The 116833-nt window shown below is 52.6% G+C and overlaps 4 protein-coding genes and 2 pseudogenes across 5 annotated transcripts; 4 read left to right on the top strand and 2 right to left on the bottom strand.

Annotated features, from left to right (window-relative positions):
* The first annotated feature begins 16205 nt into the window (after positions 1 to 16205).
* Positions 16206 to 20398, top strand: TMEM121B (transmembrane protein 121B). The gene has a single exon (XM_012454229.3). It carries the CDS (start codon positions 16206 to 16208, stop codon positions 17940 to 17942), a length of 1737 nt encoding a protein of 578 aa, XP_012309652.3. The 3' UTR covers positions 17943 to 20398.
* A 4663-nt stretch (positions 20399 to 25061) lies between these two features.
* On the bottom strand, positions 25062 to 58648 carry IL17RA (interleukin 17 receptor A). 2 transcript variants are annotated; one of them, XM_064362811.1, is made up of 13 exons: positions 58469 to 58648; positions 41366 to 41390; positions 40195 to 40341; positions 39243 to 39355; positions 37384 to 37510; positions 35838 to 35885; positions 35581 to 35744; positions 34243 to 34326; positions 33003 to 33087; positions 32220 to 32231; positions 31764 to 31865; positions 30175 to 30216; positions 25062 to 29643 (listed from the first exon to the last, which is right to left on the bottom strand). In XM_064362811.1, exons 6-13 carry the CDS (start codon positions 35866 to 35868, stop codon positions 28139 to 28141), a joined length of 2025 nt encoding a protein of 674 aa, XP_064218881.1. In that variant the 5' UTR covers positions 35869 to 35885; positions 37384 to 37510; positions 39243 to 39355; positions 40195 to 40341; positions 41366 to 41390; positions 58469 to 58648; the 3' UTR covers positions 25062 to 28138. The 2 variants fall into 2 exon arrangements, with proteins under 2 accessions (XP_064218881.1, XP_064218880.1); XM_064362810.1 differs by lacking the exon at positions 58469 to 58648 and adding an exon at positions 57119 to 57256.
* LOC105718499 (peroxiredoxin-6-like) lies at positions 46754 to 47507 on the top strand (annotated as a pseudogene).
* Positions 58649 to 66159: 7511 nt separating the features above from the next.
* LOC105718425 (kazrin-like) lies at positions 66160 to 67378 on the top strand (annotated as a pseudogene).
* An 11974-nt stretch (positions 67379 to 79352) lies between these two features.
* Positions 79353 to 84869, top strand: DGCR6L (DiGeorge syndrome critical region gene 6 like). The gene is made up of 5 exons (XM_012454227.3): positions 79353 to 79527; positions 79607 to 79767; positions 83042 to 83142; positions 83746 to 83886; positions 84326 to 84869. Exons 1-5 carry the CDS (start codon positions 79418 to 79420, stop codon positions 84473 to 84475), a joined length of 663 nt encoding a protein of 220 aa, XP_012309650.2. The 5' UTR covers positions 79353 to 79417; the 3' UTR covers positions 84476 to 84869.
* A 703-nt stretch (positions 84870 to 85572) lies between these two features.
* Positions 85573 to 110107, bottom strand: PRODH (proline dehydrogenase 1). Its single transcript, XM_012454219.3, has 14 exons — positions 109829 to 110107; positions 104300 to 104508; positions 99706 to 99740; positions 99088 to 99237; positions 96994 to 97058; positions 96694 to 96810; positions 96202 to 96281; positions 95234 to 95315; positions 93566 to 93658; positions 93297 to 93443; positions 92117 to 92292; positions 90678 to 90776; positions 86217 to 86305; positions 85573 to 86140 (listed from the first exon to the last, which is right to left on the bottom strand). Exons 1-14 carry the CDS (start codon positions 110099 to 110101, stop codon positions 85953 to 85955), a joined length of 1803 nt encoding a protein of 600 aa, XP_012309642.2. The 5' UTR covers positions 110102 to 110107; the 3' UTR covers positions 85573 to 85952.
* Positions 110108 to 116833: the final 6726 nt, after the last annotated feature.

Consider the following 116833-nt stretch of genomic DNA (forward strand, 5'->3'; position numbering starts at 1 on the left):
CCCAACAGGAGGTTATTTTTCTAAGTGATGGGCAGGTCAGAGGTGGCACATCAGTGCTGGGAGCAGCGCCAGGCTATCCTGCAGGACTCAATGCCCACCCCACCATCCTTAGCACCTGTGCTTTGTCTAGTGGCAAGGTGGCTCCCTTACACATGCAAGTCCCTCAGCCCCACTGGGAGGAGGAGGGAGGGAAGGGCCCAGAGCAGAGCTCACGGAGCTTTTCCCCAGGAGTGCCCCCTTCTGTCCTCCAGTTCTGCAGGTGATAATGAGGGGGTCACACAGACACCCCCAGTGACAAGCAGGAACCTGCATATTATTGCTCAAACAAAATTTGGGTTGTGTGTGAAAGGCTCACGGAGTGCATGCCTGGCAGGTGCCTTGTGGTGCCAACAGCACCAAGGCACTGAGCTGGGTTATTCCATAAATCTGTGTGGTGAGGTGACCTGTTGACCTGTCTGACTTGAGAGCTCATCTGGGCTGCACCTGGAGCAGCTGCTCCGAGACATGATGCAAGGCTCTGAGAAGTGGGACAGACTCTGACCTCCGAAGCACCTTGGTGACGGCCATCTGAGCCGCTGACCGGGACAGTCTTGCTGGCTCATATTTGCATGGTGGTCAGCATTTTCCAAAGCATTTTGAAACTGGCATCATCCTTTCCTACTCTGTTAGAGTCTCACAGAGTCCCTCATGGAGAGAGAATTCTTTTTTTTTTTTTTTTTTCAAAGATGGGGTTTCACCATGATGGCCAAGCTGGTCTTGAACTCCTGACCTCAGGTGATCCACCCACCTTGGCCTCCCAAAGTGCTAGGATTACAGGCGTGAGCCACTGCGCCCAGCCAGAGAGAATTCTTACCTGTGCCATTTTCAGAAATGGGGGCACAAAGTCAGAAACCATTCATTTTTTTTTTTTTTTCAGTTTGACAGTGTCTCGCTCTGCCACCCAGGCTGGAGTACAGTGGCACCATCTTGTCTCACTGCAATCTCCGCCTTCTGGGTTCAAGCGATTCTCCTGCCTCAGCCTCCTGAGTAGCTGGGACTACAGGCGAGTGCCATCATGCCCAGCTAATTTTTTGTAACCATTCTTTCTTTTATTTATTTACAATATTTTGAGACGACATCCCGCTATGTTGACCCAGCTGGTCTTAAAACTCCTGGACTCAAGCAATCTTCCTGCCGCAGCTTCCCAAGTGCTGGGATTACAGGTGTGTGTCACCACACACCACACACTCAGGCTGGAGTGCAATGGTGCGATCTTGGCTCACTGCAACCTTTGCCTCCTGAGTTCAAGTTATTGTCCTGCCTCAGCCTCCTGAGTAGCTGGGATTACAGGTGCCCGACACCATGCCCAGCTAATTTTTTGTATTTTCAGTGGAGACGGGGTTTCACAATGTTGGGCAGGCTGGTCTCGAACTTCTGACCTTAGGTGATCCACCCACTTTGACCTCTCAAAGTGCTGAGATTACAGGTGTGAGCCACCGTGCCCGGCCTGTAATTTTTTTATTGAAACAGGAACTTGTTATGTTATCCAGCCTGGTCTGGAACTCCTGGGCTCAAGTGAAACCCCTGCCTCAGCCTCCCAAAGTGTTGGGGTAACGGGTGTGAGGCATGGTGCCCAGCCCCCTATTACTTGTTTGGGTTTCCTAAGATATCATAAGCTATTTCAGGCTTGGTGCAAAAGAGCAAGTGTCCTGCCACATGACTTATGCAAATCTAGAGATCAGGGCCAGCCACTCAGCTCTGATTCCAATCATGTCCCTTGGGGGCTTTGTCTAAACGCTGGAACCAAAACTCACATCCAGCTGCCGTCATTTGCTCAATCCCAAAATGAATGAAAATGTTCTCTTTTTGTGTTTTGATGGAACCAAGTGAATAAAAAAAAAAAAAAAGACTCAATGCATCGGCTAGGACGTAAGGCCATATTTTTAATGAAATTATTAACATGGGACAAAACTTCATCAGGTGTTCACATTGAATAGATAAAATCACCTTGGGTCTGAACCATTACCTTAGAATCAGAGCATGGGCACTTCCTTGATGTTCCCCTTAGTGGCAGCCGCCTGCTCTCGGCCTGTAGCAGGTGCAGGGAGCCTGCTGGTAATCGGGACACCCTGCAGAGCTGGGGTTGCTGTGGCAACCAGATGCTGTCTGGGGGGCGGAATTTTAAAATATCTCAGCTATAATAATTTTTTTTTTGTTACATTCTGTCACTTCCCCAGTGTTTCGTCGTGCTGCTGAGGTGGGCCATGTGGGGACACTGGGGGCCCTTGGCAGGCAGCTTCTGTGGGTGTTGGAAGTGGGAAGACGCTCTCCGTGTGAACTGCTGGGCAGCTGACAGCCTCAGCTTTTGCCTCCAGGTTCCTCCAGCTCTTGGTTCCAAAACCTCGTGTCATTTTCTCTCTTTTTGCAGGAAGGGAGGGGGTGGAGAGAGAGAATAGGAGTCTAGCTTGAAACTCCTTCCCTACCTCCTCCCACTCTGACTTGAGCTTTCTGGCTCTGCATCCCTAGGCAAGCAGCCTTGGCGTTCCTGGAGCCGTCTCTTGGAGAGGGGAGGGGTGTTCCTTTTTCCCTTCTTGTCTGCTTTTTCCGATGGTCTTTCTAACTTCCTCTTTCGGCTTCATTTATTCACATATAAATGACTGTTGCCCTCCCACCAGTGTTAAGAAATGAGGGCCAGGTGCAGTGGCTCATGCCTGTAATCCCAGCACTTTGGGAGGCCAAGGCAGGCAAATCACTTGAGGTCAGGAGTTTGAGACCAGCCTGGCCAGCATAGTGAAACCTCATCTCTACTAAAAAAAATACAAAAATTAGCCGGGCATGGTGGTGGGTGCCTGTAGTCCAGCTACTCAGGAGGCTGAGACAGGAGAATCACTTGAACCCAGGAGGCAGAGGTTGCGGTGAGCCAAGGTCACACCACTGCACTGCAGCCTGGACAACAGAGCAAGACTCTGTCTCAAAAAAAAAAAAAGAGAGAGAGAGAGAAACTGCCTTTGCTCTACAGGAGTTCATCCTGTCTTGACCCTGGACTTGCCTATCAGATATCAAGCATTTTTATAAAGTTACAGTAATCAAGACACTATTCTACTGGCAGAGGGAGAGATACAAATCAATGGGACAAAATAGAGTGCCCAGAAATAGACCTACACGTGTTTGAAAATGCGGCTTCACAAAGTATTTCTTTCCTGCTGATTTCTTCTTCTTTTTTTTTTTTTTTTTAAAATAGAGACGGGGTTTCACCATGTTGGTCAGATTGGCCTTGAACTCCTGACCTCTTGATCCTCCCGCCTCGACCTCCCAAAGTGCTGGGATTACAGGCGTGAGCCACCGTGCCCAGCCTCCTGCTGATTTCATAGTCTCATATGGGTCAGGTGGCTACTCTTGACCTTTCCCCTTCAAATGGTGACTCAGGGACCCAGGCACCCTCCAGTTGGTGATGCTGTCATCTTCTACACATGGCTTGCAAGGTCTGTGGGAGGGAGCGTGAATGGATGACTGTGATGGGATTTATGGCCCAACCAGGCTGTGGTAGGTACCACATGTGTACGTGTTCATTGGCTAGCCGTATGGTTCTAATGTGACTACAGAGAGGATGGGAAATGTGGTCTTTCTCTGCCTAGGAAGAGGAAATGGGATTGGCAGCATCTAGTCTGTCTCTGTTGCCATATTGCTGTTTACTAGAAATAAAGAAATTCTGGGCCAGGCGCAGTGGCTCATGCCTGTAATCCCAGCACTTTGGGAGGCCAAGGTGGGTGGATCACGAGGTCAAGAGATCGAGACCGTCCTGGTCAACATAGTGAAACCCTGTCTCTACTAAAAATACAAAAAATTAGCTGGGCATGGTGGTGCGTGCCTGTAATCCCAGCTACTCAGGAGGCTGAGGAAGGAGAATTGCCTGAACCCAGGAGGCGGAGGTTGCGGTGAGCCGAGATCGCGCCATTGCGCTCCAGCCTGGGTAACAAGAGCGAAACTCCATCTCAAAAAAAAAAAAGAAAGAAATTCTGGGTCGGGTATGGTGGCTCATGCTGGTAATCTTAGCACTTTGGGAGGCTGAGGCAGACAGGTCACAAGGTCAGGAGTTTGAGCCAGCCTGACTAACATGGTGAAACCCCATCTCTACTAAAAATACAAAAATTAGCTGGGTGTGGTGGTGCACACCTGTAATCCCAGCTACTCAGGAGGTTGAGGCAGGAGAATGGCTTTAACCTGGGAGGTGGAGGTTGCAGTGAGTGGAGATGGCGCCATTGCACTCCAGCCTGGGCAACAGAGCAGGACTCTATCTCAAAAAAAAAAGAATAAAAGAAATTCCGGCCAGGCTTGGTGGCTCATGCCTGTAATCCCAGCACTCTGGCAGGCTGAGGCAGGAGGATTGCTTGAGCCCAGGAGTTTGAGACCAGCCAGGGCAACATAGGGAGACCCTGTGTCTACAAACAAACAAACAAAAATAGCTGGGTGTGGTGGCACACACTGTAGTCACAGCTACTTGGAAAGCTGAGGCAGGAGGGTTGCTTGAGCCCAGGATTCATGGCTATGGTGAGCTATGGTTGTGCCACTGCCCTCTGGTCTAGACAACAGAGCAAGACCAGTAGAGCCAAAAATTCTGTTTTGCCCAGTTTTTGCTGAAGTTCATGAATAGATATTAAGTGTTAATTGTTTCTCTGTATTTGTTAGGTTGATCTTAAGTGTTTTTCTCCTTTAATCTGTTAATATGGTAAGCTATATTAATAGATTTTTTCTTTTTTTTTTTTTTAAAGATGGGGTTTCACCATGTTGGCCAGGATGGTCTTGATCTCTTGACCTCGTGATCCGCCCGCCTCGGTCTCCCAAAGTGCTGGGATTACAGGTGTGAGCCACCGCGCCTGGCCTTATATTAATAGATTTTTTTTTTTTTTTAAAGACGGGGTTTCACCATATTGGTCAGGCTGGTCTTGAACTGACCTCAGGTGATCCACCTGCCTCAGCCTCCCAAAGAGCTGGGATTACAGGCGTGAGCCACTGCACCCGGCTTATTAATAGATTTTGTTTTCATCTTTTGTTTTTTGGAGACAGGGTCTTGCTCTGTCACCCAGGCTGCAGTGCAGTTGTGCAATCCTGGCTCACTGGAGCCTCCACCTCCTGGGCTTAAGCAGTTCTCCCACCTCAGCCTCTCGAGTAGCTGGTACCACAGGTATGAGCCACCACACCCAGCTAATTCAATTTTTTATTTTTTGTAGGCGGGGGCTCACCATGTTGCCTTGGCCGGTCTCAAACTCCTGGGCTTCAAGTGCTCCTCTCATCTTGGCCTCCAGAATGTTGGGATTACAGGTGTGAGTCACTTTGCCCAGTCTGTTTTCATCTTTAACTCTTTCTTTCATTCCTGGGATAAAACCAAATTGGTTATGTTACATGTTGTTGGCAGCTACTATAGCAACAGTTCAGGGGCTCTTCGCCAATGTTCATAAGTGTGATTGAGCTATGTGCTAGTCCATTCGGGCTGTTAAAATACCATAGTCTGGGCTGGGCGCGGTGGCTCATGCCTATAATCCCAACACTTTGGGAGGCCGAGGCGGATGGATCACGAGGTTAAGAGATCGAGACCATCCTGGTCAACAAGGTGAAACCCCGTCTCTACTAAAATTACAAAAATTAGCTGGGCATGGTGGCGCATGCCTGTAGTCCCAGCTACTCGGGAGGCTGAGGCAGGAGAATTGCTTGAACCCAGGAGGCGGAGGTTGCGGTGAGCCGAGATCGCACCATTGCACTCCAGTCTGGGTAACAACAGCAAAAACTCCGTCTCAAAAAAAAATACCATAGTCTGGGTGTCCTCTGAAAACAAATTGATTTCTCATACATTTGGAGACTTGGGACAGTCCAAGAGCTTGGCAGCACCTTTAGTATTCTCTCCAAACTGGGTTCTTGTTCTTTTCTATATGGATGGGCTGATCATTTTTCAAAATTTTAAGTTCTTACTCCTTTTTGCTTAACAATTCTGTCTTCATGTCATTTGTGTCTCTCTTGAATTGTACTAGAAGCAGTCGGAAAGAGCTAGGTTACTCCTTCAATACTTGGTTTACAGATTTCCTAAGCCAAACATCCCATTGTAAGTTTCATTGCTTGCAATTTTTACCTCCACAAAATGATAGAACATGAACACAGTTTAGCCAATTCTCTGCTGCTTCCTAACAAGGATGGCCTTTTGTCCAGCTTCTAGTAAATGTTCTTCATTTCCATCTGTGACTCCATCAGAATGGCCTGACTGCCTGTAATCCCAGCACTTTGGGAGGTCAAGGTGGGTGGATCACTTGAGGCCAGGAGTTCTACACCAGCCTGGTCAACGTGGTGAAACCCCATCTTTACTAAAAATGCAAAAATTAGCCAGGTGTGGTGGCATGTACCTGTAGTCCCAACTACTCAGGAGGCTGAGGCAGGAGAATCACTTGAACCTGGGAAGTGGAGGTTGCAGTAGGCTCACACCCCTGCACTCCAGCCTGGGCAACACAGTGAGACTCTGTCTTAAAAAAGAAAAAAAAAAAGGCCGGGTGCAGTGGCTCACGCCTATAATCCCAGCACTTTGGGAGGCCAAGGCGGGTGGATCATGAGGTCAAGAGATCAAGACCATCCTGGTCAACAAGATGAAACCCTGTCTCTACTAAAAATACAAAAAATTAGCTGGGCATGGTGGTGCATGCCTGTAGTCCCAGCTACTCGGGAGGCTGAGGCAGGAGAATTGCTTGAACCCAGGAGGCGGAGGTTGCAGTGAGCCGAGATCGCGCCGTTGCACTCCAGTCTGGGTAACAACAGTCAAACTCCGTCTCAAAAAAAAAGAATCATGTTACTGTCCATATTCCTACCAACATTCTGTTCAGGATTACTTCGATATTCTCTAAGAAGATTGGGGTTTCTTTACAGCTCTCCTGTTTTCTTTCTGAGACCTCATCAGAATCACCCTTAATGTCCACATTGCTAGCATACACCTCGAAACTCTTCCAGCCTCTACCCATTACCCAGTTCCAAAGTGCTAGGATTACAAACTTGAGCCACCATGCCCAGCCATATTTCCTTCTTTGTGTTTTCATTGTACTCATTTTTCTTTCTCCCACTTTTATTTATTAATTTTGAGACACAATCTCACTCTGTTGCCCAGGCTGGAAGTGGTGTGATCATGGCTCACTGTAGCCTCGAACTCCTGGGCTCACGAGGTCCTCCCACCTCAGCCTCCCAAGTTAGCTGGGGCTACAGGCATGGCCATCATGCCTGGCGAATTTATTATTTTTTTATAGAGACAGGGTCTTGCTCTGTTGCCCACGCTCATCTCAAACTGCTAGCTTCAAGTGACCCTCCTGCCTTAGCCTCCCAAAGTGCTAGGATTACAAGCCACTGTGCCCAGCCAATTTATTAAGTTGCATGCTACCTTATTAAATGTTCAATTTTCTCCTTTTATAACACAAACATTTAAGGCTATACATTTTCCTTTTCTGCTTTGGTTATATCCCATCCATTTTGACGGGCAGTATTTTCATGTTCATTTAGTTGTAAATATTTTCTTTTCTTTTTTTCATAAGATGGGGTTTCACCATGTTGGCCAGGCTGGTCTCGAGCTCCTAACCTCAGATGATCCGCCTGCCTTGCCCTCCCAAAGTGCTGGGATTACAGGCGTGAACCCCTGAGCCTGGCTAGTTCTAAACATTTTCTAATTTTTGGATGATTTATTTGGTAGTATGTCTTTAAACTTCCAAATATATGGAGGTGGGGGTGATTGGCCATCGTTTTGTTATTGTATTCTAATCTAATTGTTGTGAGGTCAAAGAATTGGTCTGGCTGGGTGGGATGGCACCTGTCTGTAGTCCCAGCTATTCTGGAGACTGAGGTTGGAGGATCTCTTGAGCCCAGGAGGTCTGGGCTGTAGTGCACTATGCCGATTGGGTGTCCTCACTAAGTTCGGCATCAATATGGTGACCTCCCAGGAGCAGGGGACCACCAGGTTGCCTAAAGAGGGATGAACCGGCCCAGGTCGGAAATGGAGCAGATCAAAACTCCTGTGCTGATCAGTAGTGGGATTGCACCTGTGAATAGCCACTGCACTCCAGCCTGGACAACATAGTGAGACCCTCTCATTATTATTTTTTTTTTTAAAAGAAAAAGAAAAAAAAAAAAAGAATTGGTCTGTACATAGTCAGGCTTTGTAAATGTTGCATGTAAAATTATAAACAATGTATAGTATCTAAATTTGGAGGTACAGAGCTCGAAATTCAGCCATTAGATCAAGCTTGTTAATAATGTGGTTCAACTTGTATACATCTGTACCAATGTTTTATCTGTTTGATCTATCACTTACTGAGAGATATGTTTATATTCCCCACTATAATTAGGTTATTTGCCACTGTCTCATAAATCCTATCCATTTTTATTGATATATTTTAGGGCTATGTTATTGACTACATACACATTCAGAATTACAGTTTTCTGAAACTTTGTCCTTTTATGGCAGCAAATATTTATATAACACTTTGTGCTGAGCACTTTCTTTTTTTTTTTGAGACAGAGTCTCACTCTGTCTCCAGGCTCCAGACTGGAGTGCAGTGGCACAATCTCAGCTTACTGCAACCTCTGCCTCCCGGGTTCAAGCAAGTCTCCTGCCTCAGCCTCCCGAGTAGCTGGGACTACAGGCATGTGACCACCATGCCCAGCTAATTTTTGTAGTTTTAGTAGAGACGGGGTTTCACCATGTTGGCCAGGATGGTCTCGATCTCTTGACCTTGTGATCCACCCACCTCGGCCTCCCAAAGTGCTGGGATTACAGGCGTGAGCCACTGTGCCCAGCGCTGAGCACTTTCTATATATTAATTCATTTACTTTGTGTAATAACTCCGTGAAGTGGCTACTATTATTTTCCCCATTTGCTAGTGGGAAAATCAAGGAAAGAGAGATTAAGTAACTTGCCCAAGGTCACTCAGCTTCTAAATGGTGGAGTCGGCCTGGCATGGTGGCTCGCGCCTGTAATCCCAGCCCTTTGGGAGGCCGAGGCAGGTGGATCACCTGGGGTCAGGAGTTCAAGAGCAGCCTGGCTAACATGGTGAAACAGTGTCTTTACTAAAAATACAAAACAATTATCTGGGTGTGATGGTGGGCGCCTGTAGTCCCAGCTACTTGGGAGGCTGAGACCGGACAATTGCTTGAATCTGGGAGGCAGAGGTTGCAGTGAGCCGAGACTGCGCCCCTGCACTCCGCCTGGGTGACACAGTGAGATTCCGTCTCCAAATAAAATAGGATAAAATAAAATAAAATAGTTTGAATCCAGGTAGCCTGGCTCTAGAGTGTGTACCCTTCACTACTATGGTGTACTGTCTTTTATGATTACATAGTGAACTTCTTTATCTCTAAGAATATTATTTGTCATATAGTTTATTTTTTCCAGTATTAATATTGCTAAACCCACTTTTTAAAGTTGGTGTTTGCCTAGTTTAATTATATACATGCATTAAATCATATTTGTGTATTTTTTCTTCAGCCTTTTTAAACTTTGTCTTTATATTTTAGGGATATTTCTCTTTTTCTTTTATTTATTTATTTATTTATTTTTTGAGACAGGGTCTTGCTCTGTCAACCAGGCTGGGGTACACTGCAACCTCCAACTCCTGGGCTCAAGGGATCCTCCCACTTCAGCCTCCTGACTAGCGGGAACTACAGGCATGTGTCACCACACCTGGCTAATTAAAAATGATTTTTTTTAGGGGGGTAGAAATGGCCTCTCACTTTCTTGTCCAGTCTGGGCTTGAGGATGCCTCCTGCCTCAGCCTCCCAAAGAGCTGGGATTACAGGCATGAGCCACCATTCCAGGCCATGGGTTATTTCTTGTAAAAGCCTATAACTGGACGTTAAAAAATAAATCCAAGCTGATCATCTGTTATTTAATATGACATCTGTTGTGATTACTGATTATTTAGCTTTATTTCTACTGTCCATTGCATTCTGACTTCTGTTATTTCTGATGAGAAGTCTGCCATTAATCTAATTGTTGTTTGTTGTAAGTCATTTGTTTTTCACTGTTTGATTTTTCTTAAGATCCTTTTCTTGTCTAGAGTTCTACAATTTTACTTGAAAACATCTAGGAGCATGTTTATTTTTATTCATCCTGTTTAGGAGGATGAATTCCTAAATCTGTGGATTGGAGACGTTCTTTCACCAATTTTGGAAAATTCTCAGTTCAAGTTTCTTTACTGTCTTTCCCTTATTCCTTCTATTTTCTCCTTCTGGAGCTTCTGTCAGACATATTTTGGATCTTCCAATCTATCTCTCACATCTCCTGTCTCATATATTTTCAGTCTCCTCTCTGTACTACAGTCTAGAGACTGTCTTCATATATATTATTACATTCACTCACTTCAGTTGTGTCTAATTGGCTGTTGAGCTCATCCATTAATTTTTTTTCAGTGACCGTCCAGTAATGTCTGCTATTTACAGTTTTACTTTTCATGGTTTCAGTTCCATGGTAAAGCACTGTCTGAAAATATTAAGACGTTTTGAGAGAGAGAGACGCCATATTTACTTTCATTATAATATATTGTTATAATTGTTCTATTATTGGTTGTTGTTAATCTCCTACTGTACCTAATTTATGAATTAAACTTTATCATAGCTATGTATAGGGAAAAAACAGAGAGTGTGTGTGTGTGTGTGTGTGTGTGTGTGTGTGTGTTGTGTGTATATCTCCTCAGTTTCAGGCATCCACTGAGGTCTTGGAATGAATCCCTTGAGGACTACTATATACTTGAAATCTGAAGGTTTCTTTTCTTTTCTTTTTTGAGTCAGGGTCTTGCTCTGTCACCCAGGCTGAAGTACAGTGGCATGATCATAGCTCACTGTAACCTTGAACTCCTGGCCTCAAATGATCCTCCCATGTTAGCCTCCTGGGTGGCTAGGACTACAGGCTTATGCCACTGTGTCTGGCTATTTAAAAAATATATATTTTTTTTGGCTGGGCGTGTTGGCTCACACCTGTAATCCCAGCACTTTGGGAGGCCAAGGCGGGCGGATCACCTGAGGTCAGGAGTTCAAGACTAGCCTGGTCAACATGGCGAAACCCCGTCTCTACTAAAAATATAAAAATGAGCAGGCTGTGGTGTCAGGTGCTTGTAATCCCAGCTACGTTGGAGACTGAGGCATGAGAATCTCTTGAACGCGGGAGGCAGAGGTTGCAGTGAGCCAAGATTGCACCACTGCACTCCAGCCTGGAGTACGGCGAGATTCTGTCTCAAAAAAAAAAAGTTGTTTTTAGAGATGAGGTGTTGCTATGCTGCCCAGGCTGATCTCGAATGCATCCGACGAGGTTTTTTGTTTGTTTATTTTTGAGCACGTCTGGTAGGACTGAAGTGTGTGTTTGTTTATTTTCTCCCAAGGTAGAGTATTGCTCTGTCACCCAGGCTGCAGTGCAATGGCACAATCTCAGCTCACTGCAACCTCCACTTCCCAGGTTCAGGCAATTCTCCTGCCTCAGCCTCCCGAGTAGCTGGGATTACAGGAGTGAGCCACCATGCCCGGCTAATTTTTGTTTGTTTTTTTGAGACAGAGTCTCTCTCTGTCGCCCAGGCTGGAGTGCAGTGGTGCGATCTCAGCTCACTGCAACATCTGCTTCCTGGGTTCAAGCAGTTCTCCTCCCTCAGCCTCCCCAGTAGAGTAGCTGGGACTATACCCTGCTAATTTTTTTTTTTAATGCCTGGTTAATTTTAAAAATATTTTTTGTAGAGACAAGGTTTCGCCATGTTGTCTAGGCTGGTCTCAAACTCCTTAGCTCAAGCAGTTCACATGCCTTGGCCTCCCAAAGTGCTAGGATTACAGGCGTGAGCCGCCATGCCTGACCTATATATAAGATATTTAAAAATATCTAACTGAGGGCCGGGCGCGGTGGCTCAAGCCTATAATCCCAGCACTTTGGGAGGCCGAGGCGGGTGGATCACGAGGTCAAGAGATCAAGACCATCCTGGTCAACACGGTGAAACCCCATCTCTACTAAAAATACAAAAATTAGCAGGGCACGGTGGCGCATGCCTGTAATCCCAGCTACTCAGGAGGCTGAGGCAGGAGAATTGCCTGAACCCAGGAGGCGGAGGTTGCGGTGAGCCGAGATCGCGCCATTGCACTCCAGCCTGGGTAACAAGAGCGAAACTCCGTCTCAAAAAAAAAAAAAAAAAAAAAAAAAAACTGTATGTGTGTTTTACCATTTCTGGTGGTCTTCCTTTATTTTTGAATGAATTTGAGTTACCATCTGATATCATTTCCTTGCATTAATACAGCTTTACTCTCAACTACCTTCTTTGTGCTGTTATTGTCAAATGTATTACATGTCTGTATGTTAAAGGCCCAACAATACAGTTATAGTTTTATGCAATTGCTTTTTGAATAAATTAAGAGAAGACAGGAGAAGAAATGTGCAAAACACTTTGTTTTTGAAAAATTTCTTTTGGGGAGATGGAGTTTCGCCCAGGCGGAAGTACAGCGGCATCATCTTGGCTCACTGCACCTCTCCCTTCCAGGTTCAAAGGATGCTCCCATGTCAGTCTCCTAGTAGCTGGGACTACAGGCCTGTGCCACCAAGCCCCACTAATTTTTGTATTTTTAGTAGAGATGGGGTTTTGCCACATTGACCAGGCTGGTCTTGAACTCCTGACCTCAGGTGATCTGCCTACCTCAGTCTCCCAAAGTGCTGGAATTACAGGCGTGAGCCACCATGCCTGGTCTAAATTTAAATTTAGATAGCTACATATTAAATAGTGTGTCTAAGTGAGACTGACTACATACATATCTGAAGGTACTCACAGCCTCATGTATTTCACTTTCCAGTCTGGTTTCCTATTCATTTATAGTTCCAAGAGTTTCCCTTACTCTTTGAGATTAACTGCATTTAAAGAATGTTCTATTTCATTGAGTGTTGTTGTTTTTTTTTTTTGGTAAGCTGGGGAGTTTTTATATGATTTAATTCACTGTATTGCCAGAATTAGAACATAGTCTCTGTACCTCCATTTTCCATTCCCTCTAATCCATCATCTGCATGATCAAACAACTTTTCTTTTTTTTTTCTTTTTTCTTTTTCTTTTTATTTATTTATTTATTTATTCTTTTTCTTTAAAAAAAAGACAGGGTTTCACCATGCTGGTCAGGCTGGTCTTGAACTCCTGACCTCAGGTGATCCACCCGCCTTGGCCTCCAAAGTGCTTGGATTATAGGTGTGAGCCACCATGCCCGGCCGATCAAGCAGCTTTTCTAACATGCACATCTGTGCTTGGTGTACTCCTGCTTTCAAGAGTTCCTTCCTGCCTTAGAATGCAGCCCTGGTTTGGCCTGGGCTCGGTGGCCTGCGGGAACCCAGCCCTGCCTGTGTCCTCAGCTGTGCCTTTCATTGCATGCTCTCCTGTACTTCAAATTCAAGCAGAGCCAATATTTGTCACTCTGTACAGGGCCTGCTACTTTATGCCTTAGGCCCTCTGTCCATCTTGGTCCTGACTGCCCTTCTGATCCAGCTCTGCCTCCTATCTGCTCCCCAGCACCTACTCAGCCTTCAAAACAGTGCTCTCGTCTTGCCCTCTGTGAAGGCTTTGCTGCCCCACTCCTGTTTTGTTTCTCTTCTGGACCCTGAATTTGGTCATAATATTCATAATATTTCATTGTGCTTAATTGCTTATATGTCTATCTCCCTCCTAGGAAATAACTGGGTTTATTTTTTATTTTTTGTTTTTTTGAGACAGGGTAGGGTGTGGGCTGGGGAGTGGGAGGGCGCTCTTCCCTGGCTCTCAGGAGTCCCGCTCTTCCTTCATCAGCTGCTTCCTTTTTTTTTTTTTTAGACAGTTTCACTGTGTCACCCAGGCTGGAGTGCAGTGGCACGACCTTGGCTCACTGCCACCTCCACCTCCGAGGTTCAAGTGATTCTCTTGCCTCCGCCTTCCCAAGTAGCTGGGATTACAGGTGTGTGCCACCACGCCCAGCTAATTTTTGTGTTATTAGTAGAGATGGGGTTTCACCGTGTTGGCCAGGCTGGTCTAAAAGTCCTGACCTCAAGTGATCTTCCTGCCTCTGCTTCCCAAATTTTTGACCTGGACTGGCTTAGCCCTGATAGCTCTGGGCCTGCTAGACCATTCACTCCCCACCCAGCTCCATGTGGGTGGACCCTGGCCCCAGCTGGCATCCTGGATGTCTCACACTGTAAGCCTGTGAAGACCAGCTCCAAGAACCAGCACTCCTAATCATGGCAGCTTTGCTCCTGGCACTTACCAAGGTGCGATGCTGTGGGGGAGTAGAACTGAGTCCAGCCAGAAAACAGCCATTGATGGCCCCTGCTATGAGTGGACATTCTCTGGGAAGCTAAGGCTAAGTGGAATGATGATCACACAGAGACCTTTAACTGAGCATGGACTTTGAACCAGGGACCGGCTCTGTCATCGAAGAGAGATTACACACATGATCTCTCTTCATATAGCAACCTGTTAAGGTAGGGGTGGGGTCTTTTTTATAGATCAACTTTGTGAGGCGAAATATCCAGGATAAGACCACAAAAGTGTTAAGTGGCACAGCTGGGACGGCGGCCCCAGAGCTCCTCCTGCCCTCACCACCATGCCTGCTTTCCAAAGGTGGTGTGTTCGGGAGAGGTGGGAATAGTGCAGGTTCTAAATTGTACATCTACCAGGGATTGGCTGTGCAGACTCCGGGGAACTGGAAAAGGCAGGTTTGGCTGAAACTGACCCTCATTCAAGAGGTGGATTTAGAGGCGAGGTCTCACTAAGCCCTGCGGCTCCACTGCACGTGCTCCCTCACACTGCCTGGTGTTGCTGTGCTGCAAGCTGTTATCCAGGGAAGATGAGCCCGCAGCAATGCTTCAAAGGTCATGAAATCAGGGAGGGCACAGGCCACCCAAAGGATGTGGAGGCCAACAGGCCAGGCAAGCTTCCTGCTCTCCTTTTATGGGGCCGGGAATGGAATGTCTCCATTACTGGTGAACCTCAGATTGTTTTTGAGCCCCAGCTGCTCTAGTCATTTCTTTCTCCCTTAAATCCCCAAAGGCAGCACTCTACCTTCTGCCTTCCAGAGTTGCTGCATGGACATCCGGGCCCAGCCATGGATGAGTCCTGGGGTGAGCTGCTGTGCCCCTTCTCCTGAGCCTGTCTATGCAGGGCTACTGACTGCTTTTCTCCCTTGGTCTCTGTCTACCGTGACGGGCTGTAACCGTCACCATCATCCCTATTGGAGCCTTTGTTTTCATCCAGGTGCCCACACCTCTAAATGTCCCTTTACTTTCCTCTCTGATTGACATATCTTCCAATTATGCCCCATTCTGCTTTTAAAACCTTTGAGAAGCCTGCTGGGTGGATACCACTAGCCTCTCCTCCTAGGCAGGTGTTTTCAGGGAACTTCTCCATCCGCTGGGTCGTCCCTGAGATGGCTCGTGACCCCAGTGCTGGGCACACGGATATTTAGGACTGTAGGTCTGGGGCTGCTGCCCTGGCCCTTTTTGCCAACATGGCCTGTCTCCTCCACTGGTGTTTAGTGCCTTAGGGAGAGGCGGATGGGCCCGTGGGAAGGGCGCTGGATGGAGGGTGGTGGGAAGCCGCCCTTCACCTGCGTCAGAGCTGAAAAGGCCAGGTGCAAAGCCCGCCTTGTTGCCTGAGTCCATCGCTTGGGGGCACCTAAGCCATCTAGGCACTAGCGCCCTGGGGTGCAGCCGGTGGGACTCCCAGTGACTTCCTTAGGAGTCCGCGCTCCCTGAGAGTCCCCCGCGGGTCGCCTCGCTCTGGCGGCCGCCCGGGCCTCCTCCGCTTCCTTCAGGCCACAGGGCTCCCCACCCAACTCTGACGCTTGGCACCCCCGCCCCTTTTCCTGCTGATCCAGCGTGCCGTGCTTTCCCCTCCTCTGGTCTCGCCGCCTCCTCTCCCCCTCGAATCCAGTCCTGGTTTCCCCGCTGCCAGCCTCCCTCCCTCCCTCCCTCCCTCCCGGCGGGCTCGCTCCCCGCCCCGCCCCCGCCCCGCCCCGCCCGCCGCCACCGCGGTCGGCTCCGCTCCGCGCCTGCCCCCGCTCCCGCCCGGCCCGGCCCGGCTCGCCCAGTCCAGTGGCTCCAGTCCGGATCTCGCCGCCGCCCGGCCCAGGTGTGAGTCCCCGCCGCGGCGGGCCCGGCTCCCCTCGGCCGCCTCGCCCGCCCGGGGTTGGCGGGGAGGGAGCAGCTGGGCGGCCCCGGAGCCCCTCGGAGGACAATGCGCCCGGCGCTCGGCCACCCTCGCTCGGTCTCCTCCGCGCCCGGCGCCTTCCCGCCGCCCCCCGCCGCCTCCCGGCTGCAGCCGCTCTTCCTCCGCGGGGGCTCCTTCCGCGGCCGGAGAGGCTCGGGCGACAGCAGCACCAGCACCAGCACCAGCCGCGGGGGAGGCGGCAGCAGACGCGGCGGGGGCGGCGGCTCCCCGAGCAGCAGCACGGGCGCCGAGCGCGAGGACGACGACGAGAGCCTGAGCGTCAGCAAGCCGCTGGTGCCCAACGCCGCGCTCCCGGGGCCGCCGGTTCAGGGGGTTGCCCCTGCCGGCCCCGCGCCCGCTGCCTTCTCCTCCTCCGCCGACACCTCCTCCTCCAGCTCCACGCCCACTTCCTCCTGCAGCATGACCGCCGCGGACTTCGGCGGGGGCGCCGCGGCCGGGGCCGTCGGGGGCCCAGGGAGCCGCTCGGCGGGGGGCGCGGGCGGCGGCGGGGCGGGCGGCGGCGCCTCCTGCTGTGCGTGTTGCTGCTGCTGCGGCCGCCCGGCCCGGCCCGGCCGCAGGGGTCGGCGCCGCGGCTGCGCCCCCAGTCCCGGGTGCCGCTGGGGCTACCAGGCGCTGTCCGTGGTGCTGCTGCTGGCGCAGGGCGGCCTGCTGGACCTGTACCTCATCGCCGTCACCGACCTGTACTGGTGCTCCTGGATCGCCACGGACTTGGTGGTGGTGGTGGGCTGGGCCATCTTCTTCGCCAAGAACAGCCGGGGCCGTCGGGGCGGCGTGGCCAGCGGCGCGCACAACCACCACCCGCACCACCACCACGCCGCGCCGCCCCTGCACCTGCCCGCGCCCTCGGCCGCCTCCGCCGGGGCCAAGGCGCGCGGAGCCCGAGGGGGCGCCGGCGGCGCGGGGGGCGGCCTGGGGGCGGCCGCGGCAGCGGGCGAGTTCGCCTTCGCCTACCTGGCCTGGCTTATCTACTCCATCGCCTTCACGCCCAAGGTGGTGCTGATCCTGGGCACGTCCATCCTAGACCTCATCGAGCTGCGCGCGCCCTTCGGCACCACGGGCTTCCGCCTCACCATGGCGCTGTCGGTACCCCTGCTCTACAGCTTGGTGCGGGCCATCAGCGAGGCGGGCTCGCCGCCGGGCTCGGCCGGACCCCTGCTGCTGCAGCCCCAGCGGCACCGCGCGGCCGGGTGCTTCCTGGGCACGTGCCTGGACCTGCTCGACAGCTTCACGTTAGTGGAGCTGATGCTGGAGGGCCGTGCGCCGCTGCCCGCGTACCTGCGCTACCTGCTCATCGCCGTCTACTTCCTCACCCTCGCCTCGCCGGTGCTCTGGCTCTATGAGCTCAACGCCGCGGCAGCGGCGGCGGCATCCGGGGGCCAGGCCTCCGGGCCCAGCAGCTGCTGCCGCCTTCTGCGCCTGCTGGGCGGCTGCCTGGTGGACGTGCCCTTGCTGGCGCTGCGCTGCCTCCTGGTGGTCAGCTACCAGCAGCCTCTCTCCATCTTCATGCTCAAGAACCTCTTCTTCCTCGGCTGCCGCGGCCTGGAGGCGCTAGAGGGCTGCTGGGACCGGGGCAGTCGGGCCACCCCGAGTTGGGCCAGAGGGGGCTATGGTGCTCCGCCCTCCGCCCCTCCGCCGCCTCCGCCACCACCTCAGGGAGGCTCCCAGCTGGGCCACTGCATTTCGGAGAACGACGGGGGCGCCCATGGCTATGTCAACACCCTGGCTGTGGCCTCCCAGAATTGAGGGTGAAGGGCATGGGTCCCTGGTTTTGGGTTGAGAGTCCCCAACCCCCTTATCTTCTACCTTCTGTCACCCAGATTTGATCAGGCTTTGTTTGGAAGAGGTAACCCTTTATAGGGCTAAGGGCCAGGGTGTCCTTCTGCACCCCGGGGGTGAGGACCGCTTGGAGGGAGACCAGCAGTTAACGGTGAGGGAGGTAGGCGCACTTACCCCCTCCTTTCTTCTCCTATCCTGCTCCAATCCTGCCCTCCAAGGGGCTGGTACCTCTGCTTCTTTCCCCACCTCCACTCTAATTGCCATCCATCAGGAGGAGAGGGGTGCTCCGCCTTGGGTCTTCCTCCTGACTTAGAAGTGCCAGCCTCTTTTAGGCTGTGGTTGGTGGCCATTGTCCCATTCCTTGACATTGACCCAGAACCCACTTTCCACTGATGTGTCTATTCGATTTCACCCGGGTGATAGATGCAAAGTGTATGTCTCTCTCTGTGTGTGTAGTGTTGTTTTCTTGTGTCCACCCTGTGACCCTTTGCAATGGGTAGGAGATCTGGGGAGGCCCTGCCCCCTGTACCTTACTTACCACCACGCTCCTCTTTTCTGCCTGGATTTGTGACCATGAATTCCCAGGAAGAGCTGGGCCCCTGGGAGCTGCCCAGGTACTCCCTTCGAAGGGAGAAGCTCACCCAGGATCTTCCTCAATCCTGCTCCTCTCTTCTTAGCTCAGAGGGAGGAGGGGATCCATTCTCTAAGGACCAAACTGCACCCTTTCTTGGGTGAGCGAGCATTTCTACCTCCGTGCTTTCAACTTTTGTTGCATCATGCACTGATGCTGCTTGCAAAAAATAAGACAGAATACTCAGATGTTGCATTCGCCATGGCCACTGGCTCCAGCTGGGGTTGCGTGCCAGTGTTATTACAGGGTCTGTGGAGTATCAGCCATTGGCTTGGCCTCCCTCTGTTCTTCCCTCTGCACCTAGAACTCTTATCCTTCCTGTGGTTTGGTGCCGACTAGGTCAGATCTGGGCTTAGAGTAATAGCTTTGGTGGGGTTACTAGATGGACATGAAGTTGGCCCTCCCATGGGCCCAGCGGAGTAGGAAGTCCCGTTTCCCACCGGTCCTTCCTCTAGGAAGTGTAGGTCAGAAAGTGAGGTGGTGACCTCCTGCCTCTGGTCTGTTTGAGTCTCACTAGGGCCAAGGAAGGCTGCACAGCTTTCCCTCCTAGATTCCTCTCATTGAGGGTGATGACAAGAGACATCTGGGGGCTGTGCGCTCAGTCTTGGTGTGGAATGTCACTCTTGCAATCTTTGAGGCAGAATAAGTATTTTAAGGGTGCAGGAGGACAGCAGGGAACAAGGCCAGGAAATACTCACTTCCTTCCACCCTCAACAGGATGCAGTGGGGGTGAAACTTGCAGAATTTTTATTTCCCCTTCTCCTTTCTTACATTTGGGAAGTTTTATGTGGTGTAATAAATCCTAGACGAGTTACCGGAAGACGTTAATTCTATTTCTGATTGTGTCACTCACTGGCTTTGAGTGACGTATCATTTTTATTTTCTAGGCCTGTTTTCTCACATTAAAAAAGTAGACGTTAGATGAGTGATCTCTAAGGTTGAAGGTAATTCCAACTCTCACAGTTTTTGAGTTTGTGGCTGTTGAAAACCCTGGTCCTGATGCTCCCTGTACAGGCGGCCAGGAGAGAAGCCAGCCAGGCTGCACCAGCAGAACATTCACCGCTCTGCACCTGGTGTGTGACGCTCCAGCAGAGGCCAGAGGGAGGGTTTGGGCTCCTGGGCTGGGTGTGGGGCGGGGCTGGCACAGCTGCAGTGTCCACAGCGCCCCGCACAGGGAGGGCCAGAAGTGCCAAGTCACTGGACATGAACTCAGCACCCAGATCAAACCCCTGCCTCCCGCTTGAAACTCTCCTCCCAACTGCTTGGGGGCTTGGGACAGAAGACACCCACATAGACATAAGAGGGGCCGAGGGCTTGACCAGAGTTCTCTTGAGCCTCCTCATGCTCTCAGAGCATGGAAGGGTGGGGGAAAATGTTTACACTCTATCCACGATCTGTGCTTCCAGTCCCTCACCCTTTGTGGCCCAAAAGCTGCCTGGATTTCACATTTCCTTTTATTCTGCCTTCTTCCTCTGCCCCCACTGACGTCTCTCCCCTCCCTTCGATTGGACTTGAGCTTCTGGGGCCTGGGGCCTGGGCCCTGGGTGGCTATCAACATCTGCTCCCTGTTCCCATGTCCTCTCTCCAGCTTTGCTGTTTCTCTGCTACCTAATCTCAGTGACTGTGAAAGGACATTGTGTCTGAGCCATGGCCAGCCACTGGCCAGCCCCCTGATCTCCCCCTTTCTGTTGTTTAGACAGCCATCTTCTGCCTGGTCTCCCTGGTTGTAAAATGTCTGTACTGTTAGGTTTTTGGTGGGAGGCTGTGATAAATTCCAACGAGCTGCCACTTCCCTGGAAGTTGATGGCAACTAGCCCAATTCTGGCAGAGACCAGGCCCCCAACTCAGCCCCAGTCACCCTGTTTTACACATGTGGGTCGAGCACTGTGTGCTCAGAGGGTCAGGCCCTTGCACCCACCTCCCCTGCCCCATTCATCATGACCCCTGAAGCTTCCTTTGCTTTGCTTTTTAGTGCAGCCTAGGTGCAGGGGCAACCCTGAGATTTCCCCATGGGTTGACAGCCAAGGAGGTGCCCTGTCTCCCGAGGCCAATGCCAGCACGTGCTTGGTTCATAGAAGAGGACCCTGGGCTCAGAATCTTAAGAATTGCCTGCTCCTAACGTTTCTGCCAGTCAGGGGGTTCCTCTCAGTAAGTTCCTAAATCCTTACTTATGTAAAAAAGACTAGCCCCTCTCTAAAGACTGTTCCATTTTAACATGCCCTGATTCTGCATCCGTGGGTTTTGTGAGAGCTGGCTGGCGGTGAGAGCCTGGAGGAACGAGGGAAGTGGCACCTCACTAGCATTTATCACTTTTTTCCTTCTCTTTTTAAAAATAAAACCAGACTCTGTTCTGAAAATAAAAAACTTGAGACTTGTGACAAGCTTCCTGTGTGGTTTGTTTTAAGATCTTTTCTGTCTTGGTTTCCTTACAAAGTTTTTAAATGTCACTGTGACATTCGCCATTATTTTATAGGTTTGTGTTAACATTATGGGAACACCTTGGCCCTTTCCTTCTAGGCAGTGGCACGTGGCTCATTTAACAGAGTCAGCCTGACAGCGATTTTTCCCATCACCCTGGGCTCTCTCTCCCACTTTTCTTTCTTTCCGTCCGTCTTTCTTTTCCTTTCTCTCTGAGCTAGGGTCTCACTCTGTCACCCAGGCTGGAGTGCAGTGGCGCCATCATAGTTCACTACAGCCTTGAACTCCTGGGCTCAAGCAGTCCTCCTGCCTCAGCCTCCCAAGTAGCTGGGACTACAGGTGTGTGCCACCACACCCAGCTCCCCATTTCTTTCTAAGAGTAGCTTTCCAAAGGGGAACATCTTGAGAAACTAATTTTTAAATACTGTGCCTTCCTCTATCACTCTTGCCCCATCCAGAAGCACAGATTCTTATGTATGAATAAGAAGAGCAAGACCATGGGTTTTTGTTTGGTTTTATATTAACATGAAGGGTAGTATTAAGTCTAAAGAAGAACATTGGGCCTGCATCAAAATAAACACATAGTGGTTTTCTTTTCTTTTTTTTTTTAAAGATGGGGTTTCGCCGGGCGTGGTGGCTCATGCCTGTAATCCCAGCACTTTGGGAGGCCGAGGCGGGTGTATCACGAGGTCAAGAGATTGAGACCATCCTGGTCAAAAAGGTGAAACCCCGTCTCTACTAAATATACAAAAAATTAGCTGGGCATGGTGGTGCGTGCCTGTAATCCCAGCTACTCAGGAGGCTGAGGCAGGAGAATTGCCTGAACCCAGGAGGCGGAGGTTGTGGTGAGCCGAGATGGCGCCATTGCACTCCAGCCTGGGTAACAAGAGTGAAACTCTGTCTCAAAAAAAAAAAAAAAAGGGGGTTTCACCATGATGGCCAGGCTAGTCTTGAACTCCTGACCTCAGGTGATCCAGCCACCTCGGCCTCCCAAAGTGCTGGGATTACAGGCGTGAGCCACCGTGCCCGGCCCACATAGTGGTTTTCTTAGTACACAGGCAGCCAGTATTATACAGCCCTCTCTGTTTTGTGACCCTCGCTTGCTGCTTATGGCTGTGCCAAAGGCGATGCAGGGGTTTGACTCAGGACAGCCCGGGAAGCGAGATCTGAGAGTCAATGCTCCTGGGAGCCTGAGTTCTCTCTGCCTCTCGTGAGCTGTGGCTTTGCCCATCACCTGGCCTCCTGAAACTTCATTATTTATAAAACAGGAGCAACCACAGAAGACACATGGGAAATGGCCCTTTCCCATACAACATGTTTAACTGCAACAAGGAACAGAATGTACATACAAAATCATTACAGAACAACATAGGAACATATCTTCATTTCTCCCTGGAGTGGATGTAAAATAAAGTGATTGCTTTGATCAAGCATGTTATGAATATTTAGAAACGTCTTCTAGGAAAAGCAAGCTGGCCCTGACCGATTTTGGTTTGCCAGGAGTATCAGAAGTCGATTTGTGACAGGTGGAGAAGGGGCGCAGAGTGATTTGTTCACGTGTAGGGAAGGCCCACCCCACACCTGGGCCTTGTGGCGTCTGCCCGAGCGGTGGCCCTAAGGAAGAACAGGAGAACACAGCCTGTGGTTGACTGTGGGGCCCTCTGCACATCAGCCCCGTCCCTCCTCACAGCCGCCTTCAGGGCTGCTATCTCTCTATTTTCCTGAGGCCCCAAGAGAGGAGGTAGCTTGCACAATGTGGCACTGCAGTCAGGAGGAGCCAGTGCGCACTCCCACACCTGCGCCGCTCCAGGCAGCCTGCAGTGATCGGCGGCTGCTTGGGTCCAGCTTCCTTTCCATGAAAGCTCAGCCATTCTAGCAAAAAAGTAGGGGCTGGTTTCACCTTCTGTGAAGATGCCATGGAACTGGTGGGCAGAGGCGGCCAGTGGGACACCCATGCCAGGGAGCAGGCAAGCGCAGGGGTCAGTCACCTGCACCCCTCCTTTCCACTTCCTCTCCTCCTGCTACCCGTCACTGTGTACCTTCTTCCTGTCAGAGGAAGGCTCCAGTGAGCAAACTCTTCCTACAGTCAATGACCTAAGGGGCTATTCCTCCTAGGAAGGACTCCAGGGGGAGATGGGCTGGGCCAGGCTCCCTGGCACCCTTGAAACCAGGAGACAGGGGACTGCATGTTCCTCTTACAGGCAAGGATGGCTCACCCGGGTGAGTACCTGCCTTCATCAACCTAAATGCACAGGGCAAGAGTGTGGACCCAGTGCTAGGATCTGGGAGAGGCAATGGGGCGTAGAGAGCCGTGCAGAGGCGGAGGGCAAGATGGACCGGAAGGCCATTTCAGAGTGAGGGAGGCTCGGCGGGGAACATGTCGTGGCACAGAATTAACCTTAACAGCTCGCACCGCGGGTTGAAGGGTAGTTGCTTTTCTTCATAGTCTTCTACAAAATATAACCCATGGAATCCATATTGTGGCCGTTTTTCCACAATGCACATTGCTCACTCAGCCAGATACTTCCTGAGCTCCTTAGAGATGCCCAGTATGGGAACACTTATTACTTTTAGAGTCTGAAAAAGCAAACACAGCAGGGAAAGAGGCTCAACGGTGCCTCAGGGCACAAATGGCTTTATCCAAGAAGCAGGCTGGTGCCTCTCAGGGACACTGCAGGCCTCCCAAGACCCCATGAAGCGAGAACTCCTGCCCCGCCCACTTTACAGATGGGCAAGCCACCTAGGGCGAGAACAGCTGGCCAGTCCCCAGCCCTGCTGCCTCTTCTCTGTGAGGACCGTGTGTCTGACACACCTGACTTGTGGGACGAGGGTGTGGATGCTGAGTGGCAGCCTCCGTCTCACTCTGCCCTCAAGTGCCCCCACCTTGCTGGAGTCCCAGCTGTTGCAGGGCGCTAAGGAGGAAGAGGGCCCTGCACACCCCTCGTTTATTCAGGAAGGAGAGCACCAACCGCAGAGCCCAAAGGCTATAGAATTAAAACTACCCACTGCATCGTAGGCACTTCTTCTTCTCTCTTATGCCCTATTTAATTTTCAAAGATAAACAGTAAAGGCCAGACATGGTGAGCTCATGCCTATAATCCCAGCACTTTGGGAGGCCGAGGTGGGCAGACGGCTTGAGCCCAGGAGTTCGTGACTAGTCTGGACAACATGGCGTAACCCCATTTCTACAAAAAACACATACACACAAATTAGCAGGGCACGGTGGTACGTGCCTGTAGTTCCAGCTACCGGGCAGGCTGAGGTGGATGGATTGCTTGAGCCTGGGACAGAGAGAGATCCTGACTAAAAAACAAACAAAAAACCAAGACACAAAGCAAGAAGAAAGTAACTCCACCGCACCCTTGCATTCAGAGACCCAGCTCAGATGTTTCAGGGACTGAACACAACGCTCTTTAGACCCTCAATACCTTCGAGAACCTTCCTACGCAGAAAAGAGAAACTGGTTTTGAATCCAGGTAATTATTCATTTAAAGAAAAAAAAAAAAAGGGCCGGGCGCGGTGGCTCACGCCTATAATCCCAGCACTTTGGGAGGCCGAGGCGGGTGGATCATGAGGTCAAGAGATCGAGACCATCCTGGTCAACAAGGTGAAACCCTGTCTCTACTAAAAATACAAAAATTAGCTGGGCATGGTGGCGTGCGCCTGTAGTCCCAGCTACTCGGGAGGCTGAGGCAGGAGAATTGCTTGAACCCAGGAGGCGGAGGTTGCGGTGAGCCGAGATCACGCCATTGCACTCCAGCCTGGGTAACAAGTGCGAAACTCTGTCTCAAAAAAAAAAAAAAAAGGATCAAGATAGTAGGCAGGAAAAGTCACGAAACTCTGTACGGGAGCTGGAGTTTGCTTGGTGGTCGCATGCACAATTGCCCTGGACAGTCACGGTTAGACACTCCGCTGCAGGTTTTGGGCACACGCAGACTGTTGCTTCTTTCCCAGCCGACCACCTATGTACACTCTGCTTTGGAGAGGAGCTGAAAAAGTGGGAGGGGCACAGCGTGGAGGGCATCTGTTCTTAGACATTTCTGGGTGAAGCAGAATTTATTAGCCATGGTTCAGAATAATACAAAAATAAAGGTGTGGCTTTATACACACTCTTGAAGCTCTTGGCATTCAGCTGACAGCGGACACAATACTCAGACTTATGGAATTCCTAGCATTTAGGGTAAGCAAGGACCGGTGTGAGACTGGGCCCAGGAAACGGGGAGGGAATATGAGGAGAAACGGATTGACACTAAAGAAGAAATGGAGGTGGCTGGGCATGGCGGCTCATGCCTGTAATCCAAGCACTTTGGAGGCCAAGGCAGGCGGATCACCTGAGGTCGGGAGTTCAAGACCAGCCTGACCAACATGGTGAAACCCTGTCTTAAAAAAAAAAAAAAGAAGAGGAAGAAATGGAGGTGCCCTGGAGAATTTATGACTCCTTTCCATGTCACGTCCAGAAGAGGCAAGTCTACAGAGATTAAAGTAGCCAAGGGGTGCCTAAGGATGGGGAGGGTGGGGTGGGGATTAAGGGGGCTGGATTTCTTTTGGGGTAATAAACTGTTCTAAGATCGTGCTGATGGTTGCTGAACTGTAACTACACTAAACGCATTGAATTGTGCACGGTCAGTTGTGGGTTGTATGGTGTGTGGACTGTATTCCAATAAAGCTGTTAAGAGAACAAGGGAAGTTCCCCCCGAGATAGTGGGCAATGCCCATCAGGGACATTTATTGGCATGGGCTCAAAGGCCAGCAGAGCTAGAATTCAAGGCATGTGAGGAACGGGAGAAGATGGGAACATGTACTCTAGCCAGGGAAGAGTGCACTGTGGTAGCCTGTACTCTGGAGGTTGAACAGGTATTTATCGGAAGCCAGGGAAAGGTCACAGAAAGCCTGGTGGCTGTCCAGGCCCAATGAAGCCCCTCTCCAGGACTACTGGAGGAGAGATGGAGCCCAAAAGGCCGGTGGCTGGAAAGCCTCAGCTCCTGTTCTCCCTTGTCTGGTCCTTTGCTGCTGTTGGGTGGAGTATGGGCCATGCACTGTTTGGGACACAGACCTTGGTGGCCCTGCTGCCACTAAGCAAACTCCAACTGCAAGAAAAAAATTCTGCAACTAGGAACTTCTTGACCTACAATATGTGACTCAAAACAACTGCTAGAAACTCTTACCAGATTAAGAATGTGTGCATTCTTTTACTGGTAATCTTTCAGTTACATGTATGCGTGTACACACACACACACAAACTGTCCTATTTGCTCTCCTGTCACATTTCCAAATCCTCTCCTCCTCACTGAAGCTTGGAAATATAGTTAAGCACTCAGGTGTAGGAATAAAGGGAACCCTATTCCAGCATCTGACAGCACCTCAATGTGTTCTTCAGGACCCCCAAAGCCAGAACCCTCCAGCCTACCCCTAGGAGGTAGCTCAGGAACAGATTCTTCAAACACTGGCTTCAGAGCATCTCTTCAAATGCTGCTTTTGGACCTCAGACCTTGAAGTCACAGCAGCACCCCTTCCTCTCCCCACATAAGGTCTGTCCAGGTCTTCACTGCTCCCCCCGACCCCTCATTTCCTTGCCCTTGCACCCCACGGCTTCCCAAGCTCAGGGGAGCTCCAGCCCAGCTGCTCTGAAGAATCCTGCAGGCTAACAGCTCCCCACTGACGGCCGGCCAGGTTGCGGGTGCAGGACTTCAAACTCACCTTCCTACAGGATGATTTTCGTTTCACCTCCACATTTCTCTCTGCCTATAAATGAGCTCAGGTGACATCCAGCTGTGTTTGGCCCTCAGCTTCTCGCCATGCAGAGGCACAGCTCATCAGACAAAAGGGGCCCCAGGCCTTGGGGCTAATACCCCCACCCCATCTCTCTGGCTGCGCCCCTCCTCCTACTCCAAGGTCCACCAGCAGCTCCCTGACATGCTCACTCCACTCCCTCCCAGCACTCGCCCACAGGCTGCTTCCTTTCCCCACCCACAATCCTTTAGCTTAGGTGTCTCTTCCGGGACCTCTCCCTGGCCTGGTGCCTCTCCTGTGCATGCTCACGGCCCTAGGCAGGCTTCCACTCAACCTTTCTATTTTTTATTATTTTTTTGAGACACGGTCTCACTCTGTTGCCCAGGCTGGAGGGCGATGGTACCATTATAGCTTACTGCAGCCTCCACGCCGGGGGCTCAAGTAAGTGATCATCTTGCATCAGCCTCCCGAGTAGCTAGGACTATAGGCATGTGCCACCATGATTGGCTAATTAAAAAAAAAATTAGGTAGAGACGAGGTCTCACTATGTTGCCCAGGCTGGTCTTGAACGCCTGAGCTCAAGCAATCCACCTGCCTTGGCCTCCCAAAGTGCTGGGATTACAAGCGTGAGCCACCGCACCTGGCCCATTAAGCTTTTACATCTCATGTGACCATCCAGTTTTTTTTTTTTTTTTTGAGATGGAGTACGCCTCTGTTGCCCAGGCTAGAGGGCAGTGGCACAATCTCGGCTCACTGCAACCTCCGCCTCCCAGGTTCAAGCAATTCTCCTGCCTCAGCCTCCCAAGTAGCTGGGACTACAGGCATGTGTAACCACACCCAACTAATTTTTGTATTTTTAGTAGAGATGGGGTTTCACCATTTTGGCCAGGCTGGTCTTGAACTCCTGATCTCAAGTGATCAGCCTACCTTGGCTTCCGAAAGTGCTGGGATTTCTGGACTGAGTCACTGCGCTAGCCCATTCTGTTTGTCAATGTGTCCTTAGCACTGGAGGTTAAGCTCCTTGGTGGCTGGGGCCATGTCACGTGGTATCTCAAATGCCTGGCACATATTAGGTACACAATAAATGCTTGATGAATGAATAAATGAATGAATGATGGTGCCTCAAGGATACTCTGCCATTAGCTTAGCTCCTCAGAGTAGGCTGTGTGGATTCCCCTGAGGATGGAAAATAACCAGATGGCTGTATAAAGAAAAGTTTGGGGGGATGCCTGGGATGAAAATCCAGACACCTACATTTTAAAAGCCTACACTTCACACACGAACAAATACACATGCAGACGTACACACAGACGAACACGTGTGTACCCACGTGCACACACACTCCTTCAAGGCTGGGATCTGGGCAGTCCCTGGGGAGCTGCCCTCAGGCCCGGGGCCTCTCTGATTCCGACCCCACCGTGTCCCAGCCCGAGTTCTCCTGCAGCTGGCGGAAGAGCAGCTGCCGTTGGAGGCTCCTCAGGCTCTCCAGGTCCTCAGGAGAGAGTGGCGAGGCAGGCTTCCCTGGTTCCTGCTCTTCCTCCTCCTCCATTTCCGTGAGTCCGTCGGGGGGCTGCGGGGAGCTCCTGGAGATGTAGCCCTGGTCAGACTGTACTGACTGCCGCTGCTCCTCCTCGCAGGGTGTGTGTGGGTCTTTGAGGACCACGGCGGGTCCCCCGCAGTCCCCCTGGGCCTGGCAGCTCAGGCTTTGCTGGAAGAGCGAGAGCATCAAGCCTTCGAGCTGCTCCCTCACATCCTCTGGAAGGAGGTCAGGAGACGCCATGGGGGTGCTGCCAAGGGGTGAGTCCTCGGGGTCCACAGGGAGGAAGAGGACGCTATTTCGCCCAGGGCCCAGGCCACCAAGTAGCGGGCACGACTCGTCCTCCCCGGCCAGCGCCAGCCGGCCAGCAGCACCATCAGCCAGGAGCCCGGGCTCCACGGCGGCCCCCGGGGTGCCCTCCTCCGCAGGGAACACCAGGGTGTGGAGGGGCTGCGTTGCCGGCTGCCCCTGGGGCTGCAGGTGAGGCTCCAGCTTCGCCACTGCTGCTCCTCCTTCCTCCCCGACCAGGAGGTCTACTGTCAGGCAGGCCTGGGACCCAGGTTCACGGACCAGGGGCGCCCGCTTCATAATGCCGGCTCCTGAAGGCAGCAGCGGCTCCTCGAACACGTCTTCGTCCAGGGATGGGGCATCCTGGTCATCGGCTGGGCAGAGGCTCTCACGCTCGAACCAGTCGGGACAGCGAGCCTGCCAGTCCCGGAACCTGTCCAGGGCGGCTCGGAGCTGCCTGCCGCCCGGGCTGCACAGGTAGTTGTCTCCCGACAGCTCCCCCACACGGTGCATGCGGCCCGGCTGGAACATCTCCAGGTCCTGGATGCGGAAGTACACCTCCTCGAACCTGTCCATGAGCACGTACCGCGGCGCTGCACCGAACAGGTCGGGGACATCGCCCTCGCCGCTGACCTCGCGGAAGTAGCAGACCACGTAGGTGCCGAAGCAGGCTGGCCTCTTGAAGTCCGGGAGGATCATGTTCATGGCTGCCGTGAACAGGTCCCCCGCGGGCTTCCCGTGGTCGCAGCGCAGCCGCACAGGCGCCCCCCGGCCCAGGAGCGCCTGCCACTTGGCGCGCGTGCCGCGGGAGCACAGGATGATGATCTTGGAGCTGCTCTCCACCATCTCCTGCTTCTGGCGGCCCACCCAGGTCATGACTCCCACCTCTGAGATGGCCTGCTCCTCCAGCAGGTCCAGGGCCACTTCTGTGCCGCAGGCAGTGAGCAGAAACTGGGCGAATTTCAGGACCACGTCCACGTAGAGGGGGTGGTCGGCTGAGTAGATGATCCAGACCTTCCTGGGCTTCAGTGGTGGGGGCGTCAGGTCAGCAGCAGGCAGGCCATCTAAGGAAACAAGACCACACGTGCTGACACTCACCCCAGGGCCCAGGCCCTCTGTGCCTGCCAGCCCCGGAGGGGCCGGGACCAGGACACAGCCGGGCTCTCTCCCTAGCCTGAGAAAGCGACTGAGGCCTGCTGGAAAAACACAGATTTAGTATTCCACCTTCAGCTGCCTGAAGAAAATCAGTCTGCTGCCTTGTGGGAAAAAGAATCTCCCACATTTCTATCTGGTCTTTAGCCTGTGCTTTAATCAAAAAAAGAAAAAGAGCGGCCAGCCCTGTTGGTCTGCTCCAGGGAGGACCTCTTTTCACAAAACGGCATGCACTTACCTTTCCTTGTCGGATTCAATAAATGGCACCCAGGCCTTGTTATTAGGGGCCCTTCTGAGTGGGGTCCTGGAAGTGGGGGGTCCTAAGGTAGGGTCTTCTGAAGGGGCTTGGGAGTTAGAAGACAGGAGGCAATCCACCCACTTATCCCAGGAGAACCCTCCACTGCTTTAAAAACAAGCAAACACGCAAACCAGGAAATACTGACCGGTGTGTTTGGTGTCATTACTGTGTTTTTCGCTTGCAGGCCCTGGAAAGGAAAAGAAAGACACTGGAGTGTTTTTTTGGGAAGAGAAACAGAAACCAGCTCACAGGGCGTGTGCCTCACCCTCACAAAGGGTGTAGGGTAGGGACAGCCCTGAGCCGGGAGGCCGTGCTAGGTGCCCACACAGCTGTGAATCATGGGTCAGCCACTACAAGCACACGACCGGAGCAGTTACTGGTGCCTCTGAAATGCAGCTTCTTCCTCTGTGCAGTGGGGCTGTTTGCTCTCGTGTAATGGGTATTAAATGAGCGTGCCTATGTAAAGTCCTGGCACGTTGCACATGATCAGCTGGGGTCACAGTTGTTATTTTGTAGCACTGACCCAGCTGGGACCCCCAGAACAGTGCTGGAGGGTCCACCCTGGCTCCTCACTATGGTCTTGGTCTGCCTCGTGTCCCTGAAATTTGGCCGCCCCAAACTGACTCCACCCGAGGGAAAGCTCTTCCCCAGAAGCGCCTTTGCAGAAGGTATGCATCTTACCACACTTCTTTCCAGAAGCCGCCCCACTGGGCTGCTTGCAACAGTTCCTCCTGGTATTTTTGGGGTGAGGAAGGGGAACCCACATACTTAAGCAATTGTTCCCCTCGGAGATGTGATGAAAAAAACTGCTCTGTGGGAGTTAACTCCTTGGTGACAGCTGGGGTGATCAAGACCCACAGATGACTAAGCAAGTGACTTAGAACCTTAATCTCAATCCTCGCCCTTTCAGCTCTTCCCTAGACCCGTCGAAGACAGTCAAACAACCAGCGAGGCTCCTCCTTGCCTTCACCCTGGGATGCGGCGCACTTTAAGAAACAGAAGCAACAGCAGAAATGAAATGAAAAGCACCCCCCACACCATTAGAGAGCTGCACAGCCTACAGAGCACCAGCCGAGCAGCTGTCAGATGTTATCAGAACACCCAAAGGCCCTCTCATGCCAGCAGAGGGCTGCAGGTAGGAAAGACTGGTATGTACTAATCCCTGCCAGCAAGCACCTTCCTCAGCTACTCATTTAACCTTCATCACAGCCCTGACAGGGAAGCATTATCAGCACATTTTACAGAAAAGTGACTGCATAGTGTGTTAAGTAACTGGCCCGTGACAAGGCTAACGAGGTGGGGCTGGGGTCTACCCCGATGGCTCAGGGCAGGCGAGGCCTTCTCTATCACCCGACGCTGGCCTTCGCTATTCTCCCTGACCCCAGGATGTACACATCTGGGGGCTGCAGGATGAGGTTGTTCAGGCTGCTCCACCTGCCTGGCTGGTAATTCCTGACACAAAAAAACTTCACTCTGGGTCCTTCCAACCGGTTAATTTTAATAATACTTCATTTAATAACAACAAATATAATGGCAGCTAACGGACACTGTGCAAACAGCACATGCCAGGTTCTGAACTAAGAATTCATGTGCCTTATTTCACTCAGCAGCACAATGACATGAGTATCACTGTGATTTCCATTTTACAAGTGAGAACCTGAGGCTCAGAGAATAAAGCGATGTGCCCTGCTAGTGAGTGGCAGTGCTAGGGACGGCCAGACCCTCAGCCCTTACCAGGTAGCCTCCAGGTCATGCAGACGATGAGCAGGATGACGGAGCCCACCAGCAGGATGGAGACGCCCGTGATGAACCAGTATACCCACAGGGGCATGTAGTCTGTGGTGAGCAGAACAGTGTGAGTGCTGCCCGGGCCTGCCCTGCCGGCCCTGAGGGCCCCAGCCCCTATCCCCAGCCTCAGGCTCTGTCCTCTCTGGCTACCTACAAACCACGGTCCACCACCCTGCCCCCTCGTGCCTGTCCCCACCGACCCCCGGGCTGACAAACCGTGTTCTCACTCCCCCACCCCCTGGCTGACAAACCGTGGTCTCACCCACGCACACCCCCAACCCCACCTCCCCAGCTGGCCTTCTTCAGGCTAGTCTGCCTGGGTCAGGCACGGACTTCTCACTCTCACGTGGCCCCTGGGGAATGGCCCCTGAGGGCTGTGGCGCTGCAGAGATCGGAGCTTACCAGTAGTTGGTTCTGCAATGAGAACAAAGGGAAAGGGGAGAGAGTATTCTTAACCCTTCCCAGTCATCACAAAAACCACCACTGACATCCCTTAAGGGCCTTCATGACCTTGGCCCCGTACCAGGCACTTTAGATCCAGGCTGAACTTAATGAAGCCACCTACAGAGACAAGGACTTGAGCTGCTGGTCTAAGGAGAGATGCCTTGCCTCCTTCTTGGGAGGCTGCGTCTCCTTCCAGCCTGGCCCCATGTCTCAGCCTTCTTGTGAGCCTGTGGCCACAGCCTCCCATGCGTTAGGGCATGCGACTTCCGAACAGTGTCCCTGGTGTGTGATCTTGGACAAGTTATTCAATATTGCTGTGCCTCAGTTTCCTCATCCATGAACCTGGGGTTTGGGATGGGGGAATCCTCTACTTCACAGTATGATGACTCACAATGAGTGAGCATCAAACATGGACAGAATGTTGGAGCCGCGCACACCGTGCATGGCGCAGCACTAGGCCTATAGGCTAAAAACCAACCCATTTTCCAGTCAAGAAAGTGGAGGGTCAGAAAGGTTAAGGATTTTGCCTGAGGATGCATCGCTAATGAAAGGCAGCCAGGACTCCAACTCCAGGGAGTGACACTCTAAACCCCACTCCACACTTCAGGCCTGAAGAGCTCCAAGTTAAACTAAACTTTCCTCCCAAACCACCCCCCAGACCCAGTCAGGTCTCAGCCCAGGCTGGTGGCCCTCAGCCACCTGCACTCTCAGTGTGGCCCTGTACAGCGGCATGTCTCCTACCTGGAGTGTCTGTCGTTTCTGGGCAGGAAACAGTCACAGAGTGTCTGAAGCAGTCATTGAGGCAGCTGCTGAAGAAGGGCTGGATCTGCGGGCAGAGAGGGCAGGTTAAGGGCCATTGTCTCCCTCCAGCAAGAAGTGGACAGTCAGAGGGCCCCTGCCCAGCTGAGGCTGGGAGAATCGGAAAGGAGAAAGGCAGGGGCAGTGTCTCAACCGGCAAGGAATTCTCACTGCCAGTCGTGCCTGGTGCCAGAGAGAGCACAAGCCTTCCCTGTACACCAGCAGGAACAACAGACTGTGCACACTCCCCTCTCCATCCACACCACACTCTCCACCTGTGCACGCTCCTCACTCCCATCCACACCACTCTCCACCTGTGCACACTCCTCACTCCCATCCACACCACACTCTCCACCTGTGCACGCTCCTCACTCCCATCCACACCACACTCTCCACCTGTGCACGCTCCTCACTCCCATCCACACCACTCTCCACCTGTGCACACTCCTCACTCCCATCCACACCACACTCTCCACCTGTGCACACTCCTCACTCCCATCCACACCACTCTCCACCTGTGCACACTCCTCACTCCCATCCACACCACACTCTCCACCTGTGCACACTCCTCACTCCCATCCACACCACACTCTCCACCTGTGCATGCTCCCCTCTCCGTCCACACCACTCTCCACCTGTGCACACTCCCCACTCCCAAACACCACTCTCCACCTGTGCACACTCCCCTCTCCGTCCACACACCACTCTCCACCTGTGCACACTCCTCACTCCCATCCACACCACTCCCCACCTGTGCACACTCCTCACTCCCACACACCACACTCTCCACCTGTGCACACTCCCCTCTCCATCCACACCACTCTCCACCTGTGCACACTCCTCACTCCCACACACCACACTCCCCACCTGTGTACACTCCTCACTCCCATCCACACCACTCCCCAACTGTGCACACTCCCGTCTCCGTCCACACCACACTCTCCACCTGTGCACGCTCCCCTCTCTGTCCACACCACACTCCCCACCTGTGCACACTCCTGACTCCCATCCACACCACACTCCCCACCTGTGCACACTCCTCACTCCCATCCACACCTCTGCACCTGTGCACACTCCTCACTCCCATCCACACCACTCTGCACCTGTGCACACTCCTCACTCCCACACACCACACTGTCCACCCATTTTGCTCCCTGCACCCGCCCACACCATACTCATTCACCTGCACTCGATGGCGACAGCACCCTCTAAGGCTGCGTAGAGTGAGCGTGATGTTGGATCGCTGGTGGAAGTCCTGTGGTCTGGGCTGAGGAGAGAGGCAAGGATGGGTAAGGCTACTTGGGTGAGAACCTGCTGTGGCTCTGCCATGGAGAAACTGTCCAGGGTATCCCTTAGAAACGCCAGGGGACAAATGCTTTTCAGGTTTCTGTTCCAGAAAAAACTCCATTTTTGCATGGAAGCCAGTTTGCTGTAAATTCATAAGTACACTTATTAACTGGTAAGGCCCTCTTTGCTTTGGCTGCTGGGAACTGGGGCTACAAATCTGTGTTTGTTCACACCAGTTGTACAGAGCCACACAGCACACTTTTCCTGCCCAGCCTCCCAGGTAGCTGGGATTACAGGCGTGTGCCAGAGCACCTGGCTTATTTTTGTGTACTTTTAGTACAGATGGGGTTTCAGCATATTGGCCAGGCTGATCTTGAACTCCTGACCTCAAGTGATCTACCTGCCTTGGCCTCCCAAAGTGCTGGGATTATAGGCATGAACCACCATGCCCAGACTATTTTATTTCATTAATTTACTATTTTTTTTTTTGACTCCGTTGCCTGGGCTGGAGTACAGAAGCACGATCTGAGCTCACTGAAACCTCCACCTCCCAGGTTCAAGCAACTCTCCTGCTTCAGCCTCCCAAGTAGCTGGGATTACAGGCATGTATCACCACACCCAGCTAATTTTTGTATTTTTAGTAGAGATATGGTTTCACCAACTTAGCCAGGCTGGTCTTGAACTCCTGACCTTGTGATCCACCCACCTTGGCCTCCCAAAGTGCTGGGATTACAGGCATGAGCCACTGTGCCCAGCCTTTTTGTTTTTAGGAGACAGTGCCTTGCTCTGTCCCCGATTCGGTGTAGTGGTGCCATCACGGCTCACTGCAGCTCCAACTCCAACTTCAAGCCTGCCGTGGCCTCCCAAAGTGTCGGGATTACAGGTGTGAGGCACTTATTTCCTTTAGTTCCCCTTTATCTCTATTTCCACATTTCTTTTTTTAAATCATCAAATCCTTTTTGTAATAAACACAGCAAAACAAAAAGAGAACAAGGGAGCCTGTGGAGGAGGGAAGAACGAAAAGGACTGAGTCACAGGCAGGACGGAGTCAACTGCCTTTCTATCAACCATCAGGTCACCAGGGAAGAAAAAGGCAAGGCACCATGACCACTACGGAGTAAGCACAGCATGAGCTCCAAGCTCTGGCAACACAATTCTGTCAGACTAGCAGAGAAGAGACTTGGGGCTTGGAGGGTGGTTCTGAGCTTATAAGGGTCAAAAATAGCAGAGTTACCGCAGGCATGTGGTACATATGCTCAAAGCAGCTATGGTTCTCCGTATGTGGAAAGCTGGTCAGCAGGACCTGGTACCGGGTAGATTCGTTCCACAGGGTGAAGCTCACGCGCAGCTGGTGGGCCTCCAGGGTCTCCACAGTGACGTTGGGGTCCCACAGGCTGCCTGCCAAGGTTACACATGCAGGCTGGGAGTGAGGAGGGGCGTGGGAGTGGGAGTGTGTGTGCATGTGTGCAACTCTCCTGGGCAGCCCGTTACCTGCGTTCACACACGGCGCCGTTCCTTTCATCCTGGTGTCCTCGCAGCCTGCCGACACAGAGAAAAGGGAACTCATGAAGCCTCTGCCTTCGGAAACCTGTTCTTCCAGACTCCTGACACCAGAACAGCTATCTTTTCTCCGCTGGGAGACCGTCCACGGGTGGCCCCTTCAGAGTGAGCTCCAGGGCTGGACCCACCTTGGTATGGGCGCTAGCCTGCTTGCTTGATGGTCATCTTTCAGGGAACCCTCCCATTTCAAGTGCATTCCTCCTGAGCTCGCTGTGGGTGACCAAGCAATCCTGGTCTCCTCCAGTTCCTTCTCTGTCCACCCACAGCTTCTTGTCCCTGGCTGCCCATCTTTGCCCAGACTGAGAAACCACGTGACAGGCGTGAATCAGCATGGAGGGACAAGGAATGAGTCAGTTGCTTTAGGAATGAAGAAAGAACTGAGGAGACTGACTCCTTCAACAAATACTGATGGGCCCCAGCCATGCACCAGACCCTGTTCTCGGCACTGCAGGTAAGTGGTAAACAGGACAAAGCCCTGACCCCTGGAGACTTCAAGCCCGTAGGAAAGACCAATAAAAGCAAACACACAGCATGCAGCACCATGCCAGGGAGTGATGAGCCACATGTGGGGACACACAGCAGGGTAAGCCGAGAGTGTGTGCACACGCATGTGTGCAGGGTGTCCCCAGGATGAAGAAGGTCAACACCACCCTTAACAAGCATTTCCGGACCACCTGCTATATGCAAAGCAATTTGTGAGGCTCTGGAGATGCTACAAGCGGGCAGAAGACCCAGACTTTGTTATCAAGCAGGCTTCCTGACACAGCTGGCTATGAACAGTGAGAATTATAGGGAGGCTGAGGCAGGAGAATCGCGTGAGCCCAGAGTTCCAGGCTGCAGTGAGCTAGGATAGCAACACTACACCATAGCCTGGGTGACAAAGTGAGACCGCCTCTATTAAAATCAAAAAGAGAAATGCAGGTAACAGCTGAGCCTCTGGGGAGGATGGGGAAGTAGAAGGTGCATGTACATCAAAGGATGCCTGAGAAGAAAAGCCTGGCAGTAACCGCAGGCAGGGTGGATGGCGCGAGAAGGAGAGCGCCATGCCTGGGACGAGTGTTGCATGATGCAGGGAGAATGCAAGGTGGGAGGAGGAGAGCAAGCTGTGGAGGCTGGCACCAGGCTGCGGGCAGAGGCTACAACTTCTCCACGAGTGGTCTTGCGGCTTTGCCTTTATGCTATTTTCTGGGCAGGACGGGTGCTTCTCTAGGTAGAGGGAGGGATTCCGGTTCTCACAAAACTTGTGGGATCTTGGGCCAGTGTCCACTGCTGTGCCAGCAGAGAATAGCTCTGCCTCAGGGAGTAGAGGCTGCAGCACACGCCAAAGAACTCCCAGTCCTGGCCTCTGTTCGTGGGTCCCAGGAGCTGGCAGTGCCAGCCACTGTCTTGCTGAGCGAGGGGGCTGGCATCTGTGCCACCTGCTGCTTCTTCTCATAGAGCCCAGTGGGGAGGGAATGCCTTGGGAGGATGCTCTTACCAGGCACGAGGAAATTCTTGGACTGGTGGTTTGGGTCTCCATCAGGGATGGGCTTGGGCAGGTGGTGAACGGTCACCTCATACTCCTGGTTAGGGTCAACCACGAAGTGGCTGCAGGTAAAACGCCACTGAAGAGAAGGCAGGAAGGGAAGGTGGACAGGTTACACGCACCTCTCTCACCCATCTACGCCCAAAGACCCCCGTTCCCACCCACTCCCAAACATTCAGCCGAAAATAAGAATAAAGCAACTACCACAGCCAAACCCAGTCAGGGAAATCAGTATCTTTGTCCTGTTTCCTCTGGTCTTTTCTGCCTGTTAAGAAAAACAATAGCAACCTGGATCTGGCCTCCTGAGCAGAGAGTGAATAAGGGAAAGCAGTCCTGCCCCCGCACCAGGCTTCTCAAATTCTAGAACAATGGGTGTGAGATGGCTGAGCCAGAGGACTTGGGGCTGTGGAGATCTGGCACACAGGCAGGTAAAAACTTTGTCAAATGATTATTCCTCCTTAAATGGGAAAGTCAGGGATCTCTTGAGAATGTTCTGGGGTAAAAAAGTGTGGAGGACAAGCTCACTTGCCCTGGGCCAGCAGGCACCTTAGTTGCAGAGATATTTGAATTTGCGATGAGTTATTTTCTGGGTGGTAGAGATTACAGATATCGACTCCAACCCTCATTCTAGTTACCCCGGAGGAGAGGCCAGGGGTCCTTCACTTCTAAGTGAATAGAGGAACCTGGTTCTCACCATCACACAGCAGCCAAGTTTGGGGGTCCTAATTTAACATCAGAGAGGTCTTCTGTCTTTGCTGCTTGTGTCTGTGGGAGATCTAACTTGTTTTCAAGTGGCCGTTTGCAGTTAAATCAGCAGTCTTCAGACTAAGGCTTGTATCATAATTACTTGAGGGGCAGTTAGGCAGCAGTTGCTGGACCCCACCCTAAGAATTTCTGGCCTGGGAAGTCTGGGGTGGGGCCGTAGAACAGATTTCTTCTCTTCTTCTTTTTTTCGATGCAGAGTCTCACTGTTACCAGGCTGAAGTGCAGTGGCGCAATCTCAGCTCACTGCAACCTCCGCCTCCTGGATTCAAGCGATTCTCCTGTCTCAGCCTCCCAAGTAGCTGGGACTACAGGCACACGCCACCACGCCCAGCTAATTTTTGTATTTTTAGTAGAGGCAGGGTTTCACCATGTTGGCCAGGATGGTCTCCATCTCTTGACCTCGTGATCCACCCGCCTCAGCCTCCCCAAGTGCTGGGATTACAGGCGTGAGCCACCATGCCCGGCCAGAACATACGTTTCTAACAAGTTCCCAGGTGAGGTTGAGGCTGCTGATCTAGGGAGCACACTTTGGGACCCACTGCTTTAAACAAACATAAACAAGAATCAACATTTCATGCTGTGGCTGTGCACAGCAGCATGAAACTGAGCTGTGGAGTGCTCATTTGCCCACCTGCGGCAGCTCTTTGGTCTGGGCGTTTTTTTCTTCCTGAGGGTAAGCCCTAGCTTAATCCAAGTTACACAGAAAAGATGTCATACAAAGTTACACAAAGATGCCAGGAGGCAGGATTGTGGAAGCTGTCTTCCAATTCACCTTTCTTTCAGAATGAATAGCTCAGTAACGTGGGAAGAAAAAGCAGGGGTATGTCAGGAAAGCTTTCAAAATACACTCTGTCCCTCACTACTGCTCATGACGGCCACACCACTTCTCTTTTGACTTCTGCCCATCTGAAGCTGCTGTTTGGAATTCCTCAGACTCTCTCAGCACCTCTGGGTCTTCACTGCTCTAAATCAGTGTCTGAATTTGGGGACAAGTCTGTACCGGTGTCATCAGTGGACCATGATCCACTCAGGAGCTGTATTCTTACCCGCTTGTGGTGATGCCTCAGTTTGGACAGAAACTCGAACCTGATGCACAAACGTTCATTGGTGTTTAGCTGCAGGACAGATAACTCTGCGCCCTCGAGGTACAGGATGCTGGCTGGAGGACAGAGGAGGAGAGGAGGCAAACAGATACAGGTCAGCCACAAGTGCTGAGTGTGTCACCTCCCTGTCTGCTGTGGTTGTTCACTCTTGAAAGAAAATCTGCCTGTCTAACCCAGCTCTCCACTTCCTGTCCCTTTCAGCCCGCTCTCTGTGTACTTCCTTGCAGACAGTTATTTCCCAGCTGGGCAAGGAAAAATGACACTTTACACAGGGCTAGAAGCAAAGGCTTTGCAAATTTGTGGTGAGGGCTTTGACAGCCTGGCATGGGTGTCAAACACAGCCGCGCCATCATCCTCACGAGGCTGCAGCAGTCAGCAGGAGCACTGAGGCCAGGCACTTCCAGAGACAACTCCCCCAGGCCCCGGTCACAAATCTGGGGCTGGTGCTCATTCACCCCAGTCACCCCAATTCTGTAACATAAACTCTCTATTCCTGAATAGGCTCCCCAGGATGTTTTAAAAGTGGCCCCTGAATTAAGGGAACAAAGAGGCTGGCAAATGTGTTGCCATTTTCTACCTCAGTTTTGGTATTGCAGTCATAAAATTAACCACTTGCTTTTTTTCCCCCAGGGTGCTAACAATGTTAGGCTGAAGGTGTCCTTTTGTGAGGAATGGAGTGATGGTAAGGCATCACTGTGGGTTAATATCCAAAACGCTGAACAAGCATTAACACTTGAAATGATGGATCCTTACAACAGGAAGTTTGAGCCCTCATGACTGAGCATAGGACTGGGAGCCCAATCCTAAGCCTGACTAGGAGATTCAACAGGTGGTTCTGTGGACTCACTTGGAGGCAGGGAGACTCCCCCAGGGTCCTGCTGGCAGGCCCACTCACCGTCTGTCTGCAGCGTCCATTCAATGTGAGCCACGGGGAACAGGTCTCCTTGCTGGGTGCGGGCAAAGCGAAGCTCGATCTGCAGCTCTTTCGGGGAGGAGGGGGTCAGGTTTTGAGGGTGGATCCAGCTGTCATCCAGGCAGGTACCTGGCAGCCAGGGAAGAGCAGCACTCAGAGACTTAAAGCAGGGCTGGGCACGGTGGCTCACGCCTGTAATCCCAGCACTTTGGGAGTTGTAGGCGGGCAGATCATGAGATCAAGAGATCAAGACCATCCTGGCCAACATAGTGAAACCCCGTATCTACTAAAATATAAAAATTAGCTGGGTGTGGTGGTGCGCATCTGTAGTCCCAGCTACTTGGGAGGTTGAGGCAGGAGAATTGCTTGAACCCGGGAGGCGGAGGTTGCAGTGAGCTGAGATTACGCCACTGCACTCCAGCCTGGCGCCTGGCAACAGAGCAAGACTCTGTCTCAAAAAAATAAAATAAAATCAGAGACTTATGGCGGAGATGGATGCCCCAGCAGTGGGTACAGAGAGCTAAACAGCAAACAGCTCAGGGGCCTGTGACCTGCTAGCCTGTGACCCTTGGCTGCATCCTCAGCTTCACTGCCCTGCTCCCTCTGTTCTAATGTTTACTGGGGTCACTACAAATCTCTCAAGCCTAAAGGGAATTTTAGGAGGGAAGACAAAGTACACAACTTGATTTTGAGATGAAGCTGTGATTGCGCATGAGGGCACAGGTGGGATGCGGCTGTAGTAAGAGCTGCTTTATTTTTACATGTCAGGGGTCCCTAATTGGCTCAGACACTTGAATATGTGCCTCCTCTTTGAATTAAAACAAAACAAAATCTACACCACAGATGTCTCTCACTTTACAGTGACAAGCTGTGGCAAATCAAATTACATTATAGATCCAGTAGGGCAGCACCCCAGGGAATACTTTCACAATCCAATGACCATTCTGTTTCTCCTCTCCTGACTTCTGCATAATGAATGCTCTCCATAGGAAGCGCAGGTGCAAGCATTCATTATTCTCCGGGATCCCTCCTGCTGACAGCTGTAGCTCACAGCCTGAACCTGGAGTGGCATGGCAGGGCTTCTGCCAGAAGTTGGCACCAGGCCGTCACTTGATTAACAAGGTAACGAGGAGAACAGAAAAAGATGACTTACTATTCTTGACCGTGCAGTTTAGCCCCTGTGGAAAGAAAAGGGCGGTTATTACAGCTGGGAAAGGGCTAGAATTCACGTGCCAGGGCCAGATGCCCTCCCCTGGCTAGGAATGCCATGACACAGCCCGCCCTTCTCACTTTTGGGGAATAGGATGAGGAGTGAGTCCAGTGGATGGCAAAGGGAACTGGTATTTTATGAGGAACTGCTACGAAGTGGGACCTTGACAACTTTAAAAGACATTGAGAGAGTTTTCTTGGGGTATGCCAAGAAAAGGGCCCCTATATCTCCTGAGGTTTCCAACCTTCCTGGATGACGCTGCTGCAAGAGGTGCGGAAGGGATAAGGGGCAGTATTTACAGTTTCTGTGACAGATCTGTCGGGGAACATTCACTAAGTTGCCACAAAGTCTCTAGGAAACATGTACCAGGCCTTGTTCCGGGTGATCGTGATGAGGTATTATCCTCAGCCCATTTTGTAGATGAGGAAGCTGAGGCACTCATATCACATTACATTGCCTCCCTCCTGGGCCGTATGTGTTAATTTTCCAACCCTGAAGAGATCCTGATGGCCAAATGTAGCAGCCCGAGTGACAAATGCTACCAGGGAAATGTAACCATTAGGCTTATGTGCTCCTGACTGACCTACTTTGCAAAACACACACACACTCAGATACACATACACAGACACACAACTGGAACCTGGGGTTGAGTCCCCTCCCCAAGCCTCAATTTCTTCAACTATAAAATCAGAATAATCGTAATACCAACTCTGTAGCAGTGTTGAGCACTACATGACAGAAACAGAAATGCACACTTTGGGAGTGGGGGTGGGCTGGGGCTCAGGGTGTGCCTGTGGGAGTCGCTCACTAGGTCTGCATGATAAACCTTCAATGGGAATGCAGTTATGGACTACACAATGGAATGAGTACTACCAGACAGGCAGCTCCCTAGAAGCACTGGAGAATCACTATGCCCAGAACCATCTCACTGCCTGTGAAACGAGGCAAACTGTGCCCCGTGTCTGGCACAAAAGGGCTGCTCTGTGACTAATGGCCTCCTCCTCCAGAGTCTGGCATAGAGTAAGAGCTTAATGAATGGAAGCTACTTTTAGGGCCAGCAGAGGCCCCCACTCATTCAGACCTAGCAGTGCAGCCATGGCAGGCCCAGCGAGATGCTCAGGCTCGGGTATCTCCAGTTCTCTAACCGGCAAAACAGACCAAACGCATCCCAGGGTGGAAAGTCAGATGCTGAGGCAGACCGGAAATCTCAAGGCCAACAGTGACTCGTGTGAGTAGGGTGCCGGGGCTGGTACCCTCCTCTCTCTGGAGAGGGAGCAGAGAAGACCCCGTGCCACCAGGGTTCATTCACCGGGTGGATGCAGGCTGACATCCACACACACCCAGGATTGGCTCTGAACAAGCTACTGCACCTGGATCCTCCCTCTCTGGGATCCCAGTTCGTAAGTGCTCCCAACCCTGTTCAGCTCCTGCGATTAATTCTCCCCACAGGTCCTGGGCTAGCACCACGGCCCCACCAGGCGCTCCTCACATGTTCCCAGCAAAATCCATCTGACTGTCTAGGCCCACACTAATAAATGCCACTCTTTCCTGAATGGCGAGGAGATTAACTCCCCTGAAGCCTCTCATTTCTCCTCTCTCTTACAGTTCCTAGGATGTGAGGATAAGAAAGTAGTTCTTTCACCTCGAGATGGGGAGCTTTTCCAGAGAAGGCAAACAGATACACCATTTAGAGTAACTTCCTACCAGCCACTGGGAATTACTTCAAAAACACTGCAGAGGCTGGGCGCGGTGGCTCACGCCTGTCATCCCAGCACTATGGGAGGCCAAGGCAGGCAGATCACGAGGTCAAGAGATTGAGACCATCCTGGCCAACATGGTGAAACCCTGTGTCTACTAAAAATACAAAAAATTAGCTGGGCATGGTGGCGCACGCCTGTGGTTCCAGCTGCCTGGGAGGCTGAGGCAGGAGAATCACTTGAACCCAGGAGGCGGACATTGCAGTGAGCCGAGATCACACCATTGCACTCCAGCCTAGCAACCGGGAGAGACTTCGTCTCAAAAAACAAAACAAAACAAACAAAAACCCCAAAACACTGTAGGATGATGCCCATGATGAAAAGCTCTTGTCTTCATAAAGCCCAAGAGGAGAGTGGAACGGTTTGAGAACACAGTCGGCTGATTCCCAGTGCCACAGGCGGGTGTCCTCCTCTCATTCCTGAGATAGAGGGAAACAGTTTGGCATGCCCCATGGAATACTGGGTTTGGTCTTGGTTTCTGATGGTTGTGGTTGCATGTAAGTCTTTTCTTTTGGTTACTATTATGTTTACAGTTTTCATTCAAAACAACCCTGAACCTTATCAGAGATCTCTCCTCTCCAGCATGGATTAACAAACTAGGTTAATGCACCACGAGGTCATTCTTTTGATATTCTGGTAGAGTACATTTGCTAATATTTTATTTAGAATTGCATGGATTTACATTCATAAATCATATTGAGCCATAGTTTTTCTTTCTGTGTAAGATTTATCAAGTTTTAGAATTAAGTTTATGCAAGCTTTAAAAAAATGGATAGCTTTCCCTCTTTTTCTGCGGTACTGAATGTTCATCAAGAGAGAATGGCTGAATAAGGTGAGATCTAGTTTAAATGTCTATCAAACTAGAAATGGTCGAATAGATAATTGCTATCTGCTATGGAATATTATGCAAATATTAAAGAGAATGAGAATTAGTTGCATAGACCCATCTGTTGGCCTGCAGATGGCCAGAATGTGTTGATGAGTGAGGAAAAGAAGTTGCAAACAACTTTTTATGGTATAATTCCATTATTTTTTTTTTTTTGAGACAGAGTCTCGCTTTGTCGCTAGGCGCCAGGCTAGAGTATAGTGGCGTGACCTCAGCCCACTGTAATATCCGCCTCCCAGGTTCAAGCAATTCTTCTGCCTCAGCCTCCCAAGTAGCTGGGACTACAGGCACGCACCACCATGCCAAGCTAATTTTTGTATTTTAGTAGAGATGGGGTTTCACCATGTTGGCCAGGATGGTCTTGATCTTTTGATCTTGTGATCCGCCAGCCTCGGCCTCCCAAACTGCTGGGATTACAGGTGTGAGCCACTGCACCCGGCCAGTATGATTCCATTTTCTATGGAAATAAGTTATGAAAAAGACCTCCCTGAATATATGTATGAGTGTGACTGAATGAGAACAGAAATGTGAACAGGTATGTATCAGGTGTTAACACAGTTTGCTGGGGGCAAAGGGGACAGAAGCAAAGGGGATGGCATGAGAGAAGATGAGGGGAAGAAGCTTTAAGTAAAACTGAAAAATATACAAGTGAAATACAGAATAAAAATTATATTAGAGCTAATAGCGCATTCACCATGTACACACATTTTCTCCCTCTCTCCAAACAATATAACAATTCTGAAAAGAATTTTTTTTTTTTTGGTGAATTCTCAAGGATCAAAGAGCCAAACTCAGTGAAGAGATAAGAACAAATTTTTTAAAGCCCTTTCCAACTTGGGCCCAGCAGCACAGCTCCTGTAAAGAAGGGTGTTGGGGCTGAGCACGGTGGCTCACGCCTGTAATCCCAGCACTTTGGGAGACTGAGGGGGTGCAGATCACGAGGTCAGGAGATTGAGACCATCCTGGCTAACATAGTGAAACTAGGTCTCTACTAAAAATACAAAAAATTATTAGCCAGGCATAGTGGCATGCATCTGTAGTCCCAGCTGCTTGGGAGGCTGAGGCAGGAGAATCGCTTGAACCAGGGAAGTGAAGGTTGCAGTGAGCCGAGATTGCACCACTGCACTCCAGCCTGGGTGACAGAGTGAGACTCCATCTCAAAAAAAAAAAAAAAGGTGTTGGCCGGGTGCAGTGGCTTATACCTGTAATCCCGCACTTTGGGAGGCTGAGGTGGGTGGATCATCTGAGGTCAGAAGTTCGAGACCAGTCTGTCCAAGAGATGGTGAAACCCTGTCTCTACTAAAAATACAAAAATTAGCGGGGCCTGGTGGCATGGGCCTGTAGTCCTAGCTATTTGGGAGGCTGAGGTGGGAGAACTGCTTGAACCCATGCAGAGAGCCAAGATTGTGCCACCATACTCTATCCTGGGTGACAGAGCAAGACTCTGTCTAAAAAAGAAAAAAAAAAAAAAAGCTATTCTGCCACCTGTCACCAATGAGGTGGTGACACCAGAATATGACATCAGCATTCACAGGCACACCCATGGAGTGGACTTCAAGCAGTGTGCCCCTTGGGCCTTGGGCACTCAAAGAGACCCAGAACTTTGCCATGAACAGATGGGGATTCCAGACATGCTAACACTAGGCTCAACAAAGCTGTCTGGGCCGAAGGAATAAAGAACGTTCCCTACCATATCCACATGCAGCTGTCCAGAAAGCATAACGAGGATGAAGAGTCACCAAACAAACTCTATTCTGGTTACCTGTGTGCCTATTGCCACTTTCAGAAACTGGCAGTCAGTCACTGTGGATGAGAACAAACTGTTGACTGTCAAATAAAATTAAAAAACTGCAAAAATGAACAAATGACTGAATAAATAACTGTCCAAGTGGCAGCAGCGTGGGCAGCTGGCTCGTGCTGAGTGGAGGAACTTCTGTCTCAATGCTAGAAAAGGGAGTTATGGATAAGAGGCCAGGGGCCCCTCAGAACCTTACAACCCTCAGGGATTAGGGGCAGGGAGAATTAAGTGAAGGTCTACATATGGAGTGTTGTAAACCTTATGCTCTCTTTCCCTGCCCTGATCTCAGAATCCTGGCAGCCAGGCCCCAATAAAAGACCTCCAGATTTCAGCATTTAGAGGTCACCCAATAGGCCAGCTTCACCATCAGCCTGACCTCCTATACAGTAAAGTCCAATGTTCAATAAACCTTAACTACACAGAACACTTAATTAGCTTTTAGGACTTCATTCTTAAAATATCCTCAGACAGGCCAGGCGCAGTGACTCATGCCTGTAATCCCAGCACTTTGAGAGGCTGAGATGGGCAGATCACAAGTTCAGGAGATCAAGACCACCCTGGCTAACACAGTGAAACCCCATCTCTACTAAAAATACAAAAAATTAGCTGGGTGTGGTGGCACGTGCCTGTAGCTCCAGCTACTTGGGAGGCTGATTCAGGAGAATCGCTTGAACCCAGGAGGCAAAAGTTGCAGTGAGCTATCGCATCACTGCACTCCAGCCTGGGAGACCAAGTGAGACTCTGTCACAAAAAAAAAAAAAAAAAATCTCAGACAGCCAAGGATGTTTGGGATGGGATTTCGGTATGAAAAAACAGATCAAAATAAATAATTAAAAAATCCTCCTGGAAAAAAGGGAAACAGCAATGCTGTTAACATGATTAAAACAAGTAGTCCTTCATTTCATGAGAACCCCCGGGTTGGTTGCTATCCAAGCGGTGCCTCCTCAACACGGCCACTGCCATGCTCGGAGGTCTGTTTCTTGGGGACGTGGCTCCCAACTTTGAGGCCAATACCACCGTCGGCTGCATCCATTTCCAGGAACTTTCTGGGAGACTCACGGGACATTCTCTTTCCCACCCTTGGGACTTTACCGCAGTGTGCACCACAGAGCTTGGCAGAGCTGCAAAGCTGGTACCAGAATTTGCCAAGAGGAATGTCGAGCTGATTCCCCTTTCAATAGACAGTGTTGAGGAAGGCCTTGCCTGGAGCAAGGTCACCAATGATTCCAATGGTGAAGAGCCCAGAGAAGTCACCTTTTCCCATCATCGATGATAAGAATCGGGACCTTGCCATCCTGTTGGGCATGCAGGATCCAGCAGAGAAGGATGAAAAGGGCGTGCCTGTGACAGCTCGTGTGGTGGTGTTTGTTTGCGGTCCTGATAAGAAGCTGAAACTCTCTATCCTCTACCCAGCTACCACTGGCAGGAATTTTGATGAGATTCTCCAGCTGACAGCAGAAAAGAGGGTTGCCACCCCAGTTGACCGGAAGGATGGGGATAGTGTGATGGTCCTTCCAACCATCCCTGAAGAGGAAACCAAAAGACTTCTCACAAAAGGAGCCTTCACCAAAGACCTCCCATCTGGCAAGAAATACCTCTGCTACATACTCCAACCTTCAGTCTCTTGGAGAAGCTGGTGCTGAGAGCCAGAGGATGTCAGCTGCCAATCATGTTTTCCTGCAGCAGTTCTGTAATAACATCCTGGTGTCATCACAGCCAAGGTTTTTAGGGTGCTATACTACTTGCTTATTAAATGAAAATGGCACTAAAAGTTTCTTGGGACTCTTTACTCTCTGCTTTCACCAGCACTCAGTTCTGTTCATACATCAGCTCTCTCTACTGGTTCTCTTTGAAATATGTTCTGTATTTAAAACTCAAATCTTGTTGGATCTCCACAAGGCTTGTGACCAATGAGCTCATATTGGCTGATGGCTGAAAAAGTTTGCTTCACTCCATCAGAGAATGACTATCAATTTTTTTTTTTTTTGAGACGGAGTTTCGCTCTTGTTACCCAGGCTGGAGTGCTATGGCGCAATCTCGGCTCACCACAACCTCCGCCTCCTGGGTTCAAGCAATTCTCCTGCCTCAGCCTCCTGAGTAGCTGGGACTACAGGCACGCGCTACCATGCCCAGCTAATTTTTGTATTTTTTAGTAGAGACGGGGTTTCACCTTGTTGACCAGGATGGTCTCGATCTCTTGACCTCGTGATCCACCTGCCTCGGCCTCCCAAAGTGCTGGGATTATAGGCGTGAGCCACCGCGCCTGGCCCGACTATCAATTTTTTTAAATTGTCCTATCACATCCTCTCTTCTGTCACCCATTTTGAAGATCTGCAGAACTCAAGGTTCAACTTCCTCTGTAAATATCCAAGTATGAAACCCAGGAACCTAGAGTAACCCAGATGCTCTTTGATATTCTGTGTTTTGATCACAGCTGGGAAAAAAGCTTTTTAATCTTGTACCTTTCTAGTAGATAACTGAAATGAAGAGCAGGGGAAGAGACCTTTACATATTTTGCTATAAAAACTTGTGAAAAGTTTCTATCAAACTGGAGACCCTGCAGAAAAGGCTTCCCTTGGCTTGCAAGGAGGTGTAGCAGGTGTGAGCAATACTAGTGCCGTGCGCCTTTCACACAGGGTTTGCATGTATCAGCCTGCTTTCTGATGATGTGTCCATGAAAGAGTACACCATGTGAAGAGAAGAGAGAATGACTGAAAATGTTTTATTAGAGAATGCTTCTTGCAGTGGGTTGCTATTTTCTGGATTTTACTTTTTAGCAACAAATAAAACCCTTTGTTAAAACTAGAAAACAAACAAACAAACAAACAAAAAACCAAACAAGTAAAATTATTATAGTACCAAAGAGATATGACACTGCATCTGTAAGACGGGGCAGGACACCGCGGACAAACAAGCAGGCAGAGAATGAAAACTGAATCTTGAAACTCAATAGAAGTTCTACTGAATAAAAATTCAATAGAAGGGTTCGTCTATGAAATTGAGGACATTTCTCTGAAAGTAGAGCAAATAGAAATAGGAGAAAATATATGATTATTAGAAACTCAATTTGGGAAACAAAATATAATCGACTAGATTTCTAGGAGACTAATGAAAAAAACAGAAGGAAGAAATTATTTTTTAAAAAAGGAAAGAAAGAAAGAAAGAAAGAAAGAAAACATTCTGGAAGAGAAGGACACATAGTCCCTGAGCATGTAGAAAAACTCCCCTGCCCTCACATCACCACAACAATCAACACAGAAGACTTCTGTGACTACATGTTGTGGGGGTGGTTTCTTCCCACCACCAAGCTAGCCATCAGTTCTGCAGCAGGCACTGGCTGGGTGTTCTCCAATTTAATTCTGACACTATTTACAGATATCATCAGATCCCACAGGTTGAGTGCTCAGTCCTCAAGACTGCCCACCCTCTAGACACCAGTCGTAAGTCCAGGCCTCCAGAATGTCTAAGACCAACTGGCTTCAATTTGAGGTTCTCATGCTTCTCTCTTTCAGTTCAATTAATTTGCTAGAGCTGCTCAGAGAACTCAGGGAAACGCATTTACCAGTTTATTTTAAGGATATCACTAATAATACAGAAGAAAAAAATGCAGAGGGTGAAGTACAGGGGAAGGGGTACACAGCTTCCATGCCCTCCCCAGGTGCGCCCTCCTCCCCAGATGCTCCCTCCTCCAGGAACCTCCACATGTTCCACTACCTGGAAGCTCTCTGAATCAGGTTCTTTTGAGTTTTTATGGAGGCTTCACATGAGCATGACTGATTAAACCACTGGCTATTGGTGATCAACTTAACTTTCAGTCCCCTCTCCCCTTCCCAGATGTGAGGGGGAAAGGAGTGGGGCTGAACATCCCAGCCCTCTAATCCTATCTTGGTCCTTCCTATGACCAGCCCCCATCCTGAAGCTGCCTAGAGGCTGCCAGTCATCAATGAATCATTAGTATACAAAAGATACTATTTTGGAGATTATAAGGATTTTAGGAGTTTCTACGCCAGAAAAAGGGATTGAAGACCAAATACATATTTCACAGTATTACATTGCCGAATTAAAAAGGGTACTAAATGGCCTGCACAAAAACAGCAACAAAGACCCCAAATTCTGAAACTGTTGTAATTTCAGCAATAAAAAGAAGACGCAAACCCTGTGTGAAAGGCACATGGCACTAGTATTGCTCACACCTGCTACACCTCCTTGGAAGCCAAGAGAAGCCTCTGCAGTCTCCCCATTTGATAGAAACTTTTCACAATCTTTTAATAGCAAAATATTTAAAAGTCTCTTCCCCTCCTCTTCACTTCAGTTGTCTACTAAAAAGGTACAGAATTAAAAATGAGCAAGCAGAGCAGACCAAGGCCCCAAATTTTGAAACTGTTGTAATATCAGGAATAAGAAGTTCCTAAAAATTTCCAGAGAGAAAAAAATAAGCGTAATAAAAACAGATAAGAAACATAGTAACATTGACTTTCTTAGCATATGTACCGTTTGCTAGAAGGCAATGTTTTCAAAATTCTGAGGGAAAATTATCTTTAACACAGACTTTTCATACCCAGCCAAATTATCAAAAAAAGGTATGAGGGTAGAATAAAGATATTTGACACGAAAAGACTTAACATGTATGTTCCTGATATATACATAGATGTAGATATATATGTAGATCAGGAACATGATATGTGTGTGTGTGTGTCTATTTTCCATCCTCATACATATTCTTAGAAAATTACAGGAGGATATGCTCCAGCAAAATGAGGGAGTAACTCCTGAGGAAGAAGACACAACATCCAGGACATGAGAGATCTGACCATGACAGGATGTCTGTTCTCGTTTAGACACAGGTCTAGACAGCACAAACCTGGTTGGGGCTGGAGAACAGAAGGCTCTAGGAGGAAGTTCTCTGGGGAAAGGGGGGATGGAATTGATGGAATATCTGATGATTTGGCAGGGGAAATGATATGACAAGTGTGATAGAAAACAACTAAGACTAACTACATGAAAAATTAAACAAGTGAAAAATCAAAACAATTATCATCTCTGGGGCAGGAGGGGAGGGATTTGTATCAGAAAAAATATATAATCAAAGTACATTGCTGGCCGGGTATGGTGGCTCATGCCTGTAATCCCAGCACTTTGGGAGGCCGAGGCGGGCGGATCATGAGGTCAGGAGTTCGAGAACAGTCCAGTCAACATAGTGAAACCCCGTCTCTACCTAAAATACAAAAAATTAGCCAGGCGTGGTGGTGGGCGCCTGTAATCCCACTTGGGAGACTGAGGCAGGAGAACCGCATGAACCCAGGAGGTGGAGGTTGCAGTGAGCCAAGATCGTGCCACTACACTCCAGCCTGGGTGACAGAGCGAGTCCGTCTCAAAAAAAAAAAAGAGCCAGGGCGTGGTTCACCACGTTCTCTTTTCCCTCTTCCAGGAGCAGAGAGAGCATGGAGTGAAGTGCACAAGAAGCAGTCGACCCAGGTGGGATGCATAACATGGCAGAGAAATCCACCCTGTGCTGCTGAGAGACACTGCGCCGTGGGGTCAGTGTCACCTGACAGCCTGGCCTGACTGATCCCTGTGTGTGACTGGAGGTAGAGCTTGCGGTGAGCTGAGATCATGCCACTGCACTCCAGCCTGGGCGACAGTGAGAGACTCCATCTCAAAAAAAAAAAAAAAGTACACTTACTTGCCTTGGCAGTGAGGATTACTTACTTGTTATAATAATATAAATGCTGCCTATCATTTAACTAACATCATGATTTAACTATAATAAAAGAGAGAAGTGGTGGCAGAAAGATAATGTAATTTTCATCTATTGGAAGTCAATACATAATATCTGAAATTAACGAATCATGAATTAACAGTATCAGCATGTTTAGAAATATGGAGGTAAATTTCAGAAGAATTAACTAAAGGAATCATATCTAGGGAGCAGGTTTAGGGGTGGCACAGGGATCTGCTGTTTTTTTTGTTTTAAACATCTTAGTACCATTTTTAAAGGAGGATCACCATACATAACTTGATAAAAATTAATTAAAAAATAGAAGTTTGCCAAACAAATGAAAGGATTGAAAAGTAAGATAAATGAATGAAAACGTTAATTTGTTTAGGGGAAGAAAGAGTAGACATTTTTTCCTTATAATTTAGTTTCAATATAAAATTATATAACATTTTAAATAAAGCAAAAAAAAGTGTTTGGGGTCTTCTTTGGCTAAGACATATCTTGACTAACAAATTCCTTTCCAACAGTCATCCCTAATTTCAAATCCTCCATTCTTTTTTTTTTTTTTTTTTTTTGAGACAGGGTCTTACTCTGTTGTGCAGTGGCATGCTTAGGGCTCAGTGCAGTGTTGATCTCTTGGGGCTCAAGAGATCCTTTCACCTCAGTCTCCCAGTAGCTGGGACTAGAGGCATACGCCACCACACCTGGCTGTTTTGTATTTTTTTGTAGAGACAGGGTTTTGCCATGTTGCCCAGGCTAGTCTTGAACTCCTGGGCTTAAGTGCTTTGCCTCCCTCAGCCTCCCAAAGTGCTAGGATTACAGGCGTGGTGCCACTGCCCATTCTTTAAAAACAGCAGGATCAGAACATTATCTGTGAGCTACCTGCTTGTGAATGGCATTACGTGAGGCGTCCTGCAGAAAGCGGAGGGGGATTGTCATGGCAATGAAGGTGACAACAGCTGATGTTTATTGAGCTGCTCTTTTGTGCAGGCATCATGATAAGCACTTTGTACACATACCTCATTTGATCTTGACAACAATCCAATGAGCCAAGCACCCTTATCCCAACTGTGCAGCTGAAAAAACTAAGAACCAGGGAGGTTGGGTAAGTGGCCCAAGGTCTCACAGAGCTGGCACTTGCACGACGAAGTTTTGCTCCAGAATACAAGATCTTAATCACTGCTGTCTTGTCTCTTTAAATAAAAAAAAGACAAGGATGCGGTAGCTCATGCCTGTAATCCCAGCACTTTGGGAGGCCGAGGTGGGCAGATCAGGAGTTCAAGACCAGCCTGGCCAATGTGGTGAAACCCCATCTCTACAAAAAATAAAAATAAAAAATTGGCCTGGCATGGTGGCTCATGCTTGTAATCCCAGCACTTTGGGAGGTTGAGGTGGGTGGATCATTTGAGGTCAGGAATTCGCAATCAGCCTGGCCAATATGGTGAAACCCTGTCTCTACTAAAAATACAAAAATTAGCTGGGCATGGTGGTGCATGCCTGTAATCCCAGCTACTTGGGAGGCTAAGGCAGAATTCCTTGAGCCTGGGAAGTGGAGGTTGCAGTGAGCTAAGGTCACGCCACTGCACTCCAATGTGGGCAAAAGAGTGAGACCCTGTCTCAAAAAAATAAATGAATAAAATAAATAAATTGGCTGGGCATCTTGGCTCGCACCTGTAATCCCAGCACTTTGGGAGGCTGAGGCGGGTGTATCACCTGAGGTCAGGAGTTCCAGATCAGCCTGGTCAACATGGTGAAATCCCATCTCTACTAAAGATAACAAAAATCAGCTCGGTGTCATGGTGCAGGCCTGTAGTCCCAGCTCCTTGGGAGGCTGAGACAGGAGAAGCACTCGAACCTGGGAGGTTGCACTGAGCCGAGATCACGCCACTGCACTCCAGCCTGGGCAACAGTGAGTCTCCATCTCAAAAAAAAGAAAAAAAAAGCCCATAAATTAGCTAGGTGTGGTGGCGGGTACCTGTAGTCCCAGTGACTCTGGTGGCTGAGACACAAGAATTGCTTTAACTTGGGAGGTGGAGGTTGCAGTGAGTCAAGATCATGCCACAGCACTCCAGCCTGGGCAACAGAACCAAGCTCTGTCTCAATCAATCAATCAATCAATCAATAAGAGACACCTCTAATAGGTCACTATTCTCTACCCAGAAGGTGAAGGTTAAGAAGAAGAAATGAAAGATTCTATTCAATTCAGTGCACTCAGTGAACACTACTGAGTGCCTGAGAGAGAAAGTGGGCTTTGAACTTATAAGCACAGCCTGCTCTCATTCTCAGCCTGGCACTCACTAGCTGTGAGACATTGGGCCAACGACCCAGCCTCTCAAAAGCAGGTTCATCCTGCCAACCTTGTGAGCTGTTGTGAGCATGGGATGAAGGGATACTTGTGAACCACCGGCACAGTGCCTGGCACAAAGAACACAACTTTGTGGACTTTGGAAGATTGGCATGATGAAAGTGGCTTCTGGCAAGCAGAAGATAAAGGGGTTTAACTGAGCACTTGTTCTACAACCACAAGTCAAAACCGCGAACGCTCAGGGAAAAAAGCCTGTAATGAAACACACATCCTGTCTGTGAACTTATGTGTTAACATTCACCCTGGCCAACTCTTACGTTGCTGCTATCTTTCCTATGGGCGTTTCTCCAGGCTGGCGGTCATGGGAAACCTGCATGAAGCCTAGGCAGGGGGCAGGGCTAACCACAAGGAAATGCACAGGGAAATGCAATTATTGATGGTTTCTCCTGTGTTGATTTCTGTGGGGAAATAAGCCTTCTGGGTTTTGAGGTGCTAACCCCAGGCAGCTGGCACCAGTGCTAAGGTGGGTCTCAGTCTGCCACTACTTTCCAAACGTAGCTGACCGTTTTTTCTTTCATTCATGCATTCTTTTGTTCAGTCAACACATATTGATCGAGCCCCTGCATCCTGTGCTTCAGCACTGAGCTAGGAACAGAACAGGTGTGCAGAAGCCTCCTCCCTGTCTGAGGATAGTCATGGAGGGCTAAGTCTAACTGGGCTTTGGACAGACACTTATATTATGGAAAGTGGCATGGGCTTACTTTGAGAAGGCTCACCCGGTCCTGCCTTTGCGGAAATGAGGGAACCCAGCCCCAGGCAGCCTCAAAGCTCAAGACTGAAGAGACAGTAAGTGCAATGTCGCATGAAAATCCAGGTCCTCCGGGTACCACCTCTGTGGCCTTTCCTCCCCTCACTATATCGCATTGCATCAACTAAAACACCAGTAAGGGAGAGAAATTTGAGGGGTGTGTTTTCTTTCCTTCTTTTTCTTTTTCTTTCTTTCTTTCTCTCTCTCTTTCCCTCTCTCTTTTTCTCTCTTTCTTTCTTTCTTTTCTTTTTTGAGACAGAGTCTCACTTTGTCGCCAGGCGCCAGGCTGGAGTGTAGTGGTGCGATCTCGGCTGACTGCAATCTTGGCCTCCTGAGTTCAGGCAATTCTCCTGCCTCAGCCTCCCGAGTAGCTGGAACTACAGGCATGCGCCACCACGCCCAGCTAATTTTTGTATTTTCGTAGAGACAGGGTTTCACTATGTCGGCCAGGATGGTCTCCATCTCTTGACCTCGTGATACGCCCACCTCGGCCTCCCAAAGTGCTGGGATTCCAGGCGTGAGCCACTGTGCCCGGCCCGTTTTCTTTCTTTTTAAAAGAAGTAGTCAATAGAGCCCAGAGCTGTCTGTCCCTGGAGATGAGCTGTCTGTGAGCCAGTTGTATACAGAATGGTGTGAGAGGAAGGACAAGAACGAGAGACTGCAGATAATTACGAACAGTAAGCCTCGCTCTCCAGTCCTCCCCGTAGCCAGGCTGTGCTTCTGTTCCTGACTGGCAGCTGCTTCACTATGCAGTGAAATAGCCCAGCACACAGGGGACTCCCATCTCCATTTCCAGCATCTTTTCTCAGGGTCCTATTACACAGACCCTCCATTCCGGCCACACACCATACCCTGTCCCACCTAAGGACCTTGGCTCACGCCCTTTCTACCACCTGGAATGCTCCTGTTACTCCCACAGGGCTGCCCAAATGACTTTTCCATGAAGGACACCCCAGCTGGAAGTCATTTTTCTTTTCCCTGGAATTCTGTACATTTAGCAGTTGTGCAAGCAGCTTGGTACAGGCTGCCTTGTTATCCAGTTCCTAACTTCAAGCCTTGTTCCTCCCCTAGGGAGGTCTCTAGGGTCCCTAGTTAGGTCTCTGGACATTAGGGTCCCCATCTTTATAGTTCCAGTTTCCAGCATGGCACCCTGCACTCTGCAGGCACCTGACCAATGGCTATTAATCCAGGCGCACGAACCCTTCATATCAGAACACTTCCTACACAGCCTGCTGGAGGGACCAGCTGAGCAGAGGTCTCTCTGCTTTGCCCATCAATGGAAGTCACAGGACATTTCTCAACACTATTCACCTTAAAAACATCTTTTTTTTTTTTTTCCTGCGAAATAGTCACTCATCCTCCACCCTCTTTTGGTAAATCCTCCACAAAATTAAATAAGGAGAAATGCCCCTTTGTTTCACATCCTCTGACTCAGATACTGAGCACTATTCCCTGGGGTCTGGTGGAGGGGAGGAAAGAGGAGAGCTTGGGGGTGCGGGGGAAAAGACAGTATATTGTGGAGGGACACAGCGTTTTGCTGTTTTCTTTCTTTTTTTTTTTTTTTTTTTTTGATGGTTCTGGCTCACAGAAAGGCCACTACCTGAGAGGCGGCTGGGTCACCTCCTGTGAGCGCTGCGGGGCTACCTCTTGACAGCTACAAACTTGTGGTTCTCCCACCGCGCGCTCACCAGGTTCCCAGACTCAGGTGGTGGTGGTAGGGGGTGCGAGAGGCGGGACAGGCGCCGTCTTAAGACGTTCGCTCATACTCAGGGCTTCGCGCCTCTGGGCAGGCGGCCCTCAGCCAGCCTCAGTACAGCTCTCCCCGAAACGTGGTGCCGCGGCGGCTCTGCGAACGCGGAGTCCCTCTGTGGGGCGCGGCTGAGGGGGCTCACCTCCCTACGGCCGCCGTGGGCTCGCCCGGCTCCGTCGGCGGCACGAAGGGCAGGGCTTGAGGGGCGCTCCCAAGGGCGCGATGGGCCTCCCGAGGGACGTGCACGGTGCACGGCGCACGGCGTGGAGCCGGGTCCAGACCCGGTGTGTCCCACCCGGGCCCTTCCCCACAGCGCGTTTCCGCCAGCCCTGCCCGCCCCTGCAGCCGAGCGCCGTGCCGCGGCCTCCTTCCCCGAACTCCGCGGCCCGGGGCGGGGAGGCTGTCAGGGCCGCCTCCAGTCCCGACGGCAGGCCGGTGGTGCCACACGCGCCGCGCGATCTGCCGCCCCCTCACCCCCAGTCCCCACCGCAGCACCGACGGCCCGCCCAGGCGCCGCGGTATCCGCGCCCGAGCCTTGGAGCCCCTCTGAGTCCGCGGCGCGGACTTCCTGCCTCCCTAGCCCGGGCGGTAGTCCCGGCCGTCCGCGCCTCCGGCGACCCTGCCCCGCGTCCGCAGCACCCCGACAGCGGCCGCGCCCCCCGCGGAGTCTCACCGGCTGGGAGCAGACCAGCGCCGGGTGGTCCAGGAGTCGCAGGGAGGCGCCACCCGGGGCCAGCACGCCCAGGAACAGCAGGAGCAGCCCCAGCGGGGGACCCGGGACGGCGGGCGACGGGCTGCGTGCAGCCCCCATGGCCCCGGTGGCGTGGCGGAGGGCTCGGCCCGGCTGGGGGCGCAGCGAACTATCGTTCCGGGTCCTTCCCCTCCGCGGTGAAGCTCGAGTCGGCACCACTCAGCTCGCTTCCGGCTTCCAGCCCGGGCCCAGGGGCGAGCCGGGCCAGGGACGGGGAGGGGCTTAGGCTGGGGCGGGGAGGGGCTCCGGCTGGGGCGGGGAGGGGCTCCGGTTGGGGCGGGGCCTCCCCGGTTCCTCCCTGTGCCCCTCCTCCCGGCCCTCCGCGCAGTCCTTCCCGCGTCCCTCCGCGGCCCTCCCCAGCTGCGCGCCCCAGGTGCGCTCCTACCGCTGCTCACCGGCCTGGCCCGTCCGACCTTAGTTGCACCCGCGCTAGGATAGCTTCAACTCCAGCCAAAGCCTCGCCTACCCACACAAGCACCCTCCGCCCTGGCCGTTCTGTGGCAAAGTCGATTTTAATCCTTCGCCCCATTCTCTTGACTCTTGGACCCGTTCAGACTTCTTGTTTCTTTCCTGGGTCATTGGACGTCAAATCCCAACTTGGGATTCCAGGAAGTCCATTTTCTTACTCCTTGTCCCTTTTATTTTTATTGTTTATTAATTTTGAGACGGAGTTTCACTCTTGTTGCTCAGGCTGGAGTGCAGTGGCGCGATCTCGGCTCACTGCGGCCTCCGCCTCCCGGGTTTAAGCTATTCTCTCTCCTGCCTCTGCCTCCCGAGCAGCTGGGACTACAGGCACGTGCCACCACTCCCGGCTAATTTTTGTGTTTTTAGTAGAGATAGGGTTTCGCCGTGGTCTCGAACTCCCGACCTCAGGTGATCTGGCCTCCTCGTCCTCCCAAAGTGCTGGGATTACAGGCGTGAGCTGCAGCGCCCGGCCTTAGTTTTTATTTTGTTTTATTATTTTAGACGGGGTCTCTCTCTCTGTCTTCCAGGCTGAGATGCAGTGGTGCAACCACAGCTCACTGCAGCCCAGGCCTCCCGGGTTGAATTGATCCTCCTGCTTCTGCCTCCTGAGTAGCTGGAACCGCGGGCCCCGTCCCATTTTATCGTCCCACCACTTTGCCTGGTTCTGCTCGCTGTGCTTTCCCTGGCTTTCCTTTCTCTTTCTCAGGACAAGGACAGCTCTGGGCTGCAGGGAGGAGGGGACAGCACTCACTTCCAGCCTCCTGGCTCGGCTCGGGGACCCTGAGTTCCTGGAAGGCAGGCACCCACCTGGTATGTGCGACTCTGTGTCCCAGCCGCAGCTAAGAATGGCAATTCCCCAGAGGCGCACTCCACGGCCGCGGAAGCTGTCGCCAGCGAAGTACGCGTCTCACGAGTCTCCTCCTTAGCACACGCGCCGCCAGCGGCCTCTCCGCTCCGGACCCTCGAGGGCCCTTCCAAGCTGGCCCACGCTTCCCCTATCCTAGGTTCCCGCCTCCAGCCCGTCCCGCCCGAGTTCATCCACGCGCTCTTGCCCACTCGCCTCTCCTCCCTTCCTCCCAAGCCCACCAACGTCTGCTTCTTGCTTATCAAGTGCTATTCTGCCTGGCCTTGACACGCACGGAGTCTGTACTCCGTGGCTTTTCCCTGTATCTTCCACTGGCCTCGAGAGAGGGCCCACATCTGGGGCGGCGGATTTTCTGGCTTCCCGAAGTACTCGCAAACCCCAGCGACATCTCTATGAGCCTCGCCCGCAGACACGACCCAGCTGAACGAAACCTGAAGCTCAGTGGCCTTCAAAATATCGTTGCTTGTCTGTTTCTAGAACAATTTTGGAAAACTGCATCCTGTCATACATTTTTAAGATGACATCTAAAATTCTCTATCCTAAGTCTAAATAGATGTAGCGGATGTGATTGTTACGTAAAAATTGGTGGCTGTCCTAGGCACCTTCTAAGATGGCTCCTAGGATCCCACCTCTTGGGAGTCACGACCTTCTGAATCCGCCTCCCGGAGTGTGGGCTGGACCCAGAGGCTCCGTTCTAACAATAGAATGTGAATAGAAGACAAAAATGATGGGATGCCACTTACAAGATTAAGTTACAAAAAGATCCTGACGTCTGTCCTGCCCAGCCCCTCCCACTGAGCTCCTAGCTCTTAGGGAAGCCATGCTGTGAGTCGCCCTGGGTGGGGCCCAAGTGGCCGAGAATGAGAAAGGCCTCTGTCCACTGCAAGACACTGAGAACCTCATCCATCGTTGCAAATATTGGTACGTAATTGATCAAAATAATGTAAATATACGTTAATGAGTAATTATTAAACATGAACTGTTATTTGAAATCCGTTTTCTTCCTAATTAGTTCCTGTCTCTGTGAACAAATATTGCTTATTCATAGAACAAAACAACATTCAGCATTTTAAAAATATTTTACGATTATTTTTCTTTTTTTAAAAAACGTTAGATGTAATCCCAGCACTTTGGGAGGCCGAGGCGGGTGGATCACGAGGTCAAGAGATCGAGACCATCCTGGTCAACATGGTGAAACCCCGTCTCTACTAAAAATACAAAAAATTAGCTGGGCATGGTGGCGCGTGCCTGTAATCCCAGCTACTCAGGAGGCGGAGGCAGGAGAATTGCCTGAACCCAGGAGTCGGAGGTTGCGGTGAGCCGAGATCGCGCCATTGCACTCCAGCCTGGGTAACAAGAGCGAAACTCCGTCTTAAAAAAAAAAAAAAAAAAAAAAAAAAACGTTAGAAATGATCTCACAATATTTCCCAGGCTGGTCTTGAATTCCTGGGCTCAAGCCATCCTCCTGCCTTAGCTTCCCATAGTACTAGGATTACAAGCCTGAGCTACCACCCCAGCCTACAACTATTTTAAATGTAAGCCTTAAAAAACTGCTTACATAAATAACTATTATATTTGTTTCATCAATTCTTTGAACCCCTTTTCAGTCATATGCCAAAAATCACATAGCCATCTGTCACCTTTTTAAAAAAAAAAAAAATAGGATCTCACATCTCAGCTCACTGCAACTTCCACCTCCGGAGTTCAAGCAATTCTCCTGCTTCCTCAGTCTCCCAAGTAGCTGGGATTACAGGCGTGAGCCACTGTGCCCAGCCCCCAGGGGCTTTTATATACATTCTAAAATGTGTCCCCCAAATTTCACGTTAGAAACTTAATACCCAGGACTGATGAGTGGACTACCTTTCTTCTAAAAATGAGAGAAGGAAAAAAAAGACACGTATGAAACAAAAGTGTGGGGAAAGAGAGGAGCCTCCACCCACACCTGACACCTTGACAGCTGTGGCAGGCAAGTGTCTGGAAGAGGTCATGGGGATGTTGATACCCTGGAGGTCCATTCCCTTCAAATCTATTCACTTCAAGCCAGGGCGAGCAAGTTTTTTTCTGGAAAGTGTCAGATAGTAAATATTTCAGACTTTGCCAAAGCTATTCAACTCTGACCTTGTAGCAGTCAACAATATATGAACAAAGGACTGTGTCTGAGTTCCAATAAAACTTTATTTATGGACACTTACATTTAAATTTCTTTCTTTCTTTTTTTTTTTTTTGGAGACAGTCTCGCTCTGTCACCAGGTGCCAGGCTGGGGTGCAGTGGCGCAATCTTGGCTCACTGCAAACTCCACCTCCCAGGTTCAAGCAATTCTCCTGCCTCAGCCTCCCTAGTAGCTGGGACTACAGGCGCGTGTGACCACGTCCAGCTAATTTTTTTGTATTTTTTAGTAGAGATAAGTTTTCACCATGTAGGCCACGATGGTCTCGATCTCTTTACCTCATGATCCGCCCACCTCGGCCTCCCAAAGTGCTGGGATTACAGGCATGAGCCACCGCGCACAGCCTTAAATTTCGTATAATTTTCATTTGTCCCAACATATTATTTCCCTTTTGATTTTTTGCCCCTGACCATTTGAAACTGCAAAACTAACTTAGCTCCCTGGAGGTTACAAAAACAGACAGGACAGACTTGGGCCATAGGCCCTAGTTTACTGATCTGTGCCCTAAACTTTCCAAGGCATGCCTCTTGGAAAGTCTTAATGTAACCTCAGGGTAATATGTACTCTCATTCGAAATTGCTATTCTGGTTCTGAACTCTGCCTACATATTAGAATCCCATGAGGTGCTTTTTGAAATACGAGTGCACTGCCACACCCTTCCATGCTGATTCAGTTGGTCTGCAGTGGGGTCTGAGTGTAAGTATTTTGAAAGTTTTCCAGGTACGTCTAACGTGCAGCCTGACCTTGGACCAATGTTCTAATTGCTATAAACTCTGCAACCCTCTCCGGACACAACGCTGCTTTGCGCTGTAGTTACCATATCTCATCCAAAGGCATCATCATTGAAAGATAAGGCTTAATTTTAGGAATTTTAAAATGTAGAAAATGAGTGTCTTCAACAGGACGAAATACAGTTTTTTTAAATTTAATTTTTAAAACATATATATGGGGCCGGGTATGGTGGCTCATGCCTGTAATCCCAGCACTTTGGAAGGCCAAGGTGGGTGGATCATGAGGTCAAGAGATCGAAACCATCCTGGTCAACACGGTGAAACCCCGTCTCTACTAAAAATACAAAAAATTAGCTGGGCATGGTAGCACGTGCCTGTAATCCCAGCTACTCGAGAGACTGAGGCAGGAGAATTGCCTGAACCCAGGAGGCAGAGGTTGCAGTGAGCCGAGGTCGCGCCATTGCACTCCAGCCTGGGTAACAAGAGCAAAACTCCGTCTCAGAAAAAAAAAAAAAAGAAAGAAAAATTATGCTTTTAAAAAGTGAATAGTTCACAATGGTGTTTCCAATGTAATTCTCATTTAGCCAGTCCTTAATTGTTTTTCAAAATAAAAATGTGGGCTGGGTGTGGTGGCTGACACCTGTAATCCCAGCGGTTTTGAAAGCTGAGGCGAGAGGATCACTTGAGCCCAGGAGTTTAAGATCAGCCTGGGCAACATGGTAAAACCTCATTTCTACCAAAAATGAGCCAGGCATGGTGGTGCGTCCTGTAGTCCAAGCTACTCAGGATGCTGAGGTGGGAGGATTGCTGGAGCCTGGGAGGTTGAGGCTATAGTGAGCTGACAACACACCACTGCACTCCAGCCTGGGTGACAGAATGAGACATTGTCTCAAACAAAACAAGGCCAGGCGCAGTGGCTCACGCCTGTAATCCCAGCACTTTGGGAGGCCGAGGTGGGCGTATCACCTGAGGTCAGGAGTTTAAGACTAGCCTGGACAACATGGTGAAAGCAATCTCTACTAAAAATACACAAATTAGCCAGGTGTGGCAGTGTGCACCTGTAATCCTGGCTACTCAGGAGGCTGAGCAGATAATTGCTTGAACCCAGGAGGCAGAGGTTGCAGTGAGCCGAGATGGCGCCACTGCACTCCAGCCTGAGGGACAAGAGCGAAACTCCATCTCAAAAAAAAAAAATCTTAGGAACAACATATCTATTAAATTCAACACAATATTCCCCACTAAATGTACCAGAAGTGAGAGTTCCAAGTTGCTAAATATATCAGTTACATTTTATGGAGATTGAAAGATGGACGCCTCTTACCTGATGGGAGAATGCCACCAAACTGTACAAGTGATTAGCTTTGATTTCTAAGGGGCAAATAAACAGATGTATAGAGTTTTCTTGCCTAATCACTTGTCTTAGAGCACAAGACTTTCCAGAATCCTGATTTTCAGAATGTGGCTGAGACATGTCAGTGCCATTTTTCTCAGAGGTGCGTTCTTAGCGGAGATAAAAATTGTTCCTTTTCTTTTATTTTTTTTTAGAGACGGGGTCTCGCTATGTTGCCCAGGCTGGAGTGTAGTGGCTATTCACAGGCGTGATCCCACTACTGATCAGCATGGGAGTTTTGACCTGCTCCGTTTCCAACCTGGGCCGGTTCACCCCTCCTTAGGCAACCTGGTGGCCCCCCTTCCCGGGAGGTCACCATATTGATGCCGAACTTAGTGCGGACACCCAATCGGCATAGTGCGCTACACAGCCCAGAACTCCTGGACTCAAGCGACCCTCCCACCTCAGCCTCCCAAGTAGCTGGGACTATAGGCACGTGCCACCACGCCCGGTGAAATTGTTCCTTTTCTATTTTTATTTCTAAGAGGAATTAGAGTTAGAGCCAGAGAGAGCTATTTAAAGAAAAGGATGGGGAGCCAGTCCAAGGAATGTTAAACTGAAGTCCATAGACAGAATCTAGGAAGTTTGTAAACACTTGGAAATCATTTGAAAAATGTTTATTTGAGTGTGCTTTTTCTCTGGAAAAAGAATTCATAAATCTCATCAACTTTTTGTAAGAGTTTTGGCATTGACAAAACTAACCCTAACCACCACCACCACGCAACCAAGCCACAACACTGAGGCCCTGATAGAGAAATTATGTGACTGAGGCCATGCATGTAGTCAGTGGCAAAGCCCAGGGTAAAGACAGCCAGACGGTGTGCTTGGTAAAGAAGTTAGAAGTTTTTAGCTCTCAGGCTAGGGGGCTTCCTGTTACATGAAGCCAGAGTAGAATAATTACATGCAGGAATAGCAATTACATTTACATACATATACATATGTATTTTGAGACAGACTCTTGCTCTGTCGCCCAGAGTGGAGTGCAGTGGCATAATCTCAGCTCACTGCAATCTCCGCCTCCCGGGTTCAAGCGATTCTCCTGCCTCAACTTCCCCAGTAGCTGGGACTACAGGAGCCCACAACCATGCCCAGCTAATTTTTGTATTTTTAGTAGAGATGGGGTTTTACCATGTTGGCCAGGCTGGTCGTGAACTCCTGACCTCATGATCCGTCCACTTCGGTCTCCCAAAGTGCTGGGATTACAGGCATGAGCCACCACACCTAGCCTAAATTTATATATTTTTAAAAGGGTACATTGGTCAGGCGTGGTGACTCACGCCTGTAATCCCAGCACTTTGGGAGGCTGAGATGGACAGATCACTGAGACAAGTAGTTCGAGACCAGCCAGGCCAAGAGCAAAAACCTGTCTCTACTAAAAAGACAGAAATTAGCCAGGCTTGGTGGCGGGTGCCTGTAATCCCAGCTACTCAGGAGGCTGATGCAGGAGAATCGCTTGAACCCAGAAGAGGTTGCAGTGAGCCAAGATTGTGCCACTATTCTCCAGCCTGGGCAACAGAGTGAGACTCCGTCTCAAAACAAACAAACAAAAAAGTACATTGAGATTTGAAGAAAAAGAAGAGGACTGTAGGTGACGGACTAGAAATAATGTTGGGAGAAATAATATGAGATGAGTCCATAGAATGAGAGGCTGAGAATTTTCATTCCTATTTACGGGAGGAAAAGAGAATGAGGTGGTGAGGGGTACAGAACAACGAGAAAGTCCTTGTCAATCACATGGCTAGAGACTAATGATCACTGAGAAGGAAGTAACATATACAAACATATGCAGAATATTTCTCAATCAAAATTTCACTAGGGTGCTGCAGAAGTAAGCTGGGTTTACTTCATCAGCGGAAAACCAGAAACACACAGCACCGAGATCCTCACCAGCCTTGTCCCAGAACTCAAATGTGAGGATGAGACAGTCCCTGGGGGCACAGTTGAAAAAACTTCAGAAGATGTCAAGAGAATCACACTTAAAGAAGTTTTTGTTTTTTTTTTTTCCATACAGAGTCTTGGTCTGTTGCCAGGCTGGAGTGCAGAGGCGCGATCTCAGCTCACTGCAACCTCTGCCTCCCAGGTTCCAGCAATTCTTTTGCCTCAGCCTCCCAAGTAGCTGGGACTACGGGTGCCCACCACTGCGCTCGGCTAACTTTTGTATTTTTAGTAGAGACGGGGTTTCACCATGTTGGCCAGGATGGTCTCCATATCTCTTGACCTCGTGATCCACTCTCTTTGGCCTCCCAAAGTGCTGGGTTTACAGGTGGAAGCCACCGCGCCCGGCCAAGTTTTTTTGTTTTTTTGTTTTTGTTTTTGTTTTTTGAGACAGGGTCATCTCCCTCTATCACCCAGGCTGGAGTGCAATGGCTCATTGCAACCTACGCTTCCCTGGTTCAAGTGATTCTCCTGCCTCAACCTCCTGAGTAGTTGAGATTACAAGTGTGTGCCACCACACCTGGGTACTTTTTGTATTTTTAGTAGAGGGGGGGTTTCACCCAAACTCTTGATCTCAAGTGATCCACCCACCACGGCCTCCCAAAGTGCTGGGATTATAGGCGTGAGCCACTGCGCCCGGTCGAGACTCAGACTTCTATCTCCATGATCCCCCTCCCTCAAATCCGCCCCACTCAAGCGTGCAGAAAACTCCCTGACTCATGCATTCTGCACTGGAAAAATGAGATCGAGATGGCCAACCAGCTTCTCCACCATCGTGGGTTCACTGACAGGAGACCTGTCCCTAACTCAACCCACAGAAAGCAACTAGTTTGCCTGAAAGGAGAAATATCTCAGAGGACAGCCAGAGACAGAGGGGAAGAACAGGATCGTCTCCAGCCCTGGACCCTTTGCTCTAACTTGGCTGAAGGAGACAGCGAATCAGCGTGGCTGTTCAGCAGCAGCACGTGGTAGGTTTGTTTCAGCGGTCCCCTGGGCACAACTCCTAACCATCCTTCCCACACTACTGAATGTCCCCTTTGAGACCTCCCTCGTCCCAATGGGTTGCATTTAACTGCTTTCTACACCCAGGCAAACCTGGCTTATGCCGCCATCTAGTGTCAAAAAGGAGGCGGTGACCTAGTTGGAAAAAAAGAAATAAAGAAATAAATCAACAGGTAAATTAAAAATAAAAACTCTGGCTGCCGAATTCCTCGCGTGCGGCGGCCGCGGACCGCCCGGCGTCCGGCCGGACGGAGAGCCCTTGTCCGGGGCGCCTGGGCGGCCTAGCGGGCGTCAGGGGCGGCGCTCGGCTGCGCCCCGATGCGGCGGTGACCCCTGGGGCTGTGAGCCCAGCGTGCGCCGTCGGAGCCCGCCGCGCCGCCGCGGGCAGCGCCCCCGGGGCACCTGGCATGCGGACGGCCGACTCGGGCTCGTGGGAGCGCGTCTGCCAGCTGGCAGCGCAGGGAGAGCCGGCGCCTTCCTGCGCGCCCCCCGGGACCTGCAACCTGCGAGCCGTGCGTGGACGCGGCGGGGCCCGGCGATCGGCCCCGTGCCAGGGCGCCCCGGGTCCGAGCCGATGGCGACTGCAGCCAGCCGGTGCTCCTGCGGGAAGAGGTGCTGCGGCTCCAGGAGGAAGTTCACCTTCTCCGGCAGACGAAGGAGATGTTGGCAAAGGACCTGGAGGAGTCACAGGGCGGCAAGTCCTCCGAGGTCCTCTCGGCCATCGAGCTCAGGGTCCAGCTGGCCCAGAAGGAGCAGGAGCTAGCCAGAGCCAAAGAAGCCTTGCAGGCCATGAAAGCTGACCGGAAGCGCTTAAAGGGCGAGAAGACGGACCTGGTGAGCCAGATGCAGCAGATGCATGCCACGCTGGAGAGTCGCGAGGAGCAGCTCCGCGACTTCATCCGCAGCTATGAGCAGCACGGCAAGGAGAGCGAAGACGCGGTCAAAGCGCTGGCCAAGAAGAAGGACCTGCTGGAGCGCGAGAAGTGGGAGCTGCGACGCCAAGCCAAGGAGGCCACACACCACGCCGCGGCCCTGCGCTCCCAGCTGGACCTCAAGGACAACCAGATGAAGGAGCTGGAGGCCGAGCTGGCCATGGCCAAGCAGTCCTTAGCCACGCTGACCAAGGACGTCCCCAAACGGCATTCCCTCGCCATGCCGGGCGAGACGATGCTCATGGCAACCAGGAGCGGGTGGTGCAGGGGGACCTCCCGCTGACCGCAGCCATTCGGCAGAGTCAACAGACTCTCTGCCACTCACACCCCCCTCACCCTGCGGACCGGCAAGCGGTCAGGGTGAGCCCCTGCCACTCCCGGCAGCCCTCCGTCATCTCCAACGCATCTGCCGCCGAAGGTCGTCCACACCCAGCGACATCGACTCCCCTCGACACCGGACGCACTCCCTCTGCAACGGCGACAGTCCCGGCCCAGTTCCGAAGAACCTGCACAACCCTATTGTACAGTCACTAGAGGATCTTGAAGACCAAAAACGGAAAAAGAAGAAAGAGAAGATGGGATTCGGCTCCATCTCCCGCGTCTTCGCCAGAGGGAAGCAGCGGAAGCCCCTGGACCCCGGCCTCTTTGATGGTACCACCCTGATTATTACATAGAGGAGGGCGCGGGCTGGTGATACGCGCTTCCCTGCGCCTACTGCCGGCAGGCGTGTCTGTGCATGTGGCCGTGCATGGGGTGCGCGTGCGTGTGCGCGTGTGCTCTGGCACACATGGGTGCTGGGTGTGGCCGAGCGCCTCTCACAAGCGAAAACACGAGTGTGAACCCCTGGCCCCTGCGTCGCCACCTCTGTAATCGATGTACATACCGCAAACCGTGTGTGAACCTGTCAACTCTGTCGTCTTTGGAGCGATACGGTTGTGTTTTTAATGTGGTTTATTATTTTTCTTCCGTGTTTGGTTTTTCTTTTTTTTTCCTTTCTGTTTGGTTCGTCGGTTTGTTTTTGTTTTTTCCCTCCTTTCCCCACCCCTCCTCCTTTTTATGAAACTTGAAAACTTGAAGGACTGCTGTGTATTTGTAAATAACAAAACTATTGTGCACTCAAAAAAAAACAACAAAAAACTCCAAGCAAACATATCAGATAAAAACCGAAACAAGCCAGACAGAGAAGACAAATAACAAATCCTTTAATGCAAAGACAAAGACTCACATCACAGGAAACAACAGCAAAGAGGAGAACGCTGACCTCAAATGGACAAAGCAAGGAACCAGTTGTTACTGACCCTAACGAGACAATATGCGAACCTCTGACCAATAATTCAAAATAGCAGTTTCGAGAAAAGTCAGTGCTCTCCAAGGTAACATACAAAAGTAATTCAGTAATTTACAGGAAAAATTTAACACAGAAATTGAAATTTTGAATAATCAAACAAAAATATTGGGGTTGAGAAATAAATTCACTCAACTAAAGAATTCATGGACAGGCACAGTGGCTCACTCCTGTAATCTCAGCACTTTGGGAGGCCGAGGCAGGTGGATTGCCTGAGCTCAGCAGTTCGAGACCAGCCTGGGCAACACGATGAAAGTCCGTCTCTACTAAAATAAAAAAAAAATTAGCCAGACATGGCAGCCTGAGCCTGTAGTCCCAGTTACTCGGAAGGCTGAGGCAGGAATATTGCTTGAACCCGGGAGGCGGAGGCTGCAGGAGCTGAGATGGTGTCACTGCACTCCAGCCTGGGCGACAGAGTGAGACTCCATCTCCAAAAAAAAAAAAAAATCATTAGAGGGTCTCAATCAGCTAAATGAATCAAGTAGAGGGAGAAAACCAGCAAGCTCAAAGACAGGCTTCTACAAAATACACAGAGGAGCAAAAACAAAAAAAAGAATCAAATGCAATAAAATTGTCTGCTAAGCCGGGCGCGGTGGCTCACGCCTGTAATCCCAGCACTTTGGGAGGCCGAGGTGGGTGGATCACGAGGTCAAGAGATCGAGACCATCCTGGCGATGATGAAACCTTGTCTCCACTAAAAATACAAAAATTAGCTGGGCATGGTGGCACATGCCTGTGGTCCCAGCTACTCGCGAGGCTGAGGCAGAAGCGCTTGAACCCAGGAGGTGGAGGTTGCAGTGAGCCGAGAGTGCGCCACTGCACACCAGCCTGGCAACAGAGCAAGACTCTGTCTCAAAAAATAATAATAATAAAATAGAATAAAATAAAAATAAAAATAAAAATAAAATTGTCTGCTAAATATAGACAATTACCTCAAAAGACCAAATCTAAGAATTCTTGGTGTTCAAAAGGGAGTTGAGGCAGGCACGGTGGCTCACGCCTGTAATCCCAGTACTTTGGGAGCCGGAGGTGTGAGAATCACGAGGTCAAGAGATCGAGACCACCCTGGTCAACATGGTGAAACCCCGTCTCTACTAAAATACAAAAAATTAGCTGGGCATGGTGACGCATACCTGTAGTCCCAGCTACTCGGGAGGCTGAGGCAGGAGAATTGCTTGAACCCAGGAGACAGAGGTTGCAGTGAGCTGAGATTTCGCCACTGCACTCCAGCCTGGCGCCTGGCGACAGAGCAACTCTGTCTCAAAACAAACAAACAAACAAACAAAGAAAAACACACAAAAGGGAGTTGAGCAAGAGCAAAGGGTGGAAAGCTGATTCAAAACCAAACACAAACCCAGAAAACTTTCCAAACGTGAAAAAGAGACAAATACCCAAGTACAAGAAGGTCAGAGAACACCAGACAGTTCAACCCAAATAAGGCTGCCAAAAAGCATATAATCACAAAACGCTCAAAGGTCAAGGACAAAGAAAGGGTCCTAAAAGCAGCAAGAGAAAAGAAGCAAATAGCAGATAAAGAAGCTCCAGTTGGTCTGGCAACCGATTTCTCAATGGAAATCATACAGCTCAGGAGGGAAAGGGATGACATTTTGAAAGTGCTGAAAGAAAAACACTGTCGTTTAAGAATACTGTATTAGAGGGCCAGGCGCGGTGGCTCACGCCTGTAATCCTAGCACTGTGGGAGGCTGAGATGGGTGGATCACCTGAGGTCAAGAGTTCAAGACCAGCCTGGACATCATGGTGAAACCCCATCTTAATTAAAAAAAAAAAAAATTCTGTATTAGAAAAACGTCTTTTCAAATATGAAGAGTACATAAAGTCTTTCCCAGACAAATAAAAGATTAGAGCGTTCACCACCGCCAGACCTGTGTTACAAGAAGTGAATGCTGGCCAGGTGCGGTGGCTCACGCCTATAATCCCAACACTTTGGGAGGCCTAGGTGGGCGGATCACAAGGTCAAGAGATGGAGACCATCCTGGCCAACATGGTGAAACTCCGTCTCTAAAAAAAAAAAAAAGGCCGGGCGCGGTGGCTCATGCCTGTAATCCCAGCACCTTGGGAGGCCGAGGCGGGTGAAACCTCGTCTCTACTAAAAATACAAAATATTAGCTGGGCGTGGTGGTGCGCGCCTGTAGTCCCAGCTACTTGGGAGGCTGAGGCAGGAGAATTGCTTGAACCCAGGAGGCGGAGGTTGCAGTGAGCCTAGGTCAGGCCACTGCACTCCAGCCTGGCGCCTGGTGACTGAGTGAGACTCTCTCTCAAAAAAAATTAAAAAAAGAAAAAGGGTGAACAAATACCTGTGTGGTTTCACTTATACAGTACATAGCTCGATGCCATATGAAATGAAGAGGTATGTGGGCTGGGCACGGTGGCTCACGCCTGTAATCGCAACACTTTGGGAGGCCGAGGCGGGCAGATCACCTGAGGTCGGGAGTTTGAGACCAGACTGACCAAGATGGAGAAACCCTGTCTCTACTAAAAATACAAAATTAGCCAGGCATGGTGGCGCATGCCTGTAATCCCAGCTACTAAGGGGCTGAGGCAGGAGGATCGCTTGAACCTGGGAGGTGGAGGTGGCAGTGAACAGAGATCCCACCATTGCACTCCAGCTCAGGCAACAGAGCAGGACTCAGTCTCAAAAAAAAAAAAAAAAGAGAGAGAAAAAAAAGAAAAGAAGTGCAAATGAAGAGGTATGTGGAACTTGGTGATATGAAAATGGAAACGAAAAACCTGATAACAATGCAAGGGGAAAAAAATCAGGATGGGGAAAACAATCCCCAAAAAGGATTATGGAAATCGCTAAAGAGTGGAGAAACTAAGTAGAAATAGAAAACCAAGTATATACGAAAGGCTTGAAAATAATTTTTTTTTTTTTTTGAGACGGAGTTTCACTCTCGTTACCCAGACTGGAGTGCAATGGCTCGATCTCGGCTCACCGCAACCTCAGCCTCCTAGGTTCAAGCAATTCTCCTGCCTCAGCCTCCCGAGTAGCTGGGATTACAGATGCGCACCACCATGCCCAGCTAATTTTTGTATTTTTAGTAGAGATGGGGTTTCACCATGTTGACCAGGATGGTCTCAATCTCTTGACCTCGTGATCCGCCTGCCTCGGCCTCCCAAAGTGCTGGGATTATAGGCGTGAGCCACTGTGCCTGGCCTGAAAATAATCTTAAAATGTGGTGATTAGTTACACAGAGCTGAGTGCAATGGCACGTCTGCAGGTCCCACCTACTCAGGATGCTGTGGCCGGAGAATCCCCTGTGCCCTGGGAATTCAAGGATACAGCAAGTATTGATTGCATCTTTTTTTTTTTTTTTTTAAAGACAGGGTTTCACCATGTTGGCCAGGGTGGTCTCGAACTCCTGACCTCAGGTGATCTGCCCACCTTGGCCTCCCAAAGGGCTGGGATTACAGGCGTGAGCCACCGTGCCAGGCCTATGATTGCATCTTTGGATAACCACTGTACTCCAGCCTGTACAGCATAGTAAGACACCATTTGAAAACAAACACTAGGCCGAGTGCAGTGGCTCACGCCTATAATCTCAGCACTTTGAGAGGCCGAGGCTGGCAGGTCACTTCAGGTGAGGAGTTCCAGACCAGCCTGACTAACTTGGTGAAACCCCATCTCCACTAAAAATACAAAATTTAAAGGCCGGGCGCGGTGGCTCAAGCCTGTAATCCCAGCACTTTGGGAGGCCGAGGCGGGTGGATCATGAGGTCAAGAGATCGAGACCATCCTGGTCAACATGGTGAAACCCCGTCTCTACTAAAAATACAAAAATTAGCTGGGTGTGGTGGCGTGTGCCTGTAGTCCCAGCTACTCAGGAGGCTGAGGCAGGAGAATTGCCTGAACCTGGGAGGCGGAGGTTGCAGTGAGCCGAGATTGCGCCATTGCACTCCAGTCTGGCGCCTGGCGCCAGAGTGAAACTCCGTCTCAAAAAAAAAAAATTTAGCCAGGTGTGGTGGCAGGCTCGTAATCCCAGCTACTTGGGAAGCTGAGACAGAAGAATCGTTTGAACCTGGAAGGCAGAGTCTGCAGTGAACTGCGATTGTGCCACTGCATTCCAGCCTGGGTGACAAAGCTAAACTCCATATCAAAAAAAAAAAAAAAAAAAAATTAGCCAGGCCTGGTGACCTGCCTGTGACCCCAGCTTTTTGGGAGACTGGGGCAGAAGAATCATTTAAACCCAGGAGGTGGAGGTTGCAGTGAGCCGAGTTCCTGCCATTGCACTCCAGCCTGGGAGACAAAGACCACGTCTCAAAAAAAAAAAAAAAAAAAAAAAATGCTAGGCCAGGTACAGTGGCTAATGCCTGCAATCCCAGCACTTTGGGAGGCTGAGGAGGGTGGATCACTTGAGGTCAGGAGTTCGAGACCACCCATGGCCAACATGGCGAAACCCCATCTCTGCTAAAAATACAAAAATTAGCTGGGCTGGTGACGGATACCTATAATCCAAGCTACTCAGGATGCCGAGGCAGGAGAAACGCTTGTATCTGGGAGGTGGATGTTACAGTGAGCCAAGATCACACCACTGCACTCCAGCCTGGGCAACAGAGTGAGAGTAGCTGAGGCAAGAGAATTGCTTGAACCCAGGAGGCCGAGGTTGCAGTGAGCTGAGATCATGCCACTGCACTCCAGCCTGATGACAGAGCAAGACTCCATCTCAAAAAAAAAAAAAAAAAAGTGGGCCAGGAGCAGTGGCTCACGCCTGTAATCCCAGCACTTTGGGAGGTTGAGGCGGGTGGATCACGAGGTAAAGAGATTGAGACCATCCTGGCCAACATGGTGAAATCCCGTCTCTACTAAAAATACAAAAATTAGCCGGGCGTGGTGGCACGCACCTGTGGTCCCAGCTACTTGGGAGGCTGAAGCAGAAGAATCGCTTGAACCCAGGAGGTGGAAGTTGCAGTGAGCCAGGATTGCACCACTGCACTCCAGCCTGGTGACAGAGCAAGACTCTGTCTCAAAAAAAAAAAAAAAAAAAAAGGGCCGGGCGTGGTGGCTCAAGCCTGTAATCCCAGCACTTTGGGAGGCCGAGGCGGGTGGATCACGAGGTCAAGAGATCGAGACCATCCTGGTCAACATGGTGAAACCCCATCTCTACTAATACAAAAAATTAGCTGGGCACGGTGGCGCGTGCCTGTAATCCCAGCTACTCAGGAGGCTGAGGCAGGAGAATTGCCTGAACCCAGGAGGCGGAGGTTGCGGTGAGCCGAGATCGCGCCATTGCACTCCAGCCTGGGTATCAAGAGCGAAACTCCGTCTCAAAAAAAAAAAAAAAAAGAAAAGGAAAAAAAAAGAAGTGAGTGCTAAGGAGAATTCTTCAAACTGAAAGAAAAAAATGCATGCAAAAAGAAAACATTTGAATGTATGAAATCCACTGGTAAAATTATGTATATGAACAAACCCCAAATATTCTAATACTATAATTTCAGTGTGCAATCCGATTCCCCTGTTACTGACATGCTGATGGCTCGCTGTCCACCTCATCTTCAGCACTCGCCCCCCTCCCCCACTTGCCTCACACATCACACTCCAGGAATATTAAAACAAAGATCACAATTGTTTTTTTAAATGTTATTTTTAGAGATGGGGTCTTGCTTTGTTGCCCAGGCTGGAGCACTATGGTGTGATTCGTAGCTCACTGCAGCCTTGAACCCCTGAGCACAGGCGATCTTCCCACCTCAGCCTCCTGAATAGCTGGGACTACAGGCATGCACCACCACGCCTGGCATATTTCAAGAAAACATTTGTAGAGATGAGATCTCGCTATGTTGCCAGGCTGGTCTCAAACTCCTGGGCTTAAGCCATCTGCCCATTTCAGCCTCCCAAAGTGTTGGGATTACAGGCGTGAGCCACCGGCCTGACCACTGGTTTTTAAAATTGTTTGCTTACATAACTTGCTATAACATTAGATTACAAACTCTTTTGGAGGAAAGGTGACTTTTTTCATATTTCTTTGGCTTGCATTAGTAAGTATCAATAAATATGTTTATAACCAATGACCACAGAGGAGAAGCTGGAGAGAAAGAGGCTGGATGAAGTTAAAGCAGAGAGATTTTGTAAGTTTGCTTAGCTGAGCTTTGAGGTTGTATGTCAGAAACGCTATCTGAGGTGATTTTCAGCTACAGAGATAGGCCTGGTCATTTGAAAAGTAATGGATCAGGTGAAGCTCGCATTTGAAATCCTCCTCCTACTCTTCATCTTTCTCTCCTGTTTATTCTTTTTTTTTTTTTTTTTCAGACGGAGTTTCGCTCTTGTTACCCAGGCTGGAGTGCAATGGCGCGATCTCGGCTCACCGCAACCTCTGCCTCCTGGGTTCAGGCAATTCTCCTGCCTCAGCCTCCTGAGTAGCTGGGATTACAGGCACGCGCCACCAGGCCCAGCTAATTTTTTGTATTTTTAGTAGAGACGGGGTTTCACCATGTTGACCAGGATGGTCTCGATCTCTTGACCTCGTGATCCACCCGCCTCGGCCTCCCAAAGTGCTGGGATTACAGGCGTAAGCCACCGCGCCCGGCCAGAGTTCTTTATTGTCAAAGTAACTTTCTCTCAGGAGACCCCCAATCCTCCTTCCCAACAGGATCCCAGAATCAGGTTTCCATATACTCAAGCAGCAAGTTGGTCCCTCCTGAAGTGAGTTACTTCATGGTGCTTACTGTGTATTCTCTCCCGTGATGTTATCTGCAATGATACAAAAGAAAACATTACGAAGATGAGATCCTGCTGTGCACTTCACATAGATCTGTTATTCCCTTGGCAATGTCAGAAAACCAGAAGCGGTACAGTGGCTGAGCCATAGGCCAGCATCCCAAAAACCATGAGGATGCTTATGGGAAAATAAGATGTGCCACTGTTGAATAACACAGAGCATCAACATTGGGGCCCGTTTCTGGGTTTATGTTTGCCTCTTTCATTCAGGAGGTCAAAATCTGGATTCCTTCTTTTCTGTGCCCTTTCCATCCCACAATAACCAAGTAGGATATTAAACTGGCCTTTAGGTACACCTGTGGGGAAAGAGGAAAGAGGTGATTCATGTGAAGTGTAGGTTGTTGTGGGTTTTTCCCTTCCTTTTTACTAGATGAATGACATGACTCGGGAGGCTGAGGTGAGAGGATCACTATAGGCCAGGAATTCAAAAGAAATGACACTTGTACTGTGCTGTGCATGTGAGTCCATATTTTCAGGGGGAAAGACGCACATTGACAGACGCATTCACGATCACTACATATTAACTCACTACTACCTACCTCCCAATCCTCCTGCACAAAACCCCACACCATCTAAGAGATATGGCTATTTCCGGGGACCTTAGTGGATGATCACAGTTCTTCATGGAGCCATCTGTTTCTCACACCACACCCCAGATCCTCACACCTAGCAGGAACCTGAAGCCAGGGAGGTTCTCCAGACAAAAGCAAAAGAATTTCCCTTACTCATCACTTAGATTTGTCACTAGGAAGGGAGTGGTATTAGAATGTGCGCAATGTTAAGAGAGGAGAACACCACACACTGGGGCCTGCTGGCGGGGAAGCAGGACAGGAAGAGCATGGGGGTAAAGAGCTGACGCATGCAGGGCTTAATACCTAGGTGATGGGTTGACAGGTGCAACAAACCACCATGCCACACTTTTTCCTATATTAAAAATCCTGCAGATCCTGCACATGTATCTTCGAGCTTAAAATGAAAATTGAATTAAAAAAGAAATTGCCAGAGTAGGCAAATCTAGAGAAACAGAAAATAGATTAGTAACTGCCTATGGCCAGGGATGTGGGCTTGGGGAGCAAAGAGAAGTGACTCCTAAGGGGAATGAAAAGATTGTATAATTAGATTGTAAAAATTGGTGCACAACCGTGTAAATATAGTAAAAACACTGAATCACACACTGTACATGGGTGAATTGTTTTGCATGTCAAACGTGTCTTTTAGCTGTTCTTTTTTTATTAAAGAATTCTTACGGTGGTGATTTCAGGCTGTAGGGTTCTCCTGCAACAAGAGAAAAAAAAAAACAACATGAGGATCAGGTCATGCTGGGTCCTGATTCCACAGGTCTTTTAATCATTTGGTGACATTAGAAAACCAGATGTCAAACAGTCATCAAGTCACTGGCCCCCAAATAAAGCATAGAGGATGCTTGTGGAAAAGGCAGTGGGTTTTCCTGAAATATTTAGCAAGTGTCCCGGTCGGCTGAGAAATACAAAATTATTTTTCAAGAAGAAAAAGTTGCTACTGAGAAATATGCTCACTATCAGACAGTTTGTCAGTGATGCGGTGTTGTGACTGACATCATCAATCAATGTGTTACAGCGGAGAATCAATGCTGTCATTTAAAAACCTCCCAGTCTATCACGTATTAGTTGGGATGACACTCCCAAACTCCAGTGACAGTCACTGGAGTCCATGAGCAACAGAGGCCCGATTCACAATGGCAGTCAAAACTGATATTCACTTGATATTCTAGAAGCCCCAGAAAAAAACATTTCTCCTCGAGATGAAGAAATGCATCTTACCAGGTCAGAGGGCATCTCCTCCTCCTCGATGTCTTCCAGTATGCGATCCTGTAGGACCTCAACAGGACCTCAGAGAGCACAGACTGACAGGCAGTGCACTGGTGCTGCTGAAGAATCTCACAAGGAGCTTTGGGGAATGTGGACAGGGGCTGGAGTGGATGGAGTTGGGTGGTTGATAAGCATGGTGGTTGACAAGCTTCTAGAATATCAAGTGAATAGTAGTTTTGACTGAGCTGCTGCTGGACCATTCTCCTTGGTGTGGAAGAAAGGCAAAGGGAGGGGCAGAACGAAATTAAACAGCCTTGGCTTTTCTAGCTAGGGCCACCTTATCAATGTGAAATAGTTACCTTAAGAACTGGTTAACACAGAAAGGCAGTGTACTACAGAAACAGGAAGTGGATTAGGGCTGCCTAGAACCAGGAGTGTGGGGGTTGCAGAAAACAGAGGAGTGACTACTGACAGGGTTTCTTCGAGGGGGGATGAAGAGGTTCTAAAATTAGAGTGTAGACATGCTCGCAGTACCCTGTAAATATAGTAAAACATTGAACACTGAATCACCCACTTTAAATGGGTGAACTTGTTTGCATGTCAACTACATCTCAATAAAGCTGTTTTTCTAAAAAAGAATACATACATTGCTCTTGTCCAGGAATAGAATTTTCCTGCAATAAGAGAAAAAAAAGAAAAACAAAAAACAATGAGCATGATATTATGCTGGGTCCTGATTCTACAAGACTTTTATTCATTTGGTGGCATTAGAAAACCAGATGTCAAACAGTCATCAAGTCACTGGCCCCCAAATAAAGCATAGAGGATGCTTGTGGAAAAGGCAGTGGGTTTTCCTGAAATATTTAGCAAGGGTCCCTGTCGGCTGAGAAATACAAAATTATTTTTCAAGAAGAAAAAGTTGCTACTGAGAAATATGCTCACTATCAGTTTGTCAGTGATGCCGTGTTGTGACTGACATCATCAATCAACGTGTTACAGCGGAGAATCAATGCTGTCATTTAAAAACCTCCCAGTGTGTCACGTATTAGTTGGGATGACACTCCCAAACTCCAGTGACAGTCACTGGAGTCCATGAGCAACAGAGGCCCGATTCACAACGGCAGTCAAAACTAATATTCACTTGATATTCTAGAAGCCCCAGAAAAATACATTTCTCCTCGAGATGAAGAAATGCATCTTACCAGGTCAGAGGGCATCTCCTCCTCCTTGATGTCTTCCAGTATGCAATCCTGTAGGACCTCAACAGGACCTAAGAGAACACAGACTGACAGGCAGTGCACTGGTGCTGCTGAGGAATCTCACACACATGCCCTGCATGGACTGGGGGACTGAGGACAGGGACACTGGTAAAAATCTTCAGGCACATATTTTCACCCAGCTACTTATTCCACCCACAACTTCTAGGGGAGGGGACAATGACCAGGCCCAGCCCCAGCTGGCTCTTGGCCACTCGCTGCAGGCTTACCTCCCACAAGCTCGAGTCCCACCTCCAGCTCCTGCCACTCTGAGGGGCCTGGAGGGCAGGGTGCCCGGCACATGACCAGCTCTGGGTTGTAGCCCACCCTCCACGGCAGTGGCCTGACTGCTTGTTGACACTTTATTTACTTCTGTTGTCACTTTATTCACTTCCGGTTTTTATTCACTTCTGATCCCTTCTGGCTGGAAGAGATAACAAAGACAAAGGGTGCAGGGGAGCCAATCCTGCCAGGGACTGAGGAAACAGATCCTGGGGAAAACCAGAGACCACGCTGGCACTTGAGGTAGGACCTCAGTTGGCTCAATGACCCCTCCCCGCCATAATTAATCACTAACCCATGTTCTCTCTGGAAACCAGTCATAATTTCTGACCCGGTCAAAGCAGAGTCATCTCGCAGAGCCCAGACACCCCATGAGCAGCTAAAGAGTGCCTGGTGAAATACAAGTCTGATCGTGTCTGTGTCCCCAAGCACTTTCGTGTCCCCTGGTGCTCTCTGGACAAGCCCCCAGCAGCCTCTGCAATGCGCGCCCCCTGCCCTTCTCTCCCGCCCTGGCTGGCTTCCGCAGTCTGGCCACACTGGTCCTCATGCCCATCCACCTGACCCGGCTCTGGCAGGGCGTTTGCTGGAGCCATTCCTCCACCCGAACCCCTCCTGTTAAAGCCTGTTCGTTGCCGGTTCAGCCCCAGACACCAGAAGCCCCACCATCCCTGGCTAAGCAGCTGTCCCGAGTAGCTGGGAGAGCGCAGTCTGTGTCGAGGGTTCAGACTGGAGCCCGGGCAGCCCCGGGCGACCACGGCAGGCCCAGATGGGGACGGCGGCTCCGACTGTCCTGGCCCAGAGGCTCTAGGGTGGTCCTGTCAGTCTCATCCCCGGGGGCGCCACTGCTCGCCCCGGACGGTGCCGCAGACCCAGGTCCTGTGAGCTCCGGCCCGAGACCCCTCCCTCTGGGGGGAGGCCGGTGACCTGGATGGCACCGCGACGCACCGGCGCGGAGCCCGGACCTCAGCCCGCACTGACTCAGCGAGGACCTGTGGGATTCTCTGAAGTCCGGCAATATCCAGGCGAGGGAGTCTCGCCTGTAAGGTCGCGCAGGGAGCACGCAGATGCAAGCAAGCCCTGGCAGAGCGAAGCCCTCCTTAGAGCCTCCGCGGAGGGGTTGGGCACGCCTCCTTCTGAATGAAGCAGGGGGCGGGGCGCGCGGCGGGGAGGGAGAGGCGGGCGGGGCTGGTGGGCACGCTGTGCTTGGAACTGTCGTAAAAGGGGCGGAGCGCGCTGCGCCCGTGACTGTCGTAAAAGGGGCGGAGCGTGCTGCGCTCGGGATGAAGATCGGGGTGTGCGTCGCTGAAGCGGGCGGCTAGCGGGCGCCCAGGTCATGGACCGCTACGCGGGCGCCTTGGAGGAGGTGGCGGACAGTACCCGGCAGCAAGAGCGACACTACGAGCTGCTGTCGGCGCTGCAGAGCCTGGTGAAGGAGTTGCCCAGGTACACGGGAGGGGCGGGCGGCGGCCTTCTAAGCAGGCCTGGGTCCCGCAGGCGCTCACCGCGCACCCCCTGCCCGCAGCTCCTTCCAGCAGCGCCTGTCCTACACCACGCTCAGCGACCTGGCCCTGGCGCTTCTCGACGGCACCGTGTTCGAAATCGTGCAGGGGCTACTGGAGATCCAGCACCTCACCGAAAAGAGCCTGTACAACCAGCGCCTGCGCCTACAGAACGAGCACCGAGGTGAGCCGGGGCAGCGGGATGAGGCGCCTCCTCCTAAGGGTTGGCGGGTCCCGGCCGCTCTTCGTATCTGTGCAGATCGGCTCCTTCCCTGGGAGTGTTCGGAAGAGGTCCCTTAGATTGACAGAATCAAGGGCGCGGAGACTGAGCGCCTTTTTGGTGACCAGTGGGTCCAAACAGTTTTGTTTTCAGTTGCGCATCCCCCCTTCTTAGCAGAAACTGCCTGCTCTGGCTTTCCCGTGCCCCATCCCCTTCCAAGCAGGACGGCCCTAGGCCTCGGTGCTTGGTTGGCCTGGCGCTGACTGCGTTGCCCCTCAGTAGCTGAAGGTCTGTTGACAGCTGTGCAGCGCTCTTCGGGGTCCGTTCCCTCTCACGCCTCGTAGGGCCTCATACCCGTTGCACATCAAATTCCTAAGCACCATCCCCTATGACACCTTCCCAAACCCGAAGAGTTTCCCACTTGAGCCGCATGCTTGGTGGGCTTAGGAGCCCTTTCCTGCGAATTACATAGGGTGGGTTCCCCTGCACCATCAGATTTCCACCTTTGCTGTTTTATTTTTCCCAAACTTCTTATTTTAAAAGTTCGAACATTTAGAAAAGCTGAAAAGATAGTGTAGTGCATACCCTCGTGCTCTCCACCAGAAGTTCAATAGTTAACATTTTGCTGTAGTTCTTGATATCCCTAAATACATACACGTAACAGCGTGGCCAGTTCACCAAGAGTCTTCGGCATTCCTGGAGACAAGGATTTTCAGCCCAGGAATGTTGACATTTGTGGCTGGGTAAGTCTTTATGGTCAGATGCTCTCTTGTGCATTGCAGGATGGCAGGGGTACCCTCCCTAGTCCTACTGAAAACCAAGAATGCCTCCAGACAACCTGGGGGGTTAACCTTGGCCTTGGATTGGGAGCAAGTTCTCTAAAACAAGAGCAGTCTCTTGCACATCCGCAGAGGGTAGCCCTCTGAGAAATTAACCGTTCTGGGTGTCTCCAGGGTGTTTTACTTCTAGAATGCCCTGCTCTGGATCTATCAGATTGCTTCCTCGTGCATTTAACCTGCTTCTCCACTCTCTGGGTTTCCTGTAAACTGGACTGCTGGAAAAAGCCTAATTAAAGGCAGGTTTAATGTGGCAAAAATTCCTTCTGTCGGTGCCCTTCCCCAGAGGGCAGGCATGTCCGTCTACTCCAGGATTAGTGTGTCTCTATCAAGAATGGATGTTGGATTTTGGCAAACCCATTTTTGGCAGCTGAGATGATTACGTGGTGAATGATTTTCTGTTACTACGTGAGTTACAGTCACTTGAATTCCGTCCTGCTTGGTCATACTGTAGTATCCTTTTTATGTACGCAGATTTGATTTGCTAAAATCTTGAAGAATGTTTTTGTCATATTCATGACAAACTTTGATCTGCAGTTTTTATGGAATACCATCTGGTTTGGGTGTCAGGGTTTTTGCCAGTCTTACATGAGGAGTTTGGAAGTGTGCTCTCCTCTTGAGTTTTCCAGAAGAATTTGTGCAGAATTGGCATTACTTCTTCCCCTAAATGTCTGGGTGATTGTCTTTTTTAAATTTTTCATTGAACTGTAAAATGCATACAGTTTACTAATCTGAAGTGCATGGCCCGTTATTTGTTAATGCTCAGACTGTGCCATGTTTGGCCAGTGGGGGCTCTCCAGGCTCCTTTAGGTGCCTCCCCATCATTCCTTGAGCACTTCCCTGCTTTCTGGTTCAGGAACGTGTTCTGCTCGTCTTTTCTTGTCTTCTCTCTGTCTCAGTCCTAGAATCGGTCATTTTTCCACAGAGCTCTGGTTCCTTCTAGCAGGATGAGGAGTTTCAGTGACTCTCTGGGCCCAGTGCCGTTTGTGCTCTAGAAGGCTTGGGCCAGGCCCTGGTTCCACCAGCAGCAGGCATGTCTGCATTGACTTTCTGCTTCTCCTGCTGATTCAGCCGGGCTGACTGGCTGCTCCTCCTCCTCTGTGTTCCCTGGTCATGTCTAAGGTCATGTCTAAGCCCAGGCAGCCAGCGTGGCTCTCTTCTTGCATTTTGGTTGCCTACCTAGTGGAATCTGGCAGTGGACCTGGCACTTGTAGCTGTCAGTAGAGTGAAGGAGATGACATTTTGCTGCTTCCCTGTGTTATGGAGATGTCTCGGGGTCTTGGTTGGAAACATATTTCATGTGATAAATGCTATCCTCGAGGTGCGTACAGAATGCCAAGAAACAGGAGATTGGGGAAGGCTGCAGGCACAGCGGGAGCCAGGCTACCTGCAGGGCAGCCTCAAGGGTGTCCTGAGAAGAGCTGCAGCAAGCATCAGGGCTCTTCCCAGGAACAGTGTTGGGTTTCCCGTGTTCTGGTGGCCAGGGACCCCTCCTTCCTGGGGAGCTGTAGCCATTTGTCACTTACTGGTGACTGGTGCTAGCTGTGGGGTGCTGCGTGTTCCCTATTGCCATGGTGGTTACTTTGTGTCCTGTGATCGCTTCCTCTGTACATTCCCTTCAGACTAGACAGTTTGCGCTCATCTGTGTTTATGCACAGTTCAGCAGGGACCGTGGAGCTTTGCTTGGTGGCCGAAGGTCAGCCCCTCAGAGCCACACAGACTCCTTGGCCCGGAGCCTCATGGCACCCCAGGCTCATCCCAAACTTGGGCCTCCCAGATCTGTGCCCACCCTTCTCCCTCAGGTGCTGTGGAGGGCTGGGAGCTGTAAATAGGGGAGGGAGCTGCCCACCCTGAAGGGCAGCACTGAGGGTGGAGGGGCCGACCGCACCCCTGGTATGCGGAGGCCCCACACTCAGGCCCAGTCCAGATGCTCTTCGCCAGTTCTTCAGTGTCCCGTCTCTTTACCTCTTGGATCCTTTCCCATGCCTTTGCCTGAGGTGGTCTCCGACATTTGAGTACATGTCCCATGGACGATGGGGCAGAGCACACACAGCACTGCTGGCCTGTGGCCATGTGAGGCCTGAAGCCCTCAGACTGCAGCCTTCCTCCCTCCCGCCTCCTCCAGCTGCCCTGGGTCTGGGGCTGCAGCTCTGGCCCCACTCAGCCTTCCCCACCCCACCCTCTTTGAGTGTCTCACACCTTCTGGAGTCCCCTGGAGACTTGCTGCCAGAGGAGGGCCAGGCCCTGGGTGACAGTGGGCCTGGGAGGATGGAGGAGCTTGGCGTCCTCCGCAGTGCAGACACCCCTTTGGCTTGGCTGCTCTGCTTGGGGCAGGGCAGATGCCCATGGGTGAGGGCTGCTGCCAAGTCCCACCGCCTGCTGATGGGCTCTCATCCTTCCAGTGCTCAGGCAGGCGCTGCGGCAGAAGCACCAGGAAGCCCAGCAGGCCTGCCGGCCCCACAACCTGCCTGTGCTCCAGGCGGCTCAGCAGCGAGAACTAGAGGTACTGGGGGCACAGGCAGGGTGGCCAGCCCAGCTCTCCTGTGGGTACCACCTGGCTCTGCTGAATGGGCTGAGCAAAGGGGTGCAGGGGGGCTCAGGCGTGGGTGGCTACCCTGGGCCTGAATGGGCCACTGGAGGCCTAGTGAGTCCCACCAGGTGGCTCCTCCCTGTGGGTGCCAGGTGTGCTGGGGCTGGGTGGAGGGTGAAGGCCCACCAGTGCTCCCCTGCATAGCAGCTCCTTGTGGGTTGGGGCATGCGCAGAGCAGGTGGCCTCGGGGGGTGGTACAAGAGCAATGGTGGGGTGATGGAGCCAGCCAGGAAGGGGCCCATCCTTCTCCCAGGGAGCACAGAGACAGCCGGAGACTGGCATTTAACCAACAAGCCATGGGGCAGGGGGTGCCTGCAGAGACGCGTGTGCAGTCCCAAGGCAGCCCCAAGTCGGGGCATTTGTGGAAGCCCCTTGGAGCCCCACTTCAGGGTTTGGCTGGCCGAGGAGAGGCCTAGGTGTGGTGAGGATGCATGGGTGGTGTCAGAGCTGGTGCTACTGGGGACGGCAGCAGGCACTTGTGTTTGAGCCGCCCTCACCATCCCCTACCCACGGCAGGCGGTGGAGCACCGGATCCGTGAGGAGCAGCGGGCGATGGACCGGAAGATTGTCCTGGAGCTGGACCGGAAGGTGGCTGACCAGCAGAGCACACTGGAGAAGGCAGGGGTGGCTGGCTTCTACGTGACCACCAACCCACAGGTCAGTGCCTGGGCCTGCTCTGCCCTAGCCCAAGTGCCCCTGAACCCTGAAGACCCCATTCCATCTGGGGTTTCACCGCTGGTCCCTGAGAATCCAGGCTCAGGGTATAGGGGGTGAAGTGGAAGGACTGAGGTTCCAGAAAGGGTTTCTGTGCTGTTCCCAGCACAGAGGCCAGGCCCACTCCCTACATGAGGTGAGCCAGCCAGCCTTGGGGCACTGCCTACCCTCCCCAGGCCCGCAGGGCCCTCTTCTTCTCTCCTCCCACATGCCATTCTGAGTGGCCCTGCTGGGGACAGAGGCTAGGATTCCACGCCTTCCTGGCAGGCCATTACTGGCTTCACAGGATGGTCGCCCCATGGGCTCACTGCCTGGCACCTCTAGGCTGGCATGAAAGGGGCCTGGGTCACTCTGATGCTCATGGGGCCCCTCTGTATCCCAGGAGCTGATGCTGCAGATGAACCTGCTGGAGCTCATCCGGAAGCTGCAGCAGAGGGGCTGCCAGGCAGGGAAGGCATCCCTGGGACTGGGAGGTCGCTGGCAGCCGCTTGCTGCCCAGTGTGACCAGGAAGGCAGCCCTGTCCCACCATAGCCACAGGCAGCAGGAGGCTGGGCAGAGTTCATCTTCTTGACCTTTGGCCACTACCTTTGCAGCTGCCTGCAGGGGTCCCCCTGCTGAGGAGAGGCCAGGTGGACCCTGGCTGCCTGTCCCCCACCTTCATCTGGGACTTTCTGCCAAATGCTAAGATGGTCTCATAAAGAGGAGGTGGGCCCAGCCTGCCACCGTCTGCCTCAGAGCCAGGCGGAGTGGGCCTGGGGTTTCTCACACCTTTTCACTTCTCGGGGCACATCCCAACCTGCACTGGGGCCCACCTGAGTGCTTGTTCTGGTCGCAGCCTCTCCCTTGGCAGCTGCAGCCCCCACGCAGGAGAGTCTCCGAGGCCCAAGCTCTGTGTGACCCAGAGAAATAAAGGTGACTCAGTGTGGCCTGCGTGTGGCTTGTGTGACAGCTGTGGATTCTGCCATACCAGGGCCCGGCCCCCACCTCTGCTGCAGCAGAGGCCTGCCTGGGGATCTCTTCCTGGGCTGTGTGCCCAGTTCACCACCCCTCCCCTTGCATGGAGACTGGGAGCCTCCAGGCCTTTCCTGCCCCAGCCCTGGTCCCAGGATGCTGTCACTGCCTTCTGCATGGGGCCCCCATCCAAGCCCCAGGGCCTGAGGACCACATTCAGCCTGCTTTGTGGGGCTGGGGGCTGGAGAGTGTGGGAGAAGGCAGGGGGCTGAGTGTGTACCTGCCGCAGCCTGGTTAGTGTCCTGTGGGAACCACTAGGAGGAGCCTGATGCAGGTCATGGTTTGGGGGGGTGGTGTAGAGGACTCAGGATGCCAGGGAATGGCCTGAGGAGGAGCCCCAGGGGGAGGGGTGTCAAGCCCACCTGGGGAGCTTGGCCTCTGCATCTTCATGAGTCCCCTCCATGCTGCCCTGAGTGCAGGGGCTCTGCTGGGTCCTGAGTTGTGGAGTCAGGGTTGGGGGTGTCCAGCACCCTGGGTGGCTAGGTCTGCACAGGGCCTAGCCTCCAGGAACAGATGACGCTGGAGGCCAGAGTCTGGGCTAAGACTTCTGGGACCCTGTCTGAGCCCCTCCCGCTTGCTGTCCAGAGCTGACCCTGTGTGGGGACAAGGGCTCTCAGTTGCAGGAACAGTGGTTTATTGACCAGGCAGGCTTCCCCAACCCGGCCACTGCTCCCTGAGGGGCTTGAGCTCTGTGGGCTGGCCCTGGCAGAAGGCAGACAATCCTCTAGGTCCAAGGACATGCGGGTCACGGAGGTAGGGGCTTGGGCCCACACATCCAAGGAGAGTTCCCGACAGTTCCCAGCAGCTTTCTCAGGCAGGGATCAGATTCGGCCCACACCCTGGGTGAGGCTAGGAGGCACCTGGCCCACATCCAGCAGCTCTGAGGTGTGGGGTGAAAAAAGGTGAATCTATGTGAGGATGGTGATGGCCTGGAGGGACAAGGATCCCTGGAGGCCACAGCTGAGGTGCCTGGAGGCCGAGGGTGGGCTCGAGGGTGCTAGGCAAGGCGATGGAAGACGCTGCCAGTTCGGAGCCGCCGCAAGAGCTCCAGCCACAGCAGCTGCCGCTCTCGACGGGCTCCCTTCATGAGGCTGCTGTTCTCCAGGGCACGGCGGGACAGGTAGGGCAGCACATCCATCACCGGGCCGTAGGGCATATACTTGTACACGGGGTAGCCAGCCTGGCCTGCATGGGGGAGAGATGCGCCATGAGGCCCAGGCCCAGCACCCCACCCCACCACACCAGGGAGGGCCCCACTCACCCAGCGGGAAACTGATCTGGTCACACATGCCTAGCAGCTGGCCAAAATACACCTGGTGGCCAGCGGGATGCAGGCACAGCTCCTCCATCCTGTGCAGGTGAAGCCAGGAGCTGAGGGCCAGTTCCAGGACAGGGTCCCTGTCCCAGCTCTGAGTCTGTCCTGCCACCCCAGGTCCCCATCTATACTCTCCAGACTTCATCCCCTGTGAGGTGGGGCTGGGCTATGGGCTCTGCCCAACTCTTCTCCCTGGGGAGGCTCGGCCCTAAGCCAGCAAGGCCCCCTTCTTGCCATCCCCACCCTCACCTCTCCTCCACCTCCCTTCTTGGAAGTGCAGCCCTTCCTGAGGCCCTGACCCACCCAGCAGCCTGCCCCACAGGGCAAGGAAGCTCCTCAGCTCTCCTGCCATCCCTTCCTTAAGTCCTTCCAGGGTTCTGCGGGGTGACTGGGCTCCAGCCCCTGCCCTCCCACTCCTCTGCCCCATCCCCACAGCTGCTCTGTCCCACACGGCTGCCACCAGCCCCCAAGTCCTTGGAAGGTGGCTGTTCTGAATTGAGATGTGTTGCAAGTGTCAAATACTCAGGATTTAGGAGACTTTGTTGTAAAATAATGCAAAATGCCACATCGCTTTTCTAAAAGCAACTTGAATACAATTTGAAGTGGTAATATTTTGTATATTTTGGGTTAATTAAAATGTATTACTGAAATTCACTTTCCCTTTTTTTTTTATTTTTTATTTTTTTATTTTTTTTTTTAATTTGAGACGGAGTTTCGCTCTTGTTACCCAGGCTGGAGTGCAATGGCGCGATCTCGGCTCATTGCAACCTCCGCCTCCTGGGTTCAGGCAATTCTCCTGCCTCAGCCTCCTGAGTAGCTGGGATTACAGGAATGCGCCACCATGCCCAGCTAATTTTTGTATTTTTTTAGTAGAGACGGGGTTTCACCATGTTGACCAGGATGGTCTCGATCTCTTGACCTCATGATCCGCCCGCCTCGGCCTCCCAAAGTGCTGGGATTACAGGCTTGAGTCACTTTCCCTTTTAACGTAGCTACTAAAAAATCTTAAATTACAGATGTGACACTGCTCAGATAGGGGGTGGGGGCCATCAACTCTGTCCTGACACCACCCCTTATAGGGTTTTACAAAAATTATCAGGGTTTGAAATTTCCATGCAGTGACAGTTCTCAAGTTTCATCTCCAGCTTCCTATATCCAGGTATCCCAACTTAGCTGGTCTGCACAGCACTCCGCCTGCTCCTCACACATCACCCGGGTGACTGGCAGGGCCTGTGCTGTGCTTCCCACTCCCTCCTCCAACCCACCCCAGCTCAAGCTCCCGGAGTACCCATCAGCCATAGGCCCTTTCCCTCCATCCCTGGGCTGGGTTCCAGCGTTGGGACCACCCAGCTAAAGCAGGCACCCACCTCTGCCATATTGCCCTGATCTCCAGCTGTGCCTTCCTCAACCTGAGGACATGAACCCTAGAGCCAGGCTGCCACTGCTGGCTGCCCCCTCCCCTGCTGGTGTGCACAGCCTCTGCCATGTAACTGCATTCCTCCCAGCTTAGGGCAGCAGCTCACTCCACCTGGCATCTGGCCTTGGCCTCATGAGGCACTTTGGCCAACAGGGAGGTAGCAAAGGTGACACAAGCAGAGGCTTGCCCTATCCAGGCCTTCTGGAAGCTTGAGCCCACCACACAATCAAGCCTGGGCTGGCCTGTGGGACACTGGATACAGGACACAGTCTCCTTTACTGCCCCAGCCATGAATGAGGTCATTAGGTCCCACCGGCCCCAGCTGGTCACAGGTGTAGGAGGGACATGGGCGCGGCCAGCGGCAGAAGCACCAGCTGATCCAGCCTGCCTCTGGCCCACGGAACACGCCACTGTTCCAGCCTCTAAGTTTGGGGTTGGTTTGTTCCTCGGCCAAAGCTGACTGGGGTTGTTTGAGGGTAGGTGGTGTGGTGGTCTGGGCCCAGCATAGGACAGAACAGCCACCGTAGTCTAGAACCACTTCCCCAGGGGAGGCAGGTTCTAGACTCAGCTACCCAGCCACCCACAGCAGGAGCACAGAGCTGAAGCCTGCAGGGGTCCACCCTCTCAGGCGTGGTATTGGTGTCCAGTGGGGGAGCCACTGCCACAGCAAAATAGTAAGGACATACAGGTTCTGGGTGGGGTCGGGGGGAGGAAGCTGAAGAGAGAGGAAGCCCTGCTGAGGGCAGGCTGTCCTTTTAGAGTTGGATGGTGATATGCCTAGTCAGACTGTGAGTCCACCAGCATTGAGAGTCCAACCAGAGGCTGGGAGTCCTGATGGTAAGCTAAGAGGACCCACCACCAGCTCCCGAGTGCTGGGCACTGCTGGCCACCAGGCCTGTGCATGTGGATGAAGTGAGTCTGTCCCATCACTGACACATCTATCACGATTAGGGGAGGATCGGGACACAGAAGATGGTGTGCTGCCATTTCAGGCCATGAAAAAGCAGCAGCATCATGAACAGAGGCCAAGTGTGGACGTCACTGAATGATTTCCGAGCCGTGAGTCAGCTCCCCGAGCAGGGCCAGGATGTGTCCTGTTGGCTACAGCCCTGGCCCTGCGGCTTCACAGCTCCTTGGGGAGCCCCCTCGTGCCTCAAGTCCTGGATCTGGGGCACCCTGACCTGCTGTGGAGTGGAGCTCCTGCTCAACTCCTAGGAAGGTGAGAGCCAGCGAGGCTGCTGTCCAGGCCCCCAAGGGTTCTGGGGGTCCCATCCCTGGAAAGACAAAATCTGGGAGGGGAGGGGGACCTAGGACCCCCATTGTGGGCATAGCTTGGGCTTAGGCATGAGGTAAGACCAGAGTGACGGTACTGGAATATCCAAAAACGGACTTCACTTAACTTCTGTATTTGACTTGTTAGAATTCTACCAAAGTTGGGCTCCACGGGACGAACAATTAAAGAGAAAACAAACCATTGCATTTCAGATGTACTAAAATGTTAAGGGAACGGCCAGGCATAGTGGCTCACACCTGTAATCCTAGCACTTTGGGAGGCCGAGGTGGTGGATCACTTGAGGTCAGATCGAGACCAGCCTGACCAACATGGTGAAACCCCATCTCTACAAAAAATACAGAAAGTAGCTAGGTGTGGTGGCATGCACCTGTAATACCAGCTACTAGGGAGGCTGAGGCAGGAGAATCACTTGAACCTGGGAGGCGGAGGTTGCAGTGAGCCAAGATCTCGCCACTACACTCCAGTCTGTCGACAGAGCAACACTGTCTCAAAAAAAAAAAGGAAAAGAAAAGAAAGAAAAAATGTGAAGGGAACTGCTTATAAATGAGGCAGCACTATGGAGGCCTCCTGAGGGACTGGATTCCAACACTGCATTTGTACCTTTCTGGAGCCATGCAATCCCCTAATGAAATTTCATTTTTTTTTTTTTTTTGAGACGGAGTTTCGCTCTTATTACCCAGGCTGGAGTGCAATGGCGCGATCTCGGCTCACCGCAACCTCCACCTCCTGGGTTCAAGCAATTCTGCCTCAGCCTCCTGAGTAGCTGGGATTACAGGCACGTGCCACCATGCCCAGCTAATTTTTTGTATTTTTAGTAGAGACGGGGTTTCACCATGTTGACCAGGATGGTCTCGATCTCTTGACCTCGTGATCCACCCGCCTCGGCCTCCCAAAGTGCTGGGATTATAGGCGTGAGACACCGCGCCCGGCCGAAATTTCATTTTTTAATTTGGAAGTTTAATCCGTTTCTAAAAGGCTGGGTACAGTGACTCACACATGTAATTCCAGCACTTTTGGAGGCCAAGAAGGGAGGATCACTTGAGGCCAGGAGTTTGAAACCAGCCTGGCCAACGTGGTAAAACCCTATCTCTACTAAAAATACAAAAAATTGGCCAGGTGTGATGGCACACACCTGTAATCCCAGCTACTTGGGAGGCTGAGGCATAAAGAATTGCTTAAACTTGGGAAGCAGAGATTGCAGTGAGCCGAGACCATGCCACTGCACTCCAGCCTGTGACAGCAACATTCTGTCTCAAAAACTAATAATAATTATAATAATAAAATGTTACTTTTAAAAACCAAAGGAACTGCAAAGAGCCTTTGCGCTCTCACAGTGCAATGTCCAGAACAGCAACAGGCCCAGGCCTGCGGGACACTGAAGCTGCCCTCCAGCTCATTTCACCAACCTACCCCACAAATGCCCAGCTGCACCCAGCACGTTGCTCTGCCCGCCCTGAGCTCTGCGCTGCTGCCAATTCTCCCCAACCACAGGAGCCAACAGCTCGGGGTGGGGCGACAGTGCAGGGCAGGGCACACCTAGCTTGGGGTGGGGTGACAGTGCAGGGCGGGGCACACCTAGCTCAGGGTGGGGCGACAGTGCAGGGCGGGGCACACCTAGCTTGGGGTGGGGCGACAGTGCAGGGCGGGGCACACCTAGCTCGGGGTGGGGTGACAGTGCGGGACGGGGCACACCTACCTGCGCAGCGTGAAGCGCACTGAGTCCTCGTTGTGGGTGGCCACCATCACCTTGGCCTTGGCATTGTGCTTCAGCTCCTCCAACACGTGGTCCAGGCACCTGTGGAGAGTGCCATGTGAGCCCAGTTCCAGGCCTGCGGTCGCCTACGCCTCTCATTACCAGCTGCACATGGTGGATGCCAAGGCCAGGCGCAGGGCCATCCAGTGAGCTGGCTCTTTCCAAGGGTGCCCACAGCATCGGGAGGAATGGGAGCAGCATCTGCCCCTCCCAGCACCTCATGAAAAAGAAAGACCAGCAACCAAGAACAAGTGAATGACGTCTGGGGCAGACAATTCGCTCAGAATTGGGGAGCAGCATCCCTGCATCTAATGTGCCGTGACTCGGGACCAGCCCAAACATGCCCATGAGTCTCAAGACAGACACAGCTTTGCTTCTGGGGAGGGGTCCTGCAGTGTACCCTTGGCCCTGCAAGGAAATGAAAAGGAAGCAGGTCCATAGGCCGCAGTGGGGGTGGGCATCCCAGGGCACCAGGACGCATGAGCAGTATAGGCCTCCTGCAGCGAGGACACTCAGCAGGCTTGACCATGCATACATTCTCCCTAATCCAGCAATTCCATTTCCGGGAACCTAGGACAGCTGCATCCTCCGACACAGAACCCCTGACAGCCCGTGTGTACTACAGACGGTGACAGTATGTCCAGCGAGTCCCTATGACAACCACGAGACTGAAAACCAGTAAGATCAAACACGCTGGACACACAGCCCTGGGCACCCCATGCTGGCTGTTAACAGTGCCGCTCTGCAAGCCCACACAAAGGGACCCAGACGGAATTTGAAATGAAAAACGCATTGGGCAGAGGACACACTGTACAACACAAACAACAATGCTGCAGATGTGTGCACTGTGGCACAACATGCCAACCAGGAAACGCTTGGGGTCTCTGCATGTGCAACATGCACACACACCTCTAAGGAAAAGCCCATGGTCGGTCGGCCTGTGCTACATGAAAAGATCACCAAGAGAACTAGAGAGTAAAAGGAGGTGCAGAGCAGCTGACGGGCGATCCCACTGCGGGAACTGAAAAGCAAACAGGCTGAGCCTGCGGGGCAGGGAAGGCCAGGCTCTCATGCACATCTCTGGATCTAAGTGTCTGCAGGAGCCGGCTCAGGGAACCATGGCCGATTTTGCTTTGTTCAATTGGCATTTTTATATTTATAAAAGAATAACCTTAATGTTTTTGAAAAAGCAATACATAACACAAAAGCAGAGGAAATATCAGTTCTGACCTCAGGACACACGCGGCTGCCACTCCTGCTGGGGGCTTCTGGCTTCAGCAGGGTGGGACACGGCCAGCCCCAGCAGCCTCTCCAAGCCCCTCCCTCAGTCCCGGTTTCTTGGCACCCCGCCCTGGGAAGACAGGTGCGGGAGAGCTGCGCACCTGTGGTACATGGCGTTGGTGGCCTCGTACGTGGGGTTGATGGGGTCCTCATAGCCGATCTCTGCCGCACAGGCTCGCTCCTGGGCCATGTATGCGCCCCGCACCAGCTTGGACCCAAAACACCAGCCCTCACGGCGAGACAGCTCCACATCCAGGGTCACGTTGTCATAGGCATCCTGTGGGGCCAGGGCCAAAAGTTGCAGGGAGCCTGGGCAAGCCCAAGTGACAGCAGGATGGGGCCTTCCTGGGCCCATGTGCCCCCAGGTGCAGTCACCAGAGCTGGGCAGCAGCTGCCTGGGGAGGTGCCGCTTAGGGCACCTGGAGCAGGTGTGGTTGAGGATAGGCCCCCAACCTCTGTCCCCAAGGGGAAATGGCAGTGGGGACATCTGCAGCCTCCTGTGTGGCCAGTGGACAGCCCTGTGGGGGCAGCCCAGGCACCAGTAGCCATCACGTGCTCTAGACTCCCAGGCCAGCCATGGGAGGGGTGTGTACTGCGGGCTCCTACCTGGACCCCTCCCCATGCCACCCTGTGTCCTCTGGGCACCAAGCTCACCCCTGAGAGCTCTGGACCTGCTAGGGTCAAGCAGCCTGGGGCCCTCAGGCTGGGCTGGGGGTCCTGCCTCGAAGCACCCCTGGGCTCCCTGAATACATGCAACATCCTGGGTGAGTCCTTCTGGCAAGGGCCCAAAGCTTTCATCAGGTTCTTAGAGGGATGCTCAACTGAAAACAAGCTTGAGGAAACGGTCACATGAAGCCTTCCAAGGTGGGGGTTCCGGGCACATCTAGTAGATCCTCATAAGGATTACTATCTTCCTCCTGCTCATTAAACACTCTTGGCTGGTTCTGAGAAGAGGAGGGGCTGCAGGCAGCAGGCATCGGCAGAGACCTTTCTTCTTCCTCCGAGGCAGTCACCCTAGCCTCAACCTCCTCTGCAGGCCTGGCTGTGGCCACCACCCAAGGGCCTCTTTCCTGGACCCTGGGGTCTGCCCTGAGTGAGCTGTGCTGCAGAAGACCCCAACATCCCCTCGGGGGCATGGCCCACTCTCTCCTCCATCCCACAAGCTCCCTGGCAGGTGCTCAGCATGGAACCAGGCAAATACCATGGAGCTCAGATGAGAGGAACCCCTCCTGTGGCCAGCCTCCAAGCCCCCAGGCAGGCAGGGGCTGGGCGGGAGCCAACCTTGAGGTAGCACTGGTGCGTGTTGAAGATGAGCGGCCTCTCCACGTTGAACCTGCGCTGCATCTCTAGCGTCAGGTGGCTGATGGCCGGCTGGAAGTAGGTCTGCTCGGCGTCCACCATCAGCCGCACGCCCACCTCTGTCGCTTTCTGAGAGGCGCAGGGGAGGAGAGGGGGAGCAGCTGTTGCTCAAGTGAGGCAGGTGCCCTCCTCTGCTGCATGAGTACCAGGTCCCCAGGGCCCCAGCCCTCTGCCTGAGCAGGGCAGCTCACCTTGGCCAGGACGTCCATCCGCTGCAGCATCCTCGTCATCTGCAGCTCCTCCTCCTCAGTAAACCGGGACAGCAGGGGCTCCAGCTGTCCTGTCTAGGAGCACAGCACGCAGTCAGGCCACAGCAAGGGCTGGAAAGTGCCACCCCAAGGCCCAGGCTAAACCTCTCTCACTGTTCCCGACCCACGGGAACCCTCTCACCCCGCCATGAAGGGCTGGGAGGGAGGGCCAGGGGGACACAGCAACACAGTGTCCTGGAAACCCCAACCCAGCCAGTGCACTCTGCCCTACGCGGGGCCTGGTGGCGCCACGATGGAGCTCAGTGCCTATGCCAGTGGGCCCCAGGCTTAGTCCAGGCCTGCACCCCAAAGCGTGTACTCTAACAGCCTCCCCAGTTCCCACCGAGGCCCCACCATTGTGGGAGGGCCCCTGCAGCTCCCATGTGACACTGAGGAAGTGAACATGGATCACCCAATTATCAAACAGAAGGGCTCCACCCAGAGCAGGGAGAGGGCCCAGGAGGAAGAACCCCTGGCTACAGGCAGACAGGATGGCTGTGCAGCACTCACTGACACATGGCTGGAGACCAGGGCACACTCCAGGATGAGGTCTTCAAGGAGCTGGTGCTCAGAGGCCATGGGGACCCATCCCGCAGTGTCCCTGCAGGACTGGGCCTATCACTCACCCCTTTGCTGGCCCCAGCAGCCTTGTCTCACTGGGCACAAACAGTACCTCTCGATCCCTTGCTACACCATGCTAACATCTCCGACAGCTGGCGGCCTTGGTGCATGGCTGCACTGTACATACTGCACCCCGAGGCTCTGGGTCGGGAGCTCTAAGTTTGAGGCTGGGCCCTTAGTGGACCGGGGCTAGATGTGTCATGGAAAGCTGCCTCTGCAGAGTGTCTTCTGAAGGTGATGCTATTCTTTCTTCCAGTCCCCGCTTAGGTTGTTCTTTCAAGCAGTCTGCCAGTTCCTGGGCCCCCTCCCACAGGCAGAGAAGTCTCATTCCTCTCCCCCCAGCATACAGGCTGGCCTGGTGACATGCTTCTAACAAATGGTTAGAAGAACTTGGCAGAAAAACACCGTGTGACTCCTGAGGCGAGGCAGGAAAAGGCAACCCAGCATCTGCCTGGCTCTCACGTCTCAGGGGACACCAGCCTTTAGAACCCAGCTGCCATGTTGAGAGAAAGCCCAAGCCACAGCCAGCACCAACTTCCAGACATGTAAATGGGTGCCTCCACCAGGACCCAGGCCCACTACTCTGTGAGTACTGCTACCCAGGAGACCCCAAGGGAGGACTGCCCAGCCGAGTCCTGTCAACCCCAGAACCACGAGGGAGAAGCAGAGTGACTGTTGCCATCTCAGGCCTCTGAAGTTTGGGGTGACCTGATGCACAAGGACAGATGACTTAGGGAAAGCCCGCAGACACCCTCTCCTTGTGGTACCTTAAGGCTCTGCATGGGTCTCTGTCCCACCAATCCTGTGGACATTAGTGGGTTTGTCTTCTTCCCCGTGGACCATAGGGGCTCTGTGGGGCCATAGTGTGTAGTGACCTTGGTCATATTACATCCCCAGGGTGGGCAACAGGAGACACTTGGGGCACGCTGAGTTCCCTTCTTAGCTCAGCGCCCTGCTGAGCTGGGCCTCACGGAGGAGCAGAGGTGTTACCTGTGCATTAGGGACCATCAGGTGCTTAGAGAGCTTGGTCCTGCTGTCGATGAGGCTGCTCCAGTCTAGCAGGTCCACGGTGCTGTGGGAGGAGGCACGTCAGCAGAGTGGGTGACCCCACCTGTGGGTGCTAGGGTCTGGTGGAGGATCCAGGCCCAAACCAGTCCGTTCACCAACCACCACAAAACCCACCTCGGTGTGCATTTTTAAAAGACAGAGAAAATGTAAATATTGTTATCCGTTTAAAAATTTCAAATCAGTGGCATGCAGTGGCTCAAACTTGTAATCCCAGCACTTTGGGAGGCTATGGTGGGCAGATCCCTTGAGCCCAGGAGTTTGAAACCAGCCTGGGCAACATGGTGAGACCTGGTCTCTATGAAAAATACATTCATTTAAAAAATGTAAAACTAAAACACAAACAGTCCTGCATCTAGGCAGCTATGAAAACACTGAGTACACTAGGGCTGTTTTGAGCTTGTGGAGAGGCCAAGCAGAGGCAGCCAGGCCAGAGGCGGACATAGCTACAGGGAACCAGGGCGGACACAGTGGGCAAGCCTGGCAGTGTGTGAGGGGATGGCTCACTACTGCCCCACCCCATCACCTCCCCACTTCAACTGGGGGCCCTGTCCCTGGCCCACAGGATGGGATGTGGGGCTCTGACCCTTCACCTGCCAGCGTGAGCTCCAGGGAGGGCTGAGAGTGACACCTGTGCTCTAGACCCAGATAATTCTAGAAGGAGCCCTCTCTGGGGTCTCTGCTGGCCCTATGTCTACCCTCCACAGCCCAGCCCCAGCCTCCGGGACTCCTAAGGCCGTCAACTCCCGCTGTGTGAAAAGCAGTTCCTTCAGCACTGTCATCCCCAAGGCCCACCCTCTCAGGTAGGGCAGCCAGGACTGGAAGATGCCGCTGGGGCTCTGCTGGAACCATGGCTGATGGTCACGTCCTCTCGGCCTGGGGGCTGCTCTCACCCAGACACTCCCAGGGTCTCTGCTGTGAACCAGTCCTCAATCTCAGCCCTGGATGCGATGCTCATCTTTGCGATGCTTTCCTTGAGAAGTGAGAAGGCCTGGATCAGTCCCATTCACTCACATTTTATCCTTCCTCCAACCCATTGGCCTCTGGTGCCATGTTTGGCTTTATTCATTGTTAGCGAGAATGGGATCCATTTCTGGTTTCTTTCTACTGCAAAGACAGGTCTATTCCCGCCCTGATGCTGATGCACGCCCACTCCCTGCCCAGCTGGCTCCCCAGCCCTCCTGCCAACATCTCCTCTCTCTGTTCAGAGTCCCTCAGACCTCCTCTTCCTCCCCAAGCCAACCCCAGGAGCTGCGGAGTGAGCCCTATGCCCTGGATGAGTTCCCAGAACCACCTCAGACCACTGCCCGCCATCCCTCACTGTGGGCCCCCACAGTGCTCGCGCCCTCACAAGCCCCAGGAAAGGACAAGGGGGGCTGTCCCACCTGCAGCACTGCCACCTCCAGCTTGGTGTCCATGGCAGCCAGGCCCGCCTGCCCTTGCTCCGCAGCCATTTGGTGAAAGAAGCATCTCCACTTGGTCAGCACGTCTGAGAACTGCTGCTGCAAATTCAGGCCTGAATGCCATCTGCACACACCTGCTACCTGCCCCAGTCCCCCCACACAGCCCCTGTGGCCAGCTCAGGCCTCTAAGGCACAGGCACCTGTGCTTTTAGTGGATTCCCACAGCTGCCCTGAGGACTCGCCCAACGCCAGACTCTACAGGTGAAAGGTTACAGCCCTTACCAGAAACTGGGGTCTCCCCAGTAGCGTGAGCTTAATGGCTAAGAAGCCGTCATCGCTGGCTGCACCTGTCAGAAGTCACAGGGAAAGCCTTGAGGGCCCTGAGAGGTGCAGGGAGGCAGCACAGGGTGGGACTGGGAGGGCTGGGGCCTGGCCAGCCCGCAGCAGGCTCCTGGCACCACCCCATACCGCCCATGAAGGCCTCACACATGGCGCTCCAGAGGCCCTGTGGAGATAGGAGGAGGCTCCGTAGCGGGGTTTGTGTTTGCCATGCAGGTGCGGGACAGCGGTGGGCACAGGAGCTGCCTGTCCCCTGCCGAGCAGCCCCCATGGGGTTCCTGCCTCAGTTTCCCCCCTGTGACACCAGCACCACAGGCTGCTCACACCTGGGTCACAGGACCCAGAAACACCAAGCATAGCTAAGACAGAAACATCCCAGCGAGGCCGTCTTGCTCAGGCCTCTGCCCCAGAGCCGGGCTCTCCCAGGAAGCTCTGATGCAAGAGCAGGCTCATGCCCCCCTCCGCAAGCAGCAGGCCCTGCAGTCCCACCCTGTCCTCCAGGCCAGCCCTCCTGCAGCATTCTTGCCACTGACACTTCTTTCCAAGCAACACCAGAAATATTCCTTTAAAGCGAACGGAGATCTTACCATCTCATCGTGTTTACCACCACCCCAAAGGAGCATCTGCTTCTGCAGGGCCTTCTCCTTCCGTCTGCCCCGGCAGAACACGAAATGGGCGAGGAGAAGACACCCCTCACCCTGATGGCCCAGGATTCAGCTGGCCACTCTGACCCCCGCCCCAGTCAGGACGTGGCTTCCGAGCACTGCTCAGAAAGGCCAGATGCAGTGGCATGCGCCTGTAATCCCAGCACTTTGGGAGGCCAAAGTGAAAGGTTCGCTTGAGCCCAGGAGTTTGAGACCAGCCTGGACAACACAGCAAAACACCATCTCTACAAAAAATATAAACACAGCACTTTGGGAGGCCAAGGCAGGCCGATCACTTGAGCCCAGGAGCTCCAGGCCAGCAAGGGCAACATATTGAAACCTCATCTTTTTTTTCTTTTTTGAGATGGAGTCTCGCTCTGTTGCCCAGGCTGGAGTGCAGTGGTGCTATCTCGGCTCACTGCAACCTCCGCCTCCCAGGTTCAAGCGATTCTCCTGTCTCAGCACCCGGAGTAGCTGGGATTATAGGCGCATACCACCACACTCAGCTTATTTTTTGTATTTTAGTAGAGACAGGGTTTCACCATGTTGCCTGGGCTGCTCTCAAACTCCTGAGCTCAGGCAGTCCACACACTTCGGCCACAAAAAAGTGCTGGGATTACAGGCATGAACCACCATGCCGGGCCGTGAAACCTCCTTACAAAAATTAAACAAAAAAACATAGCCAGGTGTGGCAACGTGCACCTGTAGACCCAGCCACTCAAGAGGCTGAGGTAAGAGCATGGCTTGAGCCCAGGAGGTCTAGACTGCAGTCAGCTATGATCACACCACTGCACTCTAGCGTGGGTGACAGAGCAAGACCCAGTTTCATTTGGGGAAAAAAAGAACACAACAGGCCTGGGACCCGCTGCCCTGATGGAGGGCTGCTGGGGCCAGCATGGGGCTATGCAGAGTCAGGTGTATCTCTAACACTGAAGGACACTGGGCCTTGGTGACCTCTGGCTTCTCTCGCCCTGGAAGCAGTTGTTCCCCCCACTTCTGGCCCCCAGGGTTGGGGTCAGGGAGGGATTCACAGGCAGAAGGTGCGGCACCAGCTCCCTGAACGGAATCTCCACCCTGGGCTAAGGGTGGCTCCACAGCTAATGTGGACCAACTTCCTGAAGCTCCTGGTCCTGACCCTGAGTCAGGGAGAAGGGTGGGGAGCATGAGGCAGGGTCAGGGAACAGGGGGCTTGGGCGGGGGCAGGAGGTGCCTTCTTGGAGACAGCGGGGTCCCTCAGGAAGGGGCTGAACAGTGTGGAACCCAAGTGAGACCGGAACCCAGCCCTCTGGCTCCTGTGCCAGCTTGGCATTCACCCACCAGCACCTCCATGAGCCCAGGGGTCTGCCCAGGCCAGGGCATGGCAGGGGTATAGCTAGCAAAGAGAAGGCCCCACCTAAGGCCTCGATGCAGCGCAATAATGTCTCCATGTGGCTGTCGCACTTGGCTTCGTTGGCATAGAAGTAAGTGCGGGCACTGATGACGCCATCCCTGTGGTCCCCAAAGGCCCGGTGGGCCTGGTATTGCTTCTCCAGCTTATTCGTGCCTGGAATGGCGAATGCACAGCCTGGGCACAACTTCAAACACCCACCCCAGCACCGACATGCCAATGTCCCAGAGCCCCTGCCCTTAGGAGGGCCCCAAGGGCAGTGGCCTTGCCAGCTTGGCCCCAGCACTGCACTGCCCCATAACTCCCATCCCCAAGCCCACCCTCCTCTCTGCACCAGGCTCTTCCACCTGGAGTGCTGTGTCCCCCTGGCTAAGCCTCCTCATGAGGCCAGGATGGCAAAGCCTCCTTAACAAAGGCCTGGGTCCCCCAGGAGGTTGTGAAAAAGAAGCAGGGCGTCTCTCTTCAGATGCTTGCAAGTATGTCAGAGCCCAGAGCAACAGGGCAGGTGCCCTGGACATAGGAACCCGGGTACCAACTTGTGCCCCAGCCTAGACCCTCCTGAGCCACCAGGCGGTGTGCAGGTTGGGGAGGGCATCTGTTCATGCAAGGAGGCCTCTCACTCACCCCTGCCATCCCTCTCTGCAGCTGAGGTGCAGGACCTGTGGGAAGGAGAGGGAGGGCAAAGGTCAGGGTCACAGCATCTGGGCCCCAGACACAGGCAAGTTCTCACTGAGGCTGCCTGGAGGGCCTCACCACAACCCCAGGGGAGGGCAGGTTCTAAGGGCAGGCTGCCACCCTATCCTGGGGGGGAACACTTGGGCCAGGGAGGGGCAGCAGTTTATGGGCTGTTGTGTCCTAAGGTCTCAGGAGCCTGGGGCTCCTTGTGGGTGGAGAAATCCAAAGGATATGCCTGAGTTCTCTGAACAGCCCAGAGCTGGCCCCAAGTACAGGAGCATTCCTGGTTCCAAGACAGCCAGCCAGGGCTGAGAGGAACGGAGGCTGGAAGGCACAAGCACACAGAGGTCCCCAAATCCCCAGCGAGGCCCCCTTCCTCAGGCCTCCGCCCCAGAGCCAGGGTCTCCAGGCACCACTGATGCAAGCGCCAGATCCTGCCCTGCACAGCCGGCCCTGCAGTCCTGCCCTGTCCTCCAGGCTGGCCCTCCTGCAGCATTCTTGCCCCTGGCACTTCTTTCCCAAGCAAGAACCAGAAAAATTCCTTTAACGTGAAGACAGATCTTACCATCTCATCTTGTTTACCACCACCCCACTCCAGGTTCCCGTCACTTCCTAGTAATGCCAAAAGTCCTGGGCCTGGGCCCCTGGCTTGGGCACCATGAGACCAGTGAGGCCAGGATGCAGGCTGCCCTCAACGAGGCTGGCCACGCTCTGCTCAGCCAAGCCCCTGTCCTTCCTGCAGATGCCTTCCATTCCTGCCTGGCCAGCACCGCCATGCCCACCAGCCCCTCCCTCCTCTAGGGTGCCTGGCTCCCCTCCAAACCAGCCCCGCACCCCTGCCAGAGCCACTGTCAACACCCTCTTTCTCCTTCTCCTCATGACCACAATCTGCTTCCTGGCACTTGGTTTCGGTGCTGTGTCATTCAGGCTAACAAGAGTGGCTCTTAAATCTACTGTGACAAAGTGACCATGGTCTGTCTCCCTGGCCCCAGGAGCAGCTCTGTGGGCCATCTGACTTTGTATTCAAAGCCTGATGAAGTCAGTGATCATGGAGAGAGCTCGGTTGAATGGCCAGCAGGATCCATAGCTTCCCTGAGGCTCCCTAGAGGTGCTTGGAACCATGGGGGCAGCTCTGCCCACACTCACAGGAAAGGACACGGTATCCCTCAAGTCCTGGGAAGGGTAAAGGCAGAGCAGTGGTCAGTGAGCTGCATCCAAGAGGCCTCCACGTCAAGGGGTCTCAGCTGCCCACTTTCCACCTAGCTGTTCAAGGAGCAAGCCCTGGGCCAGGAGCTCCCACCAGGAGGCCTTCCCTCCCACCCACTCCTGGGCAGCCCCACATGGGCCAGGGACTCCCCACACACTGCCAGGGCCCCTGAAGCTATAGCCCAGGGATGGGAGCTGGCAGGCAGATATGCTCTGACTGCCTTGTGCTGACAAAGAGAAGTAACCGAAGAGGGTGGAATGTCACCGTGTGACTAGGGAACAGGCAGGCAGCACAAGACCCCCTGCCTGAGACAGGGAGCTCCTGGGCCCCTGGCTTAGGCACCTCAAGACCAGTCATGAGGTCAGCCCCAGGACCTTCACTCCGAGGCTCAGGTACAGCCAGTCAAAAGCTATCCCCAAGGGGGACCCATTGTCTATGCTAAGGCCGCCCCCACAGGGAAGAGGGGGGCACGTGGCACTGGCAGTCATGGGACGTTAGAGGACGAAGGGTGAACTGGTGGATATGAGGCCCTGATCAGGTGGGGACCACATGGCAATGCCTCATTAAAGCCGGGACCCACCTCATGCTCTCCAAGCCCCACCCTTCATCACACCCAGGGCCCAGTCTATGGAAGGGCACATGCTCGCACATGTGGCCACAACCCAGGACACGGAGGAGGGAAGAGTGACAAGGGGACATGGGGCAGAGGAGGACAAGCAAGAGACAGCAGGAAGACCCTGACCACCCCCTCAGCCTCTACCAAACTCAGCTCTGGGTGGCTGTCCCTGGTGACGTGACGCCTGTTTGAAACAAGCAGAGCATGGGGGTCCACGCCCCACCCTTGTCCAACTCTCCCCTGGAGGGAAGCCCAGCAAGCCCCTTCCTACCTGTACCCCCCTCCCCAGCTCCCCTAGTCCCTGCCTCCCCAGCCCCTCACCCCAGCCACTTGCTCAGGACACACACTGCACACATATCCCAAGTGAGCTACCTCAGCCTGGGAACCAAGGCCCAGACCCTGCCTCCAGCCAGCCCTGGGCCTGCACAGCCAGACCAATGCCCCCATCCACCCACTAGGGTGTCCTCTCACAGCCCAATCATCGGGAAGATGCCTTGGCCCTGCCCCATCCCCAAGCCCTCACCCTGCTTGGGGGCCCCCTGGAACTCCTCTCCTGGGGTCGGGTGGGCCCTGGCCTCTGGGAAGCATGGTCCCACCCCTCTCTGGGTGGGCACTGCCTTTCTGCACCTCCAGCTCCCACCTCCTCCTTCTTTCTTGGGAGCACTGCTGGGACTCACTTTGCTATGCTCTCAGGCGCCTCCACCCTCCCTGGGCCTCTCAGGGTTAGGCCAGCACCACCCCACATGGCCTTAATTTGGGGCCGTGACCTCAGCATCTCTCCCCAGAGCAGAGCCCATGGGCCTTGTGACAGGAAGGTAGGTTAGGAAGGCAGATCTCTAAGCAGTTCCCTGCACTAGGGTCTGTGTGACTGGTCACTCCTGGCCACGCAGGGCATGCTGCACTGTGGACATCAGACCAGCGCTTGCAAGCCCAGCTCTACCCCCAAGGCTCAGGCCCCTCTGAAGGCACAGAGCAGCAGAGCTGGGTGGGTGTCCTCACCACGCACCCCTGTGAGGACAGGAAAGAACCCCACCCACTTCCCAGAGCTGAAGCAGGGCCCCTGCAGACAGCAGCCACCAGCAGCAATAGAGGTGCAGCCTTTGTAGGGCAAGGGACTGAGGCTAAGGGCACAGGTGCCCAGTCCCCTGGCAGAGTGGAGGCCAGCCGACTTCCAAACACTCAGCCTGCAGGGCAGGGAGGAAGCCCGGCAGGACCACCCTGGGAAAGGAGTCTTCATACCAGAGGCGCCTGAAGAGGAAAACCCCATTGTGAAACCAAGTCCCCACCAGACTCCTGAGGACACACAGGCCATTGGTTATTCAACAGACAGCTCAGCAAAGGCTGCAGCCAAGGGCCCAGGCAGCTGTGAGGCCCACAGGGCCAGCTAGGAACACAGTGGGGTCCAGGGACTGGAGAACCCCACCTTCAAAACAGCCAATCACAAGGCAGGGGCTGGGCTCTCCTGGCCAATCCTCCCTGGGCAGCTGGCGGCCAGCATGCTGAGGCAAGGCACGGACATTCCGTTCCGTTCCTGGGACTGGAGGCCTCATGCGACTGCCTTTCCTTCCCCTTCCCAGGTCAGCCACCTCGGGAGGGGCAGAGCAAACACCAAGGCCTGACAAGGTCCACAGAGCGCCTGTCCTGAGCCTCAGGTGGGTCTGGCCCAGCTGCTGTCAGAGTGCAGGAGACCCAAATGCATAGGGAGACATAGGGAGATCTCATCTTTACAAAAAAAAATTAAAAATTATCCAGGTCTGGTGGTGCGTGCCTGAGATGAGAAGATCACTGAGAAGGCTTAGGCTGCAGTGAACCATGCACCACTGTACTCCAGGCTGGGCAACAGAATAAGACCGTATTTTTTAAAAAATCGTGGATAAGAAAACAAAACAAGAATAATATTTTGTCACACAAGAAAATTATATGAAATTGAAATTACTGTGGCCCTCCTAAGCCAGAATGAAGCCATTGTGGCAGAGAAGGTCCAAGGCTAAGAGTCTGTGCTATCTGGCTGTTTACACAAACATTTGCTGACCTGATGGAGGAGGCTCCACCATAGCCTCTCTTCTGCAGGGATTCCTGATCCACAGGCAGGTCCCACTGCCTGACCCTTGAGGGGCCCCAGCCTGCCCTGTAGGTGTGGAACCTCCCAGGTCTGGTCCTTGCCCCAGTGGAGAAGGGAAGTGAAGCCAGGAGCAGTGTGGCAGGCCAGCCTGGAGTCTCCTCCTAGAGGTCACTAACCTGATACAGAACCTCTTCACTGGACAGTGCGTGTAGAGGGTGGTTGGTACCACCCTGACCTGCCCTCCTGGGCATCAGGGCAGAACAACCAGACCATGTTGCCCTCTGCTTCTTGGAGCAGTGCCTGGTTCATGGGAGATCAGGCAAGATCAACCATTCTTTTCAAAATGCTTGGTTCATGTGCTGGTGCCTCTGCCCCGCCAGGCAGTGGGCTAGATAAGGCCAAGGGTCATTCTGTGCTCAGCCTCCTCAGGCCTCACACACACCAGACCTCCCATGAAAGCCCAGAGCTGTCATCCACATGAAGCAAAAATGCAAGAACTCCAGGCAGAACCCAGGAGGGTCGTCAGTATTTGGGCTGACCAAGCCTTGGCCTCCGCCCAGCTGAGGCTGAAGCCCAGCAGCTGGACACGCCCCAGCCACTCCCACTGGGTGCTCCGGGGTCATCATCAGAGCACCCGCAGACACCCAGCAGGTCTTACTCCATTTCCCTGTGCTCAGCCTCCTCGGAGCCCAGGTCCTCCTCCACTCCGTAGTCCAGGATGGTGCTGACGCCGAAGGCCCTGTTGTGCCGGATCAAGGGCTGAATGGACTCCTGGTCCTCGCCAGCTACAAAGTGCCCATAGAAGGTCATCTTCATCAGCTTGTTGAATAGCCTCTCACCTAGAAGTTTCCTGGCAACATACAGCAGCTGAAAGGCAAAGGGAAGCCGCTGTCCTGGGCTGCCTGAACTTCCCTTCCCCAGCAGGGCACCTCTGCTCATCCCCGACCACAACATATAACCCCAGCCATGGGGTCTTGATACGGTTCTCTTGGTGACTGGTCTTTCAGTGTTGACTTCATGGTGAAGACCACCCAAAGCTGCCTGCTTCTCCACTCTGTCTATCACTCCAGTTCCCATCCAGGGCAGAGAGACCACAGGAGGTGCTGCCTGCTTGCCTGAGTACACTGTTCTTACCTGGACTCTGCCCCTTCACGGGCCCACTCATGGATCACTCCAGCAGCACAAACTGGGTGCCTGACCACCACTTGGCAGATAAAAAGCAGAATGGCCAGCCTCCCTGGGGACAGCAGCGGGCATTTTGAGACCATTCTCCGCTGCCAAGGAGAATCTAACCTGACTTTCCAGTACTTGAGTGCCCAGATTTTTCAATGTTTTGTTTTCTCTTATCCAAAGTCCCTAAAACAGTGTGACTGACACGCAGGCAGCCCCAAATGGATGCTAAATAACAAACGTGTGAAACTCAGGCTGGGTCTGCGCCCAGCTTGAGGGAGGCATGCCCTGGCGACAAGGACAATGAGCTAGGTGACCGTCCACAGGGCCTGTGAGATGACGCCCACCCTGTAACCCATGGGCTCTTCAGGGTCATCTGGGGCTGACCAGCCACTCTGACGGACGTGCCCCTGAGGAAGACACTGCCCAGGAACTGCTCGGCTGTCTCCTCCAATCACATTTTGCCACATCGCTCATTTGGATGTCCCAAGCTGCCATGCACTAAGCGCACTAAGCACCTTTTATGGACTGGAAACAACCAAAGGAAACCAACCAGAATCTCACAACCTGGTGGTAAAGGAACCCCAAAGGGAAAGGAGGGACTCTGCTATGACTCAGGACAGGGGGATGGGGCAGTGCCTGCAGGGTAGGCCAGGGGTATTTACTAACCTAGATCCAGAAGTGGGGCTTACCAAGGTGAGGAGATGACACGGAGAACTGGGGGAGCTCCAGCACAGGGGAGAGCCAGGGCAGGAAGGACAGGGACGAGAGGCTGCTGGGAGAGGAGGGCTGAGTGCGATGCTCAGAAGCACACCTCCACCCTGTGTCTGCCGCCCCTGCTAATCAGCCCCAACACAGGAAGAGCCTGGGATTTCTCAAACCCGATGGATACTTGAACTCCTTTTTTGTGGGGAGCATCTCTTGATACCATAGTTTCAGGAACTTCTAGTCTAAGCAAAAGCATTAGCAAGTCAAACACTGTTACCCCCAAGCCAGCCCAAGCCACCCCTGAGCACCCACACTCAGGCCCACAGGCAGGCATGGCCCACCCCCACCCCGCCTTACCCTCAACATTGGTGCCCCATGGAGACACCTCCTGACCTTCACCCCTGGGCACGCCATGGGCAGCCCCAAGGACCAGGGTTTCCCAGGCAATCACCCCTGCCTTCCTGCATCCTCCATGCAGAATCTGACTTTACTGCATTTTGTTATTTTATAAAGAGGATTAGAAACTGGAAAACCAGCATGCCGACATCTGAGACGCAATGTTCTCCGACTCTCACTAAGCCTGAGCCTGACCTCATTCCTGCCAGGCAGCACCCAGGGAGAGCTGGGAGGACAGGACGGGTCTGAAACATATCAAAGATCACCCAAGTGGCAGATAGGGGAACGGGGGACCTGAAAACCATCACTTGGCTCAGTCACGTCCACTCTGAACCATCAGAAACACAACAGGAGGGAAGGTGGCAGCTGTCCGCTGCAGGGGCCGGCACAATTGCCACACAGGGCCATGCAGTCTCCCTCTACCTAACTGCTCACCTCTACACAGCCAGCTCCAAGTGAAGGGGCGGGAGCCAGGCTGCACTGGCTCCAGGGATGCTTCCTCACAAAGATAGGGGGCTGTGGGACTGCACAGGGCTGCAGAAGCACACAGGCAGGGCTGCCAAGTTTATTTATTTTTTTAGAGGCAGGGTCTCACTCCTGGGCTCAAGCGAAACTCCTGTCTCAGCCTCCAGAGTAGTTGCAACTATAGGCATGCACCACCACGCCCAGCTAACTTTTTTTTTTTTTTTTTTTTTTTGAGGCAGAGTTGTGCTCTTGTTATCCAGGCTAAAATGCAATGCCTCGATCTTGGCTTACTGAAACCTCCACCTCCTGGATTCAAGCGCTTCTCCTGCCTCAGTCTCGCGAGTGGCGAGGATTACAGGCGCACACCCCCATGCCTGGCTAGTTTGTGTATTTTTAGTAGACATGGGGTTTCACCATGTTGGGCTGGCTGGTCTTGAACTCTTGACCTCAGGTGATCCCTCCGCTTTGACTTCCCAAAATGCTGGGATTACAGGCGTGAGCCACGGCACCACCCGGCCTCAGATAACTTTTAAAAATGTTTTGTAGAGACAGGGTTTCACAATGTTGCTCACGCTGGTCATGAACTCCTGGCCTCAAGTGACCCTCCTGCCTTGTCCTCCTAAAGTGCTGGAATTACAGGCATGAACCACCATGCCCAACCTAGGGCTTGCAATTTTAAAGCTGACTCCAGAACAAAGCAACCACTTTAACACCATCCTGGTGTCACTGATGCCCCCATATGGCACGACCTGAGACCACGGCAGCCCCACATCTTCTCCAGGTGGGGAGATCTTTCGAGGATTTAGAAACTTGCACCAGTAACAATTGTATCGCCTGCCAAAGACTCAAGCGGATGTGTGCAGAGCAGCACCGGTAATGAAGCAAGAGCTGCCTCAGAAAACAGACCTCTCCGACACCAAACTAAAAAAGGAAGGGGTTTTATTATTACGGCCCGGGAGCAAGGCTTTATGTTTTGCCCAAACGGCCAAGCTCCCCTAACAAAGAGAAGCTCTGCCTTTATATAGGCTCACACTCTAGATATTACACGTGAAAGGATCTTAGGTTTACAGCCTTAGAAACAACAAGTGAAAGGGTCTTGGGTTTACAGTTTTAGGAATTACATGTGAAAGGGTTTCTGGTCTCCGATGGAGGAGTTGGGTAGGGGTTTGATCTTGTTTAAGTAAAAACAGTGTGGCCGGGCGCGGTGGCTCACACCTGTAATCCTAGCACTTTGGGAGGCCGAGGTGGGTGGATCACCTGAGGTCAGGAATTCGAGACCAGCCTGGCCATCATGGTGAAACCCCATCCTTAAAAGAAAAAACAACAAAAAAACCAGTGTCTGTGGGAGAGATTCCCCCAACCATGCCTGCTATTTACAGGAAGGTGATTTAGGAGGCGCCAGTCAGCCAGGCTTTTCTTCTATTGAAATGCAGTGTGGAGGTCAAGGGGGAGGTGATCCTAGATGCCTGGGTCTCCTTCCTCAGTAGAGCCGCTTCTCTCCCCTCCCCCCACTCAGGGAACCACTGTCACCATGGGTCCTGCCCCTTCTGTGAGGGGGCAGCTCAGTGTGGTTGTTGTGGAAAACCTGGGACCTAAAACCCCTCAAAAAGTTGTGCTTTCAGGCAAGGGGAGGCCCCAACGCTGTCGCCATCCAAGTCAGCAGCTCAAAGCTCAGCTCCTGCAACCTGACACTCCTGTGGCAGATGTGATGGCCCCTCTGCCCCGGGGCCTCACAGACCTGTGCTAGCTCAGCAGGAGGAATCTCCCCACAGCCCAGAGGGTGAGGGAAAGACCACCCTCTGGCCTGCCCAAGGACCAGGTTTTAGTGAGCAGCTCACAAGCCCAGAACCTGGCCTCTGCCTTCTTCCAGTGCTGAGGCTGCTGACACCCATGGGACCACTAGCAAGAAAACAGCACAGACCTCACGGAGGGGCTTCCCAGGGCACAGGCAGGACCCTAGGGAAGCCTGAGAGAAGTTATCTCTGGACGCCCTGCCTCCTTCAGGTACCCACAGCACCATTCCTGAGGCCTGGCACTTGCCTCAGGAAGGCACCTAAGGGACAGTGGAGCCAACACGTCCCTCCCATGGTCACGGAACAGCACCTGGCATTCCCCTCAGACGACTGGGCACCAAATCCCACAACCAACTCTGCTGGCTTCTCAATGCAGCAACTGCTCTTGAATCTAGACAAGAAAGCGTAGTGCTGTGCCTCGAGAAACCTGACCTGGCACGTTCCAAGCCCCACCTCCATCCCGGCCAAAAGGTGGGCGTGGCTTCTGTATGACTGGTCTGCCCCACCCAGCTGCTACCTAGGTTGCCCGTCCTTCCCTTGGGCTGGGACCTATGGCTGGCCACTCCCTCCCCTGGCATTCCTGCCCCAATGCCTCCTCCTCCAATTGCAATATCATCAGCACTGGCTGCTCTTTCTAGATGCCACTTAGATGTGGGCACTCCCCAAAGCCTCCACATTGCTGTCCCTCCCCCTGCCAGTTCCTCTACCTGGGATGTCCCTTCTCGCCCTCCTGTCCCCTTGGCCTGGGCTCTCCAAGGCCACAGCTTGACCTTAAGGCACTTTTATGTGCACAAGCACAGCAATGGCTTCCCAGAGGCCTCCACCTGCCCAGTTCAGCTCCTTCTTCCTCTACCATCCTCCCTCCACCCTCCCGCCACCACTGATCCTACGCTGACCCTGATGCTCCCCATGGGATTTGGGCCAACAGCATCTGACTCTGATTTCGTGGACCTCTGCCCTCACCTCCCACCTGCCGAGCCCTCACCTAACCTGCAGGTGTGGCTCGGTGCTTCTCATCTCACACTGCCCTCCGCAGTGTGAGGCCAGGGGTGCAGCCCCCGATCTCCGCAGTCTCACCTGAGAAATCAACACAACCCCCCGGCGCCAACAAATGGAATTTGCAAACTCTTCCCAGGGTCACCTTGAAACAACAGTCATCTCTAATACCCCTAGACTGATGTGGCTGAAACAGTGTTCTGCTTGTTGCCCCAGGAAAGCCCTCACACTTTTTAAAGTTACCATGGGCGAGATCAAAGCTGGGCGTCTGTGTGGCTTCCCATTTTCCCCCAACACACTGTGCTCAGAGTGGCTGCGTCTGGGAAGCCGCTAGGTCCCGGGGAGGGGACTCTAGGGTCCCGGGCTAGGAGCCCTACACCAAACTTTTCTTGTGGCAACATGAATGATACTCCATTTTTAATTCCAAGGGACTCTGTTCCCACAGGCGGTATATATCGTAAATATTAAAACGATCATTGTTTTTAGTTGGGAGACTTCGACAAGCAGGAAAATTCGCGAGGTCCGAAAGGGACTGCAGGAAACATCTCCCTTCCGGGCTTCCCTCGCTCCAGGCCAGGAAGCTCCTTAAGGGCTCCCGAGAGGGGCAGGAGCCCCGCGCCCCCGCCTGCACCCCGCGCCCCCGCCTGCAACTCACGCACCTGCTCGTGGCGCGCCAGCAGCGCGGGCCAGGCGCACAAACGCAGCACCAGCAGGCTGCGCACCAACTCCCAGGTGCGCCGGCTGCGGTACGCCTCCTGCGTGTTGCCGAAGTCCACGGTGGGCACCGGCGGCCGCACCGCCTCGGCCGACCCACGTCCTGGCACCGGCCCCGGGCCCGCGGCGGACTCCTCGCGGGAGGCCGGCGCCGTGGACAGCGGGGCGAGGCGGGGAATGCCGGGGCGCAGGGCGGACAGGACGCGCCTCAGAGCCATGGCGGGACGCCGGTACTCGTCCGGGCCGCTTATGTATGCGCTGTGGGTCCCGCCCCGCCCCGGAGGCCCCTACCCGACCTCTCTCCTCAGGAGCCCACGCTCCCGGCCGCGCCCACTCCTCGGGAGCCACCACCTCGGAGGCCCCGCCCCTCCCTGGGATCTGCATCGGCTCCTCCTGAGGCCCCGCCCCACCCTACAGCCCACTTGAGGTTCTCGCCCCGCGCTCCAAGCCGTTCCTTCTCCTCAAGAGACGCGGATCAACCCTAGGATCCCCGCTTTCACCTCTGGAGATCCCGCCCCAGGTCCCAACCCCACCCCTGAGGCTCCGCTCCAGCCCGAGGCCCGGCCCCCGCCTCGGGTGATAATATCCTAGAAGACCCGCGCTTCCTTCTCAGGGGTTCGGCACGCCCTAGAACCCACCACTCCTTCTCCTGAGGCCCCGCCCCGAGCTCCCAGCCGCGCCTACTCCCTGGGTGGCCCCGTCCCGCGCCCCCCAACCCCGCCCTCTCTTCTGGAGGCCCCGCCCTGCGCCCCCAGCCGCCCCTTCTCCTCCGGAGGCCCCGCCTCACGCCCCCAGCCGCGCCCTCTCCTCCGGAGGCCCCGCCCCGCGCGCTGCGGACCTCAGTGCGTCCACAACAGGCCTCGCCCACCGGGCCGCTCCCGCGCTCGGCGTGGGGTCTTGGCAGGCCGTGGCCACACCGGGTCCCAGGGGTTGCCCACCCCAAGCTCTGCGTTCCCTTCAGGAGACCCCGCCCCCTTGAGAGCGGGACCCCGGCCCCGGCTTCCGGTTTCCCCGGACACTGGGTTTCCGGGTTCCCCAGGCGGGCCAGGTGGGTCCGGAACCCGCCGGTCAGCGCCGCCGCACACTTGGGTTCCTCCCTGGTCCTTGAGCTACCTAGGATGGACCCACAGCTGAGGCCGGATCGGCGGGGAATCAAGCCCTCAAAGGGGATCCGCTTCTCCTCTGGTCTAAATGGGTGTGTGGGAAGCCGTCCTCTCCCTCCCACCGCACCCCGCCTCAGGCATCTTAGGGGCTTGCCCTGGGCTCCTCTCCTGTCCTCGCAGTCCCACCACCCACCCACGGCAAGCGCAGACCACTAGGCTTCCTCGGAACCCGTGCAGCCCCGTGGTTCTTCCCTTCCTACCGCCCCACAGGAGTCCGCTGGCCACACCGCCTCCCCTACAGCCCTGGCCTCTGCCGCCCGTGGGCCGCCTCTAGAGCGCCTTCCCGCTCGCGGCCCCTCTGCCTGGATGCCCCTTGCAGATGTGACCTTCATGGAGGGACCGGCCCTGACGGCCTGCCATAGTGCACCCCTCCCCAGCACTCACTGCTGGGCCCCTCCTCACCTCACGACATTCCTGCACCCCACAGACGTCACCTCACGACATTCCTGCACCCCACAGACGCCGGGTCTGGCTGTGGGTGCCAGGCTTCTCCCACCTCACCCACCTGCTTCGCCCCGTGCTCCTTGCACCTTGCTGGAAAGAGCAAGAGGTACGTTGCACGCCCTTACCTGTTCTGCAATGTTGACATTTGAGGCTGAATAATTTCCTTGTGGTGGGAGCTGCCCTGTGCATTGCAGGTTTGTATCAGCATCCCTGGCCTCCACGCACCAGGGGCCAGTAGTACACACACAAAGACACATAGTTGGGATAACTGTAAGTGTCTCCAGACACTGCCAGGTGCCCCTGGGGGACGCCATCACCACCACTCAAGACAGAGGGGATCCTGATGCAGGGAGCAACAGTTTTTCTGCTCCTCTTCCTCCTGCTGGCATCAAAGAGCAAAGGGGAGAGACAAAAGGGGCGGATGAGTCCAGGCTCACTCTGCTGGAGAGGCTAGCCTCAGCAGCCTGCCATGACCACCAGAGTCTCCTCTTCCTGAGGACCATCCCTCCTCCTGTGGCCCCCGTCCACACCTATCACACCTCTCTCCCCCATGCCTGTCATGCTGTTGGCTTCTCCTGAGCCCAGGCTGTTTGCCTGCTGCCCTTAGGCACCCATCCCTCCCCTGCACCCCATGCCCTCCTTCCTCTCCTCATCAGGGTCAGCATAGTGGGTGTCATCCCTGGCAGACCCTCCCTGACCCCCAGGGCCCACCTGGGCACCTATATGGCTGCAACTCCCTCTTGTCTTCTTGTACTTGCTGGTGACTTTGACAACTGTGCCCCAGCCACGTTGCTGCCTTGATGTGTCCTTATTTAGTGAATGAAGGAAGGAATCAATGTGGGAACCCATGTGGGAAGTTTGACCCCAGTTTCTAGGCTGGTGACTGTGGATTGAGATGCATCCCCCAGGCCTTACCTTGAATCACCCTGGACTACTCCCAGTCCTCACCAGCACTCTGGCACCTCAGCTAGATGGCGGGGACCCTCTGCTGACAGGGCTGAGGCCAAGGCCCACTGGCTTCCCAAAGCTTCTACTGCTCTCTGTGAAGACAGCCCTTTCATGCCACATCCTTCCTGGAGGGCACACCATGCTGGTCTGGGCTGCATTTTTCTCCTGAGCATCTGTGCCTGGTTTCCAGAATAGGAGCCCAGGTTCCTAGCCCTCAGCCTCTACCCAGGCACTGTGTGTCAGGAGTAACAGCACCGCCAGCAGGCAGGTGCACCCACCTGTCAACAGTTACTTGCTCAAGAAGGTAAGAAGAGCCAACCCCTGACCCTAACCTGGAGCCAGTACTCGCCATGACTGCCATTTTCTGGATAATCCTGTTGATATGATCCGCTCCTGGCCCAAGACCTCCCCTCTAATGCACTCATATCCATGAGAGAAAGGGGATCCACCGGCTGTGCTGCCTCTCACTGTACTGGTAATGGAAAAGGCTGTCAGCCCTCCACATCACACACACTTTGGGCAAAATGACTGAGCATGTGAGAGTCAGCTCACCGACTTACTGCCATGAGAAACCATTTTAAACGGCCCATTTTCAAGGCATGATAAATCTAAGTCCAGGCAGCTAGCCTGCAAATGTAACAAGCCACATGGCTCATGCACCTAGAAGGTCACGATAAATGAACAGAATGTAGAAGAGGGTCAGCCCTTAAAAGGGAAAAAAAGTTTCGTTATTGGGAAATGGAAACAAGCGGGGAGGGAACCAGGGTATAACCTTATAAGGGGGATAATGAAATTTAGGCAATGTTGGGGAAGATTGTAACCCCATAATACTCGACCAATGAGGAAATGGGAGAGGGACTTGTGTGCTAGGGGATAAATTACTTGCTGTGACTGCCCCTGGGTGTGCCTGCCCACCAGACACCTGATCTTGGGAGACCACTATTAAAGTCTCACTTTCGCTGTTTATGCCTCTGAGTCTGTTCTTTGGGTTTGGATGGGTGAGCTTGTTTCTCACACTGCCACATTGCCTCTCCCGATATTCCTGACACGTGCCAGGCAAGGGCTTCATTCCCGTTCTGATGCGGGAAGTACTGGAGCAGAGTCTAAGCCGAAACACACCTGAAAAGATCACAGCAAGGCCAAGGCAAAGCTCACAGACAGGGTGGTCCTTGTTATGCATGGCCCATGGTGGAGCAGAGCCTCACTCCAGCACCGCAGCCACCCCGGGCAGTCTTTGGGGTGTTCTCAGTCCTGCCGGGGTCACGGAGGGTCCCTCACCTCACATCCTACCATGAAAATTTTACTCTGTTGCCTGGGGCTCAAAAGCAGAGGGTCTGAGGGTAACATCAGAGAAGCTGGCAGATCAGGAAGCTCCGGGAACACATCCCTCCCCTGGACAACAATGGGATTGAAAGGAACGGTCTTAAGCAACGATTCTGGGAACCAACAGAACGCTTGCAACATCCAGGGGACAGCTTAATGAAGAGCCTGGTCCATTTCAGCCAGTATCGGTCAATTTCCACCTTTATGGGAACAGCTACCATCACCCAACCCCTAACCCAGTGGCACACAGAGGAGCACAACCCTGGTGCACAGCAGCACTATTCACAACAGCAAAACGGTGCAAACAAACAAAATGTGATCCATCCATGCCATGGAATATTATTAAGCTATAAAAAGGAATGAAGTACTAATGCATGGCATGACATGGATGAACTTTGAAAATATTATGCAAAATCAAGGAAGCCAGCCACATGCATGGAACTGAGGAACTTATGTTGAGTGAAATGAGACAGAACAGAAAGTTAAACACCGCATGTTCTTGCTCATATGTGGAAGCTAAAAAAAGCTGGCCTCATAGAAGTCAAAAGTAGAACAGAGGATAGTACATGCTGAGAAGGGTTTAAAGAAGGAGGGAGAGATGTGTTGAAAGATACAAAATTTCAGCTACATGGAGGAATAAGTTCTGGTGTTCTACACCAATGTAGGATGACTCTGGTTAATAATAACATCTTATACGTCAGGCATGGTGGCTAACGCCTATAATCCCAGCACTCTGGGAGGCCTAGGCAGGTGGCATCGCTTGAGCCCAGGAGTTTGAGACCGGCCTAGGTAACATGTCAAAACCCCATCACTACAGAACATACAAAAATTAGCCAGGCATGGTGGTACATGCCTGTAGTCCCAGTTACTCAGGGGGTGCTGAGGCAGGAGGATCACCTGAGCCTTGGGAGGTAGAGGCTGCAGTGAGTCGTGATGGTGCCACTGCACTCCAGCCTGGGCAACAGAGTGAGACCCTGTCTAAAACTAAAACAAAACAAAAATTACGTATTTTTAGATAGGTGGAAGGAGAATATTGAGTGTTCATAATGCAAAGAAATGATAAATGTTTGATAGGTATGCTCATTACCCTCATCTGATCACTATACATTACATGTATAGAAACATCACTGTGTACCCCCCCGAATATGTACAATTATTATGTGTCAACTAAAAAATAAACATACCTGAGTGTGGTGGCTCATGCCTATAATCCCAGCACTTTGGGAGGCCAAGGCAGGAGGATCACTTGAGCCCAGGAGTTCCAGACCAGTTTTGGCAACATAGTAAGACCTCCTCTCTACAAAAAAATACAAAATTAACCAGGCATGGTGGTGTGTGTCTGTAGTCCCAGCTACTCAGGAGGCTGAGGTAAGGGGATTGCTTGAGCCCAGGAGGTCAAGGCTGCAGTGAGTTATGCTCATGCCACTGCACTCCAGCCTGGGCAATGGAGGGAAACACTGTCTCAAAAATAAAATAAAAGTGAAATTTTTAAAAAAAGAAAGAAATATGCCAGACACAAACAGCCACAAGTTGTATGGTTCAGTTTATATGAAGAGTTCAGAATAGACAAACTCATAGAGACAGAAGTCATAGGAAGGCAAGCCCACGGAGTAGCTTGGGGAGTGCCTGGAGGCGGAGGGCAGGAGGAGCAGGAGGGACTGCCAAGGCCCACGGAGCTTCTTTGGGGTATGGAGATACTCTGGGGATATATAGTGGTGATGCTTGCTCAGCCTTGTGTGTAGACTGAAAAACCATTCAACTGTGCCCTTGAAATAGAAAAATTGCATGGTATAATGCGTAAGGTAACAAATGAATAGTATAACGAATTCTATCTGAACAAAGCTGTTATTTTTTTTTAAAAAGCAAAGGGCTCAAAGTTACAGCATTTGCTTCAAGGAAGCCTGTGGCCCTGCACAGAGGCGAAGGTGGGCAGGGGCTGCCAGGTGCAGGGCTGCAGAGAGGGCGGGGGAGAAGCGCGGGGCACAGGGATAGCAGAGATCACCACTCATGTCCAGACCATAGCAGGGCAGGCTAAGCACCGGGTGCCCAGGCCCATGGGAGAGCCCACCTGTGAGGGTGCCTGAAAGTCACTGACTGCGTGTGACAATCAGTGAAACAACTGAGTTTCACAGGAGCTCTGTAACTGCTGGGAAGCAGGTCTTGCACTCAGCAGGGGACCCCTCAGCAGGTGGCTACCACCCTGAGCCAGCTGATGGCTTTTTTTGTTTTGTTTTGTTTTTTTAAGAGACAGTGTCTTTCTCTGTTGCCTAGGCTGGATTGCGGTGGTGCAATCACAGCTCACTGTACCTTGAACTCCTGGGCTCAAGTGATCCCCCTCCTCAGCCTCCAGACTAGCTGAGACTACAGGCTGGACTGCACCCAGCTAATATTTTTAAAATATTTTTTTGTAGAGACAGGATCTGGCTGTGTTACCCAGGCCAATCTCAAACTCCTGGGCTCAAGCAATCCTCCCACCTTGACCTCTCAAAGTGCTGGGAGCCACTGTGCCCAGTCGTGGATTATTTTGAAAGAATGATGCCCCCTGCCCAGGGCCAGAGGATCCAGGTGGGAGTTGGGGACAGGGGGGTCCTCAGGGACATGTGCTGGATGGGAGGTGAGCATCAGAGACAGAGTGGTGGGCTCTGTTCTCCAGCTCAGGAGACAGGCAGATCTGAGAGGGCCAGACTTGGGCATGTGGTGGGGACCCAGCCACTGGGCACCCCCAAGGTTGGGCTGCTCACCAGGGCCTGCCACTCCTGGTGGAAACAGACAAGAAACAGACCTTGGAGGGTAGAGAGGTGGAAGTGCTGCTCATCCGGCCCCCTGGGGACACTGTAGTCAGCCCCGCTCAGGACTCCTTCCGTTCCCCGACTTGCACTCATTCCCTGCAAGATAACTGTTTCTCCTCAGCTGTGAGCATGACATTGGTGCTCTGGCAAAGTTGTGTTTTTGCCATGTGCCTCTTACCTGTACGCTGAAATATTTATTCCTCTGCTGGAACTCTGGCTCCCTGCATTCATTCTGATTTGTTGCATTTTTGCTGCTTGCGCTGTAGCCACTTTTACTGATATA

This window comes from Aotus nancymaae, unplaced genomic scaffold (genome assembly GCF_030222135.1).
Source record: "Aotus nancymaae isolate 86718 unplaced genomic scaffold, 86718_ANA_hifiasm-v0.15.2.pri h1tg000049l, whole genome shotgun sequence".
NCBI lineage: Eukaryota > Metazoa > Chordata > Mammalia > Primates > Aotidae > Aotus > Aotus nancymaae.

Bases quoted from the DNA above. Each gene is read 5' to 3' on its own strand.
- TMEM121B (XM_012454229.3), top strand. From the start codon at position 16,206: ATGCGCCCGGCGCTCGGCCACCCTCGCTCGGTCTCCTCCGCGCCCGGC.
- IL17RA (XM_064362810.1), bottom strand. From the start codon at position 57,256: ATGGGGGCTGCACGCAGCCCGTCGCCCGCCGTCCCGGGTCCCCCGCTG. The intron at 35,886-37,383 runs GTAAGAGCATCC...CTGTGTCGGCAG, and splicing joins CAAGAATTTCCTCGTGCCTG to GCTGCGAGGACACCAGGATG. The intron at 29,644-30,174 runs GTCAGTATTTCC...TTGTTTCCTTAG, and splicing joins TAATGACACCAAACACACCG to ATGGCCTGCCTGCTGCTGAC.
- DGCR6L (XM_012454227.3), top strand. From the start codon at position 79,418: ATGGACCGCTACGCGGGCGCCTTGGAGGAGGTGGCGGACAGTACCCGG. The intron at 79,528-79,606 runs GTACACGGGAGG...CCCTGCCCGCAG, and splicing joins CTGGTGAAGGAGTTGCCCAG to CTCCTTCCAGCAGCGCCTGT. The intron at 79,768-83,041 runs GTGAGCCGGGGC...TCATCCTTCCAG, and splicing joins CCTACAGAACGAGCACCGAG to TGCTCAGGCAGGCGCTGCGG.
- PRODH (XM_012454219.3), bottom strand. From the start codon at position 110,101: ATGGCTCTGAGGCGCGTCCTGTCCGCCCTGCGCCCCGGCATTCCCCGC. The intron at 97,059-99,087 runs GTGGGGCCTTCT...GACTTCTGACAG, and splicing joins GCGCTGCATCGAGGCCTTAG to GTGCAGCCAGCGATGACGGC. The intron at 96,282-96,693 runs GTGGGACAGCCC...TCACTTCTCAAG, and splicing joins TGGAGGTGGCAGTGCTGCAG to GAAAGCATCGCAAAGATGAG.